The 144179-nt window shown below is 43.4% G+C and overlaps 1 protein-coding gene across 1 annotated transcript; it reads left to right on the top strand.

Annotated features, from left to right (window-relative positions):
- The first annotated feature begins 25999 nt into the window (after positions 1–25999).
- LOC133283091 (ceramide transfer protein-like) lies at positions 26000–102083 on the top strand. The gene is made up of 14 exons (XM_061479576.1): positions 26000–26135; positions 28821–28955; positions 45908–46024; positions 57562–57669; positions 58474–58612; positions 60161–60244; positions 82446–82603; positions 87983–88075; positions 93102–93188; positions 93596–93682; positions 94890–94964; positions 96472–96567; positions 101727–101859; positions 101973–102083. Exons 1-14 carry the CDS (start codon positions 26040–26042, stop codon positions 102077–102079), a joined length of 1515 nt encoding a protein of 504 aa, XP_061335560.1. The 5' UTR covers positions 26000–26039; the 3' UTR covers positions 102080–102083.
- The last annotated feature ends 42096 nt before the right edge of the window (positions 102084–144179 follow it).

Genomic DNA, 144179 nt, shown 5'->3' with positions numbered 1-144179 from the left:
ATAGAAAGTAAAACCATTGATATAATCCAAGTGGAACAAGAATCAATGAAAGTTGCTGTTCCTGAAACAGATCTGGAGGAAATTTGGAAACAAACTAAGATATTTCAAGGATGATACCTCCTGGGGGTTTGAAGAAATATGGAAAAAGTTAACCTCATGGTTACCTAATCTCTCCTGGTTAAGGCAACTGGTTGCAGAAATACTAATATTAATTGTTTCAATATTGATTACTTGTCGTATAACAAAATTTTGTTTCTGGAATTCTAAACGAACTATGATAAATTATGAAGATTGGAAAAAGAAATGAAATTTAAGCAAGTAGAAACAGGAAACTATTTCAAAAAGACTCTAGATGGTAATGGTAGTATATAAAATGTTGCAAAAGAATTTGCAAAAAGACAGAAAAAGGAGGGATTTGAAACAAGGAGGCACAAAAGTACAAAATGTAATCAGTTCTAAGTAATGTTAAGTTTGATGGCTTTGTAATGGAAAATAACTGCTGTGCTTGAAGGTAGTTGACATAGTTTCAGGCCCTCAGTACAAAAGGTGTGAGAAAAGCAGAATAGAAGGACAGGACCTGGGGATGGGGAGTATCTGGGACTAGCAGATGTCCTGGGTGGGCACAGTTTAACTGATAAGTAGAAGGACAGGGTGATTGCTATGTCTGTAATGTTAATTAAGCTGGTTGGGAAAAGTAAACGACCCTGAAAGACCACCACATTTTTGTATGCATGCCGGAAAATTTTTGGAAAATGATGTAATATGCTCAGTGACCATATAAGGATGACCTGTATAGCAATTCGGGGACACAAGTTAGGAGGAGCTATCCCCCGTGTCTCCTGGCGCCGCAATAAAGAATACCTGTTTGTCAACTTGAAACTCTGTTGGCGAGTTTGTTCCTGGAGTTTTCTCCGAATCAGTCTCCAGGTCCTGTTTTTCTATCCTGTTTTTCTTACACTTTTTGTACTAAGGTCCTAAGGACCTAAATCTATGTCAGCTACCTTCAAGCACCTCAGTTATTTTCCATTACAAAGCCATCAAACTTAAGGTTACTTAGAACTGATTACATTTTGTACTTTTCTGCCTCCTTTTCTCAGTTAAAAATACTGGCCCCCAATACCACTAAGCTTTTTTCTCACTTAGTAAAATTTAATCTCCTCCAGACAGCGATACTCTCCAAACATATTCAGTTTTATTCTTTCGGAGTACGACTGAATTCCTTTTTAAGTTTAGCTAATTCTGCAGCAGCACACGGAACCTCTTTGGTGGTAATTTGTGGGAATTCATCCTCTCCATCTTCGTAAGTATCTTCAATTTTTCTCAAGGGTCAGAGAGAAACAGCAGGAACGTTTAATTTTTCTAACCTTAGTCTCACTTCTTCTAGGTCACTGCAGGGGTATTCAGTTGTTTTCTTAGACCATGGAGAGGTGCTTTTCTCTGCCAGGAGTTCCTTTCTCAGGGCTAATTGCAAGTAGTTAGCCTGTTTTTTCTCTTTGTCTAACTGTTCTTTTAAGTTAACTACCTGGTTCCGTAGGGATCGGACCAGGTCTTGTAAAGTTTGCATGAACTGAGATTCAGCCATTCGTTGTTGTTCTTCAGCCTCTACTGCAGCAGCCAAGCTGGCACCCAGCAGGGCACAGACAATCGATTTACACTTTCCGGGCCGGAGTTTTGCGTCCTTTTGTAGGGTGCTTACTCGGTCTATTATGCTTTGCAAAATATGCCAATTTTTCCTGGCCCATTCTACCCCCGGCAGAGAGGGGTGAGCCTTCTGTTTCTCTAAAAGACTATAAAACACATCTCTGCCCTGAGGGGTAGCTTCACTGCTGTTCTTTTCTTTTCATTCTTTTCTGAATGGGACAGTCCTCTCAGGAAAGCAGCATGTTTTGTTCCAACAAAATCCACCCCTTAAATTCCTTAGAGGTATGCTGATCCGGAGAAAACTCCAGGAACAAACTCGCCAACAGTTTCATGTTGACAAGGAGGTATTCCTTATTGCGGCGCCAGGAGACACGGGAGATAGCTCCACCTAGCGTCAGGGATTAAGGGAATGAGTTTAGATTGTTATTTTCAATTTCCTGATCAGTCACCTTGTTGATGAACTCGACAATACATAATAGCTACTTCCTCAGGTAGCTGAAAAGCTTTTAGTAGTCGTAGAATTTCTGTAGCATGTTTAATCTGTTTCTCCTGTGTGTTCAAAGGTCCTCGTTCTTTCCAGATGGAACGATGTGCAAACAGAATTTTCTTTCAAATCTGGTTAGCTTGAATATACAGTTTCATATAGTGGCCAAGCAGTCGTGTGTTAATAGTCTGTTGGGTGTTCCTGCAAAAGGATACTGGATTGACAACATTAGTGACCACAAAAAAAAACATAGAGATGACCAGTGGGCTTCTTTCTGTTTCAGGACTGCTGATACAACATGGGACACTAGTACAGTAATCTTTTGTCCCAAGGTAAATTTCCGGGACTCTTCAATATTCATGACAACTGCTGCCACAGCTCTTAGGCATCCAGGCCATCCTTTGCTCACTTCATTCAGCTGTTTTGAAAAACACAGCACTGCCCTCTTACAGGGTCCTAGTTTCTGAGTAAGGACCACCAAAGCTATTCCCTGTTCTTCATAGGAATATAGCCAAAAGGATTTAGTCACATCCGGAAGTCAGAGCTGCAGCTCTCATTAGCTCTGCTTTTAAATTTCTAAAGCCCTCCTCTGCTGAATCAGTCCATTCCAAAGAGAGAGGGATTTCTTTTAACAGTTCATATAGGGGTCTTACCGGAACACCATAACCATGCATCCGAAGTCTGCATTACCCAGTTATTTCCAGGATCGTCTGGAGATCCTTGATGGTTGACAGTCGTGGAGTTTGACAAATGGCTTCTTTTCTAGCAGTTCCAAGTTCTCTCTGTCCTCCTGTTATTTCATACCCTAGATAGGAAACTCAGGTTTCAATTAGTTGGGTCTTTTGTCTGGCTACCCAATAACCATTCAGTCCCAGAAAATTCAATAATCCCACCATTCACTGGACACATTCTTCCTTTGTTTCTGTGGTAATTCATAGGTCATACACATATTGTAAGAGTCCCCGTCTGAGTGGGTGGCCTTCATAATTCAAATTCTCATGCTAACTGATTTCCAAAAATCATTGGACTGTTTTAAAACCCTTGAGGTAATACTGTCCAAGTGAATTGGGTTTTCCTTACTGTGTCAGGATGTTCCCATTCAAAAGCAAATAAATTCTGGTTTCCTTTGGCCAATGGTAAGCAAAAGAAAGAGTCCTTTAAATCCAAGACGGCAAACCATTTCTGATTCAATTTAGTCAATAAGGTATACGGATCAGCTATTACTGAATATCCTCTACAAATTTGTTGATTCCTGAGATCTTGAACCAATCTGCAACTTTTCTTTACTGGCAAGATACGAGTATTATATTCCAATTCACAGTCAATTTTTTTTAATTCCCTTTCCTGCAACTTTAGGGATATTGTTTTATTCTAATTGAGCAGGCCCCCCCTTTTATTTCTCCTTTAACAGGCAAAGCATTTTTCCCCTTACCTGGAACTTCAGATGCCCATACTCACAGATATACCTGGATTAAGGATTTCTTCTGTTTCAGGGATGTACTTCTGTTTGCTTTTTCTGTTGAATTAAAGATAAACTCAAAACTGCAATTAATTGATTTTTAACTCTTAATTCCATTTTGCCTTCTTTAAATGCTGCTTCTTGCCCTAATAAAGATTTCAGAGAATTTAGCATGCATAAAAGTTTTATGCATTTCTGTTTTTTTTTCCCAATTTGTCTCTTTTTGCCTTTTTTTTTTGCCTTTTTTTGTTTGTTTGTTTGTTTTTCTTTTCCTTGGTGGCCAGTGGCTCCCACATCTGTAACAAATTCTTTTCTCTCCGATTTAACACCAAATAATTCCACTTTATTCCCTCTAGGCCCTAGTTTTAATTTAACCAGTGGATCTGCTAGGGTAGATTCCCCAGGTCCCTTGTCAGTCTAGTTCTAATTCAGCCACTGGAGCCACCCCAATGCACTCCCCCCCCAGGGCAGTCTCACTTCCAACATCCAAAACTCCCCACAGCACGCACACATTGATCCGGTCCCATAGGAGAAGAACCCATTCCCCCTCCTTTGCCCGACATTCCTCCTCCACCAGTTTCAGAGCACTCCTGTCCACATTTCCCATCTGTCAACATGTCTGTTCCCACTTGTTTGCCTGCCCCAGCACTCATCCCGTGCTCAAATAGAGGAGCTGCGGGACCTCCCCTCCTTTCCCCCTTGTTTTTGTTGTTTTTTTTCTCACTGTTGCTCACCCTGCTCTGCAGGGGTTACAGACGCCTGCCTCTGCAACAGCACTTCTGGTTTAATGTGAATATGCTGCTTGTTGCCAGTGACAACAATCTCCTCCTTATCGATATCTGATAGGAGAGATATAGAGGGTGCTCCTCTCAGAGGTATCTGTGATATATAATGTCGTGGTTTAAAGCCAGACAGCTTGTTCAGTCACTCCCTGTGTGTGGTGCCGGGCTGAGAGCAATCAAGGCCTCCTCCCCCCAGGGCTCTCCCCTTTCCGGCTCCCAGAGGGATGGGGAGGAGGATCAAAAGAGTTCAACTCCCATGGGTTGAGACAAGAACAGTCCAGCAACCACTGTACAACACAAATCACCACCGCTACAACCAACGACAACAATGATAAGAGAAAATAACAAGGGAAGAGAATACAATACCACCTGCCAAAAAACGAGTCCGACCCAGAAGCCCGTGTCCTCCCAGGTAACTCCCAGTTACACCCCCTCCCAGGCATGATGTGCTGTGCTATGGAATACTTCTTTGGCTAGCCTGGGTCAAGCGCCCTGTCTGCTTCCTCCTGGCTTCCCTTCCTCCATGGCAGAGCATGAGCCTCACAAAGTCCTTGGTCAGGGTAAACATCACTTAGCAACAACCGAAAACATGGGTATCACCAGCAGTGTTCCCAGGCTGGAAGTCAAAACACAGCACTGCACCAGCTACCAAGAAGGTGAAAAATGACTGCTACTGCTGAACCCAGGACAATAATTTTCCTATTTATTTTCCTGATTACTGTTTTTTAACTTTTAAATATCATTCCCGCAATATCACAGGCTGAACAACATCTCTCCAGCTTAGCTTTCTGTTTTTCCCTGTCCTTTTCCAAAGCCAAAATTAAGGATCTAGAAGAGCTATATTAATTTCACATTCTGTTTGCCACTCTGGGTGGTTTCTTAAAGTGAAAATCGTATCAGTATATAGTACTTCATCCCATTTTCCTGGCCACCTCAAAACCAACATTCATTGTAACTACGTATTATAACTCAAAGTTCCATTTTTAGGGAATTTCTCCTAATCTTCCAAGGTATATAAAGGCCACCATTGGTTACAATATTTTACCAATGTTTTCTTGTTTATCGAGCCCCCAGAAGACCCTCCCAGTTCTTTCCAATGTGCCAAAATGTAACCCAATGGGCTTTTCTTCAGAATTCCCTTGTTTTGACCGGCTCCCATTTCAAACAATCTTTTACAAATCTATGGCTTCTCTTTCCCAGTGCTCTGCAAATGCACTTAAAAATATAAGAGCACCTACACACAAGTTTTATGATATTCTCAGGGGTTCAGTAAAATAATATCTCTGGGTTCTGCAGATCAGTTCCCCTGTTGTTAGATCATAGTTTCGGTTCCAGCAAAATTTACACTGTCCTAGTATCCATGGCAGGTTCCACTGTTCAAAAGTTATTATGCACCCATATGTGAGGCTACAAGCCTCTGGTACTGAGTGTAAAGTCCAGGTCTCAAGAGTAGGACTACAGATATTAGAGGTTATACTTCTCTTATACAGCCACTGGGGCGCAGAGAGGGAACTCTTCTTAAGCCCCCCATTAGCCACAGTTTACTTTTGTCTAGTCCTCCCCCACCGCTTAAACACTGCAATCTTTAACACTAATGACAGACATATACACACAGAAAGCACTTAGACACACCACAAAACAAATACGCTTTGTCCGTCTCTGGCTGCTCTACTCGCGGAGAACGCAGAACGGTGGATCAGGACTCCACACTCGTTTCGTAGCTATGCTACAGCTCAGTCACACAGAAACACAAACACACATGGGATCCCACACACTCACACTATGGTTCCGCCTTACCCTTCTGCTTCTTATGGCAGCAGGTCTGTCCTGGTTCCCAGAATTTGAAATGCAGCGGAGACCTGGTGGTTTTGCCTACCCTTCACCTGCTTCCACTACGGTCATTAGCAGATCCTTCCTGGCTCCCAAAACTTGGGATGCATTGAAAACCCGGACTCACCCGATCCACCCCTAGGATCGCTAGCGGCCGCTCTATCTGTCCACGAGTCCCCTGCTTGCAAGCCCTACCTGCCAAGGGGAACTATGCTGTGCGCCAGACGTCTCTGCGTGCCTTACCAGCAGCCCCCAGCCATGTGTACGCCTTACAGGCCCCCTAAATTATCTAAATTTCAAGCATACTGATTCGCCGCAGCCGGCACAGGTTGTTGTCTGTCCTCGCAGTGAGTGAACGAGGAGCGGAGGTCCTCCAGGCAAGTGTCCTGGGGAGCCTAGGATGTCCACCCTTCAGCCGATCCTGCATCTGAACAGAGACCTCCTGCCTGGCGGATTGACTCCACAACTCGTTAAAAGTCATAAAAGTAGGTATGCTTTTTATTCAGTGCTGAGATGCACGGGGATAATTCCTCAAAGTCATGCATGCCTCAGTGTTGTTTCCCTCTACATTTATTCTCTAAAGTTATATATATTCATAAGGTTGCACAATACACCTAGACATATTCATGTCCTATCCCCGCTTGGTATTATAATGAGCTAGAAGGTCCTTTGCGCCTGCGCAGTGCCCCCTCTGGTCATGGGCAGGGGGCTCAAGATGAAGTAAATGAGTCTTCCACCTGTGGGTAGGGGTCTTCAAGATGAAATAAATGAGTCTTCCTCTTCTTGAACTTTTCACCTTTTAGTCTTCACGTATGGCCTTATGGTTTGGTCGGTGTCCCAGCCATAACCCATCTGCTTTAACCCTCTTCAGGGATCTGCTTTTCCTTATCAATAGCTGCTTATCAGTAGAATCAGGTGTCTGCTTTTCCTTGTCAATAGAGCCACGTGTCTGCTCTTCCTTAACTTAATAGTTAGTGCCTTTGTTCTACTTAGTAGGCATGATGGGTACAGACAATTCTTTTGTTTAAGCAAGTGAATTCCTCTAACCCCCTTGTACACCCCCCTTGTACAACCCCCCTGTGCATTGGTCAGCCCTCTGCATCACTATGACTCTGGGTACAGACAATTCTTTTGTTTAAGCAAGTGAATTCCTCTAACCCCCTTGTACACCCCCCTTGTACAACCCCCCTGTGCATTGGTCAGCCCTCTGCATCACTATGACTCTTTCTTTAGTAAGGTGAAGCTTTTCTTTGGCCCTGTTTGCTTTCTAGTTTGAGAGAAGTGCTTTCCATATCTCAAGCTATCAGGACTTGGAGGGTGAGCAGCAAACCTTTCTCTTAACAAAAAGTGGTGGCGGTGATGCACAGAGAGACTCCACAACTCGTTAAAGTTGTAAAGTAGGTAAACTTACTCAGCACTGAGGCGCATGTGGGATAGCTCCTCTACAGGCATGTGGACCTCAATATCGTTTCCCCTATACATTTATCCTCTAAAGTTATACATATGCATGAGGTTGCACAACACGCCTATACATATTCATGTCCTATCCCCGCTTCGTATTATAATGAGCTAAGAGTTCCTTTGCCCCTGCGCAGTGCCTTCTAGTGGTCGTGGGCAAGGGTCTCAAGATGAAGTAAATGAGTCTTCCTCGAGCCTGAACTTTTCACCTCTAGTCATTACACATGCTCCCTGGAGGCTTGGTCATTGTCCAAAGTGCAGAGCCAATTTCAGAGGCCTAGGTGTCCAAAGGACGGGAATCGAGTCACGGTCCCTACCTCTTAACAATAGCTATGTCCTTATATCTTGTCCTAGCATTCACAGCGAGTACTATAAGGATGAACAAGCAGTAACATTGTTAAGCAAGTGGCTTGACCTACTCCCTTGTTTATTGCAAGTATGATAAGCATGAGCAAGCAGTAACATTTAAGCAAGCAGCTTGACCTACCCCCCTGTACATCGGTTAACCCTTCACATCAGTGGTGGCGACTGCAGGAAAGGGTAGAAGGTGCTGAGTGTTACATGAGAGTGAGACAGGCCATCCCACCCCCACCCCCCCACACCATAAGTCTGCTATCTGTGCGGGGCTGGAGGGCACTTTCGCTGCTCCCTAGGGCCCAGGGCCCAAGGTGATTGAGGTCTTTGCTCTTCAGGTGGTGGCAATTGCGGGGTTAGATGTGATGTGCTAAGTAACTGCTTTACAGCTGTGGTTAGATTTAGCAGTTTGTTCTTTTCTGGCTGCTGGGGCACCTCTGTGCCACCCTTTTTTGATCTGCTTCACCAGCTCAGCCCGGAGGCATGTTATGAGCAAAATGGAAAGTGGTGGTCAGCAGTCTGCCTTGCCTGTGACGTCGCATTGTACTTTTATTTGCCTAATATTTTGAAACAATAAATATTTCAGAAAGCTGAGATATGTATCCTTGCCGATATTTATGGTGGAGAAATATTTGCAGAAAGAAAAAAACAACAGGCTGTTGAAGGTATCACTTCAAAATTCATGAACAGATGTAGTGGGTTGCGAGGGACTGGCCAGTCTCCTTGTGATTTCTTGGGAAAAAAAAAAAAAGTGTGTTGACTAGTGTTAATTGAGGAAGTTTTGGAACACATCATATGGTAAGAGAAATGTTGTAAAATTGTTTCTTCTCCGACTTTCTCCTTGTGACAAATCATTGGGTATTTTTTCCATGTTATGCTGTTTGAAAGTTTTTCATTTAAGTTTGTTTGGGTTTTTTGTTTGTTTGTTTGCTTTTTAAAGAGCTCTTAGTATTGACATAACTATTTATATATATTGTTCATTTATGTGGCAGCTAAAAGTTAAATAATAGTACCAGCTCAAAGTCTCTGGTATAAAGAAGTTTAGAATTAATGCAGCATTGAGTGAGTGGTAAAGCAGCATCATTGTCCTAAAAAAATTAGGACAGTCACCAACATCTTAATACTTGTGTAATCACTGGAATGCGCAGAAACTTTTTTTTTATAGAAGTCCACTGTGGATACTATTTTTTGATAATTTTCTGACATATTAAAAGCTGTTGAGAAACTATGCTCTTTGATTCACCAGCTGTTTGGCAAGTGACATTTTTTCCTAGTCTCTGTTGCAATGTACTGTATCTTTTAAGCAAGCAGAGAGGATGAGTTTTTATATATTGACATGTATATGAATAATTTATAGTTCTCTCCAGTATGTTGATGAAGTTAAGTGGTATCACTTGTAAAGGCAGTCACATTTTCCCCTTTAAGCTCTGAATTAAACTTAAATGAGAGCAGGAGGGGAAGACGTGTCTGAGCAAAGCCTTTTGGCAATGGCAGTGATGTGGACTTACATAACCACACACTCTCATGCTTTTGGTCTAGGACTGTCTGCTTAGTTTCTACTTAGTTCCATTCTATTTAGAATATAGATTGACTCAAAGAGGTGTTAAAAACTAAAAATACCAAGGACAGATGTTCTTTCAGTTTCTTTAGCAAGCAGACTCATCCTTGTTAGAGAGAATACTTGTTTTATGATTAATTATTGCTAATATTTTGTAATCAGAACTTTAAATTAATAAATACTGGGTGCTAAAAGGTTTTGCTTTTCAAGTTTTTGTATAATGCTTTGTCTGTCCTAAGTAATACAATTTTTACATCTGCCACATACTCCTAAGATGACTTTTTTTTCCATAATGCCATCAGCTTATGCAGTTCCAATGAGTTATGAATAACTGTCCTGATTTAACCTCAGCCAGCAGCTAAGAACCCAGCTAAACCCAGCACAATACCTAAGATAAATTAGCTCTTCCTTTTAATGTTTTCACCATCTTTTTTGTGCATAGCTGCCCTGGTTTCAGCTGTAACAATTATTTTTCTTCCTAGTAGCTGGTACGGTGCTGTGTTTGGGTTTCAGTCTGAGAACAATGCTGATAACACACCAGTGTTTTAGTTGTTGCTACGTAATGCTTACCCTGATCAAGGACTTTTCAGTCTCATGCTCTGCCAGTGAGGAAGGGCACAAGAAGCCAGGAGGGAGCAGAGACAGGACACCTGACCCAAAGTAGCCAAAAGGGTATGACATACCACAGCACTTCATGCCCAATATATAAACTGGGGGGAGTCACCTGGAAGGGCCAGATAGCTGCTTGGGTTGGGCTGGGTATCGGTTGGCAGGTGGTGAGCAATTGTATTGTGCATAACTTAGATTTTCTGAGCTTTCTTTTTTTCTTTTTTTTGTTTCCTATTCTTATTATTGCTATTGTTGATATTCTTTCTATTATCACTACATTTTACTTTATTAAACTGTTCTTATCTCAATCTTCAAGTTTTACATTCTTTTGATTCTCCTCCCTATCACGTTGATTTATTTGCTCTTGGAGTTGTTGCGCTTGGTCTCAGAGTTTCATTGTGTCACACCTTACTTGCAACCATTATTTGCTGTTTTAGTGTTTATTGGCTTTGGGTCCTGGGCTAAGGTTCTTGTTTCATTGTACTTTATGGTAATGACTTCTAATGCAATAGAATTATCGACATAAAACTGATCTAGTATGCTTTCTCAGCATGGCCATCACCTCCATGCATGATTCCCAAAGTAATGGGAATTTTTAACAAGTATGCATCTTCCCTCCCCCCCCCCCCCCCCCAAGGATCAGCCTATGAAGGAGACATTCTGTCATACCCTCCTCTCCCCCACCAGGCTATTTACAGATAATTTGAATATCCTTTGAATACCTTTGAAACCTGCCTGCTTCTTTTGCTGGGAATCTACGTGTTGATGCATATACTGAATGTGCTTCACTCATGGCCATACCACCCTGAGAACACCTGATCTCATCTGATCTTAGAAGCTAAGCAGGCTTGGGCTCAGGTCTTCTCCAAGGTTCCACAACTGACTAAGAATACCACCAAGAGATCTTCCTCGAGGCTGGACAGTCGTGAGTGGCAGGGTATGTGTGATACTATGGGCAAATACCTAGGCCAGTGGGCCCCTCCAATGCTTTGGAACTTCACTCCTGAACAAGTGCAAAATCTGGAAAAATTAGGAGAACACTTAAACGAGGTGTGCTGCAATCCTGGCAATACGAGAGAGGAACAAATCACGGCAACGTGCTGGGGCTTGGCCTATACCTACAGAGTCCTGATCTGTAAGGAGCAGGAAAAAGATGTCTCTGGATCTGATGGCAAAGCAACAGTCAATGTGGCTGCTCCATCCCAAGCAACAAGCACAGCAGTTACCCCAACTCCAACAACAGACACTGCAGCCACTCTAACCCCAGTTGCAGGCGCTGCAGCTGAAACAAAGGACTAATCCTTGTCAGTATCAGTTGCCCTTCAAGCAAGAGGTAAACCAAACAAAAAGTGAGAAAAGCAACTTGTGTAGTGAAGGAAGATGAAGGCCCAATGTACGAACTAGAGGGAGTGATATCTGAAAGAGAGGAATTAGTACAAGAATCAGAGGAAGAGGTAACTTCTCGATCCCTGTATCCTTGACTGAACTGCGGAATATTCAAAAAGATTTCAGCCGTCTTCTAAATGAGCACATCATCACCTGTATGCTTCAATGCTGGGACAGTGGGGCCAACAGTCACAAACTAGAAGGTCGAGAAGCCAAGCAGCTGGGAACACTTGCTAGGGAAGGGGGAACTGACACAGCAATCGCAAAAGAGAAAAAGAGTTCTCAGCTTCTGGAAGCGGCTATTTGCAGCTGTGACAGAAAGGTTTCCTTCCAAGGATGATGTTATGTGTCGCTCATCAAGTGGACCATGATAGAGAAAGGCCTCCAGTCCCTGAGGGAATCAGCCATTCTAGAGATGATCTATAGGAAGTTGGATGCTGGGAATTTACCTGTGGATCCAGAATTCCCATGTACACAACCCATGAGGTGTTGTCGTGGTTTAAACCCAGTCAGGTAACTTGTTCACTCACTCCCAGTGAGTGGTGCCGAGCTGACAACAATCAAGGTCCGTGTCCCCCCCCACCGGGGCTCTCCACTTCCCCGCTCTCGGAGGAACGGGGAGGAGGATCGAAAGAGTGCAACTCCTACGGGTCGAGACAAGAACAGTCCAGCAACCAATGTAAAACACAAATCACCACCGCTACTATCAAGTACAACAATGATAAGGGAAAATAACAAGGGAAGAAAATACGATACCACCGGCCAAGAAAACGAGTTCCACACGGAAGCCCGTGTCCTTCCGGGTAACTCCCAGTTACCCCCCACCCCGGCCATGACGTGCTGTGGTATGGAATACCTCCCTGGCTAGCCCGGGTCAGGCGCCCCATCTCTGCTTCCTCACAGCTTCCCCTCCTCCCTGGCAGAGCATGAGCCTCACAAAGTCCTTGGTCAGGGTAAACATCACTTAGCAACAACTGAGAACATCGGCTTCACCAACACTGTTCTCAGGCTGGAAGTCAAAACACAGCACTGCACCAGCTACCACAAAGGAAAAAACATGACTGCTACTGCTGAACCCAGGACAGGTGTAAATATACACAGAGTGCACCATCATCATAGAATCATAGAATAGTTAGGGTTGGAGAGGACCTTAAGGTCATCTAGTTCCAACACCCCTGCCATGGGCAGAGACACCACACACTAAACCATATGTTAAGTCATTGGCATTGATGAGCAGGAGGGATGCAGTGGCAACAACAGTGGATAAAGAGAGTCATCAGCTCCGGGAGTTTAAATACAATCTTGCCTATACTTGGGCAAGCTACGTGGTTGTAGTGATCATGAGATGGTTGAGTTTGAGATCCTCAGGACAGTGAGAAGAGCATGCAACAAGTTCACTGCCTTGGACGTCAAGAGAGCAGACCTTGGCCTCTTCAGGAACCTGCTTAGTAATGTTCCATGGGATATAGCCCTAGAGGGTATGGGGGCCCAAGACTGTAGGTTGATATTCAAGGATCACCTGCTATGAGCTCACGAGTGTTGTGTCCCGAGTAGAAGGAAATCCAGCAGGAGGGCCAGGAGACTTCCATGGCTGGATAAGGAGCTGCTGAGGAAACTTAGAGGGGAAAAAAGAATCTTATAAAAGGTGGAAGCAAGGACAGGTGACCTGGGAAGAATACAGGGATGTTGTCCAGGAAGCTAGGGACCAGGTTAGGAAAGCTAAGGCCCAGTTAGAATTAGATTTGGCAAAGGATGTGAAAGATAACAGGAAGAGATTCTATAGTTACGCTGCAAATAAAAGACAGACTAGGGACAATGTCGGCCCTCTCCAGAAGCAATCAGGAGAACTGGCGACCCTGGATTTGGAGAAGGCTAAGGTTCTCAATGACTTCTTTGCCTCAGTCTTCACTGGCAAATACTCCAACCACACCACCCAAGTCCTGGAAGGCAGATGCAGGGACTGTGAGATTGAAGACCTTAGGACCACTGTAGGAGAGAATCAGGTTTGAGACCATCTTAAGAACCTGAACATGCACAAGCCCATGGGACCTGAGTGAAATCCATCTGTGGGTCCTGAAGGAGCTGGTGAATGAAGTTCCACAGTCCATCATATTTGAAAAACCGTGGCAGTCTGGTGAAGTTCCCTACAAATGGAAAAAGGAAAATATAACACCCATTTTCAAGAAGGGGAAAACAGATGACCCAGGAAACTACAGACCAGTCATTCTCACTTCTGTGCCTGGCAGAATTTTGGAGCAAATTCTCCTGGAAGGCATGCAAAGGCACATGAAAAACAACAAGGTGCTTGGTGACAGCCAGCATGGTTTCACTAAGGGGAAATCCTGTCTGACCTATTTGGTGGCCTTCTGTGATGGGGCTGCGGAACTGATGGACAGGGGCAGAGCAGCTGACATCATCTACCTGGACTTGTGCAAAGCATTCAACAGTGTCCCGCAAAACATCCTTGTCTCTAAATTGGAGACACATCAATTTTACAGATGGACCACTTGGTGATAAAGTACTGGCTGGATGGCCGCATGCAAAGAGTTGTGGTCAAAGGTTCAATGTCCATCTGGAGACCAGTAAAGAGTGGTGTCCCTCAGGGATTGGTGTTGGGACCGGTCTTGTTCAACATCTTTGTTGGTGACATGGACAGTGGGACTGAGTGCACCTTCAGCAAGATTGCAAATGACACCAAGCTGTGTGTTTTGGTTGATATGCTGGAGGGAAGGGACACCATCCAGAAGGACATTGACATGCTTGTGAGGTGGGCTGATGCCAGCATTATGCAGTTCAACCATACCAAGTGCAAGGTCTTACACCTGGGTTGGACCAATCCCAGGCACAGTTACAGGTTGGGCAGAGAAGAGATTCAGAGCAGCCCCAAGGAGAAGGACTTTGGGCTGTTGGTCGATGAGAAACTGAACATGAGCCGACTTCAGTGTGCACTCGCAGCCCAGAAAGCCGACTGTATCCTGGACTGCATCAAAAGGAGTGTGACCAGCAGGTCGAAGGAGGTGATCCTGCCCTTCTACTCTGCTCTCGTGAGACCTCACTTGGAGTATCATGTATAGTTCTGGTGTCCTCAAAATAAAAAGGACATGGATGTGTTGGAGCAATTCCAGAGGAGGGCCACGAGGAGGATCAGGGGATGGGAGCACCCCCTCTATGAAGATAGGCTGAGAAAGTTGGGGCTGTTCAGCCTGGAGAAGAGAAGGCTGTGTGGAGACCTCATAGCAGCCTTCCTATATCTGAAGGGGGCCTATAAGGATGCTGGGGAGGGACTCTTCATTAGGGACTGTAGTGACAGGACAAGGGGTAACAGATTCAAACTTAAACAGGGATAGATGATTAGATTAGATTAGATTAGATTAGATTAGATTAGATTAGATTAGATATAAGGACAAATTCTTTACTGTGAGGGTGGTGAGGCACTAGAATGGGTTGCCCAGGGAAGTTTTGAGTGCTCCATCCCTGGCAGTATTCAAGGCCAGGTTGGACGGAGCCTTGGGTGAAATGGTTTAGTTTCAGGTGTCCCTGCCCATGGCAGAGTGGTTGGAACTAAATGGTCTTAAGGTCCTTTCCAAGCCTAACCTAACCAGAACTGTACACAATACTCCAAGTGAGGTTTCACAAGAGCAGAGTTGGAGGGGCAGGATCACCTCCTTTGACCTGCTGGTCTCGCTCCTTTCGATGAGGCCCAGGATACGGTTGGCTTTCTGGGCTGTGAGCATACATTGCCAGCTCATGTTAAGTTTCTCATCATCCAACACCCCCAAGTTCTTCTCTGCTGGGCTGTGATAGAGTCATCTGAAATGAGTTGGAATTCCACCTATCTTTTGTCTCAGAGATGTGTGGAAGGAATTAAGACTCCAGTGTCCATTGCCTGGGAGAAGGGTGTGAAGAGCTGAACTGGGACTCCACCATCCATTGCCTGAGGGATGCATGGGAAAGAGCTGAGACAAGACTCTTCAGTTTCTTGAGGATTAGTGTGAGGAGTTGCTGCCCATTATCCCAAGAATTGCTACAGGCAAGTCCATTTGAAGACCTGGCTGTAAGACCAGGGAAACTGGTCCACCAGGACCTGTAATACAGCACATGAAGAGCAGAGGTACTCCCCCTAATTCATTATAAAAGTGGGAAAAGGTAATCATGAAAAGGAGCCACTGCCATGAGGATGACTCCAGAAGGACACTTCCATGAAGACACCCACTTCCGACGACTACTATGGACTCTTGGGGGACACTCTGCTCCAAAACCAGCTATGAACCCTGAAGGACTCCCACCACTGATGATGATGGATCCCTGGGACACTGCTGGTTCCATGGTGGTAACTATCTCTTTCTCTCTCTGCACCCCGAATCCTTGCTTCATTTCCGTACTTTTTTCCAATCTGTCCTATTGCTATTCACTTTATTACAATAATTTCCCTTTTTGTCCTTTTGTAATAAACTTACTAATCGATTACATTACTTGACCTTTTTTGCATCTTAATTTCACTCTTAGGATTGATATAAGGAAATCAATTGTCTGCAAAACATAGGGTTAAAAAATACATTTAGTCTAACTTAGGTCTAAAATAGAGAGCAATGTTTGTGTTTTAAGTCTATGGCAAGATAACAGAATTTAGTGACCCTACTAACATGAATGAATTATTTCTCCCCGTCCTTCTATTTATCAGTTAGTTTGGAGACAGTGTCTCCCGAGCATCTGCTAGCTTTGGATACTCCTTGTCTGCCCATCCCGTGTTGCTTGCAATAAATTTTGTACGAAGGTCATACTGTTCTAAAACTTTGTCAGCTATCAGAAAATTATAGATATGGCTGGTTTCAGCTAGTTTTGTGATTACTGGGGCGTCCAACTGTGCCAAAGGTGAAAAGTACATTGTGAGGAAGACTGTTTACTTCATCTTTAAGACCCCTGCCCACGACCACCAGAGGGCAGTGAGCAAGTGCCAAAAGGAGGATAATTATGATAATGAGTTCCTAGAACTAATTGTAATAGCCAACCACTCTCTCGGGAATCTAATGAATATGCATGTTATGAAGAGGGTTGACCAATGTACAGGGGGGTTGTACAAGAGGGTTGTACAAGGGGGGTTAAAGGAATTTTGCTTGCTTAACAGAAAGTATTGCTTGCTTATACTCATTCAGCAAATACCTATCATGCTTGCCATGCAGTACCAGGACATAAGGTACTGATAAGGGGGAGAAACAGACTGATAAGGGGGAGAAACAGTTACTTAGTTCCAGTGAAAACCAGCTTTGCGATTTGGACATTGACCAGACTCCTAAAGAGCATGTGTGACGGATAGAGGTGAAAAGTTCAGGCTCGAGGAAGACTCATTTACTTCATCTTGAGACCCTTGCCCCGACCACTAGATGGCATTGCGCAGCTGCAAAGGACTTCTTAGCTCATTATAATACAAAGCGGGGATAAGACATGAATATGTATAGGCGTGTTGCGCAAACTTATGTATATGCATAACTTTAGAGGATAAACGTAAGAGGGAAACAACACTGGGGTGCACATGCTTTGGAGGAGCAATCCACATACGCCTCAGCACTGAATAAAAGCATACCTACTTTACAACTTTAACGAGTTGTGGAGTCTATCCGCGTCTCACATGTCTGTGTATAATAAATATCTGCTAACTTAACCCCTCGGTGTGCAAGTTAGGAGGAGTGATCCCCCTTGCACCCGGCGCCATAATAAACATACCTGCTTTATAACTCTCCTTGAGTTGTAGTCTGATTCCATGCATCAGGATGACAAACTGAAACAGGGTCCAGCACTGGGGTTTTCTCCAATTGGACCCTGACATTAAATTGGTGTCAGTGACAGGATCCCTTCAGTGGAAAGTACTGTAATGTCATGAAAAGTGTAAGGAATTACACGTGTACTTCTCAGGGGTGTGAGGGGTAGATTTTATTGAAACAAACATGCTGCCTCCCTGACTACCCCAACCTATTGCTGTATTTAAGTTGCTTTGTATTATGTGCATTGAGACAAGGAGGCACAAAAGTACAAAATGTAATCAGTTCTAAGTAATGTTAAGTTTGATGGCTTTGTAATGGAAAATAACTGCGGTGCTTGAAGGTAGTTGACATAGTTTCAGGTCCTCCGGACCTTAGCACAAAAGGTGTGAGAAAAGCAGAATAGAAAAACAGGACCTGGGGATGGGGAGTATCTGGGACTGGCATATGTCCAGGGTGGGCACAGATAAACTAACTGATAAGTAAAAGGACAGGATGATTGCTATGTTTGGGGTGTTAATAAACCCATTAAGCTGGTGTAAGCATCTACTAGGGAGTATCCTGGACTAGCAGATGTCCAGGATGAAAGCAGTTAAACTAATTGATAAGTAGAAGGACAGGGTGATTGCTCTTCTGTAATGTTAATTAAGCTGGTTATGAACATTGTTGAGAAAAACGACCCTTAAAGACCACCATCACATTTTTGCGTGCATGTGGGAAACTTTCTGGAAAATGATGTAATATGCCCAGTGACCATATAAGGATGACTTGCATAGCAATTCGGGGACACACGTTAGGAGGAGCTATCCCCCGTGTCTGCCGGAGCACCAATAAAGAATTCCTGCTTGTCAACTTGAAACTCTGTTGGCGAGTTTGTTTCTGGAGTTTTCGCCGAATCAATTTGGCAGCCCAGATGGGACCCTCTCTCCTCGGGTGCAGGACCCGCTGTGGAAAGGGCTCTCTAGAGCCCTCGGGATTTTTTTCCCGGAGGGACCCCTCGACTCATTCGGATCACTGCGGCAGGAGACAAGGACCATCTCATAAAAGGTATTCCTTTTATATAGTCTGTAAGATGCAGGGGGCGTCTCGTTTTGGTAAGCCTACACATGGTTTGGAAGTCTTCCGTAAATCGAGATAGGAAATCTCGTGGGTAAAGGCGGATACCCGGCTGCTAGCGTCTGTTTGTTATACACCCACAAGAAGCAGAGGTCATCTTGTGGTTTGGGTCCTGTAAGACGCAGTGGGCGTCTTGTAGAAAACGTTTTTGATTTTGCTGGTATTTGACGTATGTTGTAGCTTGTTAAAGTTATGATTTTGGTCTTGTGATTTTGTTATTGGTGACAGACTTTTATAACTGTTAATTGTTAGTTTGATACAATTTTAGTCTTTGTGTTGTAACTGTGTGGAGTGTGTCTGTGGGATCCCATGTGTGTGTGTGAATGCGAGACTGATATTGGGAAATCATCAGAGTGGAGAGATCTTGAAAAAGAGTCCTTTAGAGTGCATTTTGGCACACTGGAAAGAATTTGGAGGGTTTCCTGGGGGCTTGGTAAATGAGAAAACATTGATAAAATATTGTAACCAATGATGGCCTTTATATACTTTGGAAGATCCGGAAAAATAGCCTAAAAATGAAACTTTGGACTATGATACATTGTTACAATTAATGTTGTTTTTGAGGGGGCAAGGAAAATGGGATGAAGTAATGTATGCAGATATGTTTTTCATTTTAAGAAACCACCCCAAGTGACAGATGGAAGGCAAAATTAATATAGCTCTGACAGATCCCTTAATTTTGGCTTTGGAAAAGGGCAGGAAAAAATCTGAAAGCTAAGATGGAGAGATGTTGTTCAGATTGTGATACTGGGGAAAGATGCTTAAAGTTAAGGAAATCCAAGGGGGAAAGAAGGGGAGCTTGGGCAGCTCCTGTGTTTGAGTGGGGGATGAGTGCTGGGGAGGCAGAGGTGGAGGGATGTCAAGGGGAAGGGGGAGTGGGTTCTTCTCCTATGGGACCGGATCGGTGTGTGTGTGCCGTGGGGAGTTTTGGATGTTGGAAGTGAGACTCCCCTGGGGGGGGGGAGTACCATGAGGTGGCTCCAGTGGCTGAATTGGAACTAGACTGACAAGGGACCTGGGGAATCTACCCTAGCAGATCCACTGGTTAAATTAAAACTAGGGACTAGAGGAAATAAAGTGGAATTTTAGTGGATACAGGAGCAATTTATTCGGCCTTAAATCAGAGGGAAAAGAATTTGTTACAGATATGGGTGCTACTGGCCACCAAGGAAAAGGAAAAAAAAAAAAAGAAAAAAAAAAGGAAAAAAAAACAAAAGGCAAAATAAGGCACTCTTTCTGAAACCCTTAAAGTACAAATTAGGAAAACAAATAGGAATGCATAAAATTTTTATGCATGCTAAATTCTCCAAAATATTTATTAGGGCAAGAAGCAACATTTAAAGAAGGAATTAAGAGTTAAAAATCAGTTAATTGCAGTTTTGAGTTTATCTTTAATTCGACAGAAAAAGAGAACGGGGGACCTGACTGAAATAGAAGAAATTTTAAATCCAGGTTTATCTGGGAGTATGGGCATCTGAAGTTCCAGGTAAGGCAAAAAATGCTTTGCCTGTTAAAGTAGAAATAAAAAGGGGGGCCTGCTCAATTAGAATAAAACAATATCCCTTAAAAGTGCAGGAAAGGAAATTTCAGTGATAAATTTTAAAATATAAATTCTTAATTGAATGTGAATTGGAATATAATACTCCTATTTTGCCAGTAAAGAAAAGTTGCAGATTGGTTCAAGATCTCAGGAATCAACAAATTTGTAGAGGATATTCAGTAATAGCTAATCCGTATACCTTATTGACTAAATTGAATCAGAAATGGTTTGCCGTCTTGGATTTAAAGGACTCTTTCTTTTGCTTACCATTGGCCAAAGAAAACCAGAATTTATTTGCTTTTGAATGGGAACATCCTGACACAGTAAGGAAAACCCAACTTGGACAGTATTACCTCAAGGGTTTTAAAACAGTCCAACGATTTTTCGAAATCAGCACTGGAACTTGAATCATGGAAACCACCCATTCAGATGGGGACTCTGTTACAACATGTGGACGACCTATGAATTACCACAGAAACAAAGGAAAAATGTGTCCAGTGAATGGTGAGATTATTGAATTTTCTGGGACTGAATGGTTATTGGGTAGCCAGACAAAAGGCCCAACTAATCCAAACACGAGTTTACTACCTAGGGTATGAAATAACAGGAGGACAGAGAGAACTTGGAACTGCTAGAAAAGAAGCCATTTGTCAAACTCCATGACTGTCAACCATCAAGGATCTCCAGATGTTCCTGGGAATGACTGGATGATGCAGACTTCGGATGCATGATTATGGTGTTCTAGTAAGACCCCTATATGAACTGTTAAAAGAAATCCCTCTCTCTTTGGAATGGACTGATTCAGCAGAGGAGGGCTTTAGAAATTTAAAAGCAGAGCTAATGAGAGCTGCAGCTCTGACTTCCGGATGTGACTAAATCCTTTTGGCTATATTCCTATGAAGAACAGGGAATAGCTTTGGTGGTCCTTACTCAGAAACTAAGACCCTGTAAGAGGGCAGTGCTGTGTTTTTCAAAACAGCTGAATGAAGTGAGCAAAGGATGGCCTGGATGCCTAAGAGCTGTGGCAGCAGTTGTCATGAATATTGAAGAGTCCCGGAAATTTACCTTGGGACAAAAGATTACTGTACTAGTGTCCCATGTTGTATCAGCAGTCCTGGAACAGGAAGAAGCCCACTGGTTAAAATATCAGGCCATCCTTGTGCAACATGATGATACAGAAACCGTGGTCACTAATGTTGTCAATCCAGCATCCTTTTGCAGGAACAACCAACAGAACTATTAACACACGACTGTTTGGCCACTATATGAAACTGTATATTCAAGCCAACCAGATTTGAAAGAAACCTCTGGAATGTGCCCTGGAATTGGCTAAAGACAAAAGGATAAATATTTGGACTGATTCTAAATATGCATTTGGTGTGGTCCATGCACATGGTGCCATCTGGAAAGAATGAGGACCATTGAACACACAGGAGAAACAGATTAAACATGCTACAGAAATTCTATGACTACTGAAAGCTCTTCAGCTACCTGAGGAAGTAGCTATTATGTATTGTCGAGGGCATCAACAAGGTGAAATTTGGCCGATTCTGAAGCCAAACGAGGAATTGAACAATCTAAACTCATTCCCTTAATCCCTGACGGCAAACTAACAATTGAGAAATCTAAACCTAGATATTCAAAGGAGGATAGAAAATTGATTGGAGATCTCAAAGGAGAGGAAAACAAAGAAGATTGGGTTCAGATACCTGATGGGCAAATAGTAATCCCCTATAACCAACTCTGGAAGCCAGTTCAGGAGGAACATAATAAAGCTCATTGGGCTAGCAATTCTTTGTATAAATACTTAGATGAACAAATAGAAGGAAGGAATCTATATAACAGATCAATTAGTGACAATGTCAGCTTTATGCAACAGGTTAACAAATGTACAGAGGGGTTAGGGTTGAGCCACTTGCTAACAATGATGCTGCTTGCTCATACTTATACATGATATTTGCAATATACAAGGGGATAGGTCAAACCGCTTACTTAATAATGTTACTGCTTGCTCATGCTTGTCATACTTGCAATGTACAAGGGGATAGACCAGGACGCTTGCTTAACGATATCATTGCTCTCTCATGGTTATGCTATGACAAGATATAAGGACAGTTATTGTCAAGAAGTAGGGACTGTGTATTGATTCCCGTCCTTTGGACGCCTCAGTGTATGCTAGAACTAGGTATAAGGACATAGCTATTGTTAAGAAGTAGGGACCGTGACTTGATTCCCGTCCTTTGGATGCCTAGGCCAGCTGAAATTGGCTCTGCCTCTTGGACAAAAACCAAACCTCCAGGGAGAATGCGTAATGACTACAGGTGAAAAGTTCAAGCTCTCGGAAGACTCATTTATTTCATCTCAAGACCATCGCTCACGACCACTAGGAGGCACTGCACAGGCGCAAAGGACTTCTTAGCTTATTACAATACAAAGCGGGAATAGGACATGAATATGTATAGGCGTGTTGTGCAATCTCATGCATAACTTTAGAGGATAAATGTAAAGGGGAAACAAGGCTGAGGTGCGCATGCTTTTGGAGGAGTTATCCCCCGTGCTAACGAGTTGTGGAGTCTATCTGTGCATCAAGCTCTCTCTCAAGAATAATCCTAAAATTGAAAAACGAAATCAAAATGGTACAACCGGGTAGGAAGTTATCCAGGACAGCACTGGCAAATAATTTTTTCTGAATTACCGAGACCAATATTTGTTGCTGTTAATGAATACTTTTTCAGGGTGGCCAGAACCATTCCCTTGTAGAATAAATAATGCAAGACAAGTAACTGGAACACTGTTAAACAGTATAATACCTTGTCTTGGAGTACCAGAGACAATTTCTTCTGACCAAGGCTCGCCATATAGTGCAAAATAGTTAGAAGAAATTAACAAATATTAGAAATTGATTGGCAACTACATGTTTTGTACTGGCCTCAGGCCAGTGGGCAAGTAGAAAAGGTGATCAAACAACAGATTAGTAAAATATGTCAAGATATAGACACCAAGCTTTACCACTGGCTCTATTAAGAATTTCAACTAAATCTCGGTCAAAAGAAAAGGATATCCCATGTAAAAATTTTATATGGAAGACCATATCAGTCCCAGCTTAAAGGAGAAAGTCTTCTGGAAGTGGGAGAAGGCTATCTCCTAGAGTTTCTGATCAATCTGGGAAAGCAATTAGAAGAAATAAGAGAACACTGGGGACAATAGCGAGAGGCATGGATTATCTGACTCACCCTTTTAGATCCAGAGACTGGGTTTATGTTAAGAATTTTTCAGGACATCCTCTACAGGAGAAGTGGAGCAGACCGTATCAGATAATACTGACCACCTTTACAGCAGTGAAGATAAAGGAACAACCTTTCTTCAAAAATGAAGAAAGCACCAGAACCAGAGAAGACATGGCAGATCAAACCTTCAGGACCTTCACATATGAAATTGTACGAGTCGTAATTTGTATTTATGTGATAACTGACATACCAGCTTGGGACCAATACTTACCTGAAATTAATGCAGAATGTTACTAAAGTTGTTAATTGTAGTGACTGTTGGGTGTGTGCACAGTTGCCTGAATCAGGAGAAGATCAGGGCCTTCCATTAATTGGCATTCCAATTTCCAACACTATCTCATGGACAATTTTAAGATTTGGAATAGTTAATCCTAATCCAAGTAAAGAATATTATACCTGTATACAAAGATGTATTACACCAGGAAACAGAATAGGATGCTATGTTTGTTTAAATGCCACAGGTATAGGTCACTATTCAAATTCCAATCACACTATTAATATAGATGGTATTGTGTTTCATTGGTGGCCTGTTCCTGAAGGGAAATGATGGTATTGGTTAAGCGAGGGTTTATCCCTATTGCTGAACACAATACTGCATTTAATAGTTTTTTGAGATGGCTAATTCCATCTTTGGGAATAAGTGAATTAGAGAAGGCAATCATAAATATCTCAGCAACCATAGAGGAAATAGAATGCAAAACCATTAATATAATCCAAGTGGAACAAGAATCAATGAAAATTGCTGTTCCTGAAACAGATCTGGAGGAAATCTGGAAAAAAATTAAATTATTTCATAAAATGGCCAAGGATGACACCCCCTGGGGGTTTGAAGCAATGTGGAAGAAGTTACCTTCATGGTTACCTGATCTCTCCTGGTTAAGGCAACGGGTTGCAGGAATATTAATATTAATTATTTTAATAGTGATTACTTGTGGTATAACAAAATTTTCTTTCTGGAATTGTAAACGATCTATGATAATTTATGAAGATTGAAAAAAGAAATGACATTTAAATATCAAGTAGAAATAGGAAACTATTTCAAAAAGATTCTAGATGGTAATGGCAGCATATAAAATGTTGCAAGAGAATTTGCAAAAGGACAGAAAAAGGGGCTATAGACATTTGTTGGTACCATCAGACACCTTTTCAGTTTGGCCAGAAGCCTTTCCAACTAGAAGTGCACAAGCCCAGGAGGTAACAAAGATATTGTTACAAGATGGTTGTGGGGATTTCGAAAGTATGTGCTGCATGAACTTATCTGACCATTCTGAATCTATTCATGCTAAGCTGCAAAAATTGCAGGAAAATATGCAAGAGCTTAGAATTGTTGAAGGTGGAATGGATGAATGGCTAAAAAACCTAGGAGTTACTGGATGGTTCAGGGAAATACTTAAACAAGGCCTTCTAATCTTAGCTATAGGACTACGCATTTTAATGACTGTACCTTGCATAATACAATGTATATCGACATCATTTCATAAATCGATAGAAGGAACATGGATAGCTCTGTCATAAATAATATAGTAAAAGAATTTACTCATTTTATAGAAAAAGGGGGGATTGATGCAGAGGGTTGACCAATGTACAAGGGGGGTTGTACAAGGGGGTTAGAGGAATTCACTTGCTTAAACAAAAGTATGGTCTGTACCCATCATGCCTACTAAGCAGAACAAAGGCACTATTGATAAGGAAAAGCAGACACCTGGTTCTATTGACAAGGAAAAGCAGATGCCTGATTCTACTGATAAGCAGCTATTGATAAGGAAAAGCAGATCCCTGAAGGGGGAGAAGCAGATGGTTTATGGCTGGGACACCGACCAAACCATAAGGCCATATGTGAAGACTAAAAGGTGAAAAGTTCAAGAAGAAGAAGACTCATTTACTTCATCTTGAAGACCCCTACCCACAGGAGGAAGACTCAGTTACTTCATCTTAAGACCCCTGCCCATGACTAGAGGGAGCACTGCGCAGGCGCAAAGGACCTTCTAGCTCATTATAATATGAAGCGGGGATAGGACATGAATATGTCTAGGTGTATTGTGCAACCTTATGAATATATATAACTTTAGAGAATAAATGTAGAGGGAAACAACACTGAGGCATGCATGACTTTGAGGAATTATCCCCGTGCATCTCAGCGCTGAATAAAAAGTATACCTACTTTACAACTTTAACGAGTTGTGAAGTCAATCCGCTTATCAATATAAAATCACCACCACTACCCTCACCTGGTAGCGGAGAGGTAGAAGGAATGGAGTTCTTTACCTTATCAGGTTACAGAGGTGAAACCCAACGCTAGCGCTACAGAAACGACGAAACCAAAATGGCAGCTATCTCCTTACAAACGGGAGATAGCAGCTGCAACACATTACGTCTCCGGAAACCAACTGTGGCTAGGCTTACAGCTGTGCAAAAGACTACAGCTCCCTGCAGGCGCCGCGCGGCCCCGCTAGTGGAGATGGGAGAAAAGGTGAGGGGCGGAGCTGACACAAAGCGCTCCCCTCATGTAAAATAGTGGTGGCAGTGGAGTGCGCGGCAAGCAGATATGAAATTGTTTTTCCTTTTCTCGCTACCGCAGCCTTGTGGTTTTTGTTAAGAGTAGGGACTGTGAAACTATAGTGAGGAGCGAGTTTAAGCTTGTTTGCCTTGGTGCCAGCTGGTCTCTGGCAAGGGCGCACGGTGCTGGTCTGATAGAGCCTGCTGCTCCTTCAAGTAGCAGCACCAGGAGGCTGCGGTTGCTGCTGGGGGGTGGGGTTGCTTGGTCCTTTCCTACTCGGCTATGTCAGACAATCAGAGTTGTTATTCCTCCAGCTCCGAAGAGAACCCCGAGACCGAGCCTAGGCTGCCTGTTGAGCTCTGCGGGGTGCTCAGCAAGGTAAGCTGCTTTTCCTCCTCTCTGCAGCTTGTGCCTGGTGGTCTCTCGCTTCTTTTCTCCATACTACCTTCTCTTTCCCCTGCAGCCGGCTGGGGGGGGTGTCAACCCCGTTTGCTTGTCTCCTTATCGCATTGCTTCGGGCGACCCGGCTGAGGAGGGGCCTGGTCGGGGGTGTGAGAGACGCCGGCATGGCCGAGGCAGTCGCTCTCTGATGGTGAGGAATCTGCTCTGGCATCTGGCGCAAACCGCCCGCACCTCTTCCCTCAGCCGGAGCCCACTAACATATCCTCGGTGGGCGGGGGGCTCGCATATTTATCCCCACATTTGTGCAGCGCGACCCCGCCCACCCCTGAAAAGTGGTGTGAGGAAGCACTTTCTCGGGAAAGAAGAGTGGCGGGTGCGACTTCAGCGTTGGCTGAGGGAGGTGTTGTCGCTCCGCCTTGGGAGTCCCTGCCGCCCTCTCCGTACCGACCTCGCTGGTTGTCTGTCTTGAGCTTATAGAGAGCGAAGCCCGCGAGGGGGCGGCCGGGTGTGAGTGGAGAGGGTGTCTCCTCCTTTCAGGCTCCTGGCCGAAGCTGGCGGAGGGCCCGCGGCATCCTGTTTCCTTGTCTGGGAGCTCTTGAAGGCAGACGCAGCCCGTGGTCACTTCACAGGAGCAGGCCCCAGCACAAGAGCGACAGAAGTATCAAAACGGGGCAATAAAATACTCCTGCAGCAGGAGATATGGGAGGTGGGGAGGAGTGAGAGGAAGCTTATTTTTCCCCTTTTAAAAATAAAGACTTTTTTTTTCTCTTTTATCATTGAAAATAAGATGATTTGCAAGCATGTGCTGGATGGTACTAGGAAACTTTAGGAGTGCTTCGAACTTGAATATTGAATTGTTAAGTTTGGAAGCAGATTTTTTTTTTTTTTATAGAAAGTGCTTTCAAAATAATGTCGAAATAACTTTAGAATTAAAGCTCTGTGGTTTGAATTTCTTTCCTTTCTTACACAATAAGGCCAGGCACAGGTCATGTAATACTGAGATCCATAAACAGCCCTGGATTCTGAGAAAACGGCTCTAATGGGGCCAGCACTCTGCTTTTAGCGATGGACTCTGCAAACTCTTTCCAGTCATATAAATGTTGGTTTGATTTTATTTTTTTTTTAATGAATCGAGGGCTTGTTCCTAGAATATCCCTTTCATTCCATGTGTGGATGTGGAGTGCCTAGAAAAATCTGAATAACAAAAGGATGATTGTATGCTTGCTGATTAGCAAGTATCAAATAATTTGGTTTTAAATCAAATGAATAAACTAACCTTAGTGACTAATAATTCCCTATTTACACCACACACCCCTACCCCCATTTGTCATCAGTATGTTTATTACCTTTATTTTAAGTAGTCTTAGCAATGCAGTTGCAGTTAAGGTGTCTGTTATTTTATTGTTCATTTGAAGGAACTGTTTTTTTAGTACCTCCAGGAGTTTGTAAACTGACTTGAGAGCTCTGGACAGAAGAGGGATTAAAGTTCTTGGTTGGGAGGAACTTTTATAGGAGTGTGATAAACACATAAATGTATTGGCTTTCCTGAATCATAGGTGTGGTTATGTGGATATAACTGTACGAGTTTACGATAACAGAAAAAAGCTTGCTAAAGACACGAGATTAGACAACAAGTTAAAAAGGGCTAGAACTCTTGAGCAAAACGGAGTCACATAGCAAAATAATTTGTAAAGCTAAAAGAAAGGGGGGGGGGGGGCTTGATATAAGAAAAGCTAGTGCCTGGATAACAGAGTTAAAGCACTTTTTAGCTTAACTTAGGTTGTAGAAAGAGATCAATGTTCATGTTGTAAGTCTGTGGAATGTAGTGGCCCCACTAAACATGAGTTAATTGTTTCACACTAGTCTTCTAAAGTATCTTTAGCTTTAAAGCACAATGTTTGTGTTGTCTGTGGTGAGATAACAGGATTTAGTGGCCCCACTAAACCTGAGTTATTTCAGACCATCCTTCTACTTATCAGTTAGTTTAGAGACAGAGCCTCCCAAAAATCTGCTAGCTTGGGATACTCCTTGTCTGCCCGTCCTGCAGAGTTTTGCAGGAAGGTCGCACTGTTCTAAATCTTTGCTAGTTATCAGAAGAATTACAGATATGGCTGGTTTCAGCTAGTTGTGTGATTACTGGGGCGTCCAACTGTGCCAAAGGTGAAAAGTACACTGTGAGGAAGACTGCTTACTTCATCTTGAAGACCCCTACTCACAAGAGGAAGACTGCTTACTTCATCATCAAGACCCCTGCCCACAGTCACCGGAGAGCAGTGGGCAGAAGCCAAGAGGAGGGGATTTATGCTAATAAGTTCCTGGAGCTAGTTATAATATTCCCCACCTATATGTGGGAATTATGAATATGTATGTGACTAATGCAATAGTGAAAGTATATAAACCTGTAACAAATACTAATCAGTTGCACCTCTGGCTATGGTCATGTGCCCATCCCTTTTGCTTTTGCTTTATTGACTTTGTCCCTCAATAAAACTTTATCTTGTTCAGAGGAGTGAGTTAATATTTCACAGGAGTTAGTGTGGGTGTTTGTGTATGAGGTTTTTTGGTGCTTAAAGCCTGAGAAATATCGGCCAAACTATTTTTATTGTTTCTTTTCTGTTAGCTGATCTTTGAATTTTTTTATTTTTATTTATTTTTTTACAGTGGACCAACTACATTCATGGGTGGCAGGATCGTTGGGTAGTTCTGAAAAGCAACACACTTAGTTATTACAAGTCTGAAGATGAAACAGAGTATGGCTGCAGAGGCTCTGTCTGTCTGAGCAAGGCTATGATCACGGTAAAGAGCTATTTTAGTGTTATCTTTTCATGTTTTAGAGTGTTACATATTTGTAAGCTAATGTCTGGTGAAAGCAAATATGGGTATGGCAAATTCTGTCAGGTTGCTTAATATTAAGCTAATGTGCAACACTGTGGAGCAGGGCAAGAAGTTAAGGAAAGCTGTTCTCATTTGAGACTGCAGTAAGCAGCTTTTCATGTCTGTTATCTTAGAGGTTTCTGTGGGTGGGGATACAGTTTGCTTTTGGAGGAGGCAGAATTTTCCCAGGGGTTAGCTGAAGACCCTAGACCAACCTCCTAAAGGAGACAGCATTCATCACAGTCCTTAAACTTCGTGCTAGGAAGAGGGTAGTTATTTCTTTGTACTTTCTGAACATGACTCTGTCCAACATTTCCAAATGTTCTACTGTGTGTTTCCTCCTGTAAACTGTGGTGCTGTTTTTGCCTAATGCTAAAAGATCCAGTGTTATGCTAGTAAGAATAAAGAGCCTGCATGTAAGTGTGATCTCATGAAGATGAATTGACCTTAGAAGAAGAAAAAACCCACCCCTTTTGGTAACTTAATTATGGTATGGTATTATTAATAATACTTGCCAAAAAGGATGCTGTTTTTCTGTGTTACTGTTAAATAGTAGAATTACTTGATGGGGAGGGGGTGATGGTAGCTGGACTTGTGCAGCACATAACTTCCTAGAGTAGTAGCATTAAATCTTACTATTTATGCTCTTATTCCACCAAATGTTTTGCTTTAAAACTGAATTGGGCATGACAAGAAGCTTCATCTTCTTACTAATATTCAGCTTATAAATAGAAGTTTTTTAAAACACACTTTAGTTTGGAAAAAAGACTATTGATTGCATCAACTGTGTGTATTTTGGAAAAAAGATTGTGAAGAAAAGGCAAATTTCTACATCTAGATGTCTGATGGGTATTGCAGTCATCTAAAAAGTAAAGCAATTACCTAATTTCTTTTAAAGCTCTTTTTAAAACTGCTTAAATGTTTAAAACTTGTTCAAGATTTGACTTGTTCAGGAATATATGGTGCACAGCAGCAGTATCTAAGAAGTGTTCTGTTTGTAGAGGTACCAGCCTCTGATCAGGACTTCCAAAAAGATGTCTAATTCACTAGTAAGAGGCTTAACCACGTGGAGACAGGAAGGTGGTGGCAAGGGATGTCTGGAAGTTTGCTGTAGAGCACATCTCGGCAGCTTGAATTCCAGTTGTTGTGGCAAAGAGATTCTAATGATGCTGATGTTGCTTTTGGACTGTTTTGGTATATTGCCCTTTGTAAATGGAAGTCGATGAGCTGCTTATCTTTTGACTAGGAAGTGTGTAACACTGAAACTACTTCTAGATACATGCCTCCTCCCCAGTATTTTAGTTGTTCTGTTTTCATTCAGAATTGTGACTTGTGAGATTTGACTGTTTGATTGTAGTTTGAAGTGGCATCTCTGAAACCTGGTGAAATCATGTTATTTCTAGCTGCAGTTAGCGATTGCTGTGTGTTAGAGGTTCAGAAATACTATTGGGTAATTTCATGTGTTTCTAGGATATAGAAATTTACTTCTGAAGCTGCCATATGATTTTTATTCCTTAATTTTCAGAAGTTATTCTTTTAGGCCACAATTTTAGAATGAATGCTTCTGGCTTGATAGCTGTTTAGTAGCAAATTGAATAGTGTTGTTGTGTTTTTTTTTTTTGGCTTGTTTGTTTTAAACCTGTCTTCAAACAAATATTCTTAGCAATATTGTTTAAAGCACTTGTAGCATGAAGAATTATATCTCACAAAATACATTTTCAAGAAGTCACCATGACATGAATAGTGCATTGGTGTCTTAATGTTGCATTTCGTGTTTTATGCAATTTAATACGATTTCAGAACCAGTTGGAGTGGTAGCATTTAGAAGTGGACCTACTTAGAGGATTAATGTGGGTAAACTTTGGATTAGCTTTTTCTAGCTACTGCTCTGAACTGTGATCTTGCTAACAGACCTGCTTATGATAATAGAATGATGTTGTGACTTACCTACTAATGTTTGTCAGCTGCTAGTTAAATTGAATGGAAATTGATAGCTTATTAATAAAAGCTTTCACCAGCTGAAAGCTAAGCTATAAATCCATGCCCTGGGTAGAAATACCATGGCAATAAATTTGTAAAAATTGCTAATTGCATGGGGAAATATTGTTTCCAACCATCTAAGGTTGGAAAACAATCTGGTTTTATATGAAGTAATGAGCATTTAATTAAATAATTTTCTGTAACTTGATAAGGTGCTTCCTTAGGCTTAACTGCTTCTGAAAAGATGACTAAACTAAGACATAGATATTGTGGTTGCTGAACCCAGAACAATAGACTACAAGCCTTAAGTAGACTGGGGTTTATTTAGGACAGGCAATTAGTAACTTAGGCTTTGGTGTGTGCCTTAATCAAACTTGTTACATCCAGATTGGTGGAAAAATCTTGGCTAAATGGGAGAGAAATCTGATTGGAGTGTCTAGACAGTGCATCTAAAAAAAAACCCTAGAGAGGTAAGTGTGGTCAGCAATGCTTACTCATATGTGAAAGGCATGAGGTGATTGTATCCTGGAGAGGAAAATGCCAAAGAGCAACAGAAGAGAGAAAGAGTTGATATCTAGGAGATGAGATGGGGCTGCTGTTGGTGAAGCAGTTAGAAGTTACATTTGTATCCTCTGTACAAATTTATATATGAATAAGATTCATAGTCCTTGCATTATCTTAACCAGCAGTGGATAGGTTGATATTCAAAGTGAATATGTAAGAAAGTTATCCTGTATTTATGAGAGTGCTACAGAGTGCAGAAAGGTGTGGGTTGAGATAAGAACAGTTTAATAATTGAAATAAAGTAAAATATAGTGATAATACCAACAATAACAATACTGATGATGACGATAACAGGGAGCAACAAAACAAGACATGAAAACTCGAAACACAAGTGACGCACAATACAATTGCTCACCACCTGCTGACTGATACACAGCCTGACATAAGCAGTGATCCTGCTTCTGGGTAACCTCCCCCAGTTTCTATGCCAAGCATGATGTGTAGTGGTATGGAATACCCCTTTGGCTACTTTGGGTCAGGTATCATAGAATAGTTAAGGTTGGAAAGGACCTTAAGATTATGAAGTTCCAAACCGCCCTGCTGTAGGCAGGGACACCTCACACTAAACCATGTCACACAAGCCTCTGTCCAACCTGACCTTGAATACTGCCAGGGATGGAGCATTCATAACTTTCTTGGGCAACCCATTCCAGTGCCTCAGCACCCTCACAGTAAAGAACTTCCTCTGTTTAAGTTTTAACCTGTTATCCCTTGTCCTATCAGTACAGTCCCTAATGAGTCACCCCCCAGCATCCTTATCGGCCCATTTCAGATACTGGAACACCTCCATATCCTTTTTGTGTTGAGGACACCAGAACTGTACACAGTACTCCAACTGAGGTCTCACGAGAGCAGAGTAGAGGGGCAGGATCACATCCTTGGACGTGCTGGTCATGCTGCTTTTGATGCAGCAGATGATATGGATAGCTTTCTAGGCTGCAATCACACGCTGCCAGCTCATGTTAAGTTTCTCATTGACCCACACCCCCAAGTCCTCCTCCCAACCTGTAGCTGTGCCTGGGATTGCCCTGACCCTGGTGTAGGATGTTGTTCCTGGCACGATTAAACTTCATAAGGTGCGCATCTGCTCACCTCACAAGCATGTCAAGGTCCCTCTGGATGGCATTCCTTCCCTCCAACGTATCAACTGAACCACACAGCTTGGTGTCATCAGCAGACTTGCTGAGAGCGCACTCAATCCCACTGCCCATGTCACCCACGAAGATGTTGAACAAGACCGGTCCCAATACTGATCCCTGAGTGACAACACTCTTTACTGGTCTCCAGCTGCCATTGAGCTGCTGACCATGACTCTTTGCATGCAGCCATCCAGCCAATTCTTTGTCCACAGAGTGGTCCATCTATCAAATTGATGTGTCTCCAATTTAGAGACAAGGATGTCGTGTGGGACAGTGTCAAACGCTTTACACAAGTCCAGGTAGATGACATCAACTGCTCTACCCCTGTCCGTCAGTTTTGTAGCCCTATCCTAGGCCACCAAATTGGTCAGGCAGGATTTCCCCTTAGTGAAGCCATGCTGGCTGTCACCAAGCACCTTGTTGTTTTTCATGTGCCTTAGCATGCCTTCCAGGAGAATCTGCTCCAAGCTTTTTCCAGGCACACAGGTGTGAATGACTGGTCTGTAGTTCCCTGGGTCTTCCATTTTCCCCTTCTTGAAAATGGGGGTTACATTTTCCCTTTTTTCAGTCTTCTGGAACTTCACCTGATTGCCATGATTTTCCAAATATGATGTCCTGTCTGCTTCTTCCCGGCTTCCTGTGCCCCTTCTTACTGGCAGAGCTTGAGACTGAAAAGTCCTTGGTTCGGGGTAAGTGCTGCTGAGCATCAACGAATACATCGGCGTATTATCAGCATTTTTCTTGGTTACAGCTAAAACACAGCATTGCACCAGCTACTAGGAAGGAAATCAACTTTATTCAGGTTGATACCAGCATGGAATCCTCTGCCATTCCTACCCCAATTTAGGTTTTTTGTTTACAAACATATTTTATAAAATGTTTGAGTTTCTAGGTGCTTTTTAATCTTTAGCTGCTACTCCTGGTCTGGATGGTGTGTGATGTTCCTTAGTGGTGTTGCTACTTTCCTAGGCTGTTAGAGTGTATTAAACAATTGCTCAGCTATTTTGGGTTTTGTTTTCTTGTTCTGTTTTCCTTTGTTGTTGTGTGTGGGTTTTGTTTTTTTGTTTGTTTTGGGTGTTTTTGGGGGATGGGGTGGGTGTGCTTAGGTTGGGTGTTTTTCTTTTTATTTGTTGCTCAACCCCCCTTCTGTAGTGGCTGCTGCTTAGAGCAAAAGCAGTAGTCTTCCCTGATCTGGAGGCTGTGCTTTTTCACTGATCAGTAATTGACCATTGAGTTGTTTATTGTTCTGGAGCCTCTGCTTTTAGTCTCTGTTGATATTTTTAAGGCCTTTATCTCATGCTTAAATTGCATGTCAGAACAAGAGACAGTTGGTACCAAGTTCTAGTTCACTGAGCCAGTTTTCATAACAAGTTGATAATGAGTCTTAGTTTTAGGACCAGGGCCTTGCATAGTTGGTATAAGGCTTACGACATGTTACTAATGATAATCCTGCATTTATAGAAATGCTTATATGGTTGTACTGTATGAAGTTGATTATGTTTATATTCATATTCAAAACAAGCTAATCTTAGTCTGATTTGTGTGCTGCTTTCATAGGTATGGCAGGCCTCTGCTCTAGCTGCAGGTCCTCTACTTTCATAGGATGGGAGTTCTCCATTCCTATTGCTATGAGTCTGAATCCAGAGTGCTGTACTTGATATGCGGATAGACTCCACAACTCGTTAAAAGCTGTAAAGTAGGTATGCTTTTTATTCAGTGCTGAGACACATGGGGATAATTCCTCCAAGTCATGCATGCCTCAGTGTTGTTTCCCTCTAAATGTATTCTCTAAAGTTATATATATTCATAAGGTTTCACAATATGTCTATACGTATTCATGTCCTATCCCCGCTTTGTATTATAAGGAGGTCCTTTGCGCCTGCGCAGTGCCCCCTCTGGTCATGGGCAGGGGTCTCAAGATGAAGTAAATGAGTCTTCCTCCTGTGGGTAGGGATCTTCAAGGTACAGACAATACTTTTGTTTAAGCAAGCAAATTCCTGTAACTCCCTTGTACATTGGTTAACCCTGTATCGTACTCGGACAGCTCCGTAGTACTGCTGCAAAGTATGGCTTTGCTATTAGGGTAGAGTGTCCTGTCTGGGTGTTGCCTCATGGTTTTCCTGTGAAATCTCTGGTAGATTATTGGTGTATCTATAGCTTTTGGATCTGTTATGGCATATTGCAGTACATAGTGTGCCATCACAAAAATATAGCTAATAAATATGATACGTGGATTGACTCCACAACTTGTTAAAAGTTGTAAAGTAGGTATGCTTTTTATTCAGCCCTGAGGTGCATAGGGATAGTTCCTCAAAAGTGTGCACGCCCAGGGTCGTTTTTCCCTCTACATTTATTCTCTTGAGGTATACATATGCAAGAAATTACTCAATATGCCTATACATATTTAGTATCTATCCCCACTTCGTATTATAATGAGCTAGAAGGTCTTTGGTGCCTGCGCAGTGCCCCCCTCTGGCAGGGGTCTCAAAATGAAGTAAATGAGTCTTCCTCTTCTTAAATTTTTCACCTTTTAGTCTTCAGGTATGGCCTTAGGGTTTGGTCAGTGTCCCAGCCATAAACCATCTGCTTCTCCCCCTTCAGGGGTCTGCTTTTTCTTATCAATAGCTGCTTATCAGTATAATCAGGTATCTGCTTTTCCTTGTCAATAGAACCAGGTGTCTGCTTTTCTTTATCAATAGTTAGTGCCTTTGTTCTGCTTAGTAAGCATGATAGGTACAGACAATACTTTTGTTTAAGCAAGTGAATTCCTCTAACCCCCTTGTACATTGGTTAACCCTGTGTCAAACACACAAAGAGTGATTTTAGGGGTGCAGCATTATGTGATTCTTGTTCCTGTGTTTTGTCTGTCCTAAAAAAAAAAAAAAAAAAAAGGTTTTCTGCATTCTCTAAAGCTGAGATGAAGTTGCCTTGCTTACTGCCTGGTTAATAACTTTTTCCTGTGTATGGTGGGATTCCTAATGAGTTTTAACTTGGTGATTTCATATCAAGTGGAAGCTGACGTTTTTTTCCAGATAGTTAGAACTCTGATTATTTCTTTTTTCTGCATGGCTAATTTATAATGTTGGTGAATATTGATTCAGAGAAAACTCCAGGAACAAACTCGCCAACAGAGTTTCAAGTTGACAAGCAGGTATTCTTTATTGCAGGGCTGGGAGACACGGGGGATAGCTCCTCCTAAGGTGTATCCCTTTATTGCTACTCAAGCCATCCTTATATAGTCACTGGGTATACATACATATTCATGAGGCTTCAAATGAATTACGTAATTTTCCAGAAAGTTTCCTACATGCATACAAAAATGTGATGGTGGTCTTTGAGGGTCATTTACTTCTTCCAACAGTCTTCATAACTTCTGGCAGTCTTTGAAGCACCAGCTTAATTAACATTACAGACATAGCAATCATCCTGTCCTTCTACTTATCAGTTAGTTTAACTGCTCCCATCCTGGACATGTACTAGTCCCAGATACTCCCCAGTAGATGTTTACACCAGTTTAATGGGTTCATTAACACCACAAACATAGCAATCATCCTGTCCTTCTACTTAGCTAGTTTAACTGCACCCATCCTGGACATCTGCTAGTCCCAGATACTCCCCATCTCCAGGTCCTGTTTTTCTATCCTGTTTTTCTTACACTTTTTGTACTAAGGTCCTAAAGACCTAAAACTATGTCAGCTACCTTCAAGCACCTCAGTTATTTTCCATTACAAAGCTGTCAAATTTAAGGTTACTTAGAACTGATTACATTTTGTGCTTTTGTGCCTCCTTGTCTCAAAACACACCTCTGACTTGCTATTCCCAATGAAGATTGTTGGGAAAAGTAAACGACCCTTAAAGACCACCATCACATTTTTGTATGCATGCGGGAAACTTTCTGGAAAATTATGTAATGTGCCCAGTGACCATATAAGGATGACCTGTATAGCAATTCGGGGACACAAGTTAGGAGGAGCTATCCCCCGTGTCTCCCAGCACCGCATTAAAGATTATCTGCTTGTCAGCTTGAAACTCTGTTGGCGAGTTTGTTCCTGGAGTTTTCTCTGAATCAGTTTGCATGTAAACCAATATAGCATAACTTCATATTACATAATAATTCCACATTGTTAACAGAAAAATAACTGGATAAAATATTCATTAACAAATTGCATGGTATAAGACTATAGGATAGTTAATTCCACACAGAAATTAATAAAATTATTTTTATATGATCACTCATTCATCTGAATGTCTGTACTGGCTGTGCAGATTTACTAGGCTCATTCATGAGAACTGTGGGTTTCAAGTTTAAAAGTAACACATACAATATATGCTTGTTCCAGACATAAAAAGTTGATTCTCAGATGAGAGGGCTTCTTTGCAATGTATTAAACCAAGGTAACTTTAAAGTTTGCATAGCTAATATTAAGTTCTGCTTAGTGTGCTTCTGCTTTCATGGGTGCAGTGGGCTTCTAATCATAGAATCATAGAATTGTTAGGGTTGGAAAGGACCTGAAGATCATCTAGTTCCACCCCCCGTACCATGGGCAGGGACACCTCACACTAAACCATATCACCCAAGGCCTCGTCCAACCTGGTCTTGAACACTACCAGGGATGGAGCATTCACAGCCTCCCTGGGCAACCTATTCCAGTGCCTCACCATCCTAACAGGAAAGAATTTCTGCCTCATATCCAGTCTAAACTTCCCCTGTTTAAGTTTTAACCCATTACCCCTTGTCCTGTCACTACTGTCATCAGCTTCTAATGCAGCCAAGGTTTGAAAAACCTAAGGTAATTATTGTTTTTATAAGGAAAGCAATATTCATTGTATTTTGAAAAGCAAATATCCTAATGTAAGATCTGAAGTAAAAAACTTGGGTAGCAGCAAAAGATGTAAAAACACTTAACAGGCTTTCATATTTTTAGGCCTATTTTCTTGATAAGATTTTTCTGTACATGTAAATGACATGAGAGTTTTTAATGTAGTGATGCAAAGGGTTAACAAATGTACAGGGGGGTTAGGGTTGAGCCACTTGCTTAACAATGTTACTGCTTGCTCATGCTTTTCGTACATGGTATTTGCAATGTACAAGGAGATAGGTCAAACTGCTTACTTAACAATGTTACTGCTTGCTCATGCTTATCATACTTGCAATGTACAAGGGGATAGACCAGGACGCTTGCTTAACAATATAATTGCTCACTCATGATTATGCTAGGACAAGATATAAGGACATAGCTATTGTCAAGAAGTAGGGACCGTGCATTGATTCCCGTCCTTTGGATGCCTCCGGGTATGCTAGAACTAGATATAAGGACATAGCTATTGTTAAGAAGTAGGGACCGTGACTTGATTCCAGTCCTTTGGACGCCTAGGCCGGCTGAAATTGGCTCTGCCTCTTGGACAAAAACCAAGCCTTCAGGGAGCATGTGACCAGAGATGAAAAGTTCAGGCTCTCGGAAGACTCATTTACTTCATCCTGAGACCCTCGCTCATGACCACTAGGAGGCACTGTGCAGGCGCAAAGGACTTCTTAGCTTATTATAATACAAAGCGGGAATAGGACATGAATATGTATAGGTGTGTTGTGCAACCTCATGCGTATGTATACCTTTAGAGGATAAATGTAAAGGGGAAACAACGCTGAGGTGTGCATGCTTTTGGAGGAGTTATCCCCCATGCACCTCAGTGCTGAATAAAGCATACCTACTTTACAACTTTAACAAGTTGTGGAGTCTATCTGCGCATCACTAGTAATAAACAAATGTTAAAATGATTAGATATCCCATGTTTTGTGACCTAAAAGGATCAATCACCATTTTGGTTGACATGAAGTGGTCTCACTTACTTGTTTGCAATAATGCTTTCATGGAATCAACTAGGTTGGAAAAGAACTCCAAGATCATCAAGTTTTTAACCTTTACCCCAGGACTGTCAAGTCCACCACTAAACCATGTCACTAAGTGCCTCATCTACACAGTCTTTAATTGCTTTCAGGGATGGTGATTCCACCACTGCCTTGGGCATCCTGTTTCAATGCCTGATAACCCTTTCAGTGAGGAAATTTTTCCTAATATCCAGGCTAAACCTCCCCGGCACAGCTTCATGCCATTACTTCATGTCCTATTACTCTACCTGGGAAAAGAGATCATCCACTTCCTTGCTCCATCCTCCTTTCAGGTAGTTGTAGAGTGTTGTGGTCCCCCCTCAGCATTCTGTTCTCCAGACTAAACAACCATGGTTCTCTCAGCTGCTTCTCATCAGACTTGTTCCTACCAGCTCCCTTGCCCTTCTCTGGTTCTGCTTCAGCACTTCAGTGTCTCTCTTGAAGTGAGGTGCCCAGAACTGAACACAGGATTTGTACTGGGCATTGGTGAGGCCACACTTCACGGGGACAATCGCTGCCCTGGCCTTGCTGGCCGCACTATTTCTGATACAGGCCAGGAAGCTCCTGGCTGCCTTGGCTGCCTGGGCACAATCTAGCTCATATTCAGCTGGCTGTCAGTCAGCACCCCCAGGTCATTTTCTGCTGAACAGCTTTCTAACCACTCTTCCCCAAGCCTGTAATGTTGCATGGGGTTGTTATGGCCCAAATGCAGGACCTGGCACTTGGCCTTGTTGAACATCATGCCATTGACCATTGATCTCTCTGCAGAGCCTGGCAGGATCAAGAATTGGAGACCAGTAACGAGTGGTGTCCCTCAGGGATTGGTGTTGGGACCGGTCTTGTTCAACATCTTTTTTGGTGACATGGACAGTGGGATTGAGTGCACCCTCAGCAAGTTTGCCGATGATACTGAGCTGTGTGGTTCGCCACATGGGTCGTGTACATTTGACTTCATCTGGATCTATGGATGCATTTCTGGCATTCTGCCTATGATAGATCATTTCTAGAATGGCTGATTCCCTCAGGGCCTGGATTCATTTCTGTTGTGGTCTAGTTGGCTGAGCGATACATATCATCCTTGTAGGGAAACCTTTCCTTCACAGCTGCCAAGAGCAGCCCCCAAAGCCTGAGGGCTCATTTCTCTTTCTCAATTGATTTGTCAATCCCCTCTTCCTTAGCAAGTGATCCCAGCTGTTTGGATACTGTACCTTCTAGTTGGTGACTGTCGGCCCCATTGTCCCAGCATTGTAGCATGCAGGTGATGATGGGCTCCTCTGGAAGATAACTGAAATCTCTTTGTATATTCTGCAGCTCAGTTGAGGTCAGGATAACTTAATGATAAGTTACCTCTTCTTCTTCCTGTGATTCCTGTACTAATTCCTCTTGTTCAGATGCTGCTGAGTCTTCATCTTCCTTTTACTACATGAGTTGCCCTTCATTGCTGTCATGAGCTCAGCTGTAAGAGTTATTTTTCTCCTTCTTAGTAGCTGGTGCAGTGCTGTATTTTTTACTTTAGTCTGAGAATTTCAGCCCAGGGTTACCAAGTTCCAGAGTCCCATTGCCCTATGCCTATAAAACAATTTTTAAAATGCCGTCCCTAAAGATGTATTTTACAGCAGGAGTAACAAATTGCATTATTTTAATCTCAGAACCAATCCATGATTAACTTTAGTTTGTTTTTGTTTTGTTTTGTGTGTGTGTGTGTTTTGTGGGGTTGTTTTCCCCACTAAACTGCAGATAAATATCCTGGTTTTGAAACTTAATTTTGTTGTCTGAATGCTATCTCTGTATCAAAATTAATGCAAAATACCAAGGTATAAATGGACTAATATATGAATTGAGACTAACGGTTTTCAGAGAGGACCGTTATCAAAACACAGCACTTCAAATTTAAAGGCATTTACTGCTTATTGGAAGGATTGTGAAAAGATGAAAATTCCCAGTTACATAAAATATTTATATAACGGATTGTCCTGGTTTTGGCTGGTGTCCTGGGTTCAGCAGTAGCAGTCATGTTTTTTCCTTTGTGTTAACTGGTGCAGTGCTGTGTTTTGACTTCTAGTTTGAGAACAGTGTTGGTGAAGCCGATGTTTTCGGTTGTTGCTAAGTGATGTTTACCCTGACCAAGGACTCTGTGAGGCTCATGCTCTGCCAGGGAGGAGGGGAGGCTGTGAGGAAGCAGAGACGGGGCGCCTGACCCGGGCTAGCCAGGGATGTATTCCATACCACAGCACGTCATGCCCGGGGTGGGGGGTAACTGGGAGTTACCCGGAAGGACAGGGGCTTCCGGGTGGAACTCGCTTTCTTGGCCGGTGGTATCGTATTCTCTTCCCTCGTTATTTTCCCTTATCGTTGTTTTAGCTGATGGTAGCGGTGGTGATTTGTTGCTGGACTTGTCTCAACCCGTAGGAGTTGCACTCTCTCGATCCTCCTCCCCGTTCCTCCGGGAGCGGGGAAGGGGAGAGCCCCGGTGCAGGGGGGGGGGAGATGGACACGGACCTTGATTGTTGTCAGCTCGGCACCACTCACTGGGAGTGAGTGAACGAGTTACCTGACTGGGTTTAAACCACGACAGTTCTTTTTGGCGCCCAACGTGGGGCACGAGGGGTTGAGATAAGAACAGATCTGACTGGATTGATAGTCACTCGTCACAATGCTGATTTATTGGCTCTCAAGGTTTTTCCTCTTGATCTCACAGTTTCAGTATATCATATCTTACGTCCATCCGGTATTGGCTGTATTAGTGTTTTTCAAGTGTGGGGCTTGGGCTAAGGTTTTTATCCCATTGTACTTTATGGTAATGACTTGTAATACAATAGAATCATTGATCATGAAACTGATCTGGCTTATGTTCCCAGTGTGGTCACCACCTTTATACTTTGGGAGGTATATGATGGAGGTGCTTAGCAATTACACATCTTTTTTCTCCTCCTCAGGTGCTCAACCTGTGAAGGAGACATCCTTTTACCCTCCTAGTCGTCCCCCCAGACCATTTACATTTGAGAGTTTTGAATTTTTTGAATGGCCTTTTAATGCTGTTGAGACTTGTTTGCTGATGGTGATGGGAATCACCATGCTAACAGGCATACAGAGTGTGTTTTGCCCACTACTGATTTCAAGAGTTAAGCAGATTCAGGTTTGGGTCTTGTCTGGGGTCAAACGACGATGTAGGAGGACCGAGAGATTTTCCCAGAGGCTGGACAGCCATGAGTGGCAGGGTGTGTGGGATAGTATGGGCAAGTATCTAGGTCAGTGGGCCCCTCCAGTATTTTGGAATTTCACTACCGAACAACTGCAAAATCCAGAAGAATTAGTAAAACACTTAAATGAGGTGTGTGGTCATTCTGGCCATACCAGAGATGGACAAATTACGGCAACGTGCTGGGTCTTGGCCTATGCTTACAGGGCCTTGTTCAACACTATCCAGCGCCTTCAAAAGGAAAAGAATGTTGGCGGATTTGAGGGCAAAGTGACAGTCGCTACTCAAACTTTGGCTGCAATGAACAGAGCAGCTACCCCAGTGGCAAGTACAGCAGCTGCTCAAACTTCAACTGCAACAGACAGCGCGGTTACCCCAGCTCCAAGCACGGTAGCTACACCACCCCCAGCAACAAGTACAGTCGCTACTCAAACCACAGTGATAATCACTGCAGCCAAACCAGAGGACCAATTTGTACCAATATCAGTTGCCCCTGTATGCAAGAGAACAAGCAAAAAGGAGGCAAAAAGGGTGAAGTGAGATGAAGAACCAATGAATTCACCACCCGGTCCAGAATCTGATCAGGAGTCATCATCACATGACGAAGAAGAAGAAGAAGAGGTAACTTCTCGACCTCGGACCTCAACCGAGCTGCGGAATACGCGAAAAGATTTTACCCGTCAACCAGGGGAGCACATCATCACCTGGTTACTCCGATGCTGGGACAATGGGGCCGATGGTCACGAACTAGAAGGTACAGAAGCCAAGCAGCTGGGATCACTTGCTAGAGAAGGGGGAATTGACAAAGCAATTGCAAGAGAGAAAAAGTCCCTCAGCCTTTGGAGGAGGCTCTTGGCAGCTGTGAAAGAAAGGTTTCCGTACAAGGACGATGTTACGAGTCATTCGGCCAAGTGGACTACTATAGACAAAGGCATCCAGTCTCTGAGGGAATCGGCCATCGTAGAGATGCTCTATCACATCAAGCCGAATAAAGGGGATACACCTATAGATCCAGATGATGTTGAATGTACACGACCCATGTGGCGAAAACTTACACGGAATGCACCGTCATCATATGCCCATTCATTGGCAACAGTGACCTGGAATGACATAGTACCACTAACAGTGGATGAAATGGTTCATAAACTCCGAGAGTTCGAAGACAATCTCACTCCTTCCATCATCTCAGCTGTGAAAAAACTGTCCCAGGACCTCGACAAATTGAGGGACGATCTATCTGATTTATCCAGCTCCTCACGTGTACCAACACACGTCTCAGCTATTAACAAAAGGCGTCCTATTGTTCAAGAGAGGAGATACAGGAGGTATACGCCACGGGGTACCCTATGGTTTTACCTGCTGGATCACAGAGGAGACATGACAAAGTGGGATGGAAAACCTACTTCAGCTTTGGAGGAACGGGTGAGTGAACTGAAGAGGGGAGCAAGGGCCAAGACTGATCGTCCCATGAGAGCTACGGCTTCAGTCTCTGGTGAGCAGTTTCCCAGATGGAGTGGAAGAGCTGATTTTACTCCAGCTCCTGTGATAATGAAGAATAATCCCTTTCAACACGACCTGTGACGACCATTAGAGGGGCCCTGCCTCCAGCCAGGTGGAGGTAGGGGACAGTCGGATTTACTGGACTGTGTGGATCAGATGGCCTGGCACATCAGTCCCACAGAAGTATAAGGCTCTAGTAGATACCGGTGCACAGTGTACCCTGATGCCATCAAGCTGTCAAGGGGTGGAACCCATCTATATTTCTGGAGTGACAGGAGGATCCCAAGAGTTGACTGTGCTGGAGGCTGAAATCAGCCTTACTGGGAGGGAGTGGCAAAAGCACCCTATTGTGACTGGTCCAGAGGCTCCATGCATCCTCGGCATAGAGTTAATTTTCTTATAACAGCTGGTGCAGTGCTGTGTTTAGGCTTTAGTCTGAGACCATTGATAATAAAACACCGATATTTTAGTTGTTGCTAAACAGTGCTTACCCCGATGAAGGACTTTTCAGTCTCGTGCTCTGCAGTGAGGAAGGGCACGGGAAGCAGGGAGGAGGGAGCAGAGACAGGGCACCTGACCCCTATTCCTCTGCAGTCTTCCCACAGGCTCACAGCCTCCATCAGGCATCCTCTATGGGCCTCAGGTGGATATCTGATCCACTGTGGACCTCCATGTGATGCAGGGGGACAGCCTGCCTCACTATGGTCTTCACCATGAATTGCAGGGGAATCTCTGCTCTGGAGCCTGAAGCACCTCCTTCACTGACTTTGTTGTCTGAAGAGTTTTTCCTCTTACATATTCTCACTCCTCTCTGGCTGCTGCTGTTCTTGCATAATAGGTTTTCCCCCATAAATATGTTATCGCATATTTACCATATTGCTACCACTGTCACCAATTTGCTCAGCCTTGGCCAGCAGTGGGTCTGTCTTGGAACTTCCTGGCATTGATTCCATCAGACATAGGGGAAGCTTCTAGCAGCTTCCCACAGAAGCTACCCATGTAGCTTGCCTGCTGCCAAAGCCTTGCCATGCAAACTCAAGGCAAGTTCTATTAGAGGAAATAAAACAGGTAGTACGTAATATTTGCTTTCATTGTAAAATGACTCATTTATGAATATAGTTCTCTTATGAGGTCTTATGGCTGTGATAATTTAGCCCACAGAAAAGTAAATCTGGTGTTCTAGTAGGATGAATGTGAAAATTAGCATTAGAAGTTACATGGAATATGGCTGAAATGTGACTGGAACTTAATTAGGCAAGCATGTTTGTCTTCACTCAATTTGTATATGTTATTATGGTGTATAACACTGGTGTATTGTAAGCTGCAGTTATCCTTATAGCAGTATATAGTATTGTTTTGTTAATAACTGTGAACCAGTGGAAATCAACATTGATAGAAATAACATAGATTTCTCTTTCCTGCTTTGAAATTTTATTTTTAAAAATGTATATATTGCTGGCTGTATCCACTATTTATTTTGCTAAAGGATTCCTTTAGAAGTATGAAAGCTTGGTCAGTGTTTGTGTGGAACTTTTTTGTGACAATTTTGTTTCATAAGAATGTGCTAAACAGCCATTTCTGTTTCAGAAGACTGGGACTTCTCATTATAGAATCACAGAATAGTTAGGGTTGGAAAGGACCTTAAGATCATCTAGTTCCAACCCCCCTGCCATGGGCAGGGACACCTCACGCTAGACCACGTCACCCAAGGCTCTATCTAACTTGGCCTTGAACACTGCCAGGGATAGAGCATTCACAACTTCCCTTGGCAGCCCATTCCCCTCACCACCCTCACAGTAAAGAACTTCCTCCTAATATCCAATCTAAACTTCCCTTGTTTAAGTTTTAACCCATTACCCCTTGTCCTATCACAACAGTCCTTAATGAAGAGTCCCTCCTCAGCATCCTTATAGGCCCCCTTCAGATACTGGAAGGCTGCTATGAGGTCTCCATACAGCCTTCTCTTCTCCAGGCTGAATAGCCCCGACTTTCTCAGCCCGTCTTCATACGGGAGGTGCTCCAGCCCCCTGATCATCCTCGTGGCTCTCCTCTGGACTTGTTCCAAGATTTCCATGTCCTTTTTATGCTGAGGGCACCAGACCTGTACACAGTGCTCAAAGTGAGGTCTCACGAGACAAGAGTAGAGGGGCAGGATCACTTCCTTTGACCTGCTGGTCACGCTCCTTTTGATGCAGCCCAGGATACGGCTGGCTTTCTGGGCTGTGAGCGCACACTGCTGGCTCATGTTAACTTTCTCATCAACCTACACCCCCAAGTCCTTCTCCTCAGGGGTGCTCTGAACCTCTTCTCTGGCCAACCTGTAACTGTGCCTGGGATTGCTCCGACCCAGGTGTAGGACCTTGCACTTGGCTTGATTGAACTTCATGAGATTGGCATTAGCCCACTTCACAAGCATGTCAAGGTCCCTCTGGATGGCATTCCTTCCCTCCAGTGTAGAAAGTGTATGTTCATTTTTTGACAGCTACATTAATTGGAGTTTAGAATCTGGGATGAATTCAAGGCAGTATCAGTCAGGTTTTCTAATTATAGTATTTTAGAGTTTAAGATGTTATTGATCATGTTTTTACCCTCTCTTCATTCACAGCCCCATGACTTTGACGAATGCAGATTTGATATTAGTGTAAATGATAGTATTTGGTATCTCCGAGCTCAGGACCCAGACCACAGACAGCAGTGGGTAGATGCAATAGAACAACACAAGGTATGTGTGTTTTGGTGTTTTGTTTTGTTTTTTCCTTATTTCCTCTTTCACTCCCTCATTAGAACTGGTGGTGCTTGTAGGGTGTTGTAAGCTTCACTATACAGTCATTAATGTATTCAAGGTATTTATGACAGATAAAAGCTGCAAGATTAAAGCTGTGTTTTAAATATGTTCCAAAAGAGTTGATTTACTTATCCTTCATATGTAAAAGTTTAGAGGACTGGGAGCTAGCAACTGTGAACCTTTCTTGAGCTCTCTAGCTTGTGTTATGTTTTGAGTGACTTTTTAATAGTTTTGGCCATCCTCTGTCACTGATTGTTGAATTGATTCTTATGTAGATGTCCTAGATGTTAAACTTTTTAGTCTTAGAGTTCGCTCTCCTAGGTTATAATTCTGGTTTTTAGGCTTATCTCTTTCATCACTTGGCTGCTTTTATTGTATCTGATTACTGGCTTTTGTTTCCTTGTCTTTTAAGGCTCTACTGTTCATCACTATTTTGATTTACATTTCCTGATCTATGCCTTATCTCTTCCAATGAACTCTTACTGTCCTTTTTCCTAAAGGACTTAAAGGTCAGGTATTTTTAAAGTATGTAGCACGCAAAACATCTGTTATGTTTTCAGAAACAGGATAGGCATTCCTTCAACGTGTTGAATTTAACTACAATGCCTAGCACAATGAAACTTCTACCTCTGGGTTATACAGAGTCTGACTTATCATCAGCTAGTTGTTCAGACAGTGTATAATGGATTTATGTAGTTGTGTGCTGGACGTTTCGTTATTTAGAAAAAAATAAAATAAAAAAAACAACAACAACAAAAAAAAAAAAACAAAAGAAAAAAACAAAAACCAACCCCACACATCTACTGACTTCTCTTGGCCGACTAGATGGGTGACCTTGTCATAAAAGGAAATTAAGTTGGTTAAGTAGGACTTTTCCCTTGTGAACCTGTGCTGTCTTTGACCAACAACTGCCTTGTCTCTCAAAATTTTTTCATTGACTTCCAGAATAATCCCCATATTTTTACCAGGAACTGAAGTGAGACTGATAGGTCTGTAATTATCAGGGGCTTCCTTCTAACCCTTCTTAAAAACTGGGACAACATTTGCTAGGCTCTAGTCATTGTTAGCTTCCAGTCGACTGGGACCTCTCCAGAAAAAATAATGGAGAGGTCCTGAGATAATGTTAGCCAGTTCTTTCGGTACCCAATGATAAATCCGATTGGGCCATGTATTTTTATGTACATCAAGTCTCAAACAAGTTCAGGGTCAGCTGGGAGTTTATCATTCCCTCCCAGTCATGGCCTTCCAACACAGGGCTTCAGGGGTCCCAGGGCATATCACCAGTGTTAGAAGCAAAGAAGGCATTGAATATTTCTGATTTGAATCCCTATTTGTGAGGTGACCAACCTCATCAAGTAGCAGACCGGTATTATCTCTGATCTTCCTTTTGCTGCTGGCATATTTTAAAAAAGCACTTTTTGTTGTCCTTCACAGTACTGGCCAGCTTGAACTCTAATTGGGCTTTGGCCACAGAAATCTCCCTGCAATGGCAAACAGCATCTCTGTAATCCTCTCATGTCAGTTGTCCTTGCTTCCAATGTCCATACACTTTCCTTTTCCTCCGAAGTTCTAGAAGAAGATCCCTGCGCAGCCAAGCTGGCCTTCTTCCCTACTTGCTTGACTTGTCAATAATTTGAATCTCAGCTACTTTCCATTCACTGTGACTAAGTGTTGTGGTTTAAGCCTAGCCAGCAACTCAGAACCACACAGCTCACTCCCTCTCCCCACCCATACCCCCCCTTCTTCCTCCCCAGTTATCACAAGGGGAGAGAATACAATTGCTCACCACCAGCTGACTGATACCTAGCCCGACCTGAGTAGCGATCTGGGCCTTCTGGGTAACTCCCCCCAGTTTCTATACAGGGCATGACCTGCTGTGGTATGGAATACCCCTTTGGCTAGTTTGGGTCAGGTGTCTCTGCTTCCTCCCAGCTTCCTGTGCCCCTCCTTACTGCACAGCATGAGAGACTGAAAAGTCCTTGATTGGGGAAGTGCTACTTGGCAACAACTAAAACATCAGTGTTTTATCAGCATTATTTTTAGACTAAAGCCAAAACACAGCATTGCAAAAGCTACTAGGAAGAATGGCAGATGAAACCACGACAGTATCTACCCCTGTCGTGGTTTAAACCCAGTCAGCCATAAATCAGCCACGCAGTCTCTCTCTCACTTCCCCCTTCTTTCCTTCCCCCTACTCCTGGAGGATTGGAGAGGAGAATTTAAAAGAATGTAACTCCCACGGGTTGAGATAAGAACAGTTTAGTAATTAAGGTATAACACAAATCACTAATGCTACCACCAATAATAATAATGATAAAGAAAATAACAAGGGAAGAGAATACAACACCTCAGCACCCACTGACCAATAACTCGCCCCACCCAGCAGTGAACTCGCCCTTCCGGGTAACTGCCCCCAGTTCTACATCTTGGGCGTGACGTGCTGTGGTATGGAATACCCCTTTGGCTAGATTGGGTCAGGTGTCCTGTCTCTGCTTCCTCCCGGCTTCCCCTCTTCCATGGCAGAACATGAGATTCGCAAAGTCCTTGGTCAGGCTAAACATTTGAGCAGTAACTAAAATCATTGGTGTTATCAGTGCTGTTCCCAGGCCGCAAGTCAAAACCACAGCACTGCGCCAGCTACTAAGAAGGAGAAAAAATGACTGCTACTGCTGAACCCAGGACAACCCCTTATGTCATGCCAGGTCTTATACTTCCCACCATCATCTTTTCTGTCTTTTAATAAAGATATATAATCACACTCATACAGATACCATTCCATTCCCTTAGTCGATGGAACATCGCTAGAGAAGTTCCTTGAGTTAATTCACTCCATGATTTGGGCTCCATTTATCATAACAGTCTCTCCAGGCAGGAAAAATGGTGTGTGGTGTTGGATTGTGGCCTGCTGAAGCCAGTTCAAGTTCCATTACCACTGTACCTGTTCAGTTTTATCAAAGTTCATTTTTCATTAATGTGGTGATCAGATCCTCAAATCCAAAGAGTTGGAGATGGGTGCTACGAGGCATCCAGCACAGTGATGGATATATAGCAGCCCTGGAAGTGATAATATTCAGTGTTGTACAGCATCATACAGTTCAGTTCAGTTGCTGTTTTCCCCCAAAATCAAATCCTCTTGAGGTACACACGGGTCTTGCCCATCCTCCTGCATTCCCCACCAACTGCACCCAGGTCCTTGAGCAAAAGCAATCCCAAGTGTGGCTTTGCCTTTGCTTGAGTCAGGAATAACCCAGACTGTTTTCCCCAGTGGATACTTTACAACTTTACATGCACTGCAGGAACTTTATCTCCCTTTACAGTATGAAATAATTTTGATTGGGAAAGCTCAGTCCTGTTGGCAGATCCCCTAGTGTTGACCAACTAGGTGGCTTGTGCTAAATGCATATCTCAGTGTTTGAAAGTCCTACCACCTGATGCTCTCAGTGTAATTTTTAACTGTCCATTTCATTTTCCCAGAGGTCTGTGTACTTGTGAAGGCTGCACCTCAAATCCTGTGTTCAGTTTTGGGCCCCTCACTACAATAGAGATTCTGAATCTGCTCCAGCAACTCAGTGAAAGGCAACGAAGCTTCCAGCAACAAAGTGAAAGGCCCAACGAAGGGCTTGGAACAGAAGTCTTATGAAGAGTGGGAACTGGGGTTCTTTATTCTGGAGAAGAGAAGGCTCAGAGGGGACCTGCAGGAAAGAATCTTTTAAAAAATAAATGTCCCAATTCTAGTTTACTTGGAAATATATCAGTGTATCATTTCACCTTCTCTGGACCCGCTCCAGCAACTCAGTCTCTCTCTCGTAGCCTGGAACTGAACACAGGATTCGAAGCATGTCCTCACCAGTACTCAGTACAGGGGGACAATCACTGCCCTGGCCCTGCTGCCACACTGGTGCTGATACAGGCCAGCATGCCACTGCCCAAAGGCAGGACTTGGCAGTTTGCCTTGTTGAACTTGATGCAGTTGACCACAACCCGTTGATCTAGCCTGTTCACATCCCTCTGCAGAGCCTTCCTATCCTCCAGCAGATCAACGCTACCACCCAATTTGGTGTCATCTGCAAATTTACTGAGGGTGTACTCAATCCCCTCATCCAGGTCGTCAATAAACATTAAACAACACTGCCCCTAATAACAAGCCTGGAAGGTCACCACTAGTGACTAGTTGTCAACTAGTTGTGACACCAATTGCCACCACTCTTTGGGCTCTGCCATGCATCTGGATTTTTTTACCCCATGAAGTGTAAACCTATCCAGCAGTCAATTTGTCTAGGAGAAAGTCCTTGATCAGAGTAAACCTTATTTAGTATCAACTAAAAACATTGGTGTTAACTGCATTGTTACCAGGCTGAAAGTCAAAAACACAGCACTGCACCAGCTACTAAGAAGGAGAAAAAATGACTGCTACTGCTGAACCCAGGACACTATCCACATGTTATTCCATACTATTCATGTCATGCTTAGATCCCACATTTTTCAATACACCATCACTTTTGTCTGTTTTATATATATATTTACACACACACAAATAGAGAGATATCATTCCTTAGTACATGGACCAATCCCTATAAAGCTGCTGAATTCATCCAGTCCATGCTGTCTGGCTCCATCTCTTGTAACTGTTTCAGGGCAGGAGAGACGGCGTGTAGTGTTGGATTGTTGCCAGCTGATGACACTGTTGAACTCCTCTGGTTACTGCTGAGCTTGTCTAGTTTCATCAAAGTTCATTCTTTGTTGGGGTAATGATTGGAGGGAAGTCAAGGCCAGTCGCTGGTGACTTGAAGGCATCTACCTGGTGGGCTATAAAAGTGCTTCATAGCAGGCAACAGCATACAATTGAGTTCATTGGCTGTTTTCCCCTAAAATCAAATTCCCTTGACGTACACATCTGACTTGCCTGTCTTCCCACATTATCCACCAAGTATATCTGGGTCCTTGAGCAAAAGCAGTCCCACGAGTGGGTTTGACTTTACCTGAAGCAGGAATAACCCAGACTGTCTTCCCCAGCATATTATTTATGTGCACCACAGGAACTTTATCCCCCTCTACAGACGCAAAAGTTCTGATGGGGCTGGACCAGCCCTGTTGGCAGATCCTCTGGTGTTGACCAACCAGGTAGCTTTTGGTAAATGTGTATCCCGATGCTTGAAAGTCTCAACACCCATTGCTCTCAGTGTAGTTTTTAACAGCCCATTGTATAGTTTGTTTTCACTCAGACGCTGGCACATGGTAGGGGATGTGATATACCCACTCAATGCCATGCTCTTTGGCCCAAATGTCTATAAGGTTGTTCTGGAAATGAGTTCCATTGTCTGACTCACTTTTGTCTGGGGTTCCGTGTTGCCACAAGATTTGCTTCTCAAGGCATAGTTTGCTTCTCAAGGACAGTGTTCTGGGCATTGGCATGGGGCACAGTGTATATTTCCAGCCATCTGGTGCTTGCTTCCACCATGGTAAGTGCATGGTTCTTACTTTGGCAGGTCGGTGGGAGTGTGATACAATCAATCTGCCAGGCCTCCCCATAGTTGAACTTCAACCATCGTCCTCCATACCAGAGAGGCTTTAACCGCTTGGCTTGCTTAATTGCAGCACGTTTCACATTTGTGAATTACCTGGGAAATTTTGTCCGTTATGAAGTACACCCCTCGATCATGAGCCCATCTATATGTTGCATCTCTGCCTTGATGGCCTGAAGTGTCATGGGCTGACCGGGCTAAAAATAATTCATCCTTATGTTGCCAATCTAAATCCATCTGAGCCACTTCAGTCTTAGCAGTTTGATCTACTTGGTTGTTCTGGTGTTCCTCAGTGTCCTGTCTCTTGGGTACATGAGCATCTACATGGCGTACCTTCACCACCAGGTTCTGTGCCTGGGCAGTGATATCTTGCCACAGTGCAGCAGCCCAGATGGGTTTACCTCTGAGTTGCCAGTTGCTCTTCTTCCATTGCTGCAACCACCCCCACAGTGCATTTGCTACCGCCCGTGAGTCAGTATAGAGATGAACTTCTGGCCACTTTTCTCGTTCAGCAATGTTCAAGGCCAGCTGGATGGCTTTCACCTCAGCAAACTGACTTGATTCACCCTCTTCTTCAGGAGTTTCTGCAACTTGTTGTCAGGGACTCTATACAGCTGCTTTCCATCTCTGATGTTTTTCCACAATATGTCAGGACCCATCAGTAAACAAGGCTTATTGCTTTTCTCTTTCTGACAGTTCATTACATGGTAAGGATTCGTGAGCACATGTCACGTCCCCCTCTGTGACATTCCAAAAACTTGCCCTCTCTCAGTCAATGATAAATTCCAGTATACCTGGACAACTGGGTTTTCCTGTTCAAGCTTGTTGTGTAATTAGTGCAGCCCACTTACTCTATGTAGCATCGGTTACCTGATGTGTAGAGGAGACCCTGCCTTTGAACATCCAGCCCAGCACGGATAACCGGGGTGCCAGGAGGAGCTGTGCTTCAGTGCCAATCACTTCTAAAGCAGCTTGAACCCCATCAAAGGCTGCCATCATGTTTTTTTTTCAGTTGGGGTATAGCTGGCCTGAAGTCTCCCCTGGAGCTTTCTGCCAGAGGGTCCAGGTAGGAGCATTCTCCGTGGCTGTGGTGCAGAGCACAATTTTCATGTCCAGACTGATCCAAGGGCTACTGCATGAACTCTCTCTTGTTTAATTTGTTCAAAGGCTTACTGTTACTCAGCATCCCATTTGAAATAATTCTTCTGGGTCATGTGATAGGGCTTACAATCAAACTGTAATTTGGGATGTGTGTTCTCCAGAGTCCCACAACACCCAAGAAAGCTTGTGTTTCTTTCTTATTAGTTGGTGGAGACATTGCTGTTATCTTGTTAATCACATCTGTGGGGATCTGGCACTGTCCATTGTGCCGCTTTATTTTCAAAAATTGAATCTCCTGTGCAGGTCCCTTGACCTTATTCCATTTTATGGCAAAACCGGCCTTCAGAAGGATTTGGATTATTTTCCTCCCTTTCTCAAAAACATCTTCTGCCGTATCGCCCAATACTGTAATGTCATCGATGTATTGCAGGTGTTCTGGAGCTTGCCCCTGTTCCAGTGCAGTCTGGATCAGTCCATGGCAGATGGCAGGGTTATGATTCTACCCCTGGAGCAGTCAGTTCCAAGTGTACTGTAGGCCTCTCCAAGTAAAAGCGAACTGTGGCCTTCACTCTGCTGCCAAAGATACTGAGAAAAAATGTGTTTGCAATATCAGTTGTGGTATCCCACTTGTCTGCCTTTTTTCTCCAGTTCCTATTGAAGTTCTAGCATGTCGGGATGCAACACTCCTGAGCTTGTAGCAGGTGATCCTTGAATATCAACCAACAGCCTTGGGCCTTCTTTCCCTCTAGGGCTATATCCCATGGAACCTTACTGAGCAGGTTCCTGAAGAGGCCAAAGTCTGCTCTCTTGAAGTCCAAGGCAGTGAGCTTGCTGTGTGCCCTTCTCACTGCCCTGAAGATCTCGAACTTGACCATCTCGTGATCGCTACAGCCAAGGCTGCCTTGGAGTGTCACATTTCCATCCAGCCCCTCCCTTTTGGTGGGCATGAGGTCAAGCATGGCACCTCACCTTGTTGGCTCCTCTCTGTTACTTGCAGGAGGAATTTGTCCACCACACAACTGAGGAACGTCCTGGATTGGTTGTTCTGTGCCATACTGTCCCTCCAACAGATATCAGGGTGGTTGAAGTCTCTCATCAGGACAAGGGCCTGCGAGCATGAGGCTGTTCCTTTCTGTCTATAGAGCTGTTCATCCACAGAATCTTCTTGATCAGGTGGTCTGTAACATGTCCCCACATTTATGTCCTCTATAGCTGTTCTCCCTTTGACCGTGACCCACAAACTCTCTCTTAACTGATCTCCTGTCCCCAGGCAGAGTTCCATACTCTCCAGCCTATCACTGACATAAATAGCAACTTCCCCCCTCGTCTGCTGGACTGTCTTTCCTAAAGAGCCTGTAACCTTTCATTCCAACACTCCAGTCATAGGAGGTATCCCACCATGTTTCTGTGATGCTTATTATATCATACCCCTGTAGACATGCACACATCTCTATTTCCTCTTTTTTATTCCCTGTACTGCGGTTGTTTTTATAGAGGCATCTGAGCTCAGCTCCAACTGAAGCCAGCTCTTTGGCTGAAGTGGCTGAAATGCCTCTACATCTCTCCGAGCATTTATGCTGGCAAGTGATTGGGTGTGTTGGGATGGAATCAGCATTGTGATGAGTGTCTGTTAATCCGAAACAGTGAATGCACATCACAAATACACTCTGGTCAGATCTGTCATTGTCTCAACCCTTCGAGCTCCACGTTCAGCACCACAAAGAACTGTTTTGGTTTAAGCCCAGCTGTTAAATCTGAACCACAAAGCTGCTCGCTCACCCTCCCCCCCCCCTCCCTTCCCCCCCCCCCCCCCCGCTCCTGGAGGGATGGGGAGGAGAATCAAAAGAATGTAACTCCCAGAGGTTAAGATAAGAACAGTCCAGTAACTAAAGTATAATATAAAACCACTACTGATACCACGAAAAATAATAATGATAAGGGAAATAATAAGGGGAGAGAATACAATTGCTCACCACCTGCCAACCAATACCTGGCCAGGCCCGAGCAGCGATCAGAGCCTTCTGAGTAACTCCCCCCAGTTTATATACTGGGCATGATGTTCTTTGGTATGGGATACCTCTTTGGCTTCTTTGGGTCAGGTGTCCTGTCTGCTTCCTCCTGGCTTCCCCTCTTCCCTGGCAGTTCTTGTTCTGCTTCTTCCTCTTTTGTTGTGCTGGCCTTGCTTTGTCTTCCTTCAGTAAACTAGCTGACATTCATGTCCATTTCTTCTTGCCATTTCTTCGACTTGTTCTAGTACAGGTCGGTTCTTTGGTTTAGCCCCGCTGCTTGTTGCTGGGGTTGGAGTAGCTGCAGTGTCTGTTGTTTTGCCATCAGATCTTGAGACCTTCTTTTCCCCTTGAGGGTACTGAATATTGTTGAGCAGGGCTCTGTTAGCATGGGTGAGACCCCAGCATTTTGAAGTGATTTGTTCCTCTCTGGTATTGCCAGGATGACAGCATACCTTTTCTAAATATTTCACGAGTTTTTCTGGATTTTGCACTTGTTCAGTGTTGAAGTTCCAAAGTACTGGAGGGGCTCACTGGCCTAGATACTTGCCCATACTATCCCACACACCCTGCCACTCATAGCTGTTCATCCTCAGGGAAGATCTCTTGGTGTTATTTTAAATAGTTGCTTAACTTTAACCAAGACCTGAAGGATATTCAACAAAATGCTGGTTCCTAGTAATAGGGCCATGTTGGATCACAGGGATATTAAAAGTTTCAAAATTTTCAAACGCCATTGTGAATAGCCTGAAGAAGATATGGGAGGAAGCTGTGGGAGGCTCCACCATAGATTGGCCCTCCAAGGAGAAAATGCAAAAGGTCTAATTATTAATAGTTCCCATTACGTGCCTCCCGAAGGAAGGAAATGCTGAGTTCCACAGTTCCACAGTTCCACAATCAGTGATCCTATGATATCATAAGTCAGTGTTACAAAGTACAAGAGAGTGATAATTTAACCCTAGGCCGCAGAGCACACATAGTGCAAGTAAGGTGTGACATAATATAACCTTGAGAAAAAGAACAACAACTCTGAAAGCAAGTAAGTCAAGAAAGTAACTAGTGTCTATGAAACCAATACAGTGAATGCTTATAACAATTGTTTTGATATGCCCTGGTCAAATATGCTGTTGTCGTAACTCAGCCAGTAACTCAGAACCACGCAGTCACTCGCTCCCTCCCTCCCTATACCTAGCTAAGGTATAATACAATACTACTGCTATCACCAATAATAATAATGATAAGGGAAATAAGAAGAAGAGATAATATAAAACTAAAAAGGGGAAAATGAAAAAAGCAATAAACACAAGTGATGCCCAATGCAATTGCTCACCCCCCACCGACCGATACTCAGCCCGACCTGCGCAGCAATCTGCGCCTTCTGGGCAACACCCCCCAGTTTATATACTGGGCATAATGTGCTGTGGGATGGAATACCCCTTTGGCTAGTTTGGGTCAAGTGTCCTGTCTCTGCTTCCTCCTGGCTTCCTGTGCTCCTCCTCACTGGCAGAACATGAGACACTGAAAAGTCCTTGATCAGGATAAGTGCTACTGAGCTACAACTAAACCATTGGTGTGTTATCAGCATTATTCTCAGACCAAAGCCAAAAGACAGCACTGCAGCAGCTACTAGGAAGAAAATTAACTCTATCCCATAGAAACCAGGACACACACACATAGTTCTGTTTTGCAAAGCAACTATTATTCTATGGCATCGTTTTCTGCTTTTTTTTCTTGATCTGTATGTCTCTCAATTCAGTCTTGCTAGAGTTACTTGTCTGTGATGTCGTAATGGATGGTTTCATAGAGGTGTTAGAGGTGCTAGGATGCTAGTGTTATCTTGATAGTCTGGGGGTATACTTTATCTTTTAGGGTGGTGAATGTCCTTGAAGTGAGCTGGGGTGCTTTAGTTGTGGAGACAGTCTTCTCACAGGAGAATGAATAATTGGTACATAAACTCTGAATAATCCTGAAAGATTCAGCAATGCCATGAGAGGCCCGAGGAAGCTTAAGCAAGCAAGATAAGAAGAAGCTGGAATTCACTGAGGTAATGAGAACTGTGGACTGTTGGCAAGCTTTTGAAGTCAAGTTCTCACACCTGTGCTTAACAACCAATTATATGTTAGTCACTAAGGGTCTTCAAGACATGTATCCAATCATAATATGCCAAATCACTGTAAGTGCATGTAAGAAATAGTATATAAGGAGTTAAGGTTTTGTAATAAATTTGGCAATCGCTTGATCACATTGATCGTCTCTGCTTTGTCCGTGACTCCCGCGTCAACATTTAGTCATGTTTGCTTAACCATGACTATACAGTATGCAATGTAAACTATATATTCTTAGAAAGTTGATTTCATACTATAAAGACTAATTCGTACAATAGTTAGGGAATGTGATTTTCTAGTACCATCTTATGTTCTATTTCAGGGTTTTTCTTGTCCTTTGCCATGCACGGGCTATTTTACTTGAACCTTTGAGGAAAAAGTTTTCTTACAGTTCCTCAGTATCCTTGTTTCACTTGTTAAGCTTAACATTCTTAGGTCTTTTTCATGCTATTTTAATTTTTGAGATTTTTTTCATTTTTTTTTTACTATTTAATTAGGTACTATTATTGTCTTCTTCCTCTTGGTTTCAGTATTTCACCTTGTTTTATTCATAGTAACTTTACAGATGCTACATCAACATCTTGAACTTGCAGACACAGTCTGAGTTGTTAAGCCCCTGCTGCTTCCTGACAAGAAACAAATTAAGGGCTAGTTTTAGAGATGACGTTAAACTTGGTTTCATGATTTCTTTTATTAAGAGCCTCAGAACTCTAGTTTTGTGTGTGTGGTTTGGTTTTTAGACTGTATCTGGCAATGGATCAGAGTCAAGTTTACGATGCCATGGCTCCATGGTGTCTCTTGTTTCTGGAGCAAGTGGATACTCTGCAACGTCCACCTCTTCATTCAAGGTTAGTGACTAACATTTTCTTAGTATTGGTGTGTAAATAACACACACAAGTGGAAAGGAAATAAGCTATGTGAAGACTTATTCACACAATTGTAGGAAAAAAACACCCACCATATCTTTGGTTTATTAAGTGTTAGTAATTAGCATGTGATAATGAACACATCGTACAGGAAGCTTTTTCATGCCTCCGTGCAGTTGTCCATGTTAAACTATGGTGTCATTTTCAAATGTCAAGAAAATCAAACCTGTAGGAGGATATATTAACATTTCCTAGCATACTTTTGAGACTATCAGGGCTTCTAAATGAAAGGAAATGGTGATTCTGTGATTTTATTGATTGACAAATGATGTCTTTCCTTGTTTCATGTGTATAAATATTTAATATTTGAATTTGGGTGGGCTGTACTTTTAGAAGAGCAGAAGAGGAGCAGCACAAGAAAGGGGGGAGTAAAGATTAGAACAAAGATCTTAAAATAGAACTGACTGTTTTCAGGCAAATAGGCGTAAACCTGGTAGCATGCAAGATCATGTTTTTAATAAGCGTTTATTGAATGCTCTAAATTAGCAGATGCAGTCAAGAGGAAAAGCTGAGATCAGTGATCAGTGGTTAAAATGAGTAAGAAACACTTATACAGTTTCATATTTTCTGTCATTAACAGTATTTTATATCTGTTGATATGTCAAATGTCTTTAGTGTACTTGAAGTTTTTCTTCATAACTGCAGAATTTTATTTTTATTTTTTTTGCATTGAATTATTGCTGAGTATGTACAAGCATTTGAGCCTTTTTTCTCTTGCATTTTCAGAAGGGCCATAGCTTACGTGAGAAGCTTGCAGAAACGGAAACCTTTAGGGACATCTTGTGTAGACAAGTTGATACTTTACAGAAATACTTTGATACCTGTGCAGATGCAGTTTGCAAAGATGAACTTCAGAGGGATAAAGGTAAAACTGTAATTAAAAACTCTTATCTCTATAGAATTTAACTTTTACACAATTGTAGGCTGAAATAATAAGTTTAAACTAACAGTAGTGTGTGTGGCTTTAAACTAACATAGTAAAATACAGCAAACTGTTCTAAGTTGCTAACATATATAGAGAAAGGAATGTTCAGTTGATGGGGGAAGGAACATCACAGGACTTATAACAACTAAGGAGACAGCAAATAAGAGCAAGGATGCTAGCCTTCAAAGTAACAGAGACTGGAGGAGAACAAAAGCAAGGACATACCAATTGCTAACTCAGCACTAGGACCTTGTGAGCGTGCACAAGCACTGAGGTCATTCAGTAAACACAGTGAGGAAGACTATCGGTGACCACCAGAGACCCTCACTCAGCAAGAAAGCACATGCGTAATTAGAATGCAAATATTCTGCTGGCAAGTATTGGGTGCGCTCACCTTTGTGAAATGATTCATGTGTGCGCCCAGCATTGCAATAAAGAATGCTGCTTTCTAAAACTCCACATTGAGTCTTAGAGAGTTTCTCCGACTGACTTTTGTGGTAATACAGTAGTTACTATAGGGTACCATATAAATAAAATATATATCTTAAATATACTCTGTAGTAATGGGATTAATCATAGATATTTCTGCATCAACAGTGTTAACTATTTTCACTTCAGAAGTTGGATTCCCATAAAAATCTGCTTAACTTAAATATAAACCTGTAGCTGTCAACTGTATAAAAGTAATGTTTTTTTAAGCATTTGATGTTATAGAACAATAATTGTTTACCCCATAAAATGAATTCAAGTTAGTTTAACATTGTATCTCTTAACTTTATTTAGAAAAAAATAGGATATTAGTTTTGATAGGAAAAACATGTTCTTTACAAAAGGCAAAGGTTCCGCCATAATGAATGCTCCTGAGATGTATTGGCTGCAGCTAGAGTATTGAGTATGCATGTAATGTCCTAGTAGACTCAGGTGTGGATGTCTACATATCTCTGTTCTTCTCAGAGCACAGCTTGTTGTATTCAGGCCCTCTCTTGAGGTATTTATATTCATCCTCGCATTTTTTCTGGCAGCCTGAAACTTTTGATAGTGAGAAAACAGTAGATAAGTACTATTTCACTTTGAGAACTTTCTAGTGTAAAACAGTATATAATTGCTCAGTTGCGGCTCCCTGCTTATCCAGTTGTAACACCAAAATAATGTTCTTCTTACGATCCAGTGCTAAATTTTGACACTGAGCAAATGTTAGTCTCCTGATGGTTTCTGACAGTAATGTTGATAGTGGTTTCAGGTTAAAAAAAATGGGGGGTGGTGGTGTCATGACTGTTGTTATAGGAAAAAATCTTAAATAGTGCTTAGCTATGAAGATGCTTTTCATAGAATAGTTAGGGTTGGAAAGGATCTTAAGATCATCTAGTTCCAACCCGTCTGCCATGGGCAGGGACACCTCACCCTAGATCATGGTCTGAATTCTTTCTTGCACAGTAAAGAATTGGGAAAGCTTTCTCACTCCCATAACATGCTCTCTTTCACATTTAGTGGTAGAAGATGATGAAGATGATTTCCCTACAATGCAATCCGATGGGGACTTTTTACATAACAGTAATAGCAGTAAGGAAAAATGTAAGTCTGTCACCTTTTTCACTGACAATTCATATGAATCTTATGATAAACCTGATACAAGATGGGTATTTATGCTCTTTTCTAAGCAGAAAATGACAAGAATAGTTATTTGAATGTATGTGACAGGAAGTTCTTATTCGTGTTAAGATAATCATGAAAAGCAGCTAAGGAATGATAATTTGAGTTATTCTTAACTCAAGACATATTAATGAAAGCTGTTAAACTGTAATTTACTGTTCTGTGTCCAAAGCTATTTCCACTACAAAATTCTGTTAAGACGGCTGTATCATTTGGATATTGGGAACTGAGATTTATAACAAGCAATTGTAGTTTTTCTTGCAAGTGTTATCTGCTTTAGCAGTGTGGCAGAGCACAATGCTTTTTCAGTTAGGTGTGCCCTATTATGTTTTCCCTAAATTCTATGGCTATGTAATGGTTAAGTCAACATTGTATGACTCATCATAATTTTAGCTCTTTTTTTAACTCTTATTTTCCAGTGTTATGATGAACAGAATTCTGATTTTTATTCTTATCTTAAATGGCATGGTTATAGTCATTGTACTCACTGCATCCATGCAATAAATGTGAAGAACTTGCACAAGTCTTGCTGTTTTAGAAATCTGATACGTCTGGCCTTCCAGAAGTTGTATATGCATTTGAATTTCTATTTGCATTCTTCTTATACTTTTTCTTGCTTCCCAACTGAAATAATTTCAGTATTTACATTCTCTAGTTGTTGATAATTCACTATTTGTTAGGCTTTGGTTTACAAAAATTTGAAGCCAAACAGTTTCAAATCTGATGGAATATCCAAAAGAAGTTCAAAAAGAACTTCAAGAAGTTCAAAATACTTTTTTTCAAGAACCTGGAAAATATATTGGCACAATAATCCTTTTCTATCTTCTGTTTTCTTTTTAACTGCCTCTATTTCCCTGTGTGTTGCATGTTTACTTGTTGTATTTAAATGCTCTTTTTAGATTATTGCTAGAACTGTTATGATGTAAGGAAATGGAAGGAGCTTTCAGTATACTTCCAGAGAATTAATCATATGAGTAGATTTTTTCACTGATATAAAGTGCTTGCCCTGCTAAGGATTAATTGTAGTGCTGATTTCAGAGTTTAAGTAGCATATAACTTTGAAGTTTCGAATAAATCTTTCTTTCCTCTTATAACCAAATATAATCAAGCTTGCAACACTCACAGTAATTTAAGTGATATACGCATTTCTCTTGTAAAAGGAGGGCAGGAGGAAAAAGTTAGTATGACCATAGAAATTTGTGTACTGCTCTGAAGAAGACATTTTGGGTAGGCTTTTCCTTTTCTGTGTTCTCTAGGATCTTTGTGTGAATAGTTAAAAAGAGCACTATGAAGGTATTTAAATTTATGGCTCACTTTCCAGTTAGAAAATCTGGTAACTGAAGCAAACAAAAAAAAATTCAGAAAACACAAGTGTAGCAGAATACAATTGCTTACCACCAGCTGGCCAATGCCCAACCTGTCCCTAATCAGTTTATATACTGAGCATGATGTTCTATGATATGGAATATTCCTTTGGCTAGTTCAGGTCAGCTGTCCTGGCTGTGCTCCCTGCCAGCTTCTTGTGCACCTGGTCACTGTCAGAACATAAGAAACTAAGAAATTCTTGGTTTAGATTAAGCACTATGTAGAAACAACTAAAACCATGGGGGTGTTATCAACATTATTCTCAGACTAAAGCCAAAACATGGCACTGTACCAGCTACTAAGCAGAAAATTTATTCCATGGGAAACCAGGACAGTATCCACCCCTTATTCCATACCATTTACATCATGATCAGATCCCACACTTTCCAGTATACCATCACCTTTTCTGTCTCTTGGCATATGTATATAAATACAGATATCTTTCCCTTAGTCTATGGACCAGACTGAGTTCATTCAGTCCAGTACTGAGTCCCATCTTATCATAACAGTCTTTCAGGGCAGGAGAGATGGTGTGTGGTGTTGAATTGTTGCTTGCTGAAACCAGGTCTGATTCCATCACTGCTGTGCTCATCCACTTTCATCAAAGTTCAGTCTTCATTAATGTGACGATCAAAAGGGAGTCAGGTTCAGGCCCAGAAGTCTGGAGCAGTGGACATGGGCACCACAAGATGCCCAGTGTAGTAACAGGCATATAGCTGCCGTAAAAGTGTTATATAGCAGTCAACAGCATACAGTTTAATTCAGTGGCTATTCTCACCCAAAATCACATCCCCTTGGGTCACATAATAGGCTTCCCCATCCTCCTGCATTACCCACCAAGTGCACCCAGGTCCTTGAGCAAAAGGACTCCCATCTTGCCACAATGCAGCAGCCAAGGTGGATTTACCTCTGCCTTGACAGTGTTTTTGCTTCTATTGCTGCAACCACCCCCACAGGGCATTTGCCACCATCCGTGAGTCAGTATAAAATATTGGTCACTTTTCTCATTCAGCAGTGTCCAAGGCCAGCTGGTTGTCTTTCACCTCTGCAAACTGACTTGATTCACCCTCTCCTTCAGCAGTTTCTGCAGTTTGTCACATGGGACTCCATACAGCTGCCTTCCATCTCCGACACTTTCCCAAAATATGTCAGGACCCATCAGTAAACAAGTAGCCGTAGCTCTCCTGAGACGATCAGTCTTGGCCCTTGCTCCCCTCTTCAGTTCACTCACCCGTTCCTCCAAAGCTGAAGTAGGTTTTCCATCCCACTTTGTCATGTCTTCTCCGTGATCCAGCAGGTAAAACCATAGGGTACCCCGTGGCGTATACCTTCTGTATCTCCTCTCTTGAACAATAGGACGCCTTTTGTTAATAGCTGAGACGTGTGTTGGTACACGTGAGGAGCTGGATAAATCAGATAGATTGTCCCTCAATTGTTCGATGTCCTGGGACAGTTTTTTCACAGCTGAGATGATGGAAGGGGTGAGATTGTCTTCGAACTCTCGGAGTTTATGAACCATTTCATCCGCTGTTAGTGGTACTATGTCATTCCAGGTTACTGTTGCCAATGAATGGGCATATGATGACGGTGCATTCCGTGTAAGTTTTCGCCACATGGGTCATGTACATTCAACTTCATCTGGATCTATAGGTGTATCCCCTTTATTCGGCTTGATGTGATAGAGCATCTCTACGATGGCCGATTCCCTCAGAGACTGGATGCCTTTGTCTATAGTAGTCCACTTGGCCGAACGACTCGTAACATCGTCCTTGTACGGAAACCTTTCTTTCACAGCTGCCAAGAGCCGCCTCCAAAGACTGAGGGACTTTTTCTCTCTTGCAATTGCTTTGTCAATTCCCCCTTCTCTAGCAAGTGATCCCAGCTGCTTGGCTTCTGTACCTTCTAGTTCGTGACCATCGGCCCCATTGTCCCAGCATCGGAGTAACCAGGTGATGATGTGCTCCCCTGGTTGACGGGTAAAATCTTTTCGCATATTCCGCAGCTCGGTTGAGGTCCGAGGTCGAGAAGTTACCTCTTCTTCTTCTTCTTCGTCATGTGATGATGACTCCTGATCAGATTCTGGACCGGGTGGTGAATTCATTGGTTCTTCATCTCACTTCACCCTTTTTGCCTCCTTTTTGCTTGTTCTCTTGCGTACAGGGGCAACCGATATTGGTACGAATTGGTCCTCTGGTTTGGCTGCAGTGATTATCACTGTGGTTTGAGTAGCGACTGTACTTGTTGCTGGGGGTGGTGTAGCTGCTGTACTTGGAGCTGGGTTAACCGCGCTGTCTGTTGCAGTTGAAGTTTGAGCAGCTGCTGTACTTGCCGCTGGGGTAGCTGCTCTGTTCATTGCAGCCAAAGTTTGAGTAGCGACTGTCGCTTTGCCCTCAGATCCACCGACATTCTTTTCCTTTTGAAGGCGCTGGATAGTGTTGAACAAGGCCCTGTAAGCATAGGCCAAGCCCCAGCATGTTGCCGTGATTTGTCCATCTCTGGTATGGCCAGAATGACCACACACCTCATTTAAGTGTTTTACTAATTCTTCTGGATTTTGCAGTTGTTCGGTAGTGAAATTCCAAAGTACTGGAGGGGCCCACTGACCTAGATACTTGCCCATACTATCCCCCACACCCTGCCACTCATGGCTGTCCAGCCTCAGGGAAAATCTCTCGGTCCTCCTACATCGTCGTTTGACCCCAGACAAGACCCAGACCTGACTCTGCTTAACTCTTGAAATCAGCAGTGGGCAAAACACACTCTGTATGCCTGTTAGCATGGTGATTCCCATCACCATCAGCAAACAAGTCTCAACAGCATTAAAAGGCCATTCAAAAAATTCAAAACTCTCAAATGTAAATGGTCTGGGGGGACGACTAGGAGGGTAAAAGGATGTCTCCTTCACAGGTTGAGCACCTGAGAAGGAGAAAAAAGATGTGTAATTGCTAAGCACCTCCATCATATACCTCCCAAAGTATAAAGGTGGTGACGACACTAGGAACATAAGCCAGATCAGTTTCATGATCAATGATTCTATTGTATTACAAGTCATTACCATAAAGTACAATGGGACAAAAACCTTAGCCAAAGCCCCACACTTGAAAAACACTAATACAGCCAATACCGGATGGACGTAAGATATGATATACTGAAACTGTGAGATCAAGAGGAACAACCTTGAGAGCCAATAAATCAGCATTGTGACGAGTGACTATCAATCCAGTCAGATCTGTTCTTATCTCAACCCCTCGTGCCCCATGTTGGGCGCCAAAAAGAACTGTCGTGGTTTAAACCCAGGCAGGTAACTTGTTCCCTCACTCCCAGTGAGTGGTGCCGAGCTGTCAACAATCGAGGTCCGTGTCCGTTCCCCCCCCCCCCCCCCCCCTGCACCAGGGCTCTCCCCTTCCCCGCTCCCGGAGGAACGGGGAGGAGGATCGAGAGAGTGCAACTCCTACGGGTTGAGACAAGAACAGTCCAGCAACAAATCACCACCGCTACTATCAACTACAACAATGATAAGGGAAAATAACAAGGGAACAGAATAAGATACCACCGGCCAAGAAACAAGTCCTACCCGGAAGCCCCTGTCCTTCCGGGTAACTCCCAGTTACCCCTCACCCCGGGCATGACGGAATACCTCCCCGGCTAGCCCGGGTCAGGCGCCCCCTCCCTGCTTCCTCACAGCTTCCCCTCCTCCCTGGCAGAGCATGAGCCTCACAGAGTCCTTGGTCAGGGTAAACATCACTTAGCAACAACTGAAAACATCGGCTTCACCAACACTGTTCTCAAGCTGGAAGCCAAAACACAGCACTGCACCAGCTAACACAAAGGAAAAAACATGACTGCTACTGCCGAACCCAGGATAACAAGTCATATTTCTTCTCACTTTCTGACAGTTTATTATATGGTGGGGCCTCTTCAGCACGCATCACCTCCTCTGGTGACGTTCTGAAATCCTTGCCTTCTGACCATTCCATGGTCACTTCCAAGATTCCTGGCCATCTGGGATTTCCTCTTCAAGCTCGTTGTGTAATTAGTGCAGCCCACTTACTCCATGTAGCATTGGTTGCATGATGTGTAGAGGAGACCCTGCCTTTGAACATCCAGCCCAGCACGGGCAACTGAGGTGCCAGGAGGAATCATAGAATACTTAGGGTTGGAAAGTATCTTAAGATCATCTAGTTCCAACAGTGCCAATCACTTCCAGAGCAGCTTGAACCCCTTCATAGGCTGCCAGTATCTTTCTCAATTGGAGTATAGCTGGCCTCATATCCTCTGCATCCCCCGACTCCAAAAGACAAGGGTGCATTCTGCCAGAGGGCCCAGGTAGGACCATTCCCCCCGGTGGTGGTGTAGAGCACATTTTTCACATCTCGCCTGGTCTGGACTGGTCCAAGGGCTACTGCATGAACTCATTTAATTTTTCAAAGGCTTGTTTTTGCTCAGGGCCCCATTTGAAATAATTCTTCTTCTGAGTCACATGATAGAGAGGGCTTACAATCAGATTGTAATTTGTAGAACACAGTCTGTGTGTGTGCCAACATGCTGATCCCCATCACAATCAGCAGGCGGGTCCCAAGGAAAGGCCATTCAAAACCTTCAGAACTCTGAAACGATGCTGCTGTACTTGTCACTGGGGCTGATGTAGCTGCTGTGCTTGCTGGCTCTCCCACCACCAGCTTCTCTTTTCCTGAGTCCAGCTCTTCCTCCTCTGCCTTGCTGGGAAATGTTGCCTGGTCTCCTGCATCCTCCTGGGGCTTGGCGGACGGCTTCCGGGGAATGCTCTCGTCTGTCTCAGGGCTGGGCTCCACCGCGGGGCTTGGCTCCTCCACCGCCTTCTCCCGCTGCTCGGCAGCCGCCTCCTTCCTCTCCTCAACTGCCCTGACCTCCTCCACCAGCAGCCGTCCCCTCGCGGCCTCCGGCCCCGCTCCCGCCGCTGCTTGCTCCCCAGGGCCGCTCTCCCGGGCGGCTTCAGCAGCCGCCGGCTCCCGGGGCTGCTCCCCCTCAGCTCCCCACGGCCTCACCAAGACGGAGGCGAGGGCGAGGCCCAGGCCCATGAAGAGCAGCCGGACGGCCAGGTACAAGTCCACGGCCATGTCCATCCCGCCCTGCCGCTGGAGCCCACCCGTATTGCAAGTCATTGCCATAAAGCACAGTGAGACAAGAACCTTAGCCCAAGCCCCACACTAGATAAACACTAAGACAGCAAATACCGGCTCTAAGTAAGTTACAACATTCTGAAGCTGTGAGATCAAGAGGAACAACTCTGAGAGCCAATAAATCAGCATTGTGACGAGTGACTATTAATCCAGTCAGATCTGTTGTTATCTCAACCCCTCATGCCCCACGTTGGGCGCCAAAAAGAACTGTCATGGTTTAAACCCAGTCAGACAGCTTGTTCACTCACTTCCCCCCCTTTCTTGCCCTCCCCCTACTCCTGGAGGGACAGAGAGGAGAACCGAAAAGAATGCAACTCCCACAGGTTGAGATAAGAACAGTTTAGTAACTAAGGTATAACACAAATCACTACTGCTACCACCAATGATAATGATAAAGGAAATAACAAGGGAAGAGAATACAACACCTTGTCACCAGCCGACCAATAACTCGCCCCCCAGGCCCGACCAAGCACCGACCGATACCTCCTCCAACCCCGCTGTCTCCCAGCTCCGGCTAACTCCCAGTTACATCCTGGGCATGACGTGCTGTGGTATGGAATACCTCTTTGGCTAGCTTGGGTCAGGTGTCCTGCTTCCTCCCGGCTTCCCCTCCTCCCTGGCAGAGCATGAGGCTCACAAAGTCCTTGGCCAAACCAAAACATCGCTATCAGCTCTGTTCCCAGGCTGAAAGTGAAAACACTGCACTGCACTGCACCAGCTACCAAGAAGGAGAAACATGACTGCTACTGCTGAACCCAGGACAGATGTGCATTCTCCAGAACCCCTAAGCACCTAAGAAAGCTTGTGTTTCTTTCTTATTAGTTGGTGGAGACGTTGTTATCTTGTTGATCACATCCATTGGCATTTTATTCCCCAGAACTGAATCTCCTGTGCAGGTCCCTTGACCTTACTTTGTTTTATGGCATAACCAGCTTTCAGTAGGATTTGGATTGTTTTCTTCCTGTTCTCAAAATCTTCTGCTGTATTGCCCCACTCAGTGATGTCATCAATGTACTGCAGGTATCATAGAATACCAGGTTGGGGGGGACCTCAAGGATCATCTGGTACAACATTTCTAGGCAAGCATGACCTAGACTAAATGTCCAGTACTCTGTCCAGCTGAATTTTACCTATTTACTGGCAATCCACCCCTATCCTGGGGTGATTATTCTATTTTCTAATTGTTCTCATTGCAGGCATTGGATCCCTGACTTGAAATGCCCTAACGATTCAGGATTCAGAAAGATTTGGATTATTTTCCTCCCTTTCTCAGAAATGTCTTCTGCTGTATCGCCCAATACGATAATGTCGTTGATGTATTGCAGGTGTTCTGGAGCTTGCCCCTGTTCCAGTGCAGTCTGGATCAGTCCATGGCAGATGGTAGAGCTGTGTTTCCACCCCTGCCTGGGGCTGTTGGTTCCAAGTGTACTGGTCGCCCCTCCAAGTTAAAGAGAAATGTGGCCTGCACTCTGCTGCCAAAGGTATTGAGAAAAATGCGTTGTCGGTATCAATTGTGGCATCCCACTTAGCTGCCTTTGACTCCAGTTCCTGTTGAAGTTCCAGCATGTCTGGTACGGCAGCACTCAATGGTGGTGTGACTTCATTCAGGCCACGATAGTCTACTGTTAGTCTCCACTCTCTGTTTGACTTTTCACTGGCCCTATGGGGCTATTATCAAATCATAGAATCATAGAATAGTTAGGGTTGGAAAGGACCTTAAGATCATCAAGTTCCAACCCCCCTGCCATGGCTGAGTGGGTCCTGCTGATCCCTCCTTGGCTCTTCAGTCTATGGATAAGCTTATGGATGGGAATCAGAGAGTACAAATACAAATGGAAATGGTGGCAAATGCCATGTGGGGGTGTTTTCAGCAATAGAAGCTCATTTGGAGAAAACTCCAGGAACAAACTTGCCAACAAAGTTTTCAAGCTGACAAGCAGGTATTCTTTATCGTGGTGCCGGGAGACACAGGGGATAGCTCCTCTTAACGTGCGTCCCCCCATTGCCACACAAGCTGTCATTTTCTAGCCACTGGGCATACATACATATTCATTAGGCTACGTATGGATTACATAATTTTCCAGAAAGTTCCCCTCATGCGTACAGAATTGTGGTGGTGGTCTCTGAGGGTCGTTTACTTCTTCCAACAATCTTCATCACTTCTGGCAGCCTTTGAAGCATGCGCAGTAGATGCTCATACCAGTTTAATTGGTTCGTTAGCACCAGAGACATAAGAATCTTCCTATCCTCCTACTTATCAGTTAGTTTAACTGTAGCCCATCCTGGACACCTGCGGTTCCCAGATACTCCTCATCCCTGTGTCCTGTTCTTCTAGACTGTTTTTCTTAAACTATGTCACAATAATAACGATTTATCTTGTGAGAATTCTCAGTATGTTCTCTAGCTGTACTCTGTTTTTTTCTCTATGTATCATGCACCTCAGTAATTTTCCATTGCTACTGTTACAAAGCCATCAAACTTAACATTACTTAAAACTAATTCTAAAGGTTTCTATATTCCCTTTTTGTGATTTTGTGCCCCCTTGTTTCAAAGCCGAGTAACACAGTGGGAAACCCCTCTAGGCTACTGCATTGTGACAAGATATTGCTGTCCAGGTGGAGAACCTGGTTGTGAAGATACACCATGTAAACACCCATGTATGTACCCAAGAGTCGGAATCACACGGAATTACACAGTTGTTAGGGTTGGATGGGGCCTCTGGAGATCATCTAGTCCAACCTCCCCTGCGAAGGCAGGGCCACCTAGAGGCAGTTACACAGGAGGTCATCCAGGAAGGTTTTGAATGTCTCAAGAGAGGGAGACTCCACACCTGCCCTGGGCAGCATGTTCCAGTGCTCTGCCACCCTCAACATAAAGTTCTTCATCATGTGGAGGTGAAATTTCTTGTTTTTTTAGCTTATGTCCATTGCTCCTCATCCTGTTACTGGGCACCACTGAAAAGAATGTCACCATCCTCCTGGCACCCACTTTTGAGTTATTTATTTTCATTAATAAGCTCCTCTCTCAGTCTTCTCTTCTCTAAACAGACTCAGCTCCTGCAATGTCACCTCATAAGAGAGATGCTCCAAACTCTTGATCATCTTTGTGGCCCTTCTCCAGCAGCTCCTTGTCTGTCTTGTACTGAGGAGCCCAGAACTGGACACAGTGCTCCAGATGTGGCCTCACCAGGGCCAAGTTGAGGGGGAGGATCACCTCCCTTGACCTGCTGGCCGCACTCCTCCTGATGCACCCCAGGATATTCTTGTTTCTAACCCAGTCCCCAAGGGCACACTGATAGCTCATAGTCAACTCACCATCTACCAGTGCTCCCATGTCCTTCTCAGCTACACTGCTCTCTAGTAGGTCAGCCCCCAGCCTGTACTGGCACTTGGGGTTCTTCCTCCTCAAGTGCAGTACCCTACACTTGCCCTTGTTGAACCTTATGAGGTTCTCCATGCCCAGTTCTCCAGCCTGTCAAGTTCCCACTGAATGGCAGCAAAGCCTTCAGGTGTATCAGCCACTCCCCCCACCTTTGTATCATCAGCAAACTTGCTGAGGATGCACTCCAGCCCTTCATCCAGGTCATTAATAAAGAAGTTGAATAAGACTGGACCCAGTATTGATCCCTCGGGAACACAACTGACTACAGGCCTCCAACTGGATTCTACTCCACTGATCACAACCCTCTGAATTCTGCCATTCAGCCAGTTCTCTATCCACCTCACTGTCCATTCATCTAACCCACATTTCCTAAGCTTACCTGTGAGGATGCTATGGGAGACAGTGTCAAAAACCTTGCTGAAGTTTAGGTAGATAACATCCACTGCGCTCCTCCCATCAACCCATCTTGCTATGTCATCATAAAAGGCTATTAAATTGGTCAAGCAAGATTTCCCCTTGGTGAATCCATGCTGGCTACTCCCGATGACCTTCTTTTCTTCTACATGCTGGTTATGACCTACAGAAAGACCTGTTTCATCACCTTTCCAGGGATGGAGGTGCGGCCTGTGGTGTCTGTAAAGAAAGAGGCTAAACACACACACACACACACACCCACTACTTTCACAACTAGTTCTACTTTATTCACTCAAGCATGGTAATATATAGCATACAGATACAGGTCTGAGCCATGAAGCCAAACACCAACTACATCATTCCCAGTGACTGTTTTCAGTCACTATAAATTCCATTCTATAAATAATCACTCCCCAGTCTGCTTCCCAACCCGACCTTGCACCCAGACACTCCCTGGCTTACTCAAGACCCGGGTGCACTATAAGCAATTCTTCTTCTTCTTTAATTATCCACATAGCAGGAACAGGATGCCTTGCAGTTCCCACATCTCCCTCTTTTGTGTTTTGCATGATACTTAGGCTTCTGTTCTTCACAAATTGGCAAAAAATCTTTAGATGACATGGAGGAAAAACAAAGCAAAGTGGTGATGTCCAGGCTCCGAAGACAAGATCTCACCAATGTGTTGGCCAGATGTACTGGGAGACTTGGGAAACTGGAGATAGATGCAGTTACTTCCAAAAACACATTCCTTGGCTTTCCTTATTCCCTTCTCTGCTTGAGGAGTCTTAAATCACAAAAGAGCAGTTTCTTGACATTAGCATTTAAAGATTGAAAGTTCAAATACAATAGTTACTTATAATATTATTATTACTTATAATAGTTATGCTAACCAAAATGCACACTCATTCCGACACAGGTGGCCAGCCTATGTTGGAAGAAGTGGCCAGCAATATCTATAAAGGTCTCCAAAGGTCGATAGAAACAGCTTTTAGCAGTTTATGTTTTGGAGTACCATAATTTTTTTTTCCTGTAAAGTCTGCTAACGCTATTTAGAAAGAAACAGACTGAGCAAAAAGGAACTGAAAGTATGTTACAGTTAATGGTAAATACATTTCTGCAGGGTCGTTGCCTGTTAAATGTTGAACCCTTGTACGGCCTTTGGCAACTAAGTCAACAATCATATCTAATGGTTCTGTCACAGTCTTTCTCTGGATATGTGGTAAAAAAAAAATTCCAAAAAGTAAACAGTTACTGTCTATTTGACATATAACTCCTAATGGCCTTTGCTGTATATTAACAATGAGCAGAGAAATCGGCAAGTGTAAATGCACTCTTATCTGCCTGTAGCGTCTCAATTTTTTGAGTCACTATATTCAAAGTGTCAATAGCTTTAAGGGTAAGCTGACAAAGAGTGGTTCAAGGTCAGCACTAGTAATACCCAACATAGGACACACCCAATTAATAGTACCTAAGAGCTTCTGCAAATCATTCAAATTTGTGATTTTGTTTGCCATTTTTAGCTTCTGAGGCTTTACTGTTCTTTCAGTTAGCACCCACCCCAAACATTTCCAGGGTGGCATTCTTTGTATTTTTTCCTGGGCAATTTGTAGTCCAAAACAGCATAAATTTTCTGTTAAATGATTAACAGTAGTTTCTAAATATTGTTCCATTTCTGCACAGACCAAAATGTCATCCATAAAATGATAAATTATCAATTCAGGAAATGCTCTCCTAGTTGGTGATATAGCTGTGGAAACTACTAGCTGACAGATTGTTGGACTGTTCATCATTCCTTGTGGCAAAACAGTCCATTGATATTTTTGCATGGGAGCAGCACAGTTGACTGAAGGCACAGAAAAAGCAAAATGATCACAGTATGCAGGATGCAAAGGAATTGTAAAAAAACAGTCCTTCAAGCCAATAATGCAAAGAAACCAGTCAGCTGGAATCATCGTAGGATTAGGCAAGCATGGTTGTAAAGCCCCCATGGGTTGCATTGCGGTATTAATTGCACACAGATCTTGCAGAAGTCACCATTTCCCTGATTTCTTTGGAATTACAAAAATGGGTGTTTCAGGGTCTAGTAGATGGAACAATATGTCCTGCCTTCAGTTGCTCTTCAACCAATAAATCCGCTTGCTCCAATATTTCCTTTTAAAGGTCACTGAGCAACCCTAACTGGTTTTTCTGTTAACCATGAATGTTTGAGCAGGGGCTTCAGATCAGCGACTGTTAGGATAAGTTTGCCCTGTCAGTGGTAAGTAACAAATTCCACTACATTTGCAAATCTCTCCCCCACAGATTCATAGAAACTGGCAGTATATATGGTTGAAAATGAGCTACAGCACCATCCTGTGCAATAGCCTTTGAGGACATGACTAGTTTTAAAAGGAGCTTGTATACCTCTTATTCTAGCAACCGTTGCTAAAGCTTTTTCAAAGGGGCAGTCGGTCATTGAGACTGTGAAATAATCAAAATATCTGCCCCAGTGTCTATTAATCCACTAAAAACTATTCTTTATTTGCAAATTCAGTAAAGGTTGTTTCTGAGTAATGTCCTGGGCCCAATAAACCTCAACTTTCCCAGAGCTTCCAAATCCAGAGGTATTCCTTGTGTTAATTTCTACTTTTGGCACCCAGTATGGAATCAAAACAAGTTGTTCTCATTTTTGACCTTTTGGAATTTTACAACTGCCGTTTAAGGCAGTTGCTAAAATTTTTATTTCTCCTGTATAATCCGAATCTATTACTCCTGGATGAACTTTTACTCCTTGGAGAGTTGTAATTGAGTGTCCTAACAAAAGACCCATAAATCCATTTGGTAAAGGTCCCCAAACAGTGGTAGCTATAGCTTTAACAGTGGAGAAATCTAATTCGATGTTGGTGCTTGTTGCCAAATCCAACCTGACGCTGCCTGTGGTGGCAGCTGCAAGGTCAGAGATGGAGCGTTTCCTGCAAAAAAACTATTGTTTTGAGGGGCACCGGGTTTTGCCGCACCCTGCTTGGAGTTTCCCGAGAAAGGATTTTCATCCTTATCAAATTTAGATTTACATTGATTGCTCCAGTGATATCCTTTCTTGCATCTGGGACAGAGTTGAGATAGCAGTTTTTCTTTCTGCTTTTGTTTCTTTTTGGGACGCATTTTACTAATATGTCCTTTCTGTCCACAGTTAAAACAATTTTGCCTACTCATATTAAATTTCGATAATGCAGCAGCCAGTACAGAAGCCTTATGAGCCTCTGTACCGATATCCTGACATGTTTTAATAAACTCAGCAATGTCTGTAAATTTTTCTCTGACTGGGGCTAAAGCAGCTTTGTAATCTCCTTTTGCATTTTCATATGCTTGCTGAAATAAAAGTGCACGAGCAGCCTCAGGATTATCAATCTGCCTTTGTATAGCATTGTTTAATTGGTCTATAAAAGACAGATAGGGTTCCTGAGACCCTTGGTGAACAGATGCCAAAGATGTGGTTTTCTTTCCTGATTCAGGTACTCGCCTCAAGGCTTGTACAGCCATATGGGTGGCTTGCTGGAATACTAGAGGGTTTAAATTAATTTGATCATGAGGTTGCAACCATTGCCCAGGGCCTGTTAACATGTCAGCATCTATTGGTATTCCTCTTTGAAAATTATCTAATACCTGTAAAGCCACTAAATTGTTATATTCCTCCACACTGAGTATTAAGCAGGTGTCAAAATCGTTTGCATTAAAGTGTTCTAATTCCATGGCACCATAGATCCTGAACTAGCCATCATTCCTAGCAGACCTAATGTATAAGGACTTTGAATTCCATTTTCCATCACTGATTTTTTCAATTCCTTAAATACTGCATATGGAATATTTTCATGTACTGGTTGTTGTTGTCCCTGCCCATCTGTTCTATAAAATACAGGAAAAACAAAAGCCATGTCTCCAGTTAAATCAACACCCGCTATCGCTTTTCCCATACATTTTTGTATAAATGTTTTATAGCCATCTGGATAACTAACAGCTGGTCAAATGGTTCTTTATCGAGGTCAGTCAAGGGAGGTGCGGTAGGTTGAGGAGCATGAGGAATATTCAGTGTGAATGCCTTTAACGGTGTCAAAGGTAGGTAGAAATTTTGCTTTTCTGTGGAGCCAGGATCAAAAGGATCATCAGGGTTCTCAGAAAAGATATTCACATCGTTCTGTCCTTGCTCTTTCAAATTGTCAGTATTTTGATCATTTGTTTTATCATGTTTCTGAATTATATCCTCAGCAGGTTGTAAATTAGATAATGCAGAATAGACAAAACGCCATGTCACTATTAAATCAACAGGAACCTCCATACCAAGGCGATTTTGAGTCTGTAAATGTTCTCCCACTCTCTCCCTTATCTGAGTATGAAATGACCTTATTGCAATTTGTTTTCACCCATAACAAAAGCTTCATTACTTGCTTCTAAGCAAGTAAACTATTCTTATCTCAACCTGTGGGAGTTGCATTTCGATTCTCCTCTCCATCCCTCCGGGAGTAGGGGAGGGAAAAAAGGGGGGGAGTGAGTGAACGAGCTGCCTGACTGGGTTTAAACCACGACAATACCCATCAACACACTGGGTGCCTAACGACATCTGTCTCGAACCCTCCATATTTGAGGATATGAATCCAACTCAATTTTGATCACCACACTAACAAAGAATTAACTTAGACAAAATCTGAGAAGTGCAGTAATGATCTATATTAGGGACTTTAGTGGTAGGACAAGGGGTAACGGGTTCAAACTTAAACAGGGGAAGTTTAGATTATATATAAGGAAGTTCTTTCCTGTAACGGTGGTGAGTCTCTGGAATGGGTTGCCCAAGGAAGGTCTGAATGCTCCATCCCTGACGGTGTTCAAGGCCTGGTTGGACAGAGCCTTGGTTGACATGGTTTAGTGTGAGGTGTCCCTGCATATGGCAGGGGGGGTGGAACTAGATGATCCATCGTATTTGAAAGATCATGGTAGTAAGGGGAAGTTCCCTACGACTGGAAAAAGGGTAGTATAACCCCCATTTTCAGGAAGGGGAAAATGGATGACCCAGGGAACTACAGACCAGTCAGTCTCACCTCTGTGCCTGGAAAAATCTTGGGAGTAGATACCCCCGGAAGGCATGCTAAGGCACATGATAAACAACAAGGTGGTTGGTGACAGCCAGCATGGCTTCACTTAAGGGGAAATCCTGCCTCACCAATTTGGTGGCCTTCTATGATGGGGCTACAGTACTGATGGACAGGTGTAGAGCAGTTGATGGCTTCTACCTGGACTTGTGCAAAGCGTTTGACACTGTCCCACATGACATCCTTGTCTCTAAATTGGAGAGACATCAATTTGAGGGATGGACCACTTGGTGGATAAAGAACTGTCTGGATGGCCATACGCAAAGAGTTGTGGTCAATGGCTCAATGTCCAGCTGGAGACCAGTAACAAGTGCTGTCCTTCAGGGACTGGTGTTGGGACTGGTCTTGTTCAACGTCTCTGTCGGTGACAGGGACAGTGGGATTGAGTGCACCCTCCGCAAGTTGCTGATGACACTAAGTTATGTGGTTTGGGTGACAAGCTGGAGGAAATGAATGCCATCCAGAGGGACCTTGACATGCTTGTGAGGTGGGCTGATGCCAACGTCATGAAATTCAACCAAGCAAAGCGCAAGGTCCTACACCTGGGTCGGAGCAATCCCAGGCACAGCTACAGGATGGGCAGAGAAGAGATTCAGAGCAGCCCTGTGGAGAAGGACTTGGGAGTTGTCCTGGGTTCCGCAGTAGCAGTCATTTTTCCCCTTCTTGGTAGCTGGTGCAGTGGTGTGTTTTGACTTTCGGCCTGGGAACAGAGCTGATAGCGATGTTTTGGTTTGGCCAAGGACTTTGTGAGCCTCATGCTCTGCCAGGGAGGAGGGGAAGCCGGGAGGAAGCAGAGACAGGACACCTGACCCAAACTGACCAAAGAGGTATTCCATACCACAGCACGTCATGCCCAGGATGTAACTGGGAGTTAGCCGGAAGGACTGTGAGACTGCAGGGTTGGAGGAGGTATCGGTCGGAGCTTGGTCGGGCTTGGGGGGCGAGTTATCGGTCAGCTGGTGCTGAGGTGTTGTATTCTCTTCCCTTGTTATTTCCTTTATCATTATTATCACTGGTGGTAGCAGTAGTGATGTGTGTTATACCTTAGTTACTAAACTGTTCTTATCTCAGCCTGTGGGAGTTGCATTCTTTTCGATTCTCCTCTCCGTTCCTCTGGGAGTAGGGGGAGGGAAAGAAGGGGGGGAGTGAGTGAATGAGTTACCTGACTGGGTTTAAACCACGACAGGAGTGTTGGTCGATGAGAAAATGAACATGAACCAGCAGTGTGCACTCACAGCTCAGAAAGCCAACCATATCCTGGGCTGCATCAAAAGGAGTGTGACCAGCAGGTCAAAGGAACTGATCCTTCCCCTCTACTCTGCTCTCATGAGACCTCACTTGGAGTATTGTTTACAGTTCTGGTGTCCTCAACATAAAAATGGCATTGTACTTTTGGAACAAGTCCAGAGGAGAGCCATGAGGATGATCAGGGGACTGGCGGACCTCCTGTATGAAGATAGGCTGAGAAAGTTGGGGCTGTTCAGCCTGGAGAAGAGAAGGCTGCTTGGGGACCTCATAGCAGCCTTCCAGTATCTGAAGGGAGCCTATGAGAATGCTGGGGAGGAACTATTCATTAGGGATTGTAGTGACAGGACAAGGGGTAATGGTTTGAAACTTAAACAGGGGAAGTTTGGATATTAGGAGGAAGTTCTTTACTATAAGGGTGGTGACGCACTGGAATGAGTTGCCCAGGGAAGTTGTGAATGCTCCATCCCTGGCAGTGTTCAAGGCCAAGTTGGACAAAGCCTCGGGTGACATGTTTAGTGTGAGGTGTCCCTGCCCATGGCAGGGGGGTTGGAACTAGATGATCTTAAGGTCCTTTCAACCCTAACTATTCTATGATTTTATCTTAAGGTCCTTTTCAACCCTAACTATTCTTTAATCAGAACTGGCTCCAGCATGCAGTGGTCTAACACCACACACAATTCATCTTTCCTGCCCTGAAAGACTTATGACAGATGTAGCCTCAAATTCATGGACTAAATGAACTCAACAAACCTTGGTAGAGATGGTCTGTAGACTAAGGGAATGGTATCTTTGTCTGTATATCAAGAGACAGAACAGGTGATGGTGTATTGGGAAGTGATGGACCTGGCATGATATAAATGGTACGGAATAAGGGATAGGTACTGTCTTAGTTTCCGCTGGCATAGAGTTAATTTTCTTCCTAGTAGCTGGTACAGTGCTGTTTTGGCTTTATTCTGAGAATAATGTTGTTAACACCCCCATGGTTTTATTTGTTCCTAAATAGTGCTTACTGTAAATCAAGGGCTTTTTTTCCTTTTCCCATGTTCTCTTAGTGAGGAAGAGGAGAAGAAGCTGGAAGAGAGCACAGCCAGGACAGCTGACCCAAACCAGCCAGAGGGGTATTCCACACTTTAGAACATCATGCTCAGTTAGCCAGGAGAGATTGCTGCTTGGGTCAGGCTGGGTATAAGTTAGTGGGTGGTGAGCAATTATATTGGGCACCACTTGTTTTCTGAATTTTTCTTTTTTTTTCCCCCTATAATTATAATAATAATAATTATTATTATTTTATTATTTCTATTATTATATTTTACTTCATTTCAGTTATTAAACTGCTCTTAGCTCAATGGGTTTTACCTTTTTTTCTGATTCTTATCCCCATCCCACAGGGTGGGGAGTGAGTGAGCTGCTGCATGATACTTAGTTGCTGGCTGGGGTTAAACCCGGACATGCACCCAACCATTTATCTTTCATTTAGAATTAGTTTAGTGATGTAAAATTTTAAGATGGCATAAAATTGAAAAAATAAAGGAATTTTGGTTTTGCACTTACTGTCTTTTAAAACTAATCTTCCATTTCACTGGAAAATAGATTTTATCAACCAATTGATATTTGGGACATCTAGGAAAGTATTATAAACAGCATCTTATGAACAAGATGGGGAAACTGATCTATCCTAACAGACATCAAGGTGTATAGGAGAGAAGGGCTGAAGAGCTATTGAAGAAGGCTAAAGTGTGGTATGAAAATCCATTTTGAAAAAGGCTAGAGAAATCAATTTACAAATAAAGCAAAATGTTTAGAAGACAGGAAAATTAAAAAGGAACTACTTGGAAGATACTGAAATTTAAGTTAAAGTAGAAGAAAAATCATATTGCTGCATCTTTCAGTTGGCTGCATAGTCATGCCTGGTAAAAATCCATGCCTCCGCATGGAGACCAGGACTTGAGTCTGGTCTCTGTGTGGCAATTCTGGTGCGGGAGTGGGGGGAGGCCAGTATATAAACTGGGGGGAGTTACCCAGAAGGCCCAGATCACTGCTTGGGTTGGGCTGGATATCAGTCAGCGGGTGGTGAGTAATTGTATTCTCTCCCCTTGTTATTTCCCTTATATTTCATTATTATTATTTTTATTATTATTGGTGGTAGCAGTAGTAGTTTTGTATTGTACCTTAGTTACTATACTGTACTTATCTCAACCCGTGGGATTTACATTCTTTCGATTCTCCTCCCCATCCCTCTGGGAGCAGGGGGAGGAAGAAGGGGGGGAGTGAGCGAGTAGCTGCGTGGTTCTGAGTTACCGGCTGTGCTTAAACCACTACACATGAAAAAAAAATGTTAAAAAGGGAATAGGGAAGATATTTACCTCTCCAAATAGAAAAAAAATCTCCTGACAGATACTTCTGATGTGCTGAGGTTCAGCTGTTGATGAGATGGGGTTTGAGGCTGTCTTCTGACATGTTCTGGGAAGACAAATATCTCCTGCGATTAGGAGGGAATCAAAATACTTCCACCCACAGTAAGGAATATCTTGAGTGGACTTCTCTTCAAAGAAATAGGCCTTGCACCTTTCTGAAACAAATTTGGTTTAGTCCACAATTATAATGCCTGAAAGGTACTATGGACACCAACTTTGAAACTGCAAGCTACTTCGAAGCTAGTCATTAAAGAATGACTTAGAATATATGATGACTGAAACTGTATGGAAGTATTAATGACTTAGAGCTGAGATCTAAAGAAATCCAGGGACAGAAGCAAGCTTTTTTTCAATGAAATGAGGCTGTGGTGCTGCATCCCCCTTACAATCTACCATGGATTTCTGAAATTATTTTATAATGTTGCAGCTAGTGGTAATTTCTTCTGTGTGTCTAGCATATAGCATATTTAAGAGAAAAATCACATCTACAGGCAGCATAGCTGTGCTGGTAAGTCTGCACATGAACATGGTCTATACCAGCAGGACATATTAGTATAAGATGCTTATTTTTTTTGTTACTCAAGTGCGTTATTGGTGAAGCTCTTGTCTAATTTTAGTTATTCAATGATTTCACTGCATCACCTCCTTGCCAGATTATCCTACTTTCAGTCTTAGCCTCTTCTGTGCTCCCTCTGCAGCTATTAAGGGGAGGGAGAGGTCATTATTGCTTCAGAAACAGATCTTTCTTTCTTCAGAAACATATCTTTATTTCTTTCTTTCTTGCTTGCTTTCTTGCTTTCTTTCTCCCTTCTCTCTTTCTCCCTCCCTCCCTTACTCTTCTTTCTTTCTTTTCTTCCTACTCCTTCCTTCCTTCCTTCCTTTCTTCCTTCCTTCCTTCCTCCTCCCTCCCTCCCTCTTCTTTCTTTTCTTCCTACTGCTTCCTTCCTTCCTTCCTTCCTTCCTTCCTTCCTTCCTTCCTTCCTTCCTTCCTTCCTTCCTTCCTTCCTTCCTTCCTTCCTTCCTTCCTTCCTTCCTTCCTTCCTTCCTTCCTTCCTTCCTTCCTTCCTTCCTTCCTTCCTTCCTTCCTTCCTTCCTTCCTTCCTTCCTTTCCTCCCTCTTCTTTCTTTCTTTTCTTCCTACTGCTTCCCTCCTTCCTACAGCTTCCTTCCTTCCTTCCTTCCTTCATCCCTCTTTCTCTCCCTTTTTAGGGAGTATTGTTGATTAACATGAAACAAAACAAAAAAAGCTGTCTTCTACCATAGTATGTATGCTTATTGAGGTGTTTGAAGCAGCATGTGATGTGTAAACATATGTTTGAAAATGTTCGATTCCTTCTGAAAGTGGGTTATAGAAAACCTCTGGAGGCTTAAACCATTGCTTAAGACTATGTGACACTTGCTTTTTATTCATTAATTGTAGATGTGTTCTATCATTAGAGAACAGCAGTTGCATTTCTCTTCCCTACAAGAACTTAGCTGCTTGAAAGCTCTACTTTACCCTTGGACATAGTTATTGAATAAACATACACAAATATTTTTTTGTACTCTCTAAGCCATAACAGTGGCACATTGACAAACTGGCAGACTGGGAAAAGAAAGAAGTATCCAACTGGGTGATAAGTCATTAGCTTTCCCTATGGCATTGCAGGAGTTACTTTAACTTGCTGGGATCAGTCAGCTTCAACATGGGTGTTACTTCTGCTTTCTAATATTATTTTGACATCATGTAGGATGACAGAATAACTAATCAAACATTACACAAGTTTGACATAGAATAGGCACTTTTTTGTCACACATTTTAAGTGACTTGTTTAAATAGCCTTAAAAACAGATCTTCTGATTGACAGCATGAAGTAGTTGGAACTGCAAAAGCCTACAGTAGTTAGAATCATAGAATAGTTAGGGTTGAAAGGACCTTAAGATAATCTAGTTTCAACCACCCTGCCATGCCTCACAGTAAAGAATTTCTTCCTTATATCCAAACTAAACTTCCCCTGTTTAAGTTTGAACCCATTACCCCTTGTCCTGTCACTACAGTCTCTAATGAAGAGTCCCTCTCCAGCATCCCTATAGGCCCCCTTCAGATACTGGAAGGCTGCTATGAGGTCTCCACACAGCCTTCTCTTCTCCAGGCTGAACAGCCCCAACTTTCTCAGCCTCTCTTCATACGGGAGGTGCTCCATCCCCCTGATCATCCTCATGGCCGTCCTCTGGACTTGTTCCAGCAGTTCCATGTCATTTTTATGTTGAGGACACCAGACCTGTACACAGTACTACAAGTGAGGTCTCACAAGAGCAGAGTAGAGGGGCAGGATCACCTCCTTCGACCTGCTGGTCACACTCCTTTTGATGCATCCCAGGATACGGTTGGCTTTCTGGGCTGTGAGTTCACACTGCCTGCTCATGTTCATTTTCTCATCGACCAACACTCCCAAGTCCTTCTCCTTGGGGCTGCTCTGAATCTCTTTTCTGCCCATCCTGTAGCTGTGCCTGAGATCGCCTCAACCCAGGTGTAGGACCTTGCACTTTGCATGGTTACTTGGTGACTTCAACACATTTGATGCTTTTTATATCATACCTTTTTATGTTGAGGTATTTAAATTTATTGTTACCGGCTAAAAGCAGCCATGAAATGTTACCTTTTGGGTTTGATTGCATTTTTAAATTGTTCCTTAGTGCTGTATCTGAAATGTTTATGATTAGGCCCCAATTCAAGCTGTCAATGCTATTGTTACAAAGTATTCCCACTCCTGCCACCTACATGATTTCAAGAGTAATACAGCATTACAAGCCGACTTGAAATACAGTATAGCAAAATGAAGCTGAAGGGATGCATTCCTCTTTTTGAATCTCTTTCCTTATCCTGTGGATAGCTGAAAATTATTAGCACTTTGGATTTTTATTTTTAAATTAACTTTCTAGGCATTTTATTTTATTCAAACAATTGTAATATGAAGCATATGTGTAAAATGCTTGTTTGAGTTAAAGGCAGCAATTATTGAATGATTCATATTTGGGTTTAGTGTTTCCACATGTGACACCCAAAGGAATTCATGGCATAGATTTTAAAGGAGAAGCTATAACTTTCAAGGCAACTACTGCTGGAATCCTTGCTACACTCTCTCATTGTGTTGAACTCATGGTAAAACGTGAAGAAAGCTGGCAAAAAAGACTAGATAAGGTAAGATAACTTTCCTTTTATTTTTGTTGAAAAAATTGTTTCTTTAAGTTGAAATGGAAATTTCAAATTAGCTGGTTTTAACTTTTTATTCCAGCGTTTATTAATTTTAGGTGCTTTCATTATTTATTACTCTGATTAAAATGTTAAAACCTCATCCTGGCTGTTGGTGATACAGTAACATTATTTATTGTATTTTTTTTCACAGCCCTTGTACATATAGTATTCCTATATTTTTTTATATCTATAAAGAGCCTGATAGTATTCTGCAGTAATAAGTGTATTGCTTGCCTTCCTCTAAAAGTCCTAATTATCCATGCTTGCAAAATGTTTGTTGAATGTTGAAATGTTTTAATTGTGATGAGATGGTGACAGTACTGAGGACAACAACCAGTTCTAACTTTAAAAGTCTAAGATACAGTTATTTCACTCACCTTTAGGATATTGAAGAGATTTTTTTAAGTCATGTTTTATATCAATTGGTTATTTTTTTAGGGGTGTGTGTGGTATATCTGTTATTCTTATAGCAGTGGTAAGCCTATTCAACCACTATAGCAACTCAAAAGCAGAAGTGTCTTCTCTCTTCAGATGAGATGTGCTAGAAGAATGGATAGGGTGTACTTCAGGCTTTGACTTCTAGAATCCTGCCATCACTGGCTGGTGTCCTACACAGTCCTTTAGCTGTTGTTGCCTCCTTTTTAATTTAACGTTTCCATATGGTGCATATTACACTTCAAGTCTTACTCCATATGTGTTAGTGGTACACAATTCAAAGAATTAAGTCATTCGGACAAAATACATCCAAATTTAAATCCTTGCCCATATCCTGGCTCTTATTTGTCTGTATGTCAAAGGCCTGGTCCTATCTAATTGTATTGTGACTTCTGTCAACACTTAATTTATTATTGCTTCATCTAGGTACTTGGAAGAATTATAGCAGACCTGAGACTTGAAACTTGCTCATGAGATCATAGGGTAATTCAGGTTGGAAGAGACCTCAAGAGGTCTCTAGTCCAACCTCCTGCTTAAAGGAAGTACAGTTTGAGATCAGACTGAATTGCTCAGGGCTTTATCAAATCTTATTTCAAGTCTCCAAAGCTGGAGACTGCACAGCCGTTCTGGGCAGCCTGTTCTGCTCAACTGTTGTTATAGTGAAAAAGTTTTTCATTATATCCAGTTTGAGTAGCTCTTATTCTAATATCTGCCTATTGTTTATCTACTAGAGACTGCTGTGAAGAGCCTGGCTCAGTTTCTTGATGACCTCCTTGGAGGTATTGGAAGGCTACTGTTAAGTTCCCTAAAAAAGCCTTCTCTTCTTCAGGCTGAGTAAACACAGTTCACTCTTGCTGAGCAGACTTTGCTTAGAACATGGATTGATTAAGTGAATTTCTTTTTGTCAGTACATTAGTATACACTATTACAGAATAATATGTTAATATAGAATTTGAATTAGTTTAGTTGTCATGTTTTTCTCCTTCTGTGGACTAACTTTAAAGCACTTGTTTTTTGCTGCAAGCTATTAACAAATTCAAACCTAAATTTCACTTTGAGTCTCATGTGACTGATATAAAGCAACATACCACCTCATACAGCATGAGTAAATACATTTTAAAAGGGGTCACAAGCTTATTTGGACTTGGTTTCCTAGAAATTAAAATAGCAACATCTTCTAAAAACTTGGAGATTTTAAGTTTCTCTGCTTTGTTAGACCTGCAACTTTGTCACAGTTGTCAGTGAAATTTTCTGGGGTTTACAGCATACTCATGGTGAAGTACTGTCATTCTAATATAAAATAACCTTTTTTTATTTGGATTCCTCTAATTGCTGTCCTTTTAGAATAGGAGATTTTAATTGAACTAAATAATATAGAATTGTGGTGGGTTAGCCTTAGCTAACAGCCAAATGCCCACCCAGCTGCTCACTTGCCACCCCATCCAGCAGGACTGGGGGGGGGGGGGGAATAGGATGAGAAAGACAGGGAGATTGCTTACCACTTCTTGTCATGGCAGAATTTGGGCAAAATCAATTTGTTGCTGATTAAACAGTTAGTGGGAAACAGAAAGACAAACACTAAAACAGCTTGCTTTCCCTATTTTTTTTCCCTAGTCTCAACTTCACATTTTCACTACAGGCCCCTCTACTCCCAGCTTGCTAGCCCCAAGCAGTGCAGAGTGGGAGAGGTGGGGAATGGGGGATCTGAGATCAGTCCAAAACACTTAGTCTCTGCCATTCCTTCCTCCTTACACTTTTCCCCTGCTCCAGTGCAGGTCCTTTCCAGGGCTGTAGTCCTCTGGGGAAAACTCTGCTCCAGTGGGGGTCCTCCCTGGAATATAGTTCGTTCAGGAAATGTCCCTCTGCTCTGGTGTGGGGTCCTCCATGGGCTGCAGTGTGGATATTTGATCTGCTCTGGAACAACTTCTCCTCCTCAACAGAGTATTGTTGTAATCCAGCTTGCTCTCCTTCCCTCTCCAGCTTCCTCACTCCACTAGCTTCAGAACCAAGTTTTGCTTGACAGCAAAACACAAATGTGATTAGCGAGAGTCCTGCTACTTCACAAAACTATGCAACCTCCATCTTGTAGAGGGACAGTTTAACCTAAAGATACAACGAGATGTCTGCTGAACTTGAAGCAAATGTATTTAAAAATTATAGCTGTCCTCCAATATTTTTAATATTAAAAAGCTCAAGTTCATTAGAACTCGTTGAATCTGGAGCTGGCTACAATTTGAGTACGTTATGAAGCAAGTATCTTTCTCTAGAAACCCTGTTTTTTAAATACATGAAAGGTTTTTAAGTTACATTCTGAAGGTTGTAAACTTTATTTTTAAACCTTTGGAAACAAGAAATCATTATAAAAACATCTTTTAATTTTGAAGATGACTACTAAAATAGTGCACTTAATGATTATAATTTTAGAATTCTATATTTAGTTTTGTCTGTTGCCAAAAGATTCAGATGGCCAGAATAAAATTAATACAAAAGCATGTAATGTTAATTAAAGCTAAATGTAGTTGCAGCTTTGCTTTTGAACTTTTCTTCTTAGCTGTTAAGATCTTGAGCTTGACTTTTTATTTTTCCAGTGCAGTATATTTTTCAGTATGAGCCTCTGCAATGTATTCTTAAAATAGACTTTTTAAAAGAAAATGGATAAACAGGGAAAGGATTTAAACTTTAGTATTTGGTTCATCTTTTCATTTGCAACATAATCCTTATGATGATGCTTTTCTTGCTGTCATGGCTACAGCAACATTTTTCTATTCTTGTTTCCTTTGGTCTTAATAATTGGTATTAATGTGCAAAATTATTTTCTGAATGTTAAATTTTACTTTAACATGTTTGGGTAGTTTATTTTGTTCACCTTTCACAATTGTAACTTAAATGTCTCATTAAATTTTACAGTTTTAATACACCAGTAATTTTTCTGCTGTGCAATCAAGCAATTTCCCAATTTCTGCCTTATTTAATGTTGTCTCTGTCCTGGGTTCAGCAGTAGCAGTCATTTTTCTCCTTCTTAGTAGCTGGTGCAGTGCTGTGTTTTTGACTTTCAGCCTGGGAACAGCGCTGATAACACTGATGTTTTCAGTTGTTGCTAAGAAATGTTTACTCCGACCAAGGACTTTCTGAGCCTCATGCTCTGCCAGGGAGGAGGGGAAGCTGGGATAAAGCAGAGACAGGAAACCTGACCCAAACTAGCCAAAGAGGTATTCCATACCACAGCACGTCATGCCCAGGTTGTAAAACTGGGGGCAGTTACCCGGAAGGGCTATATTCCTGCTTGGTTCGGGCTAGGTATCGGTCGGTGGGTGGTGCGCAATTGTATTCTCTTCCCTTGTTATTTCCCTTATCATTATTATTACTGGTGGTAGCAGTAGTGGTTTGTGTTATACCTTAGTTACTGGACTGTTCTTATCTCAACCCATGGGAGTTGTATTCTTTCAATTCTCCTCCCCATCCCTCCGGGATTGGGGGGAAGAAGGGGGGGTGTGAGCAAGCAGCTGCATGGTTCTGGGTTCCTGACTGAGCTTAAACCATGACAGTCGCCAAGAGAAGCTTACAGATATAGAGAGTTGTCTTTTGACACATGTGAATCATCACTAATTTGCAGATTGAAGTACAGAAAGTGTGGGGATCAGGGGGTTGTTGTTTTAGAGGCTTTTTTGTTTTTCATTCCAAGTGTTCTGGTAGAACTTCTATGCTTTCTCTCAATGACTTACACTCAAGTCATGCTTTATGCATCTTCAGGACTCTCCAGTTACTTTCAAAATAGGTAAGCTTGCAAAATTTCACAAAACAATTATTAGCTCTTATCAACTGTTTGTGGTAGTTCCATGAAGGGAAGAACCTCCATTAACATATAAAGGCAATACTGTCTTCATCTCAGTGCTGCTCTTCTCATAAGAATTTTCCTGTGGAAAACTTACTAATTTATTTTGCATCAAAGCTTTTCCTTTATTTTTCAAATTTTTCTTTAGGAACTGGAAAGTATGTTTTCCAGTGTGAACATTACCACCAAATTCTCATTTGGTAAACTCAGCTTTTAAGTGTTGATAAAGGTTTTCCACTGAATCATTAAAGTTCAAATTGGGTTGCTGAATAATCATACTCATATCTGCAAGAAGTAGTGTGTAGTGTCTGGTTGCCAAAAGGGAATAGAGAAACATCTTATGTACTAGAGATGAATTCTGCAAGAATTTCAGAAGTATTTATAGCTTTTTCTCTGGGAATATCTGTCAGTATGTAGAATTTGCAGAGGAAATGCTAGGTTTAATCTGATTCCAGTATTACTACTTCTTTATTCAACATATATAATAATATAGATATCATTAGTGTCTGTAGTACACTCACAAACCTATTATGGGAGAATGATAATTTGTTAGTCTCTGCACGGAGTTCACAAAATGATTTGCATGGATCCTATGCCACTTAATTATAGATAAAAGCTTCTTACATGCTGTGATTCACTAGTATCTCATCCCATTCAACATGTTAGCTTTCTACCACTCTTAATTTTCATCCTTTGTTATCACTGCCCAAGCATCTGTGTTAAGAAGTTTATATAAACTGACAGATACCAAGTCTGATCCTCAGCAAACCATGAATAGCTATGCTTAAACTAGATACCAAATTTTGCTTGCTGATCTAGTATCTTCCACATGACTTGAAGGTATTCTCAAGGTAGCTAGCTCCCCAAGCTTTGTATTATATATACATGTATATGGGCATATATAATGCATACATTCAAATAAAAAAATCGGCAGCTTTTCAATTGTTACTTCGGGAAAAAAACCCAACAAAACTATACTGGTCATTCCATTTATTTGCATGATGACTATTATTGGCCAATTCATTCTTGCTGTATCAAATGATCATTTAATTTTACAGGAGATAGAGAAAAGGAGAAGGGTTGAAGAATCTTACAAAAATGCTGTGACAGAACTGAAGAAAAAGTCCCACTTTGGAGGGCCAGACTACGAGGTAAAAATTTTGCTTTTCAAGTTTTTAAAAATGCTAAGGCCTTTGAATATTGGTTTGTTTCTTAAAGGAGCGAGAAACTGATACATCCCAAGCATACCAGTCAGATGCCAGCACCTAGACTGAATGCTTGTAGCAATGCAGAGCTACTCCAACTGCTTCAGCCGATGAGTCGGCTGTACTCGGAGCTCGGCTAGCTGCCTCTACACAAATGCATGTAGTATGGGGAATAAACAAGAGGAATTAGAGATGTGTACATGACTACAGGGATATGACATTGTTGGAATCAAAGAAACATGGTGGGATAGCTCCTACGACTAGAATGTTGGAATGGAAGGTTATAGGCTCTTTAGGAAAGGTAGGCCAGGCAGACAGGGAGGGGGTGTAGCTATTTATGTCAATGATAGGCTGGAGAGTACAGAACTCTGCCTGGGGATGGGTGATGAGCCAACAGAGAGCTTGCAGGTCAGGATTAAAGGGAGAACAGTGACAGGGGTCGTTGCTATGGGGGTCTACTACAGGCCATGTCATGGTTTAAGCCCAGATGGTAACTCAGAACCACTCAACTGCTCTCTCACTCTCCCCCTACTTCCCTCCCCCAACTCCCAGAGGGATGGGGAGGAAAATAGAACAGTCCAGTAACTAAGGTATAATACAAAACCACTACTGCTACCACCAATAATAATGATAAAGGAAATAATATGGGGAGAGAATATAAAACTAAAAGAGGAAAAGGAAAAGAAAACAATAAACACAAATACAGTTTCTCACCGCCCACCAACCGATACCCAGACTGACCCAAGCAGCAATCTGAGCCTTCTGGGTAACACCCCCCAGTTTATATACTGGGCATGACATGCTGTGGGATGGAATACCCCTTTGGCTAGTTTGTCTCAGGTGTCCTGTCTCTTCTTCCTCCTGGCTTCCTATGCCACACCTCACTGGCAGAGCACAAGACTGAAAAAGTCCTTGATTGGGGTAACCATTACTTAGGAACAACTAAAACACTGGTGTGTTATCAGCACTGTTCTCAGTCTAAAGTCGAAAATGTGGCACTGCACCAGCTACTAGGAAGGAGAAAAATAGCTGTTAAAGCCAAACTCAGGACAAGCCACCAGATCAGGAGCACTGCATATATAAACTCCTTTATAGGCAGAGAGGAGCAACCTCACACTTGCAAGCCCTTGTCCTCATGGGGGACTTGAACCACAGTGATATTTGTTGGAGGGATGGTATGGCCCAGCACAAGCAGTTCAGGAGGTACCTCGATTGTGTGGATGACAGCTTCCTCATACAAGTGGTAGAAGAGCTGAGAAGTGCTGCCATTCTTGACCTTGTGCTCACCAACAGGGAGGGGCTGGTTGGGAATGTGATCATAGAATCATAGAATAGTTAGGGTTGGAAAGGACCTTAAGATCATCTAGTTCCAACCCCCCTGCCATGGTCAGGGACACCTCCCACTAAACCATGTCACCTAAGGCTTTGTCCAACCTGGCCTTGAACACCGCCAGGGATGGAGCACTCACAACTTCCCTGGGCAACCCATTCCAGTGCCTCACCACCCTCACAGTAAAGGATTTCTTCCTTATATCCAATCTAAACTTCCCGTTTAAGTTTTAACCCATTACCCCTTGTCCTATCACTACAGTCCCTAATGAATAGTCCATCCCCAGCATCCCTATAGCCCCCCTTCAGATACTGGAAGGCTGCTATGAGGTCTCCATACAGCCTTCTCTTCTCCAGGCTGAACAGCCCCAACTTTCTCAGCCTGTCTTCATACGGGAGGTGCTCCCATCCCCTGATCATCCTCATGGTCGTCCTCTGGACTTGTTCCAACAGTTCCATGTCATTTTTATGTTGAGGACGCCAGAACTGCACACAGTACTCCAAGTGAGGTCTCACAGGAGCAGAGTAGAGGGGCAGGATCACCTCCTTCGACCTGCTAGTGATGCTCCAAGGCAGCCTTGGCTGCAGCGATCATTTCACGGTGGAGTTTGAGATCCTCAGGACAGTGAGAAGGGCACACAGCAAGCTCACTACCCTGGACTTCAAGAGAGCAGACTTTAGCCTGTTCAGGAGCCTGCTCAGTACGTTCCCATGTTATAAAGCCCTGGAGGGCAGGGAGCCCAGAAAAGGTGGCTGATATTCAAGGATCGCCTGTTCCAAGCTCAGGAGCGATTTGTCCTGACTAGAAGGAAATGGGGCACGAAAGCCAGTAGGCCTCCATGGATGGACAAGGAACTGCTGAGCAAACTCAGATGGTGAAAAAAGAAGCTTATATATAGTGGAAGGAAGGACAGGCAGCCTGGGAGGAATACAGGGGTGTTGTTTGGGAAGCTAGGAATCAGGTCACGAAAGCTAAGGCCCAGTCAGAGTTGAGTCTGGCCGGGGATAGAATCATAGAATCATTGAACAGTTCAGATTGGAAAAGACATTAAGATCATGTAGTTCCAACCCCCCTGCCATGGGCAGGGACACCCCACACTAAACCATGTCACCCAAGGCTCTGTCCAACCTGGCCTTGAAAACTGCCAGGGATGGAGTATTCACAACTTCCTTGGGCAACCTATTCCAGTGCCTCAACCACCCTCACAATAAAGAACTTCTTCATTATATCTAACCTAAACTTCCCCTGTTCAAGTATGAACACATTACCCCTTGTCCTACCACTATGGTCCCTGAAGAAGACAGGGTGAGAAATTTGGGGCTGTTCAGCCTGGAGAAGAGAAGGCTGTGTGGAGATCTCATAGCAGCCTTCCAGTATCTGAAGGATATAAGGATGCTGGGGAGGGACTCTTCATTAGGGACTGTAGCAATAGGACAAGGGGTAGTGGGTTCAAACTTAAACAGTGGAAGTTTAGATTAGATATAAGGAGGAAATTCTTTACTGTGAGCTTGTTGAGGCACTGGCACAGGCTGCCCAGAGAAGCTGTGGATGCCTCATGTGGTGAGGCACTGGAATGGGTTGCCCAAGGAAGTTGTGAATGCTCCATTCCTGGTGGTGTTCAAGGCCAGGTTGGACAGCACCTTTGGTGACATGGTCTAGTATGAGGTGTCCCTGCCCATGACAGGGGGTTTGGAACTGTATGATCTTAGAGTCCTTTCCAGACCTAACCTTTCTATGATTCTATGATTGATTGGACAGAGTGTGTTTGTGGGTAAATCAGTTTCTGTGGCTGTTCAGGCATGTTCATGCTGCTTTTTATACCTTTAAATGTGAAACTGCATGAAGAATCAGAATCCTTACTTTTTTGAGAATAGAAGTTTTTCTTCAGCTCAGGTTACCTTATTCTGCTTTGGTCTAATATATTTTGCTTACAGATGTTTCTACTGATTTTTTTTATTATTTTAGTATTTTTAAAGAAAAGATAGTTATAATGTTGAGCTTTTTCTACCTGGTTATGAATTCAGCTGCTTCTCCCAGATATCCTTGTTGTAAAGTAGGTTTTTGAAATTTGCTAGACCAATTCATTTTACAATACAATAAAGCGGTAAACCTAGTTTTCTTTAATTTCCATTTTACTTAGTGGACACAAGTTTTTAATAGTTGACTCAAGTCTACTTGCTGTTTGTTGTTTAACGGTTCTTTCCACGAAGTTTCAATAGTGATCCCCAGGATTTTGTCTTGTGTTGTGCTTTCAGCACATATCTGGACAGTGGAATTGAGTGTGCCCTCAGCAAGTTTGCAAATGACACCAAGCTGTGTGGTTCGGTTGATATGCTGGAGGGAAGGGATGCCATCCAGAGGGACACACTTGCGAGGTGGGCTGATGCCAACCTCATGAAGTTCAACCAAGCCAAGTGCAAGGTCCTGCACCTGGGCTGAGGCAATCCCAGGCACAGCTATAGGTTGGGTTGAGAAGACATTCAGAGCAGCCCTGCGGAGAAGGACTTGGGGGTGTTGGTCTATGAGAAACTGAACATGATCAGCAGTGTGCGCTCGCAGCCCAGAAAGCCAACCATATCCTGGGCTGCATCCAAAGGAGCATGACCAGCAGGTCAAAGGAGGTAATCCTGCCCCTCTGCTCTTGTGGAGTATTGTTTACAGTTCTGGGACTCCAAGTACACAATATTTGGAATATTGTGTTCAGTTCTGGTGTCCTCAACACAGAAAGGATATGGAGCTGTTGGAATAAGTTCTAGACTTGGAAGTTCTAGGGCCATGAGGATGATAAGGGGGCTGGAGCACCTCCTGTATGAGGCAGGCTGAGAAAGTTGGTGCTGTTCATCCTGGAGAAGGGAAGGCTGCGTGGAGACCTCATTGCAACCTTCTAGTATCTGAAGGGGGCCTACAAGAATAGTGGAGAGAGACTCTTCATCAATGACTGTAGTGATAGGACAGGGGGTAATGGGTTAAAACTTAAACAGGAGAAGTTCAGGTTAGATATAAGGAATAAGTTCTTTACTGTGAGGGTGGTGAGGCACTGGAATAGGTTGCCCAAGGAAGTTGTGAATGCTCCATCCCTGGCAGTGTTCAGGGCCGGGTTGGACAGAGCCTTTGGTGCGATGGTTTAGTGTGAGGTGTTCCTGCCCATGGCAGGGGGGTTGGAACTAGATCATCTTAAGGTCCTTTCCAACCCTAACTGTTCTATGATTGTATGATTCCATCTAAAATGTACCCTAAAGCACTGGAGTACTTTTGGAAGGCATGTAACTGCACAATTATGTTAATATGTTTACTTCACTGACACAATGTAAACATTTTTAAAAGAAGATATATGTTAATTAAAGCCTAAATCTCATTTCAAAGCATATTGACACTGTTACTCAGTCTTCAGTTTCCTGTTTTTTTGCTTGCTTTGTAGAGCTATGCCTAAATTGTAATTAAAGTAAATAACTTCCTTCAACAAGTAGGGGTTTCAGATGAATTGTAATGTAAGAATATTGTTGAAAATAATTGAGGTCTTTGGAAGAAATTTCCTTCTGCCTGTTTTATGCATGATATGTAAATATCTATTTCTAATATTGAGCTTAAGTGGGGCATTCATGTGTTCAAAATTTTGAACTAGTTTTGTTTCTTATGTTGTAGGAGGGTCCTAATAGTCTGATTAATGAAGAAGAATTCTTTGATGCTGTTGAAGCTGCTCTCGATAGACAGGATCAAATGGAAGAACAGGTATTGATACTTGAGAAATGTGTTAATGATGAGCACTTCATGGAAAACTTCTGTGACTTACTCAGTCCTGGGGCGCATCTCTTGAAACTCTAGATATTTTATACTAACACAAGTGGAATTCTCTAATATTTATACAGTTAAATATCATTGTGAAAGTGACTTCACAACTTGCATAGAAAAGGATAGTTTAAGTGTTAAGCTAATTGAATGTCTCTGGTTTCTAATTCCTAAATAAGTGTATTAGTACTGTTTAAAACTTATCATTATATGTAACTCATGCCCTGTGAAAATAAGACTATCAAATTATTAGTTGTTGTAGCCATTATATAGATTGAAGATACCTCACTTGGTTTTGTAGTCCACCCAGTAGCAACTGACTACCAATAATTAAACCTATTTTATTGCAGTCCCAAAGTAAAAGATTATACTGGCCAACATCCTTACCTTCTGGAGATGCATATTCTGCTGTGGGGGCTCATAGATTTGTCCAAAAGGTAAGATATTTCTCATTATCTGCTCTGAATACTAGGCTGCATTCTATTTCTACATAATATTTTATATGGATAGGTAAGATTCTTTTTTTTAATTAATTTCTTTAGGTGTTTCTAGTATAACTGTCAATGGTTTACTCATTTTCAATTGAAGTAGCTGGAATGGACTGTTTTCTGTCTTGACTAAAAAAAAAATACTGATTTCAGTATCTATTTAGAAAATGCTACACTTGTATCAAGCTTGTCATTTAAGGAATATATTAAAGGAGGAAAAAAACCCAAACAAACTGAATTTGCTAACCTCGGTGTTTTTACGATGCTGTCATGGATTAAACCCAGCCAGTAACCAATTACCATGCAACCGCTTGTTCACACCCCTCTTATCTCCCCCCCCCCCATGGGATGGGGAGGAGAATCGTAAGAATGTAAAACCCACAGGTTGAGATGAGAACAGTTTAATAACTAAAATAAAGTACAGTATAATAATAATGATAAGGAAAATAATGAGGAGAGAGATGTAAAACTGAAAGGGGAAAGGAAAAAAAAAAAATAAACCCAAGTGATGCCCAATACAATTGCTCACCACCTGCCAACTGATACCCAGCCCAACACAGCGGCAATTGGTCCCTTCTGGGTAACTTCCCCCAGTTTCTATACTGGGCATGACATACTGTGTTATGGAATACCCCTTTGGTTAGTTTGGATCAGGTGTCCTGTCTCTGCTTCCTCCCAGCTTCCCGTGCCTCTCCTCCCTGGCAGAGCATGAGAGAATGAAAAGTCATTGATCAGGGTAAGCACTACTGAGCAACAACTAAAACATCTGTGTGTTGTCAGCATTATTTTCAGACTAAGCCAAAACACAGCACTGCACCAGCTACTAGGAAGAAAATTTACTCTATCCCAGCCGAAACCAGGACAGATACCCTCACGCAAATTCATTTAATTGATTAAAAAACAAAACAAAATGAAACAAAACAGTCAAGGATCAGTTGACTTTGTTTAGTTTTTTTAGTGAAAACACTCAATGCTCTTCTTAGGGCTACACTGGACACATTGCATAATAGGTGCATGAAATCAGCATTCACTGCTGTGCTTGCTGCTTATGTTGCTTTTGTTTTCCTTCATTATTTCTTACTTGCAAGTTGGTACTGAATGTTCTGTTGTGCCTTTGCTTTGATTACTTGGTTTTTTCTTTGTCTGTCTCTGGTAGCCCTATAGTTGCTCTTCCTCCATGTCTTCCATTAATCTAGTCAGTGCCTCAGATGTTCACAGGTTCAGCACCCAGGTACTGTATTACTGTGTAGAGTGGGGGTTGCATATCTTTGCTGCGTTTCATCCTCTTCTCTAGAACCTGCATTTTTTGTTTCATCACTGCTAGCATTAAACTAGTATGTTAAAACAGAAAATAAGTTCTCTATTCCTGTACTAAGTAGTTGTCTTTGAGGGTTTCTATTTGATTCAATTACTTTTTTTCTTCCTGGTCTGAAGTGTATTGTCCAAAGGGTACATTGTACAAACAAAATTACTTACATTAATTAAAAGTAAACAACATCTTTCAATTCTATATCAGATCAGAAAAATTTCATTAAGTATTCTTTAATTTTGCTTTATACTTGTACTACTTCCTATATTATGTTTTATAGGTTATAAAGCCTAGTGTGCATAGAATATACTTTTGTAAGTTGTGCAAAAAACACTTATAGGTTCAGGCTATTAATCTTGTGATCGATTGTACACCCCAGACTAATCTGTATGTTGTTCAGTTGACTAACATTTGCTTATAGTGCTTTCCCTTTTTTAAAAAAGGTATTTCTAGTAATTTGGGAAAATTGTGTCAATTACATGGACTTATTTTCTGTGATGAGTTCTAGTAGTTGCTGACCTTTTAGGTTGAAGAGCTATTAAATTGTTTCCATAACTTGTAAACTTTACACAACAATGGATACTTTATATTTTTGTCTCTATTTTTTTGTTTTGTGGGGGAGTGGAATTTGGAAATTGGGGGGACAGACACAAAAGAAACAGAGTAGAATAAAAATGTAGATTTAAAATAAAAATCCATTTCCTGTCCCACCACCTATTTTTATGCATGTTATTTTGAAAAAAAAAAGGTGTTCACATAGCTTGATAAAAATGTATCAAATATTTGGCCTTTAAGAAAAACACACAACTGTCTAGCTAAGTAAGTTTTAAATGAGTATTTTATAATAGTGGAGCCTCTGCATCATTGTGATTTTTTGGAATGCAAGCACTTCTGTTCATTTTTTCTAACAGGCAACTGTGCAAAGATGCTAATGAAACAGAATAGGCATGCTTTGCTTATGCCCATTTCCTTCACTGCTGTTTCAATATGACTTTTGATATGCATTCACTTTTTTAGAGCTGGTCTGTCCCCCTTCTTTGTTCAGCTTTTTAAATGCCCTTCAGCGAATATTGGCTTTCAAGTTTTTCAGTACATTGTAATTCTATTTGGAGATACCTGAAGCAATTTCCTATATACTGAAATAAAACTGTCTTAGGTTGAAATAGCGAGTTTTGACAGTTTAGAGGTGTAAAGGAAGGATAGGGAAGTACCCATAAAGAATGAAGTTGGAAGTTGAGTCAAGATTTTGGCTTTTGCTTCCAAAGGCCAGAAGTATCTGTTTTTGATCTGTGATAGAAGGCTCTGTTGTCGAAGTTCAGCTCCTGCACAGGATTTGAATTATTGACTTGTGGCTTCTAATACTGTACCAGTCCCCTGTCCAAGAAGATGGAAGGAATTATTTAAAAATGTGTATTTTTTTCCTTTAAAGGTGGAAGAGATGGTACAAAATCATATGACATACTCCTTGCAAGATGTAGGAGGAGATGCAAATTGGCAGGTAGTGGTAGAAGAAGGAGAAATGAAGGTAAACATTTGGGTTTTTCCTTAATTGATAAGAGATGATATGCTGTAAAGACAGATATTTTTACTCTCTTTGAATACTATCACGCAGCAAGTTATGCTGTTAAAATGTCTCTCTGAGAATAGAGAACTAGAGTCCACAAGAGCTGCAGCTTCTAATCTATTCAGATTCCTTTCTCATTTTTTCCTACTTAAAACTTGGTATCAAAATGGTGTGTAAATTCAATGTATGAAACTGTTATATGGTAGCAAGTTATTGTTGGCTATTCCGCTGTGCTTGTATACATTCTTGTGCATAGTGATAAATAAGGTAGCTTAATTTTTGGAGTAGAGACTCATAATACTGGTATTTTAATGTGAAGTGCCATGCAAGAACATCTGCATTGGTAGTTACCAGAGAACACTGACATGACAAATTATTCATGTGTTAGTCTTCTAGGTAAGTTTTTATCAAAGCTGAAGAAACTTTAAACAATTAAAACACGCATCAGTAAAGAGGATCAGTACTAGTGCCTCCAGGAAAAAGCGGCAGGTCATAGTAGAGGTTGACTCTACTTTCAAGGTCACAGATGCACCCATTTTTTGGCCTGACCCAGTTTCGAGAGAGGTGTGTTGCCTACCAGGAGCTCAGATCAGGAATGCTGCTGAGAGGCTGCCTGGTCTAGTAAGTCCCACTGACTATTAACCACTTTTCATGGGTGTTTAGTGATAAACACAGCAGTAGCCTGGAGAACATCAAGAAAGACTACAGAGCCCTGGGAGAGGTGGTTAGGGGATCTGGAGATCAGATGATAGTTTTTTCAATACTCCAGGTCAGACGGGAGGACACTGAAAAGACCAGGAGGATTTGGCAGGTTAATAAATAGTTAGAACAGTGGTGCTATGGTCAGGGGTTTGGTTATTTAGAACATGGGACTTGATTTGGGAGGCCAGGTCTACTGGAGGCTGGTGGAGCTGTTCTGACAAAGAAGGGAAGAGCTGCTTTTGGTAGGAGATTTGCCAGGCTGGTCAAGGCAGCTTTAAACTAGATGTAAGGATATAAGGAGGAAGTTCTTTACTGTAAGGGTGGTGAGGCACTGGAATGGGTTGTCCAGGGAAGTTGTGAATGCTCCATCCCTGGCGGTGTTCAAGGCCAAGTTGGACAGAGCCTTGGTTTAGTGTGAGATGTCCCTGCCCATGGCAGGGGGGTTAGAACTAGATGATCTTAAGGTCCTTTCCAACCCTAACTATTCTATGATTCTGTGTTGGGGGAAGGGGGCATTGATCCTTCCCAACACTCCCAGGCAGTTGCCAGCACCTGTAATAAATGCTTGGAGCAATTCAGAGATATTTCAGCTGCTCCAGCCAATGAGGCTTCATTTGGAGCTCAGCTCAGATGCCTCTATAAAAATGCCCGTAGTGTGGGAAATAAACAAGAGGAATTAGAGATGTGTGCATGGCTATGGGGATATGATATCACGGCCATCACAGAAACATGGTAGGATGGCTCCTATGACTGGAGTGTTGGAATGGAAGGTTACAGGCTCTTTAGAAAAGACAGGCCCAGCAGACGGGAGGGGGAGTACCTATTTATATCAGTGATAGGCTGGAGAGTATGGAACTCAATCTGGGAACAGGTGATCAGTTAACAGAGAGTTTGTGGGTCAGGGTCAAAGGGAGAATGGCGATGGGAGACATCACTGTGGGGATCTGTTACAGACCACCTGGTCAGGAGGACTCTGTGGATGAAGGTCTCTATAGACAGATAGGAACAGACTCATGCTTGCAGGACCTTGTCCTCATGGGGGACTTCAACCACCCTGATATATGTTGGAAGGATGGTACAGCTCAGCACAACCAACCCAGGAGTTTCCTCAATTGTGTGGAAGACAACTTCCTCTTTCAAGTAACAGAGGAGATGACAAAGAGAGGTGCCATGCTTGACCTTGTGTTCAACAACAGGGAGGGTCTTTTTGGGAATGTGGTGCTCCAAGGCAACCTTGGCTGTAGTGATCATGAGATGGTTGAGTTTGACATCCTCAGGACAGTGACAAGGGCACACAGGAAGCTTACTGCCCTGGACTTCAAGAGAGCAGACTTTGGCCTGTTCGGGAACTTGCTCAGTAAGGTTCCATGGGATAAAGCCGTAGAAGGCAGGGGGGCCAAGGCTGCTGGTTGATATTAAAGGATCACCTGCTCCAAGCTCAGGAGTGTTGCATCCGAAATAGAAGGAAGTGTGGCAGGAGGGCCAGGAGACCTCCATGGCTGAATAAGGAGTTGCTGATATGAAATAGGAACTCACTCCTCTAAACAAGATAACAAGGTTTTATTGAGGGACAAAGTCAATAAAGCAAAAGCAAAAGGGATGGGCACATGACCATAGCCAGAGGTGCAACTGATTAGTATTTGTTACAGGTTTATATACTTTCACTATTGCATTAGTCACATACATATTCATAATTCCCACATATAGGTGGGGAATATTATAACTAGCTCCAGGAACTTATTAGCATAAATCCCCTCCTCTTGGCTTCTGCCCACTGCTCTCCAGTGATTGTGGGCAGGGGTCTTGATGATGAAGTAAGCAGTCTTCCTCTTGTGAGTAGGGGTCTTCAAGATGAAGTAAGCAGTTTTCCTCACAGTTTACTTTTCACCTTTGGCATAGTTGGACACCCCAGTAATCACACAACTAGCTGAAACCAGCCATATCTGTAATTCTTCTGATAACTAGCAAAGATTTAGAACAGTGCGACCTTCCTGCAAAATTCATTGCAGGACGGGCAGACAAGGAGTATCCCAAGCTAGCAGATGTTTGGGAGGCTCTGTCTCTAAACTAACTGATAAGTAGAAGGATGGTGTGAAATAACTCATTTTTGTTTAGTGGGGCCACTAAATCCTGTTATCTCACCAGAGACTTACAACACAAACATTGTTCTTTAAAGCTAAAGATACTTTAGAAGACTAGTGTGAAACAACTAACTCATGTTTAATGGGGCCACTACATTCCACAGACTTACAACATGAACATTGTTCTCTTTCTACAACTAAGCTAAAATGTATTTTAACTCTATGTTTTCAAGGCGCTAGCTTTTCTTATATCAAGACGTCATGTCCCCCCCCTTTCTTTTAGCTTTACAAATTATTTTGCTATGTGACTCCGTTTTGCTCAAGAGTTCTAGCCCTTTTTAACTTGTTGTCTAATCTTGTGTCTTTAGCAAGCTTTGTTTCTGTTATTGTAAACTTGTACAGTTATATCCACATAACCACACCTATGATTTGCGAAAGCCAATACATTTATGTGTTTATCACACTGAGGAAACTTAAGAGGGGAAAAAAGAAGCTTATAAAAGGTGGAAGCGAGGACAGGGGGCCTGGGAAGAATACAGGGACGTTGTCCAAGAAGCTATGGACCAGGCCAGGAAAGCTAAGGCCCAGTTAGAATTAAATCTGACACTTTCCCGCATTACGTCCTTGTCTCTACAATTGGAAACACATCGATTTGATGGCTGGACCACTCTGTGGACAAAGAACTGGCTGGATGGCTGCATGCAGACTGTTGTGGTCAACAGCTGAATGTCCAGATGGAGACCAGTAGCAAGTGGTGTCCTTCAGGGATCGGTGTTGGGACCCATCCTGTTCGACATCTTTGTTAGTGACTAAGACAGTGGAATTGATGTGCCATCAACAAATTTTTGACGACACTAAGTTATGTGGTTTGGTTGACATGCTGATGGAAAGGAATGCCATCCAGAGGGACCTTGACACGCTTGTGAGGTGGGCCAATGCCAACCTCATTGTCCTGGGTTCAGCAGTAGCAGTCATTTTTCTCCTTCTTAATAGCTGGTGCAATGCTGTGTTTTTGACTTTCAGCCTGGGAACAGTCCTGATAACACTGATATTTTTAGCTGTTGCTAAGAAATGTTTACTCCAACCAAGGACTTTCTGAGTCTCATGCTCTGCCAGGGAGGAGGGGAAGCTGGGAGGAAGCAGAGACAGGACACCTGATCCAAACTAGACAAAGAGGTATTCCATACCACAGCACGTCATGCGCAGGTTGTAAAACTGGGGGCAGTTACCTGGAAGGGTTAGATCACTGCTCGGGTCAGGCTGTGTACTGGTCAGCGGGTGGTGAGCAGTTTTATCCTCTTCCCTTGTTTTTTCCCTTAGTATTATTATTATTATTGGTGACAGTAGTAGTGGTTTTGTGTTATACCTTAGTTGCTGGACTGTTCTTATCTCAACCCATGGGAGTTCCATTCTTTCGATTCTGCCCCCCCATCCCTCCGGGAGCAGGGGGGAGGAGCGGGGAGTGGGGGGGAGACTGCGTGGCTGACTGGGTTTAAACCCCAGCACTCATGGAGTTCAACCAAGCCAAGTGCAAGGTCCTACACCTGGGTTGGAGCAATCCCAGGCACAGCTACAGGTTGGACAGAGAAGAGATTCAGAGCAGCCCTGCGGAGGACTTGGGATTATTGGTTGATGAGGAACTTAGCATGAGCCAGCAGTGTGCACTTGCATCCCAGAAAGCCAACCGTATCCTGGGCTGCATCAAAAGGAGCGTGACCAGCAGGTTCGAAGAAATTGATCCTTTCCCTGTACTCTGCTCTCATGAGACCTCACTTGGAGTACCATGTACAGTTCTGGTGTCCTCAACATAAAAAGGACATGGAGCTATTGGAGCAATTCCACAGGAGGCCACGAGGGTGATAAGGGGCCTGAAGCACCTCCTGTGTGAAGACAGGCTGCGAAAGTTGGTGTTGTTCAGCCTGGAGAAGGCTGCATGGAGACCTCATAGCAGCCTTCCAGTATCTGAAGGGGGCCTACAAGGATGCTGGGGATCCCCTTCATTAGGGGCTGTAGCAGTAGGACAAGGGGTGGTGGGTTCAAGCTTAAATGGGATGTTTAGTTTAGATATAAGGAAGAAGTTCTTTACTGTGAGGGTGGTGAGGCACTGGGATAGGTTGCCCAAGGAAATTGTGAATGCTCCATCCCTGGTAGTGTTCAAGGCCAAGTTGGATGGAGTCTTGGGTGAAATGGTTTAGTGTGAGGTGTCCCTTGCGCCACGGCAGGGGGGTTGGAACTAGATCATCTTAAGGTCTTTTCCAACCCTAAGTGTTCTATGATTCTATTCTAATAGTTTTGTCAGTTTTTGTTCTGCATTTCTTTCTTTGTATTTGGCCATAGGTGTACCGAAGAGAGGTGGAAGATCATGGAACAGTTTTAGATCCTTTGAAAGCAACACATGCTGTTAAAGGAGTAACAGGGCATGAAGATTGCCACTACTTCTGGAACGTCAATGTTCGTAACGACTGGGAAAGTAAGGAATCAGTTCTTAAGCTTTGCATTTTTATCAGCAAGCATATTGTTTATAACATTGACCTGATGTTTGTGCTTGTTTACTGATGGATTCCCCCCCCCCCCCCCTTTTAGCAACAATTGAAAATTTCCATGTTGTGGAAAATTTAGCTGATGATGCAATCATCATTTACCAGATGCATAAGGTAATAACACTTCACCTGTATACACACCTTAGTTAGCCTGGGGCATACGCGTTCTAATCTATTCTGAAATACTTTAACATCTGAACAAGTTAAAATACTATTCAAAACAGAGGTTCAGAACAGGTTCTCTATTAAACTGCAACTTTTTCAATTTTTAAAACTTGGCTTGATAGCATAATTGGATGTGTATGTGTCTGATAGGGCTTGTAATAACAAATGAGTTCTTTTTTTCATCTAAGTATATCACTGCCAGCAAGCAAGGGTCATCTAAAGCAAGCTAAAGCAATAAATTGACATTGACTACAGGGACGAAAACAATACCACTGTGTTTTGTTACAGTAATGAAGGCTATTGTTGAGCACGATTAGTTGACATATGCATTTGCATTATGATGTGGTATAATTGCTGGTACATTTGTTCTTTAAACTTCATTATGTTTTTTCACCCCAACCGGTTCTGATGTAGCTTTACTAAAATATTCCTATCAACCCAATAACTGTAACCTAACAGGTTAAAAAAAAAACCCTGGGAATGGAGTGAACAAATTCACCTTTAATCTTGCATGATTCCAAGTATTAGTATACTCAAATACTCAAATGTTAAAACAAATATTTTGGGTTTCTTACAATTTTCCTAATAATGTAGTTAACTTAAAGCTGCCTTAACAACAGATTCCAATTTTTAAATAAGGCATTTGTATGAACTGTATAGTGTTGTGGTAAAAGTTAGACTTTTTTCCCCTACTGAGTGTCAGGAAAATGGCTTCTGTGCCGTTTTACTTTATTTTATCAGACACTTGGCTTCTGAAACTTTCTCTTAAATAATACCAGTTTACCGTATTTGTTTCACTAAAGTAGAAGTTTCTTGAAATATTTGTTATAAATATGTCTTTCTCTCTTTTACTCTCTCTGTCTCTCTCCATATTTATGGAGACATAAATAACTGTAGATGCATCTATTTATACTTAACCAGTAGTTCAGTTTGTAGCTTACAAGTATTAACTGAAATATAAACCTGAGATTGAGAGAACAGGAGGGGAAATGCCTCTTCCTGGGTGTCTACTGAAAAAGTAGCAGCTTGGCTCCCTGCCTTTCAAAGGTCTTAAAATTTTGCTTTATTTTTTTTAAATTAAGTATAGACATATAACCTGATAAACATATGTCCTGGGTTCAGCAGTAGCAGTCATTTTTCTCCTCCTTGGTAGCTGGTGTAGTGCAGTGTTTTGACTTTCAGCTTGGGAACAGAGCTGATAGCGATGTTTTGGTTTGGCCAAGGACTTTGTGAGCCTCATGCTCTGCCAGGGAGGAGGGGAAGCCAGGAGGAAGCAGAGACAGGACACCTGACCCAAACTGACCAAAGAGGTATTCCATACCACAGCACGTCATGCCCAGGATGTAACTGGGAGTGAGCCGGAAGGGCTGGGAGACTGCAGGGTTGGAGGAGGTATCGGTTGGAGCTTGGTTGGGCTTGGGGGGCGAGTTATCGGTCAGCTGGTGCTGAGGTGTTGTATTCTCTTCCCTTGTTATTTCCTTTATCATTATTATCACTGGTGGTAGCAGTAGTGATTTGTGTTATACCTTAGTTACTAAACTGTTCTTATCTCAACCGGTGGGAGTTGCATTCTTTTTGATTCTCCTCTCTGTCCCTCCGGGAGTAGGGGGAGGGAAAGAAGGGGGGGGAGTGAGTGAACGAGTTACCTGACTGGGTTTAAACCACGACAGTTCTTTTTTGGCGCCCAACATGGGGCACGAAGGGTTGAGATAACGACAGATCTGACTGGATTAATAGTCACTCGTCACAATGCTGATTTATTGGCTCTCAGAGTTGTTCTTGTTGATCTCACAGCTTCAGAATGTTGTAACTTACTTAGAGCCGGTATTTGCTGTGTTAGTGTTTATCAAGTGTGGGGCCTGGGCTAAGGTTCTTGTCTCACTGTGCTTTATGGCAATGGCTTGTAATACGGGTGGGCTCCAGCAGCAGGGCGGGACGGACGTGGCCGTGGACTTGTACCTGGCCGTCTGGCTGCTCTTCACCGTCCTGGCCCTCACCCTGCTCTCCATCTTCGTGAGGCTGCGGGGAGGCGAGGGGGAGCGGCCCCGGGAGCCGGCGGCAGCCGAAGCGGGCTCAGGAGAGCGGCCCCGGGGACCAAGCGGTGGCGGGAGCGGGGCCGGAGGCCGCGAGGGGACGGCTGCCGGTGGAGGAGGTCGGGGCGGTCGAGGAGCAGAAGGAAGCGGCTGCTGAGCAGCGGGATAAGGTGGTAGAGGAGCCGAGCCCCACGGAGGAGCCGAGCCCTTCGGAAGAGCCGAGCCCCGCGGCCGAGCCGAGCCCCGTGACAGCCGAGAGCATTCCCCGGAAGCCGCCCGCCGAGCCCCAGGAGGATGCAGGAGACCACGCAGCATTTCCCAGCAAGGCAGAGGAGGAAGATCTGGACTCAGGAAAAGAGAAGCTGGTGGTGGGAGAGCCGGCAAGCACAGCAGCTACACCAGCCCCAGTGACAAGTACAGCAGCATCGTGTGAGAGTTCTGAAGGTTTTGAATGGCCTTTGGGTACCCTTGGGACCTGCCTGCTGATTATCATGGGGATCAGCATGTTGGCACACACACAGGCTGTGTTCTACCCACAACCATTTTGTCTGATCTCAAAAGTTAAGCAGAGTCAGGTTTGGGTCTTGTCTGGGGTTAGATGACAATATAGGGGGACCAAGAGGTTTTCCCCAAGGCTGAACAGTCATGAGTGGCAGGGTGTGTGGGACAGTATGGGCTAGTATCTAGTCCACTGGGCCCCTCCAGTGCTTTGGAAGCATCGGAGATGGAAGGCATCTGTATGGAGTCCCCAACAACAAGCTGCAGAAACTGCTGAAGGGGACACTGAATTATTTTGAGCCTGGTGGGACCATGGCACTTCAGGCCATCAGAACAGAGATGCAACATAGAGATGGACTCATGATCGAGGGGTGGACTTAGCAATGGACACTATTGCCCAGGTTATTCACGAGTGTGAACACTGCACACAGTCTCTCCTGCTCTGGAAGACTGTTACAAGAGATGGAGCCTGACATCATGGACCAGATGGACTCAGCAGCTTTATAGGGACTGGTCCATGCACTAAGATAAGAGTGCACTGAGATAAGAGTGATGGTATATTGAAAATGTGGGATCTGAGCACGACGTGAATGGTATGGAATAAGGGGTGGATAATGTCCTGGGTTCAGCAGTAGCAGTCATTTTTCTCCTCCTTGGTAGCTGGTGTAGTGCAGTGTTTTGACTTTCAGCTTGGGAACAGAGCTGATAGAGATGTTTTGGTTTGGCCAAGGACTTTGTGAGCCTCATGCTCTGCCAGGGAGGAGGGGAAGCCAGGAGGAAGCAGAGACAGGACACCTGACCCAAACTGACCAAAGAGGTATTCCATACCACAGCACATCATGCCCAGGATGTAACTGGGAGTGAGCCGGAAGGGCTGGGAGACTGCAGGGTTGGAGGAGGTATCGGTTGGAACTTGGTTGGGCTTGGGGGGGCGAGTTATCGGTCAGCTGGTGCTGAGGTGTTGTATTCTCTTCCCTTGTTATTTCCTTTATCATTATTATCACTGGTGGTATCAGTAGTGATTTGTGTTATACCTTAGTTGCTAAACTGTTCTTATCTCAACCCGTGGGAGTTGCATGGAGCTATTGGAGCAATTCTACAAGAGGCCACGAGGGTGATAAGGGGCCTGAAGCACCTCCTGTGTGAAGACAGGCTGCGAAAGTTGGTGCTGTTCAGCCTGGAGAAGAGAAGGCTGCATGGAGACCTCATAGTAGCCTTCCAGTATCTGAAGGGGGCCTACAAGGATGCTGGGGAGGGACTCTTCATTAGGGACTGTAGCAGTAGGACGAGGGGTGGTGGGATCAAGCTTAAACGGGAAGTTTAGTTTAGACATAAGGAAGAAGTTCTTTACTGTGAGGGTGGTGAGGCACTGGGATAGGTTGCCCAAGGAAGCTGTGAATGCTCCATCCCTGGTAGTGTTCAAGGCCAAGTTGGATGGAGTCTTGGGTGAAATGGTTTAGTGTGAGGTGTCCCTTGTGCCACGGCAGGGGGATTGGAACTAGATCATCTTAAGGTCCTTTCCAACCCTAATTGTTTTATGATTCTATGATTCTATTAAAGGAATACAAGGGAAAATGTGGGAGCTCTCTGGAAGGAAAGTGGAGAACTGGTCATCTGGACATGGAGGAAGCCAAGGTACTCAATGCTTTTTTTTCTTCGGTCTTCAGCAGCAAGAGCTCCAGCCGCTCTGCCCATGTCGAAGAAGGCAAAGCCATGGATTGGGAGAATGAAGAACTGCCTTTTGTAGGAGAACGTAAATTTTGAGGTCATCTAAGAAACCTGAACATGCACAAATTCATGGGACCTCATGAAATGCATCTACAGGTCCTGAGGGAACTGGTGGATATTGTTGCTAAGCCATTATCTATCATATTTGAGAAGTTGTGTCTGTCAGGTGAAGTTTTTTCTCTGGAAAAGCGAAATATAACCCCCATTTTTAAAAATAGGAAAAGGAAAGTGCAGGGAACTACAGGCCAGGCAGTCTCAGCTCAGTCCGCTCTCAAGCTCATGGAGCACATCCTCCTGGAAACTATGCTAAAGCACATGGAAAATAAGCAGGTGGTTGGTGACAGCCAGCATGGCTTCACTAGGGGCAAATACTGTCTGACAAATTTTATGGCCTTCTATGATGGGAATATGGAGTTGGTGGATAATGGAAGAGGCACTGACATCTACCTGGACTTGTGCAAGGCATTTGATAGTGTCCTGCACAACATCCTTTTCTCTAAACTGGAGAGACATGGGTTTGATGGACGGACCACTTGACGGATAAGGAATTGTCTGGATGGTCACACACAAAGACTTGTGGTCAACGGCTCGATGTCCAAGTAGAGATCAGTGACGACTGATGTTCCTCTGGGGTCAGTATTGGGACTGGCACTGTTCAACATATCAGCAACATGGACAGTGTGATTGAGTGCACCCTCAGCAAGTTTGCTGATGACACCAGGCTGTGTGGTGATGTCGACATTCTGGAGGGAAGGCATGGGATCCAGATGGACCTTGAAAGGCTTGAGAGGTGGGCCAGTGCAAACCTCATAAAGTTCAAGAAGGCCAAGTGCAAGGTCCTGCACCTGGGTCAAGGCAATCCCAAGCACAGCTACAGGCTGGTCAGAGACTGGACTGATAGCAGCCCTGTAGAGAAAGACTTGGGGGTGCTGGCTGATGACAAGATCACCATGAGTCTGAAGTGTGTGCTCACAGCCCAGAAAGCCAGCCATATGCTAGGCTGTATCAGAAGGATGGTGATACTCCCCCTCAGCTGTTATGAGACCCCCCTTCAGAGTACTGCATTCAGCTCTGGGGCCCCCAACATAAGAAGGAGGCTCCCAGCATAAGGCATGGACCTGTTAGAGCAAGTCCAGAGTAGGGACATGAAGATGATCAGGGTGCTGGAGCCCTTCTCCTATGACAAAAGGCTGGTAGAGCTGGACTTGTTCAGCCTGGAGAAACAAAGTCTCTGGGGAGACCTTAGAGCAGCTTTCCAACACCTAAAAGGGGGGCCTACAGTAATGTTGGAGAAGGACTTTTTATAAGGGCATGTAGTGACAGGACAAGGGGCAATGGCTTTAAACTGAAAGAGGGTAGATTTAGATTAGATGTTAGGAAGAAATTCTTTACTGTGAGAGAGGTGAGGTGCTGGCACAGGTTGCCCAGAGGTGTGGCTGCCCCATCCCTGGAAGTGTTCAAGACCTGTTTGGACAGGTCTTGGAGCAACCTGGTCTAGTGGAAGGTGTCCCTGCCTGTGGCAGGGAGGTTGGAACTAGATGATCCTTAAGATCCCTTCCAACTCAAACCATTCTATGGTTCTATTAAGAGGTGAAAGTGCTGCAATGAATGATGTAAGGCCATAAATTCTGATAATTATCCTTTCCTGTTACTTGAGAATAAGTTGCAGAAATACAAAGTTATATTTTATTTTCTAGCTTTTAGCAGATTTGTTGTATTTCAATGTCTGGCTTCCTTTCTACTTCTAGTGAACCCAGGAGGATGGGCACCAGCATCGGTGTTAAGAGCAGTGGCAAAACGAGAATATCCAAAGTTCTTAAAGCGTTTTACATCATATGTGCACAAAAAAACGGCAGGAAAGCCTATTTTATTCTAGTATTATCAGGTATACTTTTTTTTATTTATTTTTCATTCACTGTAAATATTTAAGGCCAATCAGAACTATGCAATCTAAAACTGTCTTATGCTTAGCATGAATTCAGTGCTTAGTTTTAATCTATATATGCAATTTACTCTTTAAAACATTCATGTTGTCATGCTTTAACCCGAGCCAGCAACTAAAGTACCATGCAGACATTCGCTCACTCCCTCTTCTCCCTTCTGGGTGGAATGGGGAGGAGAATTGGAAAAAGATAAAACCCACGAGGTAAGATAAGAAGAGTTTAAAGATCGAAATAAAAATAATAATAATAATAGAAATAACAACAATAAAAATTCTAATAGTAGGGAACAACAAAAAAAGGAGAAATAAAAATTCAGAAAACACAAGTGACACTGTCCTGGGTTCAGCAGTAGCAGTAATTTTTCTCCTTCTTAGTAGCTGGTGCAGTGCTGTGGTTTTGACTTTCAGCCTGGGAACAATGCTGATAACACCGATGTTTTTAGTTGTTGCTAAGTAATGTTTACTCTGACCAAGGACTTTCTGCATCTCATGCTCTGCCAGGGAGGAGGGGAAGCCAGGAGGAAGCATACAGGACAACTGACCCAAACTAGACAAAGGGGTATTCCATACCACAGCACGTCATGCCCAGTATATAAACTGGGGGCAGTTACCCAGAAAGGCTAGATCTCTGCTTGGGTCAGGCTGTTTATCGGTTGGCGGTGGTAAGCGGTTGTATTCTCTTCATTTGTTATTCTCATTATTATTACTGGTAGTAGCAGTAGTAGTTTTGTGTTATACCTTATTTACTGGACTGTTCTTATCTCAGCCTGTGGGAGTTACATTCTTTTGATTCTCCTCCCCATCCCTCCGGGAGTAGGGGGAGGAAGAGGGGGAGTGACTGAGCAGCTGCATGGTTCAGAGTTACCGGCTGGGCTTAAACCACAGCAGATACACAATACAATTGCTCACCACCTGCTGACTGATGCTCAGCCTGTCCCCAAGCATCAGTCAGTGGCTCTCGGCCAATTCCCCCCAGTTTATATACTGAGCATGATGTTCTATGGTATGGAAATCCATTTGGCTAGTTCAGGTCAGCTGTCCTTGCTGTGCTCCCTCCCAGCTTCTTGTGCACCTGGTCACTGTCAGGGATTGCTACCTGGTTCTGATTCCATCACCACTACACTCATCCAGTTTCATCTAAGTTCATTCTTCATTAATGTGATGAGTTGGGTTCAGGCCCCCAAGTCTGGCGCAGTGGACATGAACGCCACAAGATGCCCAGTGTGGTAATGGGCATGTAGCTGCCATAAAAGTGTTATATAGCCGTCAACAGCATACAATTTAATTTACTGGCAATTCTCACCCAAAATCTTATACCATTGAGGAGCATCCTCCCCATCCTCCTGCCTTACCCACCAAAGGCATTCAGGTCCTTGAGCAAAAGAAGTCGCACAACTGAGTTTACCTTTCCCCGAGGCAGGAAGAACCCAGACTGTTTTCCCCAGCAGATTCTTTATGTGCATCACAGGAACATTATCCCCTTCTACAGGATGAGTGTTTTTGTTGGGCCAGAACAGAATGATTAAAAGATCCTCTAGTGTTGACTAACCACATTCCTTATGCTAAATGTGTATCCCAATGTTTGAAAATCCCACCACCCATTGCTCTCAGTGTAGTTTTTAACAGCCCATTGTACCATTCGATTTTCCCAGAGGCTGGTGCATGATAGGACATGTGATGAAGCTATATCTTTCACATGCTTATTTTAATTTCCTCTCACTCTTCACTGTTATACTATATATCACATTATCACAGTATGCTAAAGATTGGAAGGGACCTCAAAAGATCATCTAGTCCAATCCACCTGCCGGAGCAGGAACACCTAGATAATGTTACACAGGAATGTGTCCAGGCGGGTTTTGAATGTCTCCAGGGAAGGAGACTCCACAACCTCCCTGGGCAGCCTGTTCCAGTGTTCCGTCACCCTCACTGAGAAAAAGTTTCTTCTCAAGTTTAAGTGGAGCCTCTTGTGTTCCAGTTTGTACCCATTACCCCTTGTCCTATCATTGTTTGCCACTGAGTAGAGCCTGGCTCCATCCTCGTGACACTCCCCCTTTATATATTTATAGACACTTATAACGTCACCCCTCAGTCTCCTCTAAACTATAGAGACCCAGCTCCCTCAGTCTTTCCTCATAAGGGAGATGCTCCACTCCCTTAATCATCTTAGTTGCCCTGCGCTGGACTCTCTCCAGCAGGTCCCTGTCCTTCTTGAACTGAGGGGCCCAGAACTGGACACAATATTCCAGATGTCGTCTCACCAGGGCAGAGTAGAGGGGAAGGAGGACCTCTCTCGAACTACTAACCACCCCCCTTCTAATACACCCCAGGATGCCATTGGCCTTCTTAGCCACAAGGGCACAGTGTTGGCTCATGGTCATCCTGTCATCCACTAGGACCCCCAGGTCCCTCTCCCCTACACTGCTCTCTAACAGGTCATTCCCCAACCTATACTGGAACCTGGGGTTGTTCCTGCCCAGATGCAGGACTCTACACTTTCCCTTGTTATATTTCATCAAGTTATTCCCTGCCCAACTCTCCAGCCTGTCCAGGTCTCGCTGGATGGCAGCACAGCCTTCTGGCGTGTCAGCCACTCCTCCCAGCTTAGTGTCATCCGCAAACTTGCTGATAGTACACTCAGTTCCCTCATCTAAATCATTGATGAATATATTAAATAATACTGGTCCCAGTACTGACCCTTGAGGCACTCCACTAGTTACAGGCCTCCAAATAGACTCTGCCCCATAGACTACAACTCTCTGGCTTCTCACCTTCAGCCAGTTCACAGTCCACCTCACTACCTGATCATCCAGACCACACTTCCTCCATTTAGCTGTGAGGATGCTGTGGGAGGCTGTGTCAAATGCTTTGCTGAAGTCAAGGTAGACCACATCCACCGCTCTGCCGTCATCCATCCACCGTGTTATTTCCTCATAAAAGGCTAAGAGATTGGTCAAGCATGATTTCCCCTTGGTGAAGCCATGTTGACTGCCCCTCATAACCCTCTTATCCTTGATACGCCTTAAGATGGCACCAAGGATCAGGTGTTCCATCATTTTCCCAGGGATGGAGGTGAGGCTGACCGGTCTATAGTTACCCGGGTCCTCCTTCTTGCCCTTTTTGAAGACTGGAGTGACATTTGCTTTCCTCCAGTCCTCAAGCACCTCTCCCGTTTCCCAAGACTTGGTAAAGATGATGGAGAGTGGTCTAGCAATGACTTCCGCCAGTTCCCTCAGCACCCGCGGGTGCATCCCATCTGGACCCATGGATTTATGGATGTCCAGATTGCTCAACTGGTCTCTAACCCATTCCTCATCGACTAAGGCAAACCGCTCCGTTGACCTGACTTCATCTAAGGTCTCAGGGGTACAGGGCTCTTCAGGATTGCCTGCAGCAGAATACACAGAGACAAAGAAGGCATTCAGTAACTCTGCCATCTCTGTATCTTCTGTCACCAGGGCACCCATCCCATTCATCAGTGGGCCTACATTGCCTCTGGTGTTAGTTTTGTCTGCCATGTATTTGAAAAAGCTCTTTTTGCTGTCCTTGACCCTTCTCGCCAGGTTTAATTCTAAGGAGGCCTTAGTCATCCTAGCTGCCTTCCTACATCCTCTAGCAGCAGCCTTATATTCCTCCCAAGTGGCCAGCCCCTCCTTCCATGACCTGTAAACTCTCTTCTTCCACTTGAGCATACCCAGCAATTCCCTATTTAGCCACGCAGGTCTCCTGGCCCTCTTCCTTGACTTCCTACGTGTCAGGATGCTCTGATCTTGAGCTCGGAAAAAGCAATCCTTGAATGCCAACCAACTATCTTGGGCCCCTTTACCTTCAAACAGCTTTGCCCATGGGATTTCCCCTAGCAATTGCTTGAAAAGGCCAAAGTTTGCCCTGCTAAAGTCCAGGGTTGCAATTCTACTTGGTATTCTACTAGTCCTACCACACAAGATCCTGAATTCCACCATCTCGTGGTTGCTGCAACCAAGGCAGCCCTCAACCGTTACTGCTTCGACCAGACCCTCCTTGTTAGTGAGGATGAGATCCAGCAGCACTCCTCTCCTGGTTGGCTCATCCACCATTTGCAGGAGGAAGTTATCATCCATACACTGGAGGAACCTCCTGGACTGGGGCTGGGTTGCTGAGTGGTCCTTCCAGCAAACATCAGGGAAGTTAAAATCCCCCACTATGACCACGGCCTGTGACTGTGAGGCCGCTCTCAGTTGCCTGTAGAAGGCCTCATCAACTTCCTCACCCTGATCTGGTGCTCTGTAACAGACACCCACAACAGTATCGCCCCTGCCAGCCTGCCCCTTAATTCTCACCCACAGATTCTCAACTCGCTCGTCATCTGTCCCTGGACAGAACTCGGTGCATTGTAGTTGCTCCCGCACATAAAGAGCAACCCCACCATCCCACCTGTCTGGCCTGTCTTTCCTGAAAAGGACATAGCCCTCCATGACTATATTCCAGTCATGTGAGCTGTCCCACCACGTCTCTGTAATTGCCACCAGATCATAGTCTCCTGACTTAACACAGGTTTCCAACACCTCCTGCTTATTTCCCATGCTGCGCGCATTGGTGTACAGACATTTCAGGGAGCGAGCTGAGCACACCGATTTCACCCTAGGATTATAGGAGGCCTCCCAGTCTTCATTAATTCTGGAGTGCTGCCCCACTGGGGCAAGCCCAGCTACAACCCCATCCCCCTTCGAATCTAGTTTAAAGCTCTCCAAATGAGCCCTGCTAATTCGTGCCCCAGCATCCTTTTGCCTCTGTGAGATAAACCTTTCTCACTTGTCATTGTCCAGACTGGTGCCCTATAAAATCAGCTGTTATCAAAGAATCCAAAGCCCTGCCTGTAGCACCAGTCTCAAAGCCAGTCGTTTATGAACTGAATCTTCCCATTCCTTCCCACATCATCAGTGGAAGATGGAAGGAGTGAGGAGAAGATCACTTGAGCCCCAGACTCTTTCACCATCCGCCCCAAGGCCCTGTAGTCTTTCTTCATCCCCCTCAGACTGCGGGAAGCAGCTTCCCCCTCACCTGTCTGGAAGACCAGCAGCGGGTAGTAGTCTGTCAGGTGCACCAGGTTGGGGAGTGCCCTAGTGATATCCCTGATCCGGGCTCCAGGCAGACTACACACTTCCCTATGATGAGGGTCAACTCTGCATATCGGGCCCTCTGTTCCTCTCAGAAGGGAATAGCCTACTACAATGACCCTTCTTTCTTTCTTATCAGAGGCAGTCTTGAGGTGCAAAGTCGACTGCCTTTTCCTATGTGGCCTTGTAGGCTGGCCTTGCACCACATTCTCACCTACCTCTCCTTCAAGATCCAGGGCCTCGACCCTATTACGGAGGGACACCTGGGGAAGCAGGGCAGGAAGGGGGGAGGGTTTCCCACGACATCGACCTGGAACTCGTTTCCAACCCTCGTCATCATTTTGGTCCCCTACCTCTGCGCAACAGCTACAGGGCAGGGGCTGTCTCGTGCCATCCCCCTCTGTGTGAGAAGGCAGGGGGTCCTTCCCCTTTTGGGGGGTATCTCCCTGGAACCATTCCGACTGGCACGCCAGGGAGTTACTCCACCAGTCGATCTCCCTTTCACACTCCCTGATGGTCCTCAGCGTCTCAACTTCCTCCTTAAGTTTTGCCACCAGGCTAAGCAGATCTTCTACCTGCTCACACCTCATGCAGGTGGAATGCTGTCCTCCCTCCCCCGGCAGCAGCAGGCTCTGGCACTCCCTGCATCCAGAGACCTGAACAGCCACGGTTTGGGATGGGGTCTCTGTCTGAGTTGCTGCAGTCTTCTTACTGCAAGCTCTCTTTCTGGAGGCGACCATATTGGTCAGCAGTCTGGGACACCAGCAACAGGGTCAGCAACACGACCTGCTTGTTCCTCCCTGCGCCTGGTGGGCAGTGACACGTTGCTGCCCTCTCAGAGGCTCTTTCAAGGCAAGGGGCACGGGGGTGGTCACCGTCATCGTGGGAACGCCCCCCGCCACAGCAGCCGCTCTCTCGCAAGGGCTGCTGGGGCTTCGGGGATCGGGAGATGTCGGGAATCACGATGTATCTGCACTATCCCCTCTGATTTTCCTAATCTCTGTTGACCCTTGCGGTCGCTGAAGCGTGCCGGCTGCGGCTCTAGCTAGGCTAGCTCCGATCAGCTGACTGAATATTGCTTCTCACTTTCTGGTCGTTTATTATACTTTAGGGCCTGTTCAGCATGCATCACCTCCTCCTCTGGTGACATTCCGAAATCTTTGCTTTCTGACCATGGTGAATTACAAGATTCCTGGCCAAGTGGGATTTCCTCTTCGAGCTTGTTGTATGATCAGTGAGACCCACTTACTCCATGTAGCATCAGTTACATGATGTTTAGAGGAGATCTCTTTGAACGTCCAGCCCAGCACGGACAACTGGGGTGCCAGGAGGAGCTGTGCTTCAGTGCCAGTTACTTCCAAACAGCTCGAACCCCTTCATAGGCTGACTGTATCTCTTTCTCAGTTGGGGTATAGCTGGCCTCAGATCCTCTGTATCCCCGACTCCAAAAGCCAAGGGGTAAACCTTGAGTCTCCCCTGGAGCTTTCTGCCAGAGGCTCCAGGTAGGACCGTTCTCCCTGGCTGCAGTGTGTAGTATGTTTTTTACATCTGGCCCGGTCTAGACTGGTCCAAGGGCTACTGCATGAACTATTTAGTTTAATTTGCTCAAAGGCTTGTTGTTGCTCACGGCCCCATTTGAAATAATTCTTCTTCCGGGTCATGTGATAGAGAGGGCTTACAGTCAGACTGTAATTTGGGATGTGCATTCTCCAGAACCCCACAACACCCAAGAAGCTTGTTTTTCTTATTACTTGGTGGAGACGTTGTTATCTTGTTGATCGCATCTGTGGGGATCTGGTGATGTCCATCTTGCCATTTTATTCCCAAAACTTGAATCTCTTGAAGCCTTGAATATCCTGAAGCCCCTTGACCTTACTCCGTTTTATGGCAAAACTGGCCTTCAGACAGATTTGGATTATTTTCCTCCCTTTCTCAGAAACTTCTGCTGTATCGCCCCACATGATGATGTCATCAATGTATTGCAGGTGGCAGAATACCAGGTTGAGAGGGATCTCAAAGATCATCTGGTCCAACCTTTCTAGGCAAAGCATGACCTAGATTAGGTGACCCAGCACCCTGTCCAGACAAATCTTAAAAGCATCCCTTGTTGGGGAGTCTACCCCTTTCCTGGGGAGATTATTCCAAAGGCTGATTGTTCTCATTGTGAAAAAATTTCCTCTTATGTCCACTTGGAATCTCCCCAGGAGGAACTTGTGCCCATTACCCTCATCTTTTTCATGTGACTCCTTGTAAATAGGGAGTCTCCATCTTCTTTGTAGCCACCCTTTAAATACTGGAACATGGTGATAAGGTCTCCCCTGAGCCTTCTTTTCTCTAGGCTGAACAAACCCCATTCTCTCAGCCTTTCCTCATATGGCAGGCTCCCTGGTCCTTTGTTATTGTGGCCTTTCTCCAGACCCTCTCCAGCCTGTCCACATCCTTTTTTATATAGCAGGGACCAAAACTGAACACAGTATTCCAGGTGTGGCCTGACAAGCACTAAGTAGAGAGAGATAATGACATCTTTATCTCTGCTGGTGATGCCCTTCTTGATGTAACCCAGCATCCTAGTGGCTTTCTTTGCTGTAGCAGCACACTCTTCACTCCTATTGAGCTTGTTGTCCATCAGGACCTCAGGTCTCTTTCCACAGAGCTGCTTCCCAGCCGGGTAGATCCCAGCCTGTGCTGTACTATTGGATTGTGTTTACTTAGGTGCAAGACCTTACACTTGTCCTTATTGAACTTCATAAAGTTCTTGTTAGCCCACTCTTAGTATCCAGGTCTTCCTACAGGTTGGCCTTCCCAGTCAATGTGTCCACTTCCCCACTCAGTTTGGTATCATTGTGCTATAAAAATTTAGCCTTGGCCATGATCTGATTTAATTATTTTATTACAATTGATTAATATCAAGAGGCAATAAGCAAGCAGCCCTGGGTGTGCGGGGAGTCTCCGCTCTGCCAACAATGCACATGGGGGTTTTTGGGGTACAGTCTCTTATACTTCTCGGTCCAGGGTTTCAGTTCCTGGTTTTGAGTTTCAGCCAATCCTGTTGTCTTCTTTGCCTGAAACTTGCTGTGGCTCCTTTTCATTTGTTTCTGTCCCATTGCTGGGGTCTTCTCTCCAGGTAAAGAAACATACTGAAACTTCTCGGTAATACATTAACAGAAAGATGTCTATCACAAGCTTAACCACAATCTTAGACCCGTATATTTAACAGGATGTGTCTCCTTGGTTACCTAACCCCCTTAAAGCATTCAAGCAGCTAAACAAAGCTAAAAGTGTTCTTTATTGTTTTAACAGTCTAAATGATTAAAGAGGGGACTAGCTTATTCCCTTGTTTCTTCTTCTTTCCCATCATTACATTGACAGCAACATTTATTATAATTAAGGTCGTTTTTATACATTCCACACATGGTACACTGGTCACAGGTGCATTGGTAACAATGATTCCTAAGTTCTTGACACGAATCATTCTCATATTCTTTACAATTGGCAAACTTCATCAAGGGACATTTGATCCCATCATCCAGATCACTTATGAAGACATCGAGCAGCATTGAGCCCAATACTGATTCCTGAAGACATCGAGCAGCATTGAGCCCAATACTGATTCCTGGCAGACCCTGCTAGTGACAGGTCTCCAGTTGGAAAAGGAGCTATTTACCACCATGATCTGGGTGCGGCCTGTCAGCCAGTTCCCCACCCACTTCACAGACCAATTGTCAAGACCCGTAACACATCAGTTTCTCTAGGAGGAAGCTGTGGGAAACTGTATCGAAAGCCTTGGAGAAATCCAGATAGATGATGTCCACTGCTTGCCCCGCATCAAATGAGCAGGTTACTTTGTTGTAGGAGATCAGGTTTATCAAGCACAATTTGCCCCTGGTGAATCCATGCTGGCTTTTCTTAAGCATGTGCTTGATTTGACTTGTGATAGCCCCCAGGAGGATTCTCTCCATAGTCTTCCCAGGGACTGATGTAAGACTGATGGGCCTATAATTTTGTGGATTCTCCTTTGAGCCCTTCTTGTATATGGGGGTGACATTAGCCTTCTTCCAGTCTTCTGGGACATCCTCTAGTCTCCATGATTTCTCAAAGATTATGGAGAGCAGCCTTGCAATGATGTCAGCCAGCTTTCTTAACACCCTTCAGTGGATATTATCAGGGCCCATTGATTTGTAGGGTCGAGCTCCTGTAATAGTCACATACCAACTCTTCCTTTACTGACAGTGGACCTGTGTCTGCATCAACCTGAATTTTGTATTCCAAGGCCTGGGGCCCAACATTCCTAGTAAAGACAGAGGTGAAGAGAGTTTTGAAAACCTCTCCCTTTTCAGTGTTGTTGGTAACTAATTCCCCTCTCTTACTTAACATCAGGCCAGTATTTTCCTTTTGTTTCTGTTTACTCTTAATGCACCTGAAGAACCCTTGTAGTTCTTGACATCTCTGGCCAGTTTCAGTTCATGGTGGGCTTCTCTTTTCTAACTGCATCTCTGCACACCCTGACAACGCCCTTACAGTTCTCAACAGTTATCTGTCTGCTTTCCAATATCTGATATGCTTCTCTTGGTTTTGAGCAGACTCAGAAGCTCACAGTTAAGCCAATGGGGTCTCTTGCTCTGCCTACTTCCCTTACATTTAAAGGGGATGAACTGCTTTTCTGCTTCCAGGAGAGTGTTCTTGAAAAACTCCCAGCACTCACTAGCTTCTTTGTCCTCCATGTAAGCTTCCCACAGAATCCCTCCCAGCTGAGCTCTGAGCAAGCTGGTTTGTTCTTCTGAAATCTAAAACCTTTGTCTTAGTACTAACCTTCAGCACGATCAGCTGGATCCCAAACTCCACAATATTATGATCACTGCAGCCAAGGCTATCACTAACTGAGATATTACAAAACAGGTTTTCTGGGTTTGTGAGTAGCAAGTCCAGCAGTGCCTCTTTCCTGGTTAGCACATCTAACATTTGTATGAGGAAGCAGTCCTCCACTCATTCCAGGAACTTGATGGATGACATATGGGCTGCTGTGTTGTTCTTCCAACAAATGTCTGAGTAGTTGAAGTCACCCATAAAAACCAGGTTCTGCTGAGCTGAGGCTTCCTTAAGTGACCTAAATATTGCTTCGTTGGCCTTCTCGTCTTGGTTTGGAGGTCAATAGCAGATGCCTATTGTAAGATCCCCCTTGGAGATGACCCCTCTGATCTTGACCCAGAGGCATTCAGTACAGCTTCTACAGTTGCCATAGTTGACTTCTGTACATTCAAGGTTCTCCTTAACATAGAGCATGACTTCTTTTCTTCCCTGCCTGTCTTTACGAAACAGCCATCCATCATGATCCTTCAGTCATGTGAGTTATCCCACCTTGATGTTCTCAAAGGTCTTTTCCAACCTGGTTGATTCTATGATTGTATGATTCTTTGTTTCAGTTATTCCTATGATATTGTAGCTTTCTGACTGGGCACTGAGCTCCAGATCCTCCTGTTTATTTCCCAGGCTTTGTGTATTAATATACGTACACTTGAAGTGATTTCCCTTCTGGCTCTCATCTTAGGAGGCAGTTAAGGAGCATTTATCTGGCTTCACCCTTTCTTCTAATGGTAAAATAGAGGAAAAAATAACTTGGACACCAATATTTTTCACATGCACCTCCAGGGCTTTATAGTATTCCTGGATTTTGCTCAGGTTCTAGCATGTGATGTCATTTGTGCCCACATGAAAGTGTAGCAGCAGATAGTAGTCTGTGTTCTTGACAAGTTGTGGCACCCTCTTGGCAACACCTCAGACCATAACTCCTGGGAGACAGCATACCTCTCGTGACTCCCTGTCAGGCAGCATACCTCTTGTGACTCCCTGTCAGGCCAACATATGAATGCCTCAGTGCCCCTTAGCAGAGAGTCACCCACTGCAAGCACTCGTTTCTTTTTGCAGTATGTACTGTGTACTGCTTGGGGAGTTTCTCCCTGCAGACTTTGCTTGTGGTTGTCTACAGATGTTACAGTTTCATATCTAGTTTTGGTTGTAATACTGGAGGGTGTGGACTGAAACAGAGTCCTGCTTTTGTGGGTCACCAGGGTTCAAGGTGCTACATTCTTAGTGGTGTCTGCTACAGGAGCGTGGATGTAAAACCACCTATCTCCATCTCATCCTCTCTAATACTGCACAGCCTTACAACTCGGCCACCTGATGCAACAGGTCCTCAAACCTGTGCACAACTTGTACAGGTACTTGCCTTGTCTCCAGGAGAAGGGTCCGTACACTTGTTGCAACTTACTACCTGTACAGAAGTCTCCTTCCTGGTGGAAGTATCAGACATCCCAGGGACTTTCTCTGTAGAAACAGGTTTTAACTCAAGAGGTGAGTGCTCATCATCCTGACAGAGATCTAGAGCAATTTCCTGGGATCTACAAGCAGGGTGCATGGCCCTCCCTGCACATACTCCTGTGCAAACTCCCATGCAAACTGATGTGTCACGCCCTCCCTAGCTGATGCACCACACTGTTTGCCAGTTGTGGTCAGTCACAGTCAATCACGCTCCCCAGGGGCATTTCAATCTCTCTAGCTGCCCCTAGCAATGCCCAAGCTGTGCCAGCCTTCCTAGCAAGAGCTTGTGTTTCCCTGGCTCCAGGAACCCTCATGTCAACCCCAATCTAGAGCTCAGCTACATATTACCGTTGCTGCCACTGTGTGTCTTGCCAACTGAGGTGTTCTGGAGCTTGCCCCTGTTCCAGTGCAGTCTGGATCAGTCCATGGCAGATGGTAGGGCTGTGTTTCCACCCCTGGGGCAGTCAGTACCAAGTGTACCGGATGCCTCTCCAAGTAAATGTGAACTGTGGCCTGCACTCTGCTGCCAAAGGGATTGAGCAAAATACATTGGCAATATCAATCGTGGCATCCCACATGGCTGCCTTTTACTCCAGTTCATATTGAAGTTCTAACATGTCCGGTAAGGCAGCACTCAGTGGCAGTGTGACTTCATTCAGATCACAGTAGTCTATTGTTAGTCTTCCAGTACAGTTAGCTGTTGGGATCCCCCTGTCACTCCAGAAATATAAATGGATTCTGCCCCTTGATAGCTTGGTGGCATTAGGGTACACTGTGCACCGGTGTCTGCTAGAGCCTCATACTCTTGTGGGTGTGATGTGCCAGGCCATCTGATCCACACAGTCCAGTAAACCCAGTTGTCCCTTTCCTCCAGTTGGCTGGAGGCAGGGCCCCTCCAGTACTGGTCATAGTATTCTTCACTTAATTCTTGTAAAAGGGGATTAGAAATCCTGTCCATAGGGTTTGGAGTAAAATCAGCTCTTCCACTCTGTCTGGGAAAATGACTGCCAGAGATTGGAGCAGTAACCTTCCTTGAAGGATCCCTATTTATGGTTGTTTTTCTTTGCAATTCATGTACCCCTACCTGGAGCGTTGAGGTAGGTTTTCCATCCCACTTCCTCATGTCTTCTCCATGGTCCCACAGGCAAAACCACAGGGTATCCCTGGTATGTACCTTCTATATCTTCCCTCTTGAGCGGAAGGACACTTACTTTTAATAACTGAGAAATGGGTCCATACAAGTGGGGAGCAGGACTTCTTCTCCTTGAACTGCTGGAACTCCCTGGTAAAGTTTTCCACAGCTGAAATGATGGAGGGGGAGAGATTGTCTTGATGTGGAGGAGAATCAGAAGTATGTAAAACCTGTGGATTGAGATAAGAACAGTTTAATAACTAAAATAAAATATAATAATAGACATAATAACTACAAAAATAATCATGATAAGAATAATAGAGAACAACAAAAAAAGGAGAAAAAAAATTCAGAAAACACAAGTGATGCAGAATACAATTGCTCACCACCTGTCAACTGACAGCAGCGATCTGGGCCTTCTGGGTAACTCCCCCCAGTTGATATACTAGGCATGACATGCTGTGGTATGGAATACCCCTTTGGCTAGTTTGGGTCAGGTGTCCTGTCTTTTCTCCCTCCCAGCTTCTTGTGCCCCTCGTCACTGGCCAAGCATGAGAGACTGAAGTCCTTTACTTATGGTAAACACTACTTAGCAACTGCTAAAACATCAGTGTGCTATCAATCAGCATTATTCTCACATTAAATCCAAAATACAGCACTCTACCAGCTACTAGGAAGAAAATTAACTCTATCCCAGCTGAAACCAGGACACATGTAATTTATTTATTAGTAGCATGAAAAATAAGGGCTGAACAAGTTGTCAAGCATTAGTTTTTGTAGACTTTTACTACTTGGTTTTGCATGCATGCTTAATTTATGTAGAAGTATAAAAAGATGAAGTTTTTTTTCTCAGCTGTTACAGGCATTTTATGCTTTTTCTGAAAAGAATGTATACTGAAATTTCTCTGGAGACTCATGAGATATTGATATCTTAAATTCTACTTATAATTGCATATCTGATTGATAGACTATTATGAAGGTCAAAGTATTCTTTTATATTGACACAATAGTTTAAATACAGGATTTTTATTAATGGAACTTTTCTGCCAAGCCAGTGTCAACTATTAGAGTATTTAGAAGACTGAGACTTAATATTTTAGTCTTTCTGCTGAGCCTAAGAAAAGGGATTTACAGATTCTTTCTGAAGTTAACGGATATATATATTAATGGTAGAGTTTATTGAGCTAATCTAAAATTATTCTAATGTTTAAATTATAATGTGACATAAAATAATTTCTCAATCAATTTTGGAGATGTCTGAATCTGTCAGATGTAAGCCTTTTTGCGAAGTAAGGCTTTACTTAAATGTTGTTAGTATAAACTTGCCATGTACTTCATTATGTATAACTGTAGTGTCAAAACACTTAATTCCAGCTACAAAGTAGCATTTGGTAACTTGACTATGAGAGCATTATCTGAAAATGTTTTTATAACTTTTCTATGCATGGACATAGGCTACCTCTGTTTTTAGGTTCTATTTATTATGTCCAACTCCAAAAGTCTTAGTAATTTGATCTTTCTGTAACAGCATTTTTAATTCTATATTGTTAGAGAACTAGTGTAGGTTAACTATTTAAAATATGGCTGTCATGAGCCAACAGTAAAGATGTGTTAATAGCAGTGCTGATGATATTTAGGGGTTTATCAAGTTCTTGCTTTCCTATTAGTGTTCAAAGTTTTCAATACTGTATTTTGTCTTTGCTTGCCTGCAGTGATCAGAACAAGACTGGGTGCACATTCCATGTTGAAATGACCATGAATAGAGCACTCCATGCTGGAATGAAGGATCTACAGTCTTTTTATGGCTGATGTTCTAGGCTTTGTATACTGAAGTAGTGTTTCGAGACCACAAGGCTGAATATTTAACACTAGCTCTCTCCTGAATTTTCTTGCAAAATCAGTGTGTAATTATAAATAGATGTATTGATAACATGTACATGGCTATTTTATTTGCTTGCTATAGAAGAGGAAGAACGTGTACAACTTTGAATCACCAATCTTGGTTACTGCTTTAATTTTAAACAACTTGCAGAATTTCAATGTTCCTAAGATAGTTGTGCAGGTTTTGTGTATGTCTAAAAAGCTCAAAAGACAAATGGACATATAGCATACTGTATGTGCTTTATATGCAGAAAAATCTGTGTGGTATTTTGGGGGGGAGGGAGTTCAGTAAAGCCTAGGTGACTTACTAGGCTGTATCAAAAGAAGAGTGGCCAGCAGGTCAAAGGAGGTGATCATGCCCCTCTGCTCTCATGAGACCTCACTTGGAGTTTTGTGTACAGTTCTGGCGTCTTCAACATAAAAAGGACATGGAACTGTTGGAACAAGTCCAGAGGAGGGCCACGAGGATGATCAGGGGACTAGAGGACCTGCCGTATGAAGACAGGCTGAGAAAGTTGGGGCTTTTCAGCCTAGAGAAGAGAAGGCTGTGTGGAGACCTCATAGCAGCCTTCCAATATCTGAAGGGGTCCTACAAGGATGCTGGGGAGGGACTCTTCATTAGGGACTGTGGTGATAGGACAAGGGGTAACAGGTTCAAACTTAAACAAGGGAAGTTAGATTAGATATAAGGAAGAAGTTATTTACTGTGAGGGTGGTGAGGCACTGGAATAGGTTGCCCAAGGAAGTGGTGAATGCTCCATCCCTAGCAGTGTTCAAGGCCAGTTTGGACAGAGCCTTGGGTGACATGGTTTAGTGCGAGGTGTCCCTGCCCATGGCAGGGGGGTTGGAACTAAATGATCTTAAGGTCCTTTCCAACCCTAACTGTTCTATGATTCTGTTTCTATTGGCAGGTTTTGTTTTGCTTTGTATGATCATAGTTCATTTCTGCTTGTTTCTATAGTGAATCATCTTGTTACATAAAATGTCAGTTAATATCTAAGGTCTGTCAATATTGTTATGACTTTGCCTTTTCTATTGTCTTACTCTTATGAAGATCTTTGGCTCTGAAGGAGTAATAGTGTGAAAAGCTTTATTTTTTTTCTAGATATATTTATATTTATATTGTATTTTTTAGTTATGTAATATGTGGTACAGAATTTTTGTTATTAAATATGATCCAGAAATTTCTAGGAAGATTCTGTATGAGAGGGCAGGAGTGCCTGAAAGCTCTGTTATATATATACCGGTATATATACAGTATACCATCTGTTCATGGTAATATGTGGACTGCTTTCCTGTGTGACGTGTGGGGCTTTCCCAAAGCTGTGAGAAGGTACACTATGATATTTATTGAAGTAATTTGGACTACATAAAACAACATTCCCAGCCTTGAATGAGTACATTGTTTTCAGATCCTGCATGTGTTTTCCTCAGCTTAATAAAGCCATGCTATGAATTTTGTGTAGAAAATGAGTTGCACTGATACTTGCCTCTTGAGCAAAAGACCATCAGAGTAACAATGATGGTCTTATCAGAAAGTTCCCTCTAGTTGCTGTGAGAATTTAAATGTCAGATATTTGCCTGCCTTTGATTCTGAAGATGCTCATTAAAAGCGGACTCTGGCAGACTGGTACTGACTTTGAGGTCTTGTATACATGTCCTATAGTTGGAAACTTCAGAGATTGCTGGGTGTTTCACTTACCTATGTATCTCAATAAAAAAGTTTCCAATTATTTCTTTTTTCCAAAAAGAAACTGGAAGTCTTATTTGATATAGTATGATAGGTTCCTGAAAATAGATAAAAAATAGTAACTTAATGAAGATTTGGTGAATATGATCTGCACAGTGTTGAAACACGCACGCTGATGTCATGCTCAATAACTCTTTTTGTTTGCCTTTTTCTAACGGTGTGCATGGAATATGCCTTATTAAACAGTTATTCTATTAATTTGAATATGTAGAAAAGTGCCTATGTGTTAGAGCTAGTAAGCAAATAAGATGAAAATTTGTACATTTACTATATCACAAGTTTAACTCCTTATTTACCAGTTATTGTAATTGTTGAACACAGGCAAGTAACTGTTTATTAATTTAATTGGATGGCTTTATTTTACAAAGGTATGGAAAGTTTACAAAGCAGTATATAAATCTTTTATCATTAGTTGCATATGCACTAAATGTGATGTACTTCTGCAATTTATTCTGTAAATAAAATTAAACTGCAGATACTGTTTGTAAAGGATATTTTACATTTAAATAAAGGCAATGGTACTTCACTACAGCTAGCCCTGCCCAATCAGAGTTGTAAGAGGCTTCTTAAAGAATACAGAAGGAGTTGCAAGATTAAGAAATAGGTATAAATTGACCTGTTAAAAAATATATGTAATAAGGCAGCTCTCTATCGGCCTCTGAGATTGTCCACATGCAAGTAGCCATTAGGCCTTTTCTTCCAAAAATGATCTTCCTTTTATAGTTTTATAAAATTTCCCATCTCTTGAGCCCACCTGTCTTTTAAGTCACTGCCACATATCTATGCACTGAGTTCTCTTCTTCCTATTAATGGATCTGTAATATTTGTACAGCTGTGGTCTTTGCAGAAGCAGCCTGTGACTCTAGAATGGCTGTTTTGATAACCAATTTGAAGGGCTGAGAACATAGCTATCATCTTCTCCATGAGATATTGTTCTCTAAATATCTGAGTCTGGAGAATTTGGATGTTACTGAACTAGATCTGAAGGAAATTACTTGGTAGGACTTGTATTGGGAATGAGGATGACAAATAGTCATTGTTAACCTCTCTAAGAACCTGAACATCTTATTTTGACATATTTATCAGTGAAAAATGTGATGCACTTTGGAAAAAAAAACCCACCACAAAAACTTTTACTTAATTGGGATGAGCTAGCTCTGGCTTACCTGAAATTGTGCAGAATCTCTTTAAACTAATGAGACTGTACACCTGTATTTTTCTGAAGTTGTACAGATAATGCTGTATTTGACTTGCCACTATTCATATACAGATTCAAAACATGAATACCTTGAGAGTATAGCATAACTGTTTCTTCTTTAATAGCTTTAATTTTTTATTTTATTTTATTTTTTATGGCTCAATGTCCAACTGGAGATGGGTAATGAGTGGTGTCCCTCAGGGGTCAACATCTTTGTCAGTGACATGGAGAGTGGGATTGATGCACCCTCAGCAAGTTTGCTGATGACACCAAGCTCTGTGGTTTGATTGACATGCTGGAGGGAAGGGATACCATCCAGAGGGAACTTGACATACTTGTGAGGTGGGCCAATGACAGCCTCATGAAGTTCAACCAAGCCAAGTGCAAGGTCCTACACCTGGGTGGGAGCAATCCCAGGCACAGCTTCAGGTTGGGAAGAGAAGAGATTCAGAACAGCCCTGCAGAGAAGGACTTGGGGGTGTTGGTCTATGAGAAACTGAACATGAGACGGCTTCAGTGTGCTCTTGCAGCCCAAAAAGCCAGCTGTCTCCTGGGCTGTATCAAAAGGAGCGTGACCAGCAGGTCAAAGGATCCTGCCCCTCTACTCTGCTCTCAGACCTCACTTGGACTACTGTGTGCAGTTCTGGTGTTCTCAACATAAAAAGGACATGGATCTGTTGTAGCAAGTCCAGAGGAGGGCCATGAGGATGATCAGGGGACTAGACGACCTGCCGTATGAAGACAGGCTGAGAAAGTTGGGGCTGTTCAGCTTAGAGAAGAGAAGGCTGTGTGGAGACCTCATAGCAGCCTTCCAATATCTGAAGGGGTCCTACAAGGATGCTGGGGAGGGACTCTTCATCAGGGACTGTAGCGATAGGACAAGGGATAATGGTTTCAAACTAAAACAGAATCATAGAACAGTAAGGGTTGGAAAGGACCTTAAGATCATCTAGTTCCAACCCCCCTGCCATGGACAGGGACACCTCGCACTAAACCATTTCACCCAAGGCTCTGTCCAAACTGGCCTTGAACACTGCCAGGGATGGAGCATTCACCACTTCCTTGGGCAACCCTTTCCAGTGCCTCACCACCCTCACAGTAAATAACTTCTTCCTTCTATCTAATCTAACTTCCTCTGTTTAAGTTTGAACCTGTTACCCCTTGTCCTTGTCAAGCTCAGGTTCGATAGAGAGAAGTTTTTTACTGTGAGGGTAGAGGTAGTGGAAGAGGTTGCCCAAGGAAGTGATAAATGCTCCATCCCTGTCAGTGTTCAAGGCCTTGGGTGACATGGTTTAGTGTGAGGTGTCCCTGCCCATGGCAGGGGGGTTGGAACTAGATGATCTTAAGGTCCTTTCCAACCCTTTGGCTAGTTTGTCTCAGATGTCCTGTCTCTGCTTCCTTCTGGCTTCTCCTCCTCCCTGGCAAAGTATGAGACTCAGAAAGTCCTTGGTTGGAGTTAACATTACTTAGCAACAACTAAAACCATTGGTGTTATCAGCATTGTTACCAGGCTGAAAGACAAAAAAGGGCAATATCCACCCCTTGTTCTTCCCGCATTAACAACCAAGTATATCCAGGTCCCTGAGCAAAAGTAATCCCACAAGTGAGTTTGCCTTTACCTGAAGCAGGAATAACCCAGACTGCCTTCCCCAACAAATTCTTTATGTGCACCACAGGAACTTTATCCCCTTCTACAGTATGCAAAGTTCTGACTGGGCTGGGCCAGCCCTGTTGGCAGATCCCCTAGTGTAGACCAACCAGGTGGCTTTTCTTAAAGTCATATACCAATGTTTGAAAGTCCCACCACCCATTACTCTCAGTATAGTTTTAAACAGCCCACTGTACCGTTCGATTTTCCCAGAGGCTGGTTCATGATAGGACATGTGATACACAACAACTCAATGCCATGCTCTTTGGCCCAAGAGTCTATGAGGTTATTCTGGAAATGAATCCCATTCTTTGATTCACTTCTCTCTGGGGTGCCATGTTTTCCACAGGGTTTGTTTCTTGAGTCCCAGAATAGCGTTCTGGGCAGAGGCGTGGGGCACAGTGTATGTTTCCAGCCATCTGGTGGTTGCTTCCACCATTGTAAGAATATAGCACTTGCCTTGGCGGGTTGGTGGGAGTGTGATATAGTCGATCTTCCAGGCCTCCCCATATTTGTACTTCAGCCATTGTCCTCCATACCAGAGAGGCTTTAACTTCTTGGCTTGCTTAACTGAAGCACATTTCACATTCATGAATAACCTGGGCAATAGTGTCCATTGTTAAGTCCACCCCTCGATCACAAGCCCATCTGTATGTTGCATCTCTGCCTTGATGGCCTGAGGTGTCTTGGGCTGACCAGGCCAAAAATAATTCACCCTTATGTTGCCAATCTAAGTCCATCTGAGCCACTTCAGTCTTATCAACTTGATCCACCTGTTGGTTGTTCTGATGTTCCTCAGTGGCCTGACTCTTGGGTACATGAGCATCTACATGGCATACATGTGCCACCAGGTTCTGCACCCAGGCAGCAATATCTTGCTACAGTGCAGTAGTCCAGATGGGTTTACCTCTGCGTTGCTACTTGCTCTGCTTCCATTTTTGCAACCACCCCCACAGGGCATTTGCCGCCAGTCAGTATAGAGATGAAGTTCTGGCCACTTTTCTTGTTCAGCAACGTCCAGTGCCAGCTGGATGGTTTTAACCCTCTCTGTGGAGGCAGTGTTCTCACAGGAGAATGGATAATTGGTACATAAATTCTGAATAATCTTGAAAGATACAGCAAGGCCATGAGAGGCCCGAGGAAGCCTAAACAAGCAAGATAAGAAGAATCTGGATTTCACGGAGTTAATGAGAACTGTGGACTTTTGGCAAGCTTTTGAGGTCAAGTTCTCACACCTGTGCTTAACCAATTATATGTTATTCACAAAGGGTCTTCAAGACATGTATCCAATCATAATATGCCAAATCACTGTAAGTGCATGTAAGAAACAGTATTTAAGGGGTTAAGGCTTTGTAATAAACGGCTTTTGTCTGATCATATTGATCTCTGACTGAGTCCGTGTATTTTCTGCGGCAAATGGCGCCCAAACAGGGACCCCCCATATTTTTCATATTGAAGCTGAAAGAATTAAAGCACGTGGCACCGAAGAAAGTGGAAAACGCGGAGCCGCAGGGATGTCAGATGGGTTTGATCCAGCAGGAACAGGACTGGGAGGTAGATGCCTCGGAACGGAGTCTTGTGAGCCCAGAAGTCACTGCGCAGTGCAAATAATGTAACAGCCGACAGGGTCTGGAAGAGGATTAGGATGGGGACTCAATTAAGTAAAGAAAAAATCGTCATCCTTAAGCTCTTCCAGCATATCCTCTCAATGAGACGGATAGAATATGATGATAATCTGTTAAAAAGACTATTGCTATGGAGTGAAGAAAAAGAGCTGATCAAGGGGGTTAATGAAGCTTTTGATCTCGGGACTTGGAAAAAAATTGGGGCACGCCTGTGGAATCAAGTTACTTGTGGGTCTAAGGAGGCAAAGTCTCTTGCTGCCCCCTGGTTACTACTGAAAGGGACTCTAGCCACAATGAAGGCTGAGAAACAGGTGGCAAAATCCGCTTTTACAGCTCTCTCTGACTCGCCTTCACAACAGCAGGGCTTGGCACCTACATTAGATTCAGCACCCGGCGCTACAGCCATGGCAGCGTCGTCTGTTTCGGGCATAAAACATTCTGGCCAAAAACCGGTGCGCCGTACAGTACGAATGTTTGAGGAACCTGCGCCATTCCCCTATCCTGTGTCGACAGCGCCTTTATCGGCAGTAGCTCCAGCTGATACTCGGGAGCCAGTAGCGGCTACTGAGCAAATGAAACAAACTGATGTTAACCCTTTTGGTGCTGCTACTGCCCCTAAACTTAATCTCCAAGATTTTTTGCCGGGGTGGGAGTCTCCTAAGGAGGAGAGTGTAACTCCGAATAAATACCAACCATATATGTAATTTATTGACAGATTGACAGAGGCTATTGAAAAGAATATTGATCTGGCATCTAATGCTAAAGAATAGATGCTTATGTCTCTGGCTATGGAAAATGCTAACACAGCTTGTAAGAGTATTTTGCAGGTTTTGCCAAAATCTGCTGGTCTTCAAGAAATGATGGATGCACGTTCTAAAGTGGGCACAGCAGAGGAAAAGGCTGGATACATGGCTACTGCCTTTGCCGCTGCTTTTAAACTCTTTCTACAACAAGGTCAGGGTGATCATGGGGGTACTAATGGTATGAGATGTTATAATTGTGGACAGATGGGGCATTTTAAAAAGCAGCGTACTGTAAAGAAAATTAGCAACCCGCCCCCCTCAGGGTGGTGTTACTGGTTTTGCAGCCAAATGTATTAAATGTGACAAATTTGGCCACAAGACAATTGAATGTCGCTCAAAGTTTAAAAAAGATGGAACCCCACTGGGAAACTTGAATGTGAACGCAATGCCACCCCACGCGACGACACAAACTCAGGGTGTCTGGACTGCGTCCCCTCCTCCACTGCAGGGAGTACCGGAGTGGACATGGCAACAGCAATAGATTTTACCATAACTGATACTTCTGTTCATTGCATTCCATCTAAATTAAATGGGCCCCTTGGTCATGGGTTATGTGCTTTGCTACTAGGACGATCATCAACATCAAGGAAAGGAATCTTTGTATTACCCGGTGTAATTGATGCTGACTATACTGGAAATATTGGGATCATGGTGCAAGTGCATGCTCTTCCGGTCAACATCCCTAAAAATTTTAAAATAGCTCAATTAATCCCGTTTGAGGCAAAAGCCCCTCAGACGGGGCAGAAAATTAGAGGAAATCAGGCCTGAGGTTCCACGGGAATACCACAAATTTTATTTGCTTTAGACATAGCAAGGCACAAACCTGAGGACCAAGTCTCTATAAGAGGTTGTGATAATCAAACAATTAAGCTGTCTATGTTCAGCAGGAGTTGTTGGAATAGAGGGAATGCAATCAACTCAAATCAGTAAAGAATTGGTGGTGTTTATGTCTGATGGAAGTCATACCCAAATTAGACCATATGTTATGCCTTCTCCTATTGCATTGCTTGGACGAGATGCTCTCAGTCAAATGGGAATGAAACTGACCACAGGAAATTTTTAGTGGTGGCCATTGAAGGACAGCTAACCTATAAATTACAATGGCTTACTGAAACACCTGTATGGGTTGATCAATGGCTGCTGAGAAAAGAAAAGCAGTCCCATATTCACCAACTGATCAATGAACAGTTAGAAGCAGGCCATATTGTGCCATCCACTAGTCCATGGAATACTCCAGTATTTACCATTCCTAAGAAAAATGGAAAATGGAGACTGCTACATGACCTCAGAGCTATCAATGCAGTTATGAAGGACATGGGAGCTTTGCAACCTGGCTTGCCTAGCCCTTAAATGATACCTCTGCTTTCTCTGTCCCAGTAATTAACAAAGGAGAGCCTGCTAAGAGATATGAATGGGTTGTTTTACTCCAAGGTATGAAAAATTCTCCTGTTATTTGTCAACTGTATGTTGCCTGGGCATTGCAGCCAATCCAACAAAAACTGCAAAAATGTGTTATCTATCACTATATGGGTGATATCCTATTTGCAGGCAAAGATTTAAACAAGGACCATCTGCTCTGCCTGCTACAATCAGAATTAGCCAAAGCAGGACTGATAATTGCACCAGACAAGGTGCAATGTGAAGCCCCTTGGAAATATCTGGGGTGGATCATTTCTGGAACTGAAATTAGGCCTCAAAAAGTTAAAATTACCACACAGATAAAAACCTTGTCTGACCTGCAGAAATTGATGGGTCCAATGAGTCTGTCCTTTGTGTGGAATCACAAATGATGATCTGACCGATCTCACGCCCCTTTTAAAGGGTGAGTCAAAGGCAGAACAAAAAAGAGTTCTATCAAAAGCTCAGTATGAGGCCTTAGATCACATCATGACAAAAATCACTACCTCTTATGCTTCTCAATGGAATCCAGATTTACAGGTTATTCTGCTTATTGTCAACGAGTATCATCCATTTAGTCTACTAGCACAGTGGGATCTTCAAAAGACTGATCCTTTATGCATTTTAGAATGGATTTTCCTGCCTTATCGATTATGTAAAACTGTCACTACTCTGATAGAAGTATTTGCAGTTTTGATTGTACGAGGTCGTTCACGTTGTCAGGAAATTATGGGCTGTGATACGTCACAAATTTGTTTGCCACTTACCAGGGTATGGTTAGGCTGGGCACAACAATCTAGCTCTGCTTTTCAGTCTGCTCTGATAGGTTTTGTTGGTCCTCTTAATATACATTTTCCACCTCATAAGATGTTTACAATGCTAAAGAATAACCAGTTTGAAGATGTTACCTTTTATTCTAGCAAACCTGTTGTAGGATTAACTGTCTTTACAGATGCAAGCAAAATCAATCACACAGCCGGATATGTTTGGCAAACAGATGATGGTTGGAAAGAGCAGAAGATACTTGGTCATTTTTCCGATTCACTACAAACACTAGAGCTAAGTGCTGTTATTGCAGTATTTCAGCGATGGCCTGACACCCCTCTTAATACTGCCTGTGATTCTTTATATGTTGTAGGCATTGTTCAACGTATAGAAAGAGCAATTTTACAAGAAGTCGCTAATCACAGGTTGTGGATGTTGTTAAAAACCTTATTACATCTTGTGAATACTCGTGAATGTACATATTTTATTATGCATATTCGCAGTCATTCAGGCCTTCCAGGAAGCCTTAGTGAAAGCAACAACAAAGTGGATAAATCAGTTGCCCCAGCATGGGTAGGACCCTCTGTAAATATCTTTCAACAAGCTCAAGCATCCCATGCCTTCTTCCATCAATCAGCAAAAATGTTAGTTTGACAGTTTGGACTGTCTCTAACAGATGCATGAGGCATTGTGCAATCTTGTCCTGATTGTCAAGGCCAAGCAGTAGGTATAGGCCTTGGAGTCCACCCTCGAGGCCTCCAGCCTCTTCAGCTTTGGCAAACGAATGTGACTCATGTACCTTCTTTTGGGAAATTGAAATATGTCCATGTTACTATTGACACTATTCTCTTACAGGACAAGCTTTTATTGAACAAACACATCAAACTTTGAAACAGTTGTTGGAAAAACAAAAAACAGGGGAAGAAAGACTTACACCGGTAGCAAGGATACAGAAAGCTGTATATGTTATGAATTTTGTGCGATTGACAGGAGACTGTAATGCCCCCCCTGCTATAATACATGGTCAGGCATTAGGTTCAGGTTATATGACTAAAACTCCGGGTATTCTGGTCCAATACAAGGATTTGGAAACCAGCATTTGGAAAGGTCCTGCGGAAGTAAAACTAACTGGTCAAGGTTATATGTGTGTAATTATAGATTCCGGTCTGCAGTGGGTGCCAGCTCGATGGGTGAAACCCTGGAAAGAGTCAGCACCGCCCCAGGACACCCCCCTTGTCAGTGATTGGATGAATTGAAAGTTGAGCTTAGGACTTCCAGTTTATGGATGTTTTCAGTCCTTCTTAAAGTGAAGGGAGCAGCCTTTTTTACGTTAAAGGAAAAAAAACAAACAAAAACCCACAAAAAACAAACAAATAAACAAAAAAAAACAAAAAACAAACAAACAAAACAAAACCACACAAAACCACCCACCCCCCCGAACCTCCAGGGAAGCGAGACCAGGACGGGATACAGACGTATTGTGTGCGTTTCTGATGGTGGGAAGGTCTCTCGTATGCTCTTATCAGGGGTACTGGGCATACTGTGACGGACCGTGGACTTGGGACCCCATATACAACTCATTTAATACAGTTTCTCTGTGATACTCATGTACTAGAAGTTGGTAAATATAAGTATGTCCAGGTTTCTATCGACCTTTGGAGACCTTTATAGATACTGCTGGCCACTTCTTCCAACATAGGCCAGCCACCTGTGTCTGAATGAGTGTGCATTTTGGTCAGTATAAAAGTCCAAGCCTCATACGATGTGGGGGAGGCAGAGCCTCTGCGGGGACGCGCGCTAAGGTTGAGCCTGCCACCTCACACTGCGATGATGCTTCTCGGAGCTGGTTTCCTGTTAGTCTCCACAGGGTCCTTGTGCCACGTTCTGTACGTGGAACTGTAGTGGGAATAATGATTGTATGGATTTTGTGCTTCAAATATTGTAGTTGTGTGGAGCGTGCTTGTGGGATCCCATACGTGTGTGTGTGTGTGTGTGTTGAGGGCAGACGGTGTTCTGTGTGTTTTTTGTTGTTGGGTTCATGTGAAAGTTTTTAAAGGATAACAGTTTAACCTTTCGGGCAAGAAAGTGTTAATGCAAAAGTGCGGTTGCCGGCAGGTATTTATGGTTGCTGCTGAAGCAGGCAGGCAGCTGTAGCTGCTGCTGAGAAGGCTGGCGTTTGTAGGGTGAGCGACATTGTATCAAAAACAAACAAACAAAAAAAGGGCAATGATGCAGCAAACTCCTCGACTGTCTGCTTCTCAGGAACTGATAACCTGGGGGAGGGAGTATATTTGTGTCCACCTGAATACAGGTCCATGGTGACTGCCTGCAAAGTTTGTCAAGCCTTGCCATGAGCTGGACAAACGAATGGAAAAACCTGATGCCTCAGCTACAGAAGCTGACCGTGAATACCCCAAGCAGAATGAGATAGAGGAAGAGAAAAATGAATGATTGCAAAACGTCACTTGTGGGCAACTGAAAAGAAACAGCTTGAATATATGTGTGCTTGTAAAGTAGCTATTATTAGAGGTTGTGATTTTGTGTATAAAACCACCTGTATTTACTAGCCAGTTGCTGATAAGAAACTGCACCTTGAGACAAGGGGGCACAAAATCACAAAATGGAATATAGAAACCTTTAGAATTAGTTTTAAGTAATGTTAAGTTTGATGGCTTTGTAACAGTAGCAATGGAAAATTACTGAGGTGCATGATACATAGAGAAAAAAACAGAGTACAGCTAGAGAACATACTGAGAATTCTCACAAGATAAATCGTTATTATTGTGACATAGTTTAAGAAAAACAGTCTAGAAGAACAGGACACAGGGATAAGGAGTATCTGGGAACCGCAGGTGTCCAGGATGGGTTACAGTTAAACTAACTGATAAGTAGGAGGATAGGAGGATTCTTATGTCTCTGGTGCTAACGAACCAATTAAACTGGTATAAGCATCTACTGTGCATGCTTCAAAGGCTGCCAGAAGTGATGAAAATTGTTGGAAGAAGTAAACGAACCTCAGAGACCACCACCACAATTCTGTACGCATGCGGGGAACTTTCTGGAAAATTATGTAATCCATGCGTAGCCTCATGAATATGTATGTATGCCCAGTGGCTTATAAAAGGATGGCTTGTGTGGCAATTGAGAGCTATCCCTTGTGTCTCCCGGCACCCCAATAAAGAATACCTGCTTGTTAGCTTGAAAACTTTGTTGGCAAGTTTGTTCCTGGAGTTTTCTCCGAATCAGCCATGTATTGTATAGATTTGTCACTTGTAAAAGAGATGTTAGAGTATGGAAATTTGCAGTAGCTGCTAGAAAATGCTAAGGCAAAAGCTGGAAAGATTTTAATACAATGGTAGTGTTATAAAGCAGGTGATGGAACAAATTAAGACAGTGGGAGAATTCCACTGGCAAGAAATTTCTTTGGCTAGTCCCTTGCTGCCATCAGCATCTTCAACATGCTGCCGCACCCTGTAATAGTTACTCTGCTAATGTAAAAGTGTGTGTGCCTTGCTGTAGTAGTGACTTGTTACTGGATGAAGCGGGTGAAACTCTGCATTGACAACAAGGTGAAAGGACTGAGACTGACAAAAGGCCTGCTACTACAATCAAGGGCAAGACTGGGTTGGCCTCTGTGTTTGCCACCAAGAAGAACCTTTAGCTCTGCTGTTGGCTGCAACCCAGAAGGCATGGGGCGGTGGGGACACATGCCATGCCAGACCTTGATGTGAAGAGTGGCCTCCCCTGTTACCAGAGAGCCATACAGCAGAAAAAAGGGGCAGGCCCAGCAGCCTGTAGTCAGCATATATTGGAGATATGATCTAACCCAAATCCCCTGCTCAAGAAGAGTCATCCAAACCATATATAAAACAAAAAGGGGGAGATGTGGAGGCAGTGTTCCCACAGGAGAATGGATAATTGGTACGTAAATTCTGAATAATCTTGAAAGATACAGCAAGGCCATGAGAGGCCCAAGGAAGCCTAAACAAGCAAGATAAGAAGAAGCTGGATTTCACAGAGTTAATGAGAACTGTGGACTGTTGGCAAGCTTTTGAGGTCAAGTTCTCACACCTGTGCTTAACCAATTATATGTTATTCACAAAGGGTCTTCAAGACATGTATCCAATCATAATATGCCAAATCACTGTAAGTGCATGTAAGAAACAGTATTTAAGGGGTTAAGGCTTTGTAATAAACGGCTTTTGTCTGATCATATTGATCTCTGACTGAGTCCATATATTTTCTGCGGCACCTCTCTTTCAGCAGTTTCTGCAACTTGTATTAGGGGACTGTCCTGGGTTCAGCAGTAGCAGTCATTTTTCCCCTTCTTGGTAGCTGGTACAGTGCTGTGTTTTGACTTTCAGCCTGGGAACAGAGCTGATAACAGTGATGTTTTGGTTTGGCCAAGGACTTTGTGAGCCTCATGCTCTGCCGGGGAGGAGGGGAAGCCGGGAGGAAGCAGAGACAGGACACCTGACCCAAACTGACCAAAGAGGTATTCCATACCACAGCACGTCATGCCCAGGATGTAACTGGGAGTTAGCCGGAAGGGCTGGGAGACTGCAGGGTTGGAGGAGGTATGGGTCGGTGCTTGGTCGGGCCTGGGGGGTGAGTTATCGGTTGGATGGTGGTGAGGTGTTGGATTCTCTTCCCTTGTTATTTCCTTTATCATTATTATTATTGGTAGTAGCGGTGGTGATTTGTGTTGTACATTGGTTGCTGGACTGTTCATGTCTCAACCCGTAGGAGTTGCACCCTTTCGATCCTCCTCCCCGTTCCTCCGGGAGCGGGGAAGGGGAGAGCCCCGGGGGGGGGGGGGGGGGGGGGGGGCCTCGATTGTTGTCAGCCCAGAACCACTCACTGGGAGTGAGTGAACAAGTTGCCTGACTGGGTTTAAACCACGACATCGGTAAATATAAGTATGTCCAGGTTTCTATCAACCCTTGGAGACCTTTGTAGATACTGCTGGCCACTTCTTCCAGCACAGGCTGGCCACCTGTGTCAGAATGAGTGTGCATTTTGGTCAGTATAAAAGCCCAAGCCTCATACGATGTGGGGGAGGCAGAGCCTCTGCAGGGACGCCCGCTAAGGTTGAGCCTGCCACCTCGCACTGCAATGGTGCTTCTCGGAGCTGGTTTCCTGTTAGTCTCCACAGGGTCCTTGTGCCATGTTCTGTACGTGGAACTATAGTGGGAGTAATGATTGTCTGGATTTTGTGCTTCAAATATTGTAGTTTTGTGGCATGTGCTTGTGGTATCCCTTGTGTGTGTGCTGAGGGCAGACGGTGTTCTGTGTATTTTTCTTGTTGTTGGGTTCATGTAAAAGCTTTTAACGAGTAGCTGTTTAACATTTTGGCCATGAAAGGGTTAATGTAAAAGTGTGGCTGCCGGCAGGCAAGCCGCTATAGCTTCTGCCCAGCAGGCCGGCTTTTGCAGGGATTAAAAAAAAGGGGGGGGGGGGGGAGAGAGAGTACTGATGCTGCATTCAACCTGTTTAACCTGTCTACTTCTCAAGAACTGATAACCTGGGGGAGGGGGTATATTTGTGTCCACCTGAATACAGGTCCATGGTGACTGCCTGCAAAGTTTGTCAAGCCTTGCCATGAGCTGGACAGACGAATGGAAAAACCTGATACCTCAGCTACAGGAGCTGACTGTGAATACCCCAAGCAGAATGAGACAGAGGAAGAGAAAGAACGAATAACTGCAAAACATCACTTGGGGGCAACTGAAAAGTAACATCCTGAATATGTGTGCTTGTAAAGTAGCTATTATTAGAGGTTGTGATTTTGTATATGAAACCACCTGTATTTACTAGCTAGTTGCTAATAAGAAACTACACCTTGTATTGTATAGATTTGTCACTTGTAAAAGAGATGTCAGAGTACGGAAATTTGCAGTAACTGCTAGAAAAATGCTAAGGCAAAAGCTAGAAAGATTTTAATACAATGGTAGTGTTATAAAGCAGGTAATGGAACAAATTAAGAGGGTGGGAGAATTCCACTGGCAAGAAATTTCTTTGGCTAGTCCCTCGCTACCACCAGCATCTTCAACATGCTGCTGCACCCTGTAATAGTTACTCTGCTAATGTAAATGTGTGTGTGCCTTGCTGTAGTAGCGACTTGTTACTGGATAAAAACAAAGGGGGGAAGATGTGGAGACAGTGTTCTCACGGGAGAATGCATAACTGGTACATAAACTTTGAATAATCCTGAAGGATACAGCAAGGCCATGAGAGGCCTGAAGAAGCTTAAGCAAGCAAGATAAGAGGCTGGAATTCACCAAGTTAATGAGAACTGTGGACTGTTGGCAAGCTTTCAAGGTTGAGTTCTCACACCTGTGTTTAACCAATTATATGCTAGTCACTAAGGGTCTTCAAGGCATGTATCCAATCATAATATGCCAAATCACTGTAAGTGCTTCAGCTGGGGCCTTGGCTCAACTAAACAGACTGAGTTGCTGAGTTGCTAAGCAGACAAATACTACATCAAAGGCAATTTCTGATTTGTTGTTTGATGTTGACTCTGTAAGACATGCAATACTGCAGAACCTTTTGTTGTTGGAACAGGGACATGGATGTGAAGAGTTTGATGGAATGTGTTGTATGAATCTTTCTGGTCATTCTAATTCGATACATGCACAGCTGAAAACCCTGGCTCAGCTTACCCAGCAATTGCAAGTGAGCAATGACCTAGGGATAACTAAATGGTTGTCCTCATGAGGCATTACAGGTTGACTTAAAACACTGCTATTTGAAGGACTGTGCTTATGTATCATTGCTATATTAATCACTGTAGTTGTTAGACTTGCTTATAGTTGTGTGATGAAACAAGTGAACAGAATAACCCACAATGTTTTGCTTGCACAAAAGAAAAAGGGGGGAATTGTTGCAGAATGGCTCTAAGAGCAAGGCCATGGATCCTTAGAGGCCTTGTGTGAGCAAAGCAAGGTGTAGGCCTCACAGGTAACCGGAAACCGGATGTGGGAGGAGAATGTGAAGGAAGCTGTGTAGAACTAACCATTACTGTTCTGACTAGTAGGCGTGGCTAAACACCATGCGGATATAAGTGAACTGCGTCACAAATAAAGTAGAAGTTTGCTTATCACCCATATTGGGTTGGCGTGTCTCACTTCTCCTCGCCGCTTACAGAGCTAGGTTTTTTTCAGTGATGTCCAGTGATAGGACAAGGGGCAATGGGTGTAAACTGGAGCATAGGAGGTTCCATGTGAACATCAGGAAAAATTTCTTTACTGTGAGAGTGACAGAGCACTAGAACAGGTTGCCCAGGGGGGTTGTTGAGTCTCCTACATTGGAGATATTCAAGGCCCGCCTGGACAAGTTCCTGTGTGATGTACTCTAGGTTACCCTGCTCTTGCAGGGGGGTTGCACTAGATGATCTTTTGAGGTCCCTTCCAACCCTTGGGATTCTGTGATTCTGAGGGGAAGCCAGGAGGAAGCAGACAGGACACCTGACCCAATCTAGCCAAAGAGGTATTTCCACACCACAGCACGTCATGCCCAGGATGTAACTGAGAGTTACCCGCAAGGGCTAGTTCACTGCTGGGTGGGGTGAGTTATCGGTTGGCGGGTGGTGAGGTGTTGTATTCTCTTCCCTTGCTATTTCCTTTATCATTATTATTATTGGTGGTAGCAGTAGTGATTTGTGTTATACCTTAGTTACTAAACTGTTCTTATCTCAACCCGTGGGAGTTACATTCTTTTCGATTCTCCTCCCCATCCCTCTGGGAACAGGGGTAAGGCAAGAAGGGGGGAGTGAGAGAGAAACTGCATGGCTGATTTTTGGCTGATGATTGGGTTTAAACCATGACATTCTAATATGTCTATTGCTTATAATTATATTGTATATGAAGGCTTGGCACAAGATAAAACAAGTAACCCAAATTCAACCACCCAAAACATACAAATGAATGCAAAACATATAGCAGTGCTTCACTATCTACTTACCATGGATCTGTAAGCGCACAAATATCAACATACTATTTATCGCAGAGAAGCATAACAGATTTTGCTAAATTGCTGTTTTATATCAATAAACTTATTGATATTTCCCTCTTAAAAGTGTAGCGTGTCACTCCATCTGTGATGTGCAACCACAACCCATGTCCATTGAGATGATGCTAACAAAAGCAGACATAATAAATGATGAAGATGACAAAATGAAACTACAGAAAACCCACAGTGGTGAAGAGCAGGACCAGAGTTGTCCTGGGCTCAGCGATAGTAATTTTTCCTCCTTCTTAGTAGCTGGTGCTGTGCTATGTTTTTGACTTTCAGCCTGGGAACAAAGGTGATAACAACGATTCTTTTAGTTGTTGCTAAGTAATGTTTATTCTGACCAAGGACTTTCTCAGTCTCATGCTTTGACAGGGAGGAGAGGAAGCTGGGAGGAAGCAGACAGGACACCTGACCTAGACTAGCCAAGGGGGTATTCCATACCACAGCCCATCATGCCCAGTAGAGAAACTGGGGGGAATAACCTGGAAAGTAACCCAATCACTGCTTGGGTCAGGCTGGGTATTGATTGGTGGATGATAAGCGATTGTATTGTGCATCATTTCAGTTTCTTGTTTTCTTTTCCTTTTCCCCTTCCCATTTTATATTCTCTCCCCTTGTTATTTCCCTTATCATTATTATAATTCATAGTAGCAGTAGTGCTTTTGAATTCTATATCAGCTACTCTCAAACAGAGAGTGGAGATTAACAGTATAAAATCAAGGCTTGACTGAAGTCACACCACCATTGAGAGCTGCCATATCAGACATGCTAGAACTTCAACATGAACTGGAGCCCAAGGCAGCCAAATGGAATGCCACAACTGATATTGCCAATGCATTTTTCTCAATTCCTTTCGCAGCAGAGTGGGGGCCACAGTTTGCTTTTACTTGGAGGGGTGTCCAGTACACTTGGAACCGACTGCCCCAGGGGTGGAAACACAGCCCTGCCACCTGCCATGGACTGATCCAGACTGCACTGGAACAGGGGCAAGATACAGAACACCAGTAATACATTGATGATGTCATCGTGTGTGGCAATACAGCAGAAATTTTTGAGAAAGGGAGGAAAATAATCCAAATCCTTCTGAAGGTGGGTTTTGACATAAAACAGAGTAAGGTCAAGGGACCTGCACAGGAGATTCTAGTTTTGGGAATAAAATGGCAAGAAGGACATCACCAGATCCCCACAGATGTGATCAGCAGGATAACAGCAATGTCTCCACCAACAAATAAGAAAGAAACACAAGCTTTCTTAGGTGTTCTGGGGTTCTGGAGAATGCACATCCCAAATTACAGTTCAATTGTAAGCCCTCTCTATCACATGACCCAGAAGAAGAATGATTTCAAATGGGGCCGTGAGCAACAACAAGCCTTTGAACAAATCAAATGAGAGAGAGTTCATGCTGTAGCCCTTGGAACAGTCCGGACCAGGCCAGATGTGAAAAATGTGCTCTACACCGCAGCAGAGGAGAATGGTCCTACCTGGAGCCTCTGGCAGAAAGCTCCAGGGGAGACTCAAGGTAGACCCCTCAGCTTTTGGAGCTGGGGATACAGAGGATCCAAAGCCAGCTATAATCGCACTGAAGAAGACATACTGGCAGCCTATGAAGGGGTTTGAGCTGCTTCAGAAGTGGTTGGCACTGAAGCACAGTGAAGCATAGTTCTGTATTCTCTACCCTTGTTATTTCCCTTACTATTATTATTATTGGAGGTAGCATTAGTAGTTTTATATTATACCTTAGCTACTGGACTGTTCTTATCTCAGCCTGTGGGAGTTACATTATTTTGATTCTCCTCCCCATCCCTCCAGGAGCAGGGGAAGGAAGAAGGGGGGGAGTGAGAGAGCAGCTGTGCGGTTCTGAGTTACCAGCTGGGTTAAACCACAACAGTTCTTTGTGGCACCCAAGGTGGGGCATGAAGGGATGAGATAAGGACAGATCTGACTAGAGTGGGTGTCGTGGTTTAAACCCAGTGAGGTAACTTGTTCACTCACTCCCAGTGAGTGGTGCCGAGCTGACAACAATCGAGGTCCGTGTCCGTCTCCCCCCCCCCCTCACCGGGGCTCTCCCCTTCCCCGCTCCCGGAGGAACGGGGAGGAGGATCGAGAGAGTGCAACTCCTACGGGTCGAGACAAGAACAGTCCAGCAACAAATCACCACCGCTTCTATCAGCTAAAACAATGATAAGGGAAAATAACAAGGGAAGAGAATACGATACCACCGGCCAAGAAAGCGAGTTCCACCCGGAAGCCCCTGTCCTTCCGGGTAACTCCCAGTTACCCCCCCACCCCGGGCATGACGTGCTGTGGTATGGAATACCTCCCCGGCTAGCCTGGGTCAGGCGCCCCGTCTCTGCTTCCTCACAGCTTCCCCTCCTCCCTGGCAGAGCATGAGCCTCACAGAGTCCTTGGTCAGGGTAAACATCACTTAGCAACAACCAAAAACATCGGCTTCACCAACACTGTTCTCAAGCTAGAAGTCAAAACACAGCACTGCACCAGTTAACAAAAAGGAAAAACATGATTGCTACTTACTGCTGAACCCAGGACATTATCCACCCCTTATTCCATACCATTCACGTCGTGCTCAGATCCCACATTTTCAATACACCATCGCTCTCCCACACATATACATCCATATACATACAGACCAAGAGGAAAAAATCATTTTCTTAGTGCATGGACCAATCCCTATAATGCTGCCGAGTCCATTCGGTCCATGATGTTCAAAGTTCATTCTCTGTTGGGATGATGGCTGGAGGGAAGTCAGGGCCAGTCGCTGGTGACCTGGAGACATCTAGTTGATGGGCTATAAAAGCATTACACAGCAGGCAACAGCATACAATTGAGTTCACTGGCTGTTTTCCCCTAAAATCAAATTCCCTTGACGTACACATCGGACTTCCCCATCTTCTCGCATTACCCACCAAGTATATCCAGGTCCCTGAGCAAAAGCAATCCCACGAGTGGGTTTGCCTTTACCTGAAGCAGGAATAACCCAGACTGTCTTCCCCAGCAAATTCTTCATATGCACCACGGGAACTTTGTCCCCCTCTACAATATGTAAAAGTTCTGACTGGGCTGGGCCGGCCCTGTTGGCAGATCCTCTGGTGTTGACCAACCAGGTGGCCTTTGGTAAATGTGTATCCCAATGCTTGAAAGTTCCCCCACCCATTGCTCTCAGTGTAGTTTTTAACAGCCCATTGTACCGTTCGATTTTCCCAGAGGCTGGTGCATGGTAGGGGATGTGATATACCCACTCAATGCCATGCTCTTTGGCCCAAATATCTATAAGGTTATTCTGGAAATGAGTCCCATTGTCTGACTCAATTCTCTCTGGGGTGCCGTGTCGCCACAAAATCTGTTTCTCAAGGCCAAGGATGGTGTTCCGGGCAGTGGCATGGGGCACAGCGTATGTTTCCAGCCACCCGGTGGTTGCTTCCACCATGGTAAGCACATGGCGCTTGCCTTGGCGGGTTGGTGGCAGTGTGATATAGTCAATCTGCCAGGCCTCCCATATTTATACTTCAACCATCGTCCTCCATACCAAAGAGGCTTTAACCGCTTGGCTTGTTTAATTGCAGCACATGTTTCACACTCATGAATAACCTGGGCAATAGTGTCCATTGTTAAGTCCACCCCTCGGTCACGGGCCCATCTATATGTTGCATCTCTGCCCTGATGGCCTGAAGTGTCATGGGCCCACCGGGCCAAAAATAATTCACCTTTATGTTGCCAATCTAAGTCCATCTGAGCCACTTCAATCTTAGCCGCTTTATCCACTTGTTGGTTGTTCTGGTGTTCCTCAGTGGCCCGACTCTTGGGTACATGGGCGTCTACATGACGTACCTTCACCACCAGGTTCTGCACCCGGGCAGCAATATCTTTCCACAGTGCAGCAGCCCAGATGGGTTTACCTCTGCGTTGCCAGTTGCTCTGCTTCCATTGCTTCAACCACCCCCACAGGGCATTTGCCACCATCCATGAGTCAGTATAGAGATAAAGTACTGGCCACTTTTCTCATTCAGCAATGTCCAGGGCCAGCTGGATGGCTTTCACCTCTGCAAACTGACTCGATTCACCCTCTCCGTCAGCAGTTTCTGCAACTTGTCGTCCAGGACTCCATACAGCTGCCTTCCATCTCCGATGCTTTCCCACAATACGGCAAGAGCCATCAGTAAACAAGGCATACTGCTTTTCACTTTCTGACAGTTTATTATAAGGTGGGGCCTCTTCAGCGCGCATCACCTCCTCCTCTGG

The sequence above is a fragment of the Pezoporus flaviventris genome, unplaced genomic scaffold (assembly GCF_033815535.1).
Source record: "Pezoporus flaviventris isolate CSIRO_AGI_PZ_B2104156 unplaced genomic scaffold, CSIRO_AGI_Pfla_v1 ptg000153l, whole genome shotgun sequence".
Classification (NCBI taxonomy): Eukaryota; Metazoa; Chordata; class Aves; order Psittaciformes; family Psittacidae; genus Pezoporus; species Pezoporus flaviventris.
The sequence above is the reverse complement of the archived record's forward strand: the minus strand, read 5'-3'. Positions and strand labels throughout refer to the sequence as shown.

What these genes read in the sequence shown, in the direction of transcription:
- LOC133283091 (XM_061479576.1), top strand. Translation starts at nt 26,040, where the DNA reads ATGTCAGACAATCAGAGTTGTTATTCCTCCAGCTCCGAAGAGAACCCC. An exon ending in CTCATAGATTTGTCCAAAAG is followed by an intron (nt 93,683 to 94,889) that starts GTAAGATATTTC and finishes TGTCTCTGGTAG; the next exon opens with CCCTATAGTTGCTCTTCCTC. An exon ending in TGTTCGTAACGACTGGGAAA is followed by an intron (nt 101,860 to 101,972) that starts GTAAGGAATCAG and finishes CCCCCCTTTTAG; the next exon opens with CAACAATTGAAAATTTCCAT.